At 41.6% G+C, this 144,179-nt stretch overlaps 3 protein-coding genes across 8 annotated transcripts; all 3 read right to left on the minus strand.

Annotated features, from left to right (window-relative positions):
- Window positions 1-5,587: 5,587 nt before the first annotated feature.
- On the minus strand, window positions 5,588-10,729 carry RPS15A (ribosomal protein S15a). 2 transcript variants are annotated; one of them, XM_067306366.1, is made up of 6 exons: window positions 10,643-10,670; window positions 10,036-10,130; window positions 9,380-9,517; window positions 8,551-8,630; window positions 6,988-7,073; window positions 5,588-5,720 (listed from the first exon to the last, which is right to left on the minus strand). In XM_067306366.1, the coding sequence occupies exons 3-6, from the start codon at window positions 9,510-9,512 to the stop codon at window positions 5,627-5,629; spliced, it is 393 nt and encodes a 130-aa protein (XP_067162467.1). In that variant the 5' UTR covers window positions 9,513-9,517; window positions 10,036-10,130; window positions 10,643-10,670; the 3' UTR covers window positions 5,588-5,626. The 2 variants fall into 2 exon arrangements, with proteins under 2 accessions (XP_067162467.1, XP_067162468.1); XM_067306367.1 differs by lacking the exon at window positions 10,036-10,130 and having other exon boundaries at window positions 10,643-10,729.
- A 2,240-nt stretch (window positions 10,730-12,969) lies between these two features.
- On the minus strand, window positions 12,970-20,788 carry ARL6IP1 (ADP ribosylation factor like GTPase 6 interacting protein 1). 2 transcript variants are annotated; one of them, XM_067306415.1, is made up of 6 exons: window positions 20,697-20,788; window positions 18,066-18,199; window positions 16,109-16,228; window positions 15,087-15,204; window positions 14,331-14,415; window positions 12,970-14,096 (listed from the first exon to the last, which is right to left on the minus strand). In XM_067306415.1, the coding sequence occupies exons 1-6, from the start codon at window positions 20,730-20,732 to the stop codon at window positions 13,978-13,980; spliced, it is 612 nt and encodes a 203-aa protein (XP_067162516.1). In that variant the 5' UTR covers window positions 20,733-20,788; the 3' UTR covers window positions 12,970-13,977. The 2 variants fall into 2 exon arrangements, with proteins under 2 accessions (XP_067162516.1, XP_067162517.1); XM_067306416.1 differs by lacking the exon at window positions 16,109-16,228.
- A 4,235-nt stretch (window positions 20,789-25,023) lies between these two features.
- SMG1 (SMG1 nonsense mediated mRNA decay associated PI3K related kinase) lies at window positions 25,024-96,503 on the minus strand. Of its 4 annotated transcripts, none has more exons than XM_067306493.1 (63): window positions 96,379-96,503; window positions 86,399-86,562; window positions 81,911-82,066; window positions 76,988-77,124; window positions 73,181-73,239; window positions 72,219-72,432; window positions 71,279-71,404; window positions 71,114-71,186; window positions 70,360-70,457; window positions 68,589-68,762; window positions 67,268-67,492; window positions 66,487-66,588; window positions 65,746-66,015; window positions 65,021-65,151; window positions 64,198-64,359; window positions 63,669-63,787; window positions 62,857-62,944; window positions 62,666-62,767; window positions 61,647-61,787; window positions 61,163-61,362; window positions 60,673-60,869; window positions 59,776-59,943; window positions 58,760-58,914; window positions 57,519-57,664; window positions 56,656-56,857; window positions 55,238-55,347; window positions 54,701-54,848; window positions 54,168-54,327; window positions 53,657-53,777; window positions 52,772-53,020; window positions 52,187-52,471; window positions 51,245-51,389; window positions 50,853-50,991; window positions 50,322-50,552; window positions 50,044-50,221; window positions 49,063-49,224; window positions 48,530-48,747; window positions 48,168-48,322; window positions 47,021-47,243; window positions 45,746-45,992; window positions 44,926-45,155; window positions 44,127-44,375; window positions 43,594-43,732; window positions 43,397-43,506; window positions 41,960-42,178; window positions 41,327-41,517; window positions 40,494-40,666; window positions 39,823-40,102; window positions 38,819-39,091; window positions 38,440-38,674; window positions 36,760-36,986; window positions 35,393-35,543; window positions 35,110-35,299; window positions 34,400-34,869; window positions 33,218-33,355; window positions 32,107-32,259; window positions 31,589-31,768; window positions 31,146-31,373; window positions 30,455-30,666; window positions 30,149-30,255; window positions 28,823-29,002; window positions 28,601-28,707; window positions 25,024-27,897 (listed from the first exon to the last, which is right to left on the minus strand). In XM_067306493.1, the coding sequence occupies exons 1-63, from the start codon at window positions 96,465-96,467 to the stop codon at window positions 27,820-27,822; spliced, it is 10,989 nt and encodes a 3,662-aa protein (XP_067162594.1). In that variant the 5' UTR covers window positions 96,468-96,503; the 3' UTR covers window positions 25,024-27,819. The 4 variants fall into 4 exon arrangements, with proteins under 4 accessions (XP_067162594.1, XP_067162593.1, XP_067162595.1 ...); XM_067306492.1 differs by having other exon boundaries at window positions 52,772-53,038; XM_067306494.1 differs by lacking the exon at window positions 86,399-86,562 and having other exon boundaries at window positions 52,772-53,038; window positions 96,379-96,466.
- Between the last annotated feature and the right edge of the window lie 47,676 nt (window positions 96,504-144,179).

Below are 144,179 nucleotides of genomic sequence, written 5' to 3' on the forward strand. Positions count from 1 at the left end.
GAGCCACATGCCCAGCACTGAGCTATATCTCAAACTGCTGCACAAAGCAGAGTCCCATCTGTTCCTGGTAGACACACAACAGTCCCACTCTTCCCAACTCTTCATTGATTAAAAAAATCACCACGATGCAATTAATAACAGTGCCTCCCCGCCTTCAGAAACAAGGAAGACACTTATGAGCAAACACCACAAACGAGGAGGACAAAACCACGAGCGCAGTCCTTGCTGCAGCCACCCTGTCCCGGTGAAGCATGAACCCTCTGCATGCAGCGAATTCCCACAGGCTGCCATCTCCGACCGGCTCCTCTGGCCACGCGGATCACAGCACCTGGCCAGCAGATTTTACTGCTTTGCCCTATTCATATAAACAAAGCCTGGCCCTAGGTCCAAGTTACCTTCCACGCACCGAGTGAGAATCACCTGGTAAATGCTAAACCCAACCCAGTCAGACCCAGGATGACCGGACAGCTTTCAAAAGTCCAGGGAACTAGTGGGTAATCCTGGCTACTGGGACTACCTGACTATATACAGGGTGGCCCTCCCAAAGGTCAAAACTCTTACTACCTTCACCAGAACCACAACGACATTTCTTTGCACATGTTCTCCTTTGTTTATAGTGCTTTTAATTTAAGATTTTTCTTATATATGTCACATAATAAACCAGACTAGATGAAATAAAAAATGTAAATGGGAGGTTTTATGCCTTCAGACATCCTCCCTCTGTCTGACAAAAGCAGCAGGAGGTCAATGGATATATTTTTTTTCCAGGAAAAGATGCACCTTTAAGTATCAAGCAATGAAGGCTTACCCAGTTACTCCTATCACTTGCTATGTCAGCACTTTCTTGGTAAGAAATATTTGTAAACAAAACCAAATTATTCCAGGTCATGAATAGAGCCAGTAGTCAAAATATAATGTACCAGAACAAGCAGATGACGAACAGCAGGGGAATTAAGAGAAAATTAGATAATTCTTTTTAAAACAGAACTGCATGAGCAAAATGGCTGCATTTGAGCAGAAAAAGCATTCAGAGACACGAGTGGGAACAGGACCTACTAGCTTCTGGAAGGCCTCAACTCTGACAGAAAGTTTTTCTGGACTTGGTTAAATCCATCACGATGTTTAGTGAGAGCCTGATATTTGTTTTAATTGGTCATAAGACATTGAACTGAATATTGTTTTAAATCTAAATTAGCTGAATAGTAGTAGACAAAACACAAGAAATCTTGTCATTTGAGAGCATGTAATTGTAATAAAAAACCAAAATAACAGCTTTGGTAGCTTTTCTCTTGGTGTTAGCACAGCACAGAGCCCGGCTTCCCTTGATGACAAAGCAGCATCAGAGCCAACAGTCTCGTCACAGGCAAGACCAGCCAAATCCACCCACGGCTAGTCCATCTCTCCCAGCTGAGCTGCTGAGACTGTGACTCCTTAAAATAAAACTGTATTTTATTTTGCAAGATCTGGGTAGCTCACACAAACCCAAGGTGCTTGCCATAAGCTAAGGCAGCCTAGAGGTTTCCAAAGGACAGCAGGAGGCCCTGACACACTCACCACTTCCACCCATTTTCTTTCTGCTGCACAGCAACAACATGCATCCTCGTCTGCCTCTGCTGCCTTCCCCCTAGATGCCAGTAAGCATGAAAGAGTCACTAAAATAACTGCTCAGACTTTGGAGACCAAGGTTGAATCACTACTTGCATTTCTGGTGCAAGGAATTGACACATGAATTTGAAAAACAAACCAACACAAAACACACACAGCATTCAGGGGAACTGAGCTGATTGAATTACCTATGGCAGAAAACAGACAGATCAGGAGAAGGTCATCCCTGAGCGTTTCCAGCAAAGACACTCTCACACACCAGGCTTTACTCTGTCGCAGTATTTTGAAGTCCATACTTAGTCACACCTCCCATATTATCTTAAATGAGGACCTACTGCATCCAAGTCAGAAGTTTACCTCTGTGGACCAGAGTACGAGGCAAGTCCAAATATTTAGCTCTACTCAAGGAGCAGAGAGGCCAGCAGCAGTGCCAAAGTCAAGCAGTCACTAACCAGTGCTCCCGGGACCCTCCTCACACTACAGGATCCCACTGAAGTCTCCAATGACTCAGTCATCTGCTGCCATCTGTTGACAACTTCCCACTGCAGAAATAAATAGGTATTTCTCCTGATGCACAACAGGTTATTCACACGTTTTATCCTGTTCTTAAACGATGGCACTACAAGCAATGGCAATCCTATGGAAAACCATGAAAGGTTTTCCAACACATCAGTAGTTCTCAGGTGTCACCCATCCTCCCAGTTTTCCCCATATGATGGCCATCTGCCTCTGTGCATAGAGGACCCCTCCCTAACATCTCGCTCTGCTCCACAGGTACCAAACACCTTCTCTCAGACTAAGGCTTTGACTTGATTGCCAGTTGCACCCAGTACTCAAGCTTGCAGGTTTGTGCCTTTTTCTCTTCTCACCTCTCCCTGTTAATCCTTTTTATTACCCCAAATGATAATTAACTTTTGCATACAAACGTTGCTTTCCCAAGGCACATGCCCCTAGCTCAGAAAACACCGAGGCTTAAAAAAAGCACTAATTTGGGGGTTTAAGTATGTCAGAAAATAAGATTTTCTGCAACCCCTTTTAAAGTAGCTGCATTCCTGTATTCACAGTCCTGTGCCAACTCCTCAATCTCGTTTCAGAAGTTACCTGAATCTCCAGACAGCAGTCATTGTCCAGTGGTAAAGACCTTTCTCATCAGCGAGTTGCAAACTGACAGGTACTCAGAGATCATCTTAGGACTCAGATCGGCTGCATTAGCTTCCACAGTTGTGCTGTAAGTCTGTATGTATCACTACATTTGTTAGATGCTGCACTTGTGCGAAGTCCAGGATTACAAATAGGGCCATTAGCAAGATCTTGAAAGGTGCAAACCTTTGCACTGAATGTCTCTGCATTAACCTAGAAATCCTCCTTTAAGGAGCAGAAGTTACTTATTCATTCATAGGAGCTGACTATTCCAAGAGTAATACCAAAACATCAAGCTGTTTTCCCAAACACACATCCTGGTACAGTTTTCTGACTGACAGAAGGCACCTGCCCCCAACTACCCTCTAAATATTAAAAGAAAAAAAAAAAACAAAAAAACCACACACACACACCCCAACACTGAAAATTCATGGTATAGTCTTACATTAGGAACTGCCACATGAGTTGTGTAATTGTGAACAGGAAGAAACAGTCAAAGCATTCTCCAGATCAAGCCTTATGGAAATCCATGCTGTAAATTACACTGCACATGGTAAAGTTTGCTGTGGAAAAGGTGCAGCTGCTGCTGTATGCTTACCCAAAAGTCATTCTTTTCACAGCTCTCATTTCTTTTTAGTAATTCTGTAAAAGTTGTCAGGTTGGCTTCAGCAGGACTGTGTAATAACTATTCCCAACTAGCTGGTCAACTGAGAATGTCAAAAATAAGAGTATTTCAGGACTATATATACTTCTTTATATTAGGGTCATCATAATGCATATTTGTGCAGTATTAAAGCACATACCCTTACTACAGGTAAACTGCTTGGTACTGACAAAAAACAATGTGTTTGGTTTCTAAAACTGGCTTAAAACATGAAGAATGGAAAATTAGCAGGAAACCCAAAGCCATAGTAAATTCATACAAAGGAAGCCTTCTTACAGCACCACTGGTCTTCTTCCATCAGATATTTGGAACATCTGCAGTACCTAAGACTGATACAAACCAAAATTTTATAAAAATGAACAGTGGAATCTTGAGGTGATCTTCAGGGTTATTTTAAGCAAGAGATACAATAGCTCAGCTTGTGCATGTGATCAGTGCCCAATACTGCAGAACTATCTCCATGAGGAATCCAAAACGTTTCTGTGACAAGAGTTTGATTTAGTGATAAATTAGAAAAATGGAGCTAAGACAGACTTTTACATTTCATAACCACTCTTTGTAGTTCAGTTTATAGACCTCTGTCTCCAGGTGACCAAATTTCTGCCTCAGAGGATCATAAAGCTCACTTTCTGATTGCTGATATTGAGGCTCACACTGATTACACTTGAATGCTTTGGGGCCATCTGCAGTGCAGACTTTGTGAACTTTAACTGAACGCAACAGATGCGAGAGGAAAACTAGCCTTCTTTATACTTGTGCTCTTCTCAGTCAAGTTGCAACTCCCTTTACTATGGGACCCTAGGGTGCACCACCAGAATGCATACTTTAAGTATTCTTTTGCAGCTCTATTGTTACTTGATCAGAGAAAAGACACATTAGGTTAAGACCATACCTGCCTGCCTAGAAAAAGGTAAGACCTGCTTGTTTAGGAATAAGCATCACCTTCTGATTTTCCCCATAAGAAAATAATCATTTAACCTACTTCAGTTTAGCAAGTTAGAAACTACGCAGTTTAAAGACTTTGTGCCTCAAGAGTCATTTCCATCCCAAGGCTCTCTGAAAAGTTTTGTGATGGAAGTAGCACCTTCGAGGCACAGTACTCCTAGTCAAACTATTGTACTTATGATCAAGACACATCACCAAGAAGGAAAATTGTTTCCAATTGTTTGTATCAAGGAAATCCATGAATTCACCGTAACTGCTTTAAAGTTTAAATGTTGAAAAAGACTTGTTGAGTTTCCATATGAACTTTCCTAACAGACTCCAAAGAAAGCAAAATAAGGCAAAGGATTTCCAACTGCTGTTGACGGGCAATGCAATCAGCCCAGAAGCTTCCTTCCCGTTCTCTACTGTCTGCAAGTAGCTCTTTGTCCACAGTCACTTGCTCTGTTTACTGCTTTGAAAGAAGCTGTTGATTTTTCTGTCAAGTATTCTATGCCCTCATGTATCAAGAAGCCTAAAACAGACTGACAACACAATACTAGACATTCACTGCTTGCTGGTTCAAAACTCCTTACTCCCTCACTTCAAAAGGGATTTAAAAAGATCCAAAACCAAACAATTAAGTCTGCATGGCAACCTGCAGAGCAGCTGCAGAGCACCTACCCAAGATTTTTGTTTCCAAGAACCATCAAACTAGAAATTTGAGGAAAAAAAACAATTTACCCCAGTCCTTCAGTTACTCCCTACATTATAAGTTTTGAAAGAAGTTTGTGTGATCCAAAAACAAGCTTCAAGCATCTTAACTACTCCGCAATCCTATGTCCTATAACTTTTTAAATAATCTTAAACCACAACCAGAAAATATCTTCTGGCAGGGCATCTTCTATTATTTAGCCTACAGGTGAAGCAATGGAGTCACACATATCTAAAAGGTGACCCAACCACAGGACAGAATAGTACGTAGCTTAGAATTCCACTACTGAGGCTATTTTGGATAACTGTCTGGAACTCATTCAAAAAATGGGTAACTATTAAAAGCATGTTATATCATTAACAGAAATAAAAGTTGCAACCACAGATGGTGTGAAACTCAAATGTCTGCGCCGAGTCCTTAACTTGCAATATCTTATATCTGATGTAAAGTCAGAACTTTAGCATTGTTAAATAGTTGTCTGTTACAAGCACTCTTGCAGGTATGGCTAGGAACCATTAAAATACTGACTGGAAACACCAGAGTCCATTTGAACAATTTATTAGTATCCTCTTTTACAAGTTTTAGAAAAAGAATCCCAGGATTTTGCCTCCTGTGTGTTTTCGCCTAGCCTCCTCGTGGTCCATGATGCCAGCTGAGGTTGTCAGTACTATGTACCTATTAAGAAAGAAAAAATGCTCAGTAATTTAAGTTTTGTCCTATACTCACGCAGAGCTGACAGCACTATCTAACTCCATTTTTGTACTACAACAGTTAAGATCTGTTTCTGTTAGAACTGGCCTAATGTAACTAAGATCAGGTTAACAAATATCAGACAACAATAAAGAGCAACACTTCTCACAAAGTACAATTTTGAAGCACACAAAGGACATTCATAGGCTTCAGATTTCCAAATATTTGCATAGTCTCAAGCAAGTTTTCATATACATTGCTACTGTAAAGCCAGTTCAGCTGTTCCAGTGCTACCAACTCTACAGTTTCTAGACAAAGTCTGCTGCTGTGTTAAGCAGACACTTTTCTTCGCAGCAGGTATAGTTGCCATGGTGCCAGACAGCTTCTAAAGTCTGAATGCTTTATCACTGTTTTGAACATAATTCACTGTGATGCAGATGGGTATCTGCACTGACAGCTAAAGCAGCCTTAGTAATATCTAATGCCAACATCTGGATTATCAGTATACTTCATCCACACAGCTTGATGATTGAGAATCTCTTATGCCACCACTCCACAAATACTCTTGAAAAAAAAAATCTCAATATAACAATACACAGTAGTAAGCTATAGGTACAGCAAAACTAAACTTAACGCTGGAGCTTTAACAACAGAAATGACAAGAACTGTTAATCCTGCCTTTGACAGGACAAACCAGATGAGCCACTGAAGACTCTTCTAGCTCTGTTCTGGTACACTGTGGTTCATTACTCTTGACTTAGTGAATTTTGAGAATGATCACCATACTGCAAAATAGTAGGATTCTCTATGTTTTGGAGGTTTGTTCAACAGAAGCCCTAAGACTTGCAACACTTAATATCCAATTCATTTACTCACAATGAGCATGACTAAGGTAGTATGACCTACTTCCATTGATCTGGTAACTTAGAATACTCACTCCCCACCTGTAGATGACCACCAGTAAAATTAAAATGAGTAAGAAAAATCCAATAGCTGGTTTCACCATTTCTTCTACAGCTTCAGTGCAAAGCAAAAATAGGTCCTTACCAGAGCCACTTAAAAACTGGTTAAAAAAAGGCATTTATATGGAAGTTTAACTTTTGGGCTGATGTCTACTTTCAGACTCAGAGAAGAAAGTGTCAAATGAGTCTAACTTAGACAGTATGGAAGTGTAACAAAAAACTCCTTCCATACATTCCCTTCTCCAGCTTGTTTTACATAGGACAGGCATTTAACTCCTCTCCATACTTACCCAAATTGACGCGAAGGCAGTAGGTTGTTCTGCCACTTTTCCAAATCCTTCAGCTGAACATCAAATCTGGGACTGATTACACCACACTATAAAACAGAACTCCATTACAAACTGAAGAACTTCATAAACTGCATTTATACATTTGTCATTCCAACTCACTGTATGAAAGAATTCAACAACTGCAATTCAAATCTTTTTTTGTCAGCAAAAGACTGAAGTACCAAGAAGTATTCTCCATTACTCATAACATGAAACAGGACTTTTTCCTCAGAGAAGTGAGGATTCTCACACAGCTAAACAGCTTTTATTTCCTTAGCCTTGCCTCTCCCTCCTTGCCTACGTGGAATGACTTATATTGCTACTGAAGCTAAATTAAACAATTTAATGGCTAGATCTGGAAGAGTACAAAAGCATACTAAGCCACTAAAGATTAATATCCTACATCAAAAAAACTGAGATTACCCAGGGGTATTTTACTTGGAAAAATCATCATACAGAGTTAGCCAAAAATACCTGGAGATTTTAAACAAGGAGAAATTAAACACGCAAAAAAGTCATCATCTTTTTCAAGTCAAGCATATTAACTATTGACCGGGACCACTACTACCATTTTCAATTAGCTTAATAAATATCCAGAACAAAAACAAAAGTATACCTTCTGCACTGATGGACATTTTACTGAACCAATTTTTCTGTTATTTCTACTACTGAGAGAAGCATTATGTTCAGCTGTACCACTCAAGATCATCTACAAAGCATCCAGAGACAGTTTAAGGAACACTATACTCAAAACTGACATATATTATGAAACCTAACACAATCCAGATTATTAGTGCTATAATTCACTCCCTACTACACTCAAATAATTTTTAGCTGCAAGATTTGTTCACCATGATGAAACTTCCCAGCATATTTTGAACTATTAATTTTTTGATTTACTGAAAAACTACCTCTCACTTGAATAGCTTAATTGGAAACAATGATACATTGCAAAGTCATCACTAAACTAGACAGCCCAGCATTTTAAGACAAATGCACACAAAAAAAAAGCAATTGCCAAAACATACATAAATACTTCATATGCCCCAGCAACTTAAGAAGCACCAATACAATTGGAGAATGTACCATTTAACTTTCCCTTAACTGCAAGCAAAGCCCATCTATCAGCAGCAGCAAAGCTGGTCTTCTCACCATTTACAGGTATTAAGCATCAACTAGAAAGCAACTCAGCTGCTATCCATCAACACAAAAGTTTTAAACAGCTTAAACATAAAAGAAATCAGGAAATCACCAGGTAACCAAAAAGAGAAAGAAATACAACGTACTCGCAAGCTTGTATTCTGTGTTTAACAGAACTGTAACTAGACAAGCACATCATTTTGAAACTAGAAAAAATAATGAACAAGTTAGGCTACTGATAACATCCATACTACTCTCCACATACATGAACTTGACAAATACCACCCTCTTTATAAGTAACATTTTCAGAATTGGAGAAAACATGAAAAAATTTCAGATTTAAACCGTTTCCTAGAGAACCAAGTTCAGAAAGACAAATCCTACCTTGTTGAGTCTGCCTGTGAGATTCACAACAATCTTCCCAGCTCTGTGATCATCAATTATCTCAAACTCACCAATGTAACCTATAAAAGATTAGAAAGCAGATAAAACCAGATGTATAACACGTAGCTACATACAACTCATTTTAACTAGGTTGCACAAAACTTGTTCAAACATCTTCATTTACTTAAGTCTAAAAAACACCTTAAAAAAACAGCATCCAGATAATTTCTGAACAGTTTGTTTTCAGCAAACAGTTTAACCCACTTTAGTGAATCTGGTGCAGCTCAAATGCACCAAAGAACTGTTTGTTGTATTTAACTATATTCTGTAAAGCTAGAATCCATGTGTAACACTGGAAGGAGAATTAGCTTTTTAGAACTTGTCTCGTACCTGTATAATCCTTGCAGTAGTTTTATACCTTAGAAGTTCTTTTGTTTAGAAAGAATACAGTAATCAAATAAGCTTATTCAGCCCCTGCAATACAGTTAATAACAAACTCACCTAAAAACATACATACATAACTTGCGAAGTCATTCTACAATGACTATTACCACCAACTAATTGTTAAAGTCTAAGCAGAACTAAACTGCCAGTTTAACAACATGCTCAAGCTCTTCCCAAAGATCTCCTTCATTAAAGTAAAGCAGCTACTAAAGCAAACCAGCCAGAAACCACGAATGAGTGCTTGCCATTACCCAGGAGATTTCTGTTTCATTTAAACAATTTACAGTATTGAAATTAGACAGAAGAAACAATCTAACATTATCATACTGGACCTTGTTTGTGATTCTTCACAGACAAAAGTCAACTTCATGCAGTCTAAACTTACCATGCTTCATCATCACAGTTAAAAACCGGACAATTACTTTGGAGCATGGCCTAATGAGAACTTGGCGTTTTCCACGTTTCTCTGCATTGTTGATGCTTTTAAGAGCATCGGCCAGAACGTTCATGCGCACCATGGTGCCTGTGGGAGAAAAAGACAAGCAGTTATGTATACCAGCTTTTCATCATGGATATGTTTAGAAACACACTTTTTTTAGAGCTACTTTTATGCCCTGAAAAATCTAGCATTCTCGCAAAAAGTTACACTAAAGCTTAAAAAGCACTTTAAGGCTAACAAACAGGTCAACTCATGTAGTCAGGTATGTCCAAAGGGATTCATAACCATCATAACAACTTGGGACATGTGACATACTGTTACTTAAATACAGCTTTATCAGCAGACACACACACAGATTTAAAATACACTATCTAGGAAACATTACATCAACATGGCACCTTTTCTAGGTGAATTATTTCGGGCTTTAAAACTCATGGAGCATTAGCTCTGTTTGAAAAATAACATATATATGACATTAAATATACTTGACACAGTGCTCTCAAAAGGGCACTGGGCATGAACTTTTGCATTCTAGTGACAAAAACAAGAGCTCTCCCAGTACCACAAGGCATTACATGACTTGATGCTGTCGTGCCACTTACTAATAGAGCCAGTGCACTGCCAGAGCTACACAGGAAGGTGCTCCTGACGCTGGGCCCAAGGGGCCAAGTCAAGCCATTCCCGAGATGGCCGGGTCCTGCAGCACATGAGCGGTTTCACCACTGAGCAGGCGCCCCCGGAGCAGCAGCCCTCGCTAACTGCTGCCCAAAGGCGAGCCCAGCCAGCACCCCTCCGTCCGCGGCGAGCCGCCCGCTCCCGGGGCCCAGCCCGCCGCCCTTCCCCAAGCCCTGCGCTCCCCCCGGGCCCCGCCATACGATGCTCGCTCCCCCAAGTCCCGGGCCTGGCGTCCGGCTGGCCTCCCCCTGTCCAGCCCAGCCTCCCCCTGCACCGGGCCGGGCCCGGCCTGGCGCCGTGGCCCCCGCCCGCAGCTCTGCGGAGAGCGGAGCCACAGCCCGGCGGCGCTGCCCCCCACCCCCTGCTCAAGAGGCTCCAGATAGCGCCAGGCAAGGCACCGGCAGCCCAAAGTCGGCGGGGCCGTTCGGGCGCAGCCTCGGGGCCCCGGGGAGGCGAGCGGCGGCCGCCGCAGGGCCCGGATGGCCCCGGTAGGAGGCGGATAGCGGCCGGGACCCAGCAGCACCCCCCACTCACCGGTGCAGCAAGATGGCGGAAAAGGAAGGGGCCCGGCGCCCGCGCGGGCTTATGGGAAGTTGCAGGCGCGCAGGGCGCCCGGGCGAGTCTCGCGAGACTTGCCGCCCCAGTCGGGAGGCGCCGCTCGCGAGGCCCGGCCATCCCCTATTGGCCGCGAGCCGCGCCCGGCAGGCCCGCGGCGGCGCTTCCGCTCCGTCTCCTATAGCAACGCGCACGCTTCCGCGGAGAGCCGCGCTACGGCCGCTTGGAGGGGCCAAAATTAGTGGAGAGCGCGGGAGCGCTGCCGCCGACCTGGCGGAAGAGCCTGAAAGGTTGAACTGCTGCTGCCAGCAGCTCCTCGGCCGGGACACGGACGCAAGCGGATCGCGCACCGCAGCCGAGCTGCAAAACGTCTGCATTTTGTGGGAGAAAATCCAAGAGGTGCGCCCTCGCCAGCGTTCACCCGCAGGCAGCGAGCTTAACCTTAAATAACTCACCAGAACCAGAAAGAAGCATCTTGGCGCTAACTTGTCTTCTACACAGCAAATTGGACATAAACACCCGTTCTAGATGGACAGCTGGACCTGGGGCAGCAGGCAGTTTGCTCAAATTGAATACACCAGCACCTCATCTTTAAATAATGTAAAGCTTCTGGTTTCTTGCTGTTTTTTAAAAAAGATGACTCAGACCTGTCTTTAACCACCACCCCGCACTCCGCAGCTGCTTTCCCATTAGCTACTGCAAAGCTTTCGGAGGACAATTACTATCATGGCACTAGGTTTGAGTTCCAGCCAAAAGCAGCAGATTGGCACTCTACCATCAGAGTGAGCGCTCAGAGTTATATTTAAGAGAACTCGCAATGCATACAGCACTTAAGAACTGGTCTGGAAAAAAAAAAAAAAACTTTATCACAAACTGAAGTACAAAAATGTACACGGCAGAAGCCATAGAAAGGTTCTCAGAGAACCAAAAAGATAGCTTAAACATCTTCACTTGCTATTTTATGTTAAATACAAAAAGTACATTTTAATCAAAACTTAATAGGCTAACAGATACCTGACTTGCCAGAAAAATTGACTGACGTGACACTATTACTACAAAATATAGAATCCACAAAATAAGAACGTATCTGCATCCATGTGGCATGATTTGCCTTTAAAGATACAAAGTCTTGCAGTCACAATGCAAATTCATGGTCTCTAGCAAATACACCATGGGTAACTACAATTAAGCTTGGAAGTGTTTTAAAAGGTGCTATTATTTCTCTCAGAATTCTATTACTGTCATGCCAGGTGACATTTTACCCTGTGTGCTATTTAACTCACTGCAAACTGCTAACAGTCATACTAATGTATATGGTGAAAGCATTAACTATAGTTGCTGAGAAACAGAAGAAAGTTGCCTTACAGTCTTGAAAGTAAAAGTGTTCACACAGTTCTCAAGTCACCTATAAAAACACTGGTAGCCAAAAACCAGCATAATCCTCTTGAGACTTAACCCACATTGTAGAAAAGGGTTCCCAAGTTAATCACCCCTTCAAGGTCATTTGAAGGAGCAGAACTGCAAGTTGCCAGTGGTTTAATTATATACATAAAAAAACCCACCCCCCACATAGTGTAGGAATTACTAATATATTTGATTTGTACTGAAGTTTTAATTGGGCCATATACACTAACAGAACAGCGTAGTACTCCATATTGTGAGGATTTACATGAGGAGCTGAAGGTCTATGAGGTTAACAGAAAGCCACACCAAGACAATTGATTGCGTTTCTACAGAACTTCAAATGAGAACATGGCTCTTAGAGTATTGTAACAGAGAAAATTTACACTACTTTGTTATTAATCTGGGGGTGCAGGGGTTGACCAACTCTTCTGAAGACAGCTCTACAGCACTGTTGAATATCACAGCTTGCCATTTATATGCAGTATTTCTTTCAACACCAGTTTGTTTGTGCAAGTAGAGCATTTTCTAAATAACATTTTCAATATTGCATTGTAGCATCTCCCTGCATTTCAGATCTGTTACAAATTTGACTTACTGGGCACGATCTGTTTTTCTTCCCCACAAATCCTTCCATATAACCCCAGTCCACTTTATCAGTTTTAATCAACTATAGATGATATTACAGCTCTTCCCCTCTACAGCAGAAGCTGTCAATACTTACCAGGTAGAAGTTTTACTATTTGCAATGGGCTATTTCAAACAAAAGATTCTTTTCTGTTAAGACATTGTGCACTGATCGAGCAATGTATAGGACTACCATGTGACACTCTAACACATACCCAGGTCCAGTTCTTGATTAACAGACATTTGCACAACTTTATGTTCAAAGAACAACTCTGAAAGAGGTTTCTCTTAAGTCTATATTTATCTATTCAACAATTACAATAGATACTGAAGAGAGTTCATCTTAAAACAGTAAACTTTTAAAATGCATTAACACAGGTTTTAGCTTTTTAAAGAAAAACGGTTCAGTTTAAAAAAAAAAGAAGGGAGAGGTCATAGAAAAGCACAAACAATTCAGACAGGCTTATTTACAAGGGACAAATCTAGCCTATTCAAGGTGATTTTGTATACAGACAACATTCATAAAACCAAATGCATTACATGGCTCCATGACAACAGCAGTTTTTAAAACTATCAACTGTTAAGGTAACACACACCTTAACTCAGTTTCTACAGTTTCAGTGCAATAAGTTGAAATTTATGCTACAGCTAAATAATAGAACTAAAAATGTAGGTATTCCAGAACCCTATTTGACAGAATCTGATCTATGCAGCCAAATAAGCAAACAGAGGTTCAGTGAGGCAATAGGATCACCTTCTGCCCCCAATCCTGGGTATGCACCCTCAGCTATAATTATTCTTCATTCTTATTCAGGTAATTATCTTCTCTCAAAAATCAGTAGTAACAAGTCTCCAAAAAGTGGGAGCTTTAGAAACTTCCATACTTGCTGTAGCCACAAATCATTAGTTGATTAATGACTGGTGAAGCTAACATAGTTACCAGAATGCTATTCATACATTACAATACTGCTGTTTTTTTGAGTTGGGGTATTTATTTATGGGGCCTCTTAATTTGGTGAAGATACTGAATAAGCTCCACATGTCAAAGGTCAGGATCTTTCATATGAGATCAGCTGCAGGCTGCAGAACCATCAGCAACAGAACAAGAGAGACAAATCCACAGCAGTTGCTAGAGTGACATTTTCACTGATCAGGGAGCCAATAAAAAAAAAAAAAAAAAGTAAGCCAGTGAGCAAGACAACTTCCTTCTATTATCTTAATTATACATTAATTCTCAAAACTGTTCCCAAGGAAACCTTTTACAAGAGTGAACAGCAGTTAAGTCTTCATTCATTTTTCTTTTCCTTGTGCTTGAGAAGCTTGTTTATCTCCCTTTTTGCCATTCCAATGTACTTTGTAATGATCCCATGCTGGTTTAGTCCAGGAAACAGCAGCAAGAAACTTACTAAAGAGAAAAAACCCAAACAACTGGAATTACTTAATACTCCTTTAAAAAGCTCCTTTCACCTTGCAATTTCTTGCTTCCCTTAAACCCCATTAACTGCTTAAAAACAGAAAAAGAAACCCCCACACAAAAACCCCATCACACTCAAATAATCAAAACTAACTTCCATCAGTCTCATACCTGTATAAGCAGGTAAGAAAAAAGTTACTTCCATTTTGCACACTGTAAACTTACCAATAAGATACGTGAGAAAGAGATTGTGAACTTGCTGTCCTATCCAAGCAACCACAGCAAGAGAACAAAGCATGGTCATGAAGTACTAGAAAATGAGAAGGAAACATTAACCAAAAATCTGTTGGGAATTCTATTCCTTCCCTTCAATATGAGGCACTATTTCAAAATTTAAAACTGTCTTGAAGTTTTTTGCCCCTTTCACATGCAATACTTATGCATAGGCCCATTAAAATTATGAGATTACTAAGTCTACAATTGTACTTCCTCATTTATTTTCAGTTCATCAGTTGTACAGTATTTAGGTTCTTTTCTGTCCAGATATGTATCACGGAGCCAGATTGTGCTATCCCAGCTGATAAACTTCTGCTTAACACAGTACCTGAAGCTGTTTTCAGGACAGTATATTTAGCAGTTCATGTACCTAATCTGATACATTACTAAGGTCTAATTTTCCAGCCAGTTAGTGTACACTGGAAACATCTATTTTAAGGTGCTCTTACAAATTGGGTTTCCAAGGATTTACCTATCCAAAGAAACCCAATCTATCTTTAGATACCTTTAAATCAAAGGTATGAAGTTGTGTAACTGCTACTCAGGGTTTAAATAAGATGTATGACTGGCATTAAGTCACAGCCAGAACTGTTGGTTCTTGGTGCAAAGTACCATTTTTTTCAGACATAACCCTTGCTAAAATACTTAAGATTAAACAAAACAGACATAGCTTAAGACAACATGGAAGAACTGAAACTCTGATACCATTTTAGGCTTCTCTTCCTTCAGTGTGAAAAGACGTCTCCACCAGCCAACAATTCTGCGACGAGTTTTTACCAAATTGCTGCAAATTTCATGAAATCTTTGCTGCTGCTCAGTAGTCCTTTTATTGGAGGGGGGGGGGAAGAGATATGAATTAAGTTTACATATGAAACTTTAAATTAAAAAATTCCTGTATTTTCTAGCAGAAGAAATTTGTCCAGTATTTATCTTGATATTTGCTTTGCTTAGTTTAGTACCTTAACTTTATTGAGCACTGTAATATAATTGTCTATATAGTTTTAATTTAATTTAGTATTTTCTCTGTACACCAAATCTCTCTTAAATCCCAACCCCCTGTTAATCCAGAAGACCACTGATTTTAATCTCTACCTGCCACCAGTCTCTATTATACTGGCTCTTACGCTGGCACATTATTCGACAAGAACATCTATCCAGTAGTCAATTTAGAGCAGATGTACTAACATTTATTTTTAATTCAAAATATAGTTCAAATAAGATTCTCCTCTAGCTTGCCGTTTTTATATAAGCCTTGCCTTTCTCCCAATTTGTTTCAATCACTTATGACCACATCTATACTCTAAAGAGTATATGCATTATGCTTTACCTTCATCAATATTTACAGCTACCACTCTCTTTCTGAATACATGATACAATCCTCTTCCTCATAATTTTAGTTGTATCTAATATCCATTAACTGGTAAAAACTAGTTTAGCAGAACTAAATAGCATCCTTAATGTAGTGCAGAAAAAGCCCATATTCCTGCAAAAATCTTATTTTGCTGGAGAAGGAACAATAAAGACATGCTGTAGTAATTGTCTTTCAAAAACAGAAGAATGCAGGACATCTTACTATGAGTCCTTACTTCACATATAGAGACTGCCAGCTTCTTGCTACGATGTCTTTATATAGGAGTAGTTTGACATTACAAAGCCAACTACCATTTTGATAAAGTTCATAATTTCTTCATTACTCGAGAAACTATTTTAGTTTAAGCTTTCCTCACCACTTATTAGAGCCAAAGATTCTAGGTGCGAGAGCAGGAACAAGGTAATCAGCCAAACAGAGAAACATAACAAAACAGGAAACGCCTGAAAGAACAGATGGATCCAAGTAGTAGATCATCCTGTAGAAAGAAGATAATGGAAATGATTTCTGGATACTCAGTCTACTAAATACTTGACATATTTAGCCATCTCTTCAGACTGGCTCAAGACTGCAAACAATAGTCCTACCCTCTTGCCCACTTGCAATTTTTTTTTTCCAAATTTGCTCCTGTTACTACTAGTTTTAAATACTTCAGTACTATTACAAGCAAATACAGATGAAATGATCAAAGTACAAGTTTTTTAACATACTAGGTAAGAAAATGCTAGAATACAGCATAGTATGAAGTACACTAGATCTAAAAATTCATTATTGCTCTCCCAGAAGTCAAGACCTAGTGAACATTATACTGGCCAGGGCAGGGGGATGGAGGGAGGCAAGTGAGTTTGTGAGCACGTAAAATAACCAGGTAGGGTGAAAGCTCTAACCTTGTTGGTTCTTAAGTAAACTACAATATCCAGATCCACTACAGGTTGTCATTTACTCTGTCTCTCACTGTAACAGTTGGCCAAACCAGTTCTAGACAAGGACTTATAAACCTCCAATTAGGACAGTGCTGCATGCTCTGACATACTAACTTTGCCATCACTCAAATGCAACAGTATCAGTTCTGGACAAGAACTAGCTTATTTCATGAGTGTCTGTTAACACTTAACTGTGCCTTGTGTTACTTATTTGCACTTAGCAGCACTTCCCAAACACTAAAGTAATAGAATTAAAGAAGTGACAGTCCATTGCAGGACCAGTCTTCTTATACATTAGGCACAGTGCTACGTGCTGAATGTTCAAGTTCATGTTCAATGAAGTACCAATTCCAAATTCAGGATTTGTAGCAGTTCTACTTCCTCATAGTATTATTCAACACAGTATCTTTCCTGCTATAATTACAGACAATTTATAAGCAAATGTCCTGAAGTTCATGCAATCACACTTTTTTTAAAGTTGCTTTTCAGTTTCATTTGATTTCTATCCTCCTCACCTCCCTTGAGAGCCATAAGCTTTATTTAGATCAGACAAAAAACAGTTTATCCCTATCTCACCTAGTTCAACATTTATAACTGCTCTCTTTTCTTCACTCCAAGACAACAGGCAACTGGCAAACTTCACAACTGATGTGGACACTTATCTATACAAGGCTTGCAGGGGTCATCTTGGCTACTACAGTATTACATAAAAGCACATACAAGTGCCTCCAGCAATCCAGTTCAGCATCTCCAACCCAGAGGCAGTTAACATTCTTCTACCATGTTGACCAAAAGTTACTCACAGTCTTTCCTTCCCCCCTCCTGCTCTCTTAAAGAGCAAAGAGCCAGTCTAAAAGTACCAATTGTGTGAAACTGACTGAATTCATCCTAAACACCATGCCAAAGGTGCAAAACTGCTAGTATTTCTGAAAAGTCTGCCCAGTGGAAACAAGTTTTCTATTATAACTTGAAACCATAAAGGTATTGCTGTTGGCTTAGGGAAAAAAGCCACAGAAGATAACCAGATCTGACTAAGTAGGATACAAAGATTAACAGCATACAGCTGAAGGTGGTAAGAAGCTAGAGCAGTTATCACTGACAAATAGCTTTTGCAGAAAGCACTACCTCTCCCCTCACCCTCAACACATTTTTAAAGTCTATAGTTGAGAAGTTAAAAGGAAGTGCGAGATGTGAGTGGGATGTGATGGGTGTTACTTTCTGTTCCCAGTTCAATTTTTCTTTTCAAGAAAGCTGACACGCATTAAGGAATAGAACTTGGAATAAGAAAGCTTCCCATTAGATTTTTAAAGAAAATATCTTACTAATTTTATTAACAGTTTTGCTACCAGCCATGAGAGTGCAATGCTGATCTATGCTCCATGAGCTACTTACAGGAAAGAAAAGGAAACAACGCTCATCAGCGCAAGAGGAAACCAGGCTCTCTCCCAACGAAGAATTTTATCAGTCATCAAAATCACTTCTCCCCATCCTTGCAATTGTTCTTCCAAGCTAGCAGTTTCTGCAGCCTACACAAAAAAAGAGAAGAAAACTTTTTATTACTAACCAAAATATCACATTAGCTTCTGTACATGAAGTATCTAAAAAAGTACATCATAAATAAATACACAGAAGGATTTGTGACTGCAGTCTTTACATTACTAATGATGTTGTAAAATATCTACCATGTTATGACACTGTAACAGTGATACTTTAGAAAAGTCACGGTCCCAACAGAGTTGTAGCATCTCTCATGTCAGTATATAAACTGGTACAAAGACTGAGTTCTCTTAAGTTCACTTCATGCACTTTGTGATATATTTCCCAATATGACTGTTTAACCATATGCATGTTCCCATTCTTCCTCTCCTTCAAAGCCTTTCTTTTTTAATTACAAAACCTGTTAATATTGAACCTAACAAAAAGTATTCTTCTATAAAGCACTTATATGTCACATCCCAAATTGTCTGTTTCAATTCTCTAATAAAAAAGATGTTAAAGTAAGTGTTCATCCTCATCCTGCTTATAATAGTTTAGATATCTAAAAAACCACTTCTTTATGGCTATTCTCACTACCTTCTCCCAGATTTTAACAAGCTGATTTTCCCCAGTCTCCCCTTTATGGTACTTTTCCCCTTCATCAGATTATTAAAAACTTAAGTTTTAAAGTCTAGCTAGAACCCCTCAAATTCTCAGTATCAACACTAAGAAAGTGGCAAACATGAGAACTAATTAAAATACAAATATATTTAAAAACAACTCCAACACATTTAAACTAAAGCCTTCTAGTTGCCATCCAACATGAAACAGTGTTTCTTGGAAGACAGATTAAAAAAACCTCAGAAACTACAATAAGGAAAAGTTATCCAGCTGATCATATTCAGATTGCAAAGTCGTTCCACAAGTCGCCCAAGACTGTGGCCAGGGGACCTTTACACCCCTTCCTACACTAGCAAAGGCATCAAACGACGCAGTTGCTCTCTGCGCATCTTTTGGATCTGCTCCAGCATCAGCTTGCTGAGCAGCTGGCCTGAGGAGTGCCACATTTAATAGTTTGCCCTCAGTGGGACAAGGGATCTCGGAGATTACAAAACTCAAGTAACCACGAACAGAACAGACTATTTCCTACATAGTAAGAGGTTAAAAGTCATCACGACCTGCACATCTGCTGTGCAGAGATGGCAGAGCAGGTTTAATTCCCAAGTGGATGATACATTTATCTCAAATGAGAAGCCTTATACCATTTCCTAGGTAACAAAGACAGCTGCGTGCACCTACTATGGTAAAACACAGTTCTCTTATACAGTATCATTGTAAACTATTTTAAAACTACAGCTAAGGACAAAATAGAGCAGACAGCTATCACATCTATTTCATGTTTTATAGAACACAAGCCCCCACATAAAGGGAAAAAAGTTGCCTTTCTCCAGAAAATATTTTACACCAAACTGTTTTTCTTTATTACTTCTGTCTGTCTGCAGTTAGCAACACAGCCAAAAGAAAATTTAATGGGAAACAGAGCAGAATATACCACTGTTATTAGCAGTAGCCTGCCTCTGTCAGCCTAGAAGTACAGTAATTTGTTTTCCCAGTGGGTTAGGGAGAGAAAGCTTGCTAAGTCAGTTTTGTCAACACCAACACCATCTTAATTCCAAAATATGTCCATCAAAAGTGATTTTCCATTAATTAAATAAAATCAAGTTTCCATAAATCTGAACTTCCGTTCTGAAGGGGGCATCCCTCTAGAACATAGGGCAAATTTTTGGCAGCACAGATCCATTTATTTTTGCTTCTGAAATCTAAATATTCTTTCCACTTCTAAGCTATTGAAAGTGCCAATTTGAATTCTTTCAGTATATCCTAGTTGTCCAGCTTCCCATTTCGAGAAACACTGGTAGGCAGTCCACTCAGAAGTCTCCCTTCTTCCACCCCTTCAACCCCATGCTCTACAGCAGTTTTCCCAGTACCTGTCTGGTTACAGAGATCGATACACTCATACCCTTGTCCAAGCCCACCTTTTATGTATTTAAGGTAGGCTAACCACCCAGCTCCTGTCACTGTCTTCCTGCATCTTTTAAGCGTACGATAGCATAGCCGAGGGATGTTGAAACATGAAGACATGAATATTAAATGTAAGCCTTGCGCATCAGGTAAAGCGAGACGTTATTATGAGCCCACGAGCAGCAGAGCAACAGCAGCGCCCGTTCCTACGCGCGGCACAGAGCTGCCCTAGCTGAGCTCAGCCTCCGCCAGGCCCGAGGTCCCAGTCAATCCACGCACGGGAGCCTTGTGGGAAAGAAAGGTGGCCGCCGCCGGCCGAGACTGCGGCCAAGCCCGGCTCCCCCGGCGCGGGAGGGCCGAGCGCGGCCGCCAGCCAGGCCGCGGCGCGGAGAAGCCGGGCCGGGCCGGGCCCACCGAGGCATTCCCCAGGCGACGGCCCGGCCCCGGCCCCGGGCAGGGGCGCTGCCGGCCCCCGCGCCGCTCCAAGCGGCACCGCAGCCAATCCCGCCCGCCCCGGCCGCTCACCAGCTGGTTGCTGCTCTTATTGTCTCCCTCCGCCATCTTGCACCGCCCTGGTGCCGCCGCCCCCCGCCGCCCGGCCGCGCACCGCAGCGCCGCCGCCGCCGCCTCTTATAGCCGCGGCCCCTCCCCCCTCCCGTCAGCGTGCCGCAGCCCTGCCCGGCATCGTGATTGGCCGGCGGGAAACGCAGCGCGGGCCAATCACAGAGCGCCGGCGCGGTCTCACCGACGGTCGGTTGGCCGATGGGATTTGAATAGAGGCAGCCGCCCAATCAGCGTGCGGCAGCCGCCCCCCGCCCCTCCCCCTCTGTCGCAGTGCGACCACGACAGGGGCAGCAGTTAACGGCCGGGCCGCCGCGGGGGGCGGTGGTGCTTGCGGGTTGTCGGCGGAGCGGCGAGCTGCCCCCCCTCGCAGCAGGCTACGGCGGGCGGCTGCGTTGCCCGGCCCGGGCAAACCGGCGGCTTCGGCAGGCCCCGAGCGGTGCGGACAGCACACCAGAAAATGAGGAAGCTCCTCAAGGGACAGAGGCATCCTGGGGAAGGCGATCCAGCAAAATTGCAGTCAATATCTGGGACATAACCACAGCATTGTTAATGCCGCTTAGTCAAAAAATAATCGTCTGGACGCAGGGCTAATTTAATGGCACAAGCACTTGCAGTGTGTCAGAAAAACAAACGTCTTATTTACCCACTTACCCCCCTCCCCCTTAGGACCTTCAAGGAGAATCTTATTTTAAAACATCTTACCCTTGTAACCTAAAAATGTGATTGTCAGAAGGCATTAAGTAAAAGGCTACTCAGTAGTAAAAACTGTAAAACTGAAAAAACAGTAAAAACATATTACCTTTGCTTGACACATATAGCATGTGTTAAAAATAGTCAGATGCTTCTGAAACTGAAAAAGTCCAGAATGTTTCAAGACTAATGAATAGCCACTATAGCTGAAATACATGTCACCAGGACTCACCAACAGAAACTTTCTTGCTCTTGAAGTTCTCCTGTTTTTAATAGCATAGGTATGTAAACAGATTGCTTTTGACTGATGTGAAACAGCCAGTATGTCACCTATAATAGAGCTGAATCCAGTTGCAAGAGATTTCTTCAAGATTACCACACAGGAAGCAGATGAAATAATCCATAGCTTCTCTGGAAGTTGCACCAGGTCTGAATACACAACAGTCTGACCTAGCCACCATAATTACCGTCACAAGTCCGACAACTTGCTCTAATTTTTTCACAAGCTGTAGTAGCACAGAAATAGATACGGGAGAAAGGCACTAGTAGATATATATTTTCTGACTCAATTTCCTAAATGTTTCAGTCATGCATGTATTTATGAGCTTAATCACTGTCTCTAGGATGTAATGCAATTCCAGAGTGAGGGAAAACATTTTATCATTGCTGACACAAAAACTGCGTTACTCTTCTTCCACCCCTTCACCTCAATTCATGAACTTGACACAGAGCAGAAAGGACACAGTGCTAGCTTTCACCTCAGCCAGGGCTAGGGATGATACCTCAGAGGTAAATGTCTTTGGTCTTCTAGAATCTTGAATGATTTTGAAGAGCACTCTATAAGGAATAGATGCTTTACTGAACAACTTTCAAACTGATTTACTTGCAGTTCCTAAAGGCTGAGAATATCTTTGTGTATTGTTTTGCACTTAACCTCAAAAATGGGTTCCACCCTCAAAATCCACTATTGCACTACAGCAAACCTCAAACAAAAAATAATTTCATAAGAAAGTGATGACAGCAGTAATTCTGATGAAAGTCTTTTGAGAAAGCAATGTGCTGTGTTTCTACTCATGTCCATACTGTTATTGCTCCTAGGAGTATTTGCAGCATCCTGCATAAGCCAGCTCAATAGGGCCAACCAGCCAGCTCCTGCTTTCATCTAGTCGGATAATTCTCTCCACAAAAACATAACAGTCACCAATAAAAAAGCAGATATTTTCCATTGCCTCCATCCCCACTGCCAGATTCATCGATCTCCCAGGTGGTCTTTCAAATGCCAACTCCCAAATGACACTACAGCTGCAGCTTTTCCCCCATCCCGGTGGGCCTGCACAGGTCTCGCTCCCTGGTGTAAGTGCTCCTCCAGGCCCAGGGTGTGGAGGGCAAAGCGAGTCTCCCAGGACGCCTTCGCTGTCCAGGAAGAGCACTGGCGCAGGCGTGCACCCCACTGCAGAGAACGCGACAGCCTCGGGCCCTGCCAGGCCACTGGGCGCTCTCCTGTGTCAGCAGCCAGGCCACAGAGCATAGCATAAATCCAAAAAATAGGCGCACGTGCATGCGTGTATGTGTATAAATATAAATACAACATTTGTTAAAACTCCTAGTCCTAATACAGAAGGCAGAGAACGCTGGTATCAGTAGCTCAGAGTGTGGAAACCCAATCCTGCAAGTCTATCCATCACCTCCCACACATTGCCTGAACTGTGGAAAACCAGTAGTTTCCTATATGCTTCTGTGTCATGCAGATGGTGCTGCAAGGTAGATGCAGTGTTCATGCACTGAGATTCTCTTAGAAGGGACGCACAGAATTTGCAGCAAGCCTCAGACTTATAAAGTCAGTTTTAAAACAACAGATTTAATTAAATGCCTGAGCTAAGTTTAAAGTGCCATTAAGAGACGCAGTTTAATTAGTCCCTGCATTGGGAGAGAGGAAGACGGGGAGACATTTTACATGGTAATCCTCTCACCCCTTTATCACATGTACAATAATAAATGCATATCAAAAATTTTTTTCCCTTATGCTATTAACAAAAAGACAATGCCTGATGGAAGTGAAAAATTGAACTGATCAGTTACACATTTAGGTACACACAAAAGTAATGTCATACTTAACATTTGTCTACATTGCTAACAAAATAATCTTTGTTAACTAAAATGCTAATAGTGCACTCCTGAATAGATCTTTTTCACTACAGAAAAAATATAAATTACATGTGCTAATTGGGTACCACATTTAAGAAAACAAAAGCTAAATGGATGGCAATTCTTGTCTTAAACATTTTTTCCTAGAACAATTATTTAACCTATAAGGGGGCATGCCTGCTAATTTAGAAAAAGCTTGCAAAAAAAAAAAAAGGAAAAAAAAAGGAGAGGGGGAAAATAAAGCAAAGAAACTTCTGAAGCATCTGAGCATACTAAAATAGCTAGGCCAAATGTACTAGGCACAGAACACACTGATGAAAGAAAATGGATCTTCAGGACTACAATATTTATAAAAATAAAGCTTTAACTCTCCAATCCTCTACAGTATTTTTAAAATAATATTTGTATATGGTGCTTTTTGTTCAGACATCTCAAAGCAGTTAACAGAGGATAAATATTATTTTATCAGCTTTGAATAGAAAGCAGACAGCTATGTGGTTTTGCAGCAGCTGTGTTCGTGGTTGCTGTGATTCCCACTGTGGAGTCTGTGCAGTGAAGCATACTTGTTTCCCATGCAAGATAACCTAGCACTAGCATTAAGTCACACCAATGATTTTATAGAAACTTAATTCAAAGTCTTGAAAATGTCTTGTCATTTTTGACTGAAAAATGTTTTTTTCCCCAGATGCAATGTCTCAAAATTCTGATTACAGACTTGAGTTTGTTACAGATATTTGAAAAGTTACAAATGAAAAATACTACTTTTTTTTTAAAAAAAAGAGTAATCACTGAATGCAAAATTGGATGTTGAGAAGGAAATAAACAGATCATGAAGTGTCTGCAAAGTACTAAAAAGTTGCATTACTGTAAATATTCGCTATGATTTCAACTTAAGTTATATTAACTTGACATGCCACTGAAGACTCCAGGTTGCTTAGGCCTAAACACATTGCAATAACCTATTAGAAAAAGCAGTGCTTCTACCCTGATTTTATGGAAATGGGTGGGAAGACAGAAAAACTAGTAACTGGAGTCCCAGAGGGTGAAGTGTATCTCAAGCATTAGACTATATAGTTGAAAGGAGGTAACAACTTAAAACTGCTGCACCACTTCAAATTCGACTGTAAGGAATTCATTTATAGCAAGATCCCTTGGTTAACATTTCCTGCAGGTGAGCATCAAGCAAAAAACTGCCATCAGCTGAACAGTTCAGCTTCTATTACTTCAGCTGATTTATGTATATTTATGAAGATTTTGATTCTAGATTTGCATTATTCTAGGTTTTGTTGCAGCAACAAAGTAGATGTCTCAGTTTTACTAAAACAAAGTAACCTTATGTCTTTTCCTGTAAAGACATTAATTTGAAAAAAAACCAACAGTCTTACTGCAGTCTCGTGCATGCAACATGCACGCAGAAAATCTGTTTAAGAACTCTATTTTAGGTTTAAGAAAGACTGTACCATCTCACCACATTGTCAAAATTTACCAGGAAAAATGTGTTTTGACTTCAGCACATAAAAGTTGACAGTCCCACAAACTCCTAAACATGTGAGTTGTCTCCTTAACATTACACACATTTAATTCTCTGTAGAATCCAGTTATAATCTGGAATTTGATAGGTACTAGGCCTTTTATTCTTCCCCATAGTTTTCAAAACCACAAAGTTTTGCATAAAAGGAAATTATGAACACAATTTTTTTTTTAAAACTTTATTAAATTACGCAGTAAAGAACCCATCTCCACACAAGTGTTTCATTTCTGGATAGCAGAGGTATAATACATGAGCCACAGGTGAGTGCATTACCCCTCCCTTCCCACAACTTCCAAGAAATAAAACAGCATGTATAATACACTCTTATTACTATGGTACTCCAAACAGATTGTTCGTAAGGTTATTTTTAACTGGAGAAAAAGTAAAAAGGACTAACAGTGTAAAGTGTCTTGTTCTGCATATGAATGTTCTTCACTGCAACATTCAAACACCTTCTTTCTTGCAATACATGGCATGGCAGAGGGTTCAGGAAGCAATGACAGTGGAATGCATTTGCACATGAGTATCATTAAATATAAAGCCTGTGACTTCCCTGGAGTTAATCAGGCAATCAGAATGCAACACAAAAGAAAGAAAAAGGCCGTATATCTGTTGACATTTCTTACACTTCAAAGTGCATGTCCACGAAAAATTGGCAACAGAGGAGAAAGTGAACTCTAAGACCTACTTAGGAGGCAGAGCAGTTAGCATAGTGCAAATACTGAAAATAATATAAGTTCTTCTATTACTTATGTCTGGTGTTAATTTGTTATCTGAAAATTGTTAGCCAAGCTTTCTACTCAGATGAACTGCTGTAAATCCATTCAATTAAATGAATTTTATCCTAGTAAAGAATTTGAGCCAAGTTCACTAATACTTAAATTTTGATTGAAAAACTGAAGTGTGTTTTTACTCTGAAAAGTGACTAAAATGGCATAAAGGAACTTCATGTCTATCATTTTTTCAGCAGCTGCATGTAAATAATTCACCAAATTTACAAAAGGAAACTTTTTATATGTAGCTATGCAAATTTATCTGAGTTAAGAAAGACAACGTGCATTTCTGCTTTGGATATCCCTGTAACAGATTCTGTAGTTATAACTGAATTATGTTAGGTTTATTTGGGATAAGAAAAGCAAGTTTCCTTTTCCTAAAGGTGTTTCAGAGCCAAAGACAGTCCAAACTTCTAAAAGGAAGGAAGTGGTATTTTAGACAATTGACGGACAAGCAGGACATAGTTCTAAGTAAAAAGATGCCATTTTTAGAGAGACTTTTCTGACCATAATCACACTTCGAGTGAAGAACTGATTAAAAAAAAAGCCTTGGTGGAAGACTCACTATGAATGCATTATTGAACAACAACCTATAGAAGTAATATGGCAAAGCAAAATTACTTTGCAGAAATCTTTACAAATCTAGTTGAACAAAAATTGGAGAGTCCTTCATTTGTTGGATTATATGTATACCCCTGTGAACTGAAGCGCTATAATTTACAAGTGTAAACTAAAAGTATTAGGAAAGTGAAGTAAAAAGCGTATCACTCTACCTCCACCAGAACATCACTTTATTGTTTATCTGTCATCAACAATGTAAAACTCTACTAGATACTCTATCCTGGTTTTTAAAAAGGTAAAGATTACATTGGATTAGCTACGTTGTACGAAAGAAACTACAGCAATCACAGTAGAATGAATTGGAGGGACAATTTGAATTACAAAAAAAGTGTACACTGCAAGCAGAGGGAAGTGCACATTAAATCAAATGCCTGTAAGATTCATTACTTTTAAATGCACAGTGACAATTTTGAGAAACTGTACATGATAGAATCACAGAAATGACTTTAAAATAACCAAAATTACATTTTGCATTTGACCATCCAACTCATAAGTAATCATTGATGTTCTCTATTTTCAGTGCTTTTGGAAAATTTGTTTACCAAACAAAATTTAAGTTGTTAATTTGACTAAACTGTGAAGTAGAAGGATTGAAATAAAAAGTATATTGGAAGTACGCCTAAACTACAAGAATAAGCCAAAAGAGGGGTATGCAAGGAGAGGCTGGGAGGGAGGAAAGAAAGGAAAGAGGAAAAGAAGAGAACAAAGGCTTTTTCTTCTATCTCAGAAGTTCTTCCAATGCAGCGTATATCTGATGTACAGCTCTTTGCTTTCAGTCCATTTCTGAAGTTTACATTTTGTAGCCTTTTTCTGCACTAACTGGTCGACTCAACCAGCTCTGTTGCCAAGCAACAAGAGTAACAAGAATCTGAATGCATCAAATCTTCCTTTGCTGTGATTTCTTCATGGCCCCATTTTTTCTGTTTTTCTTTGAACAGGGTTCGGTGTTTCCTGAATTGTTCACAGGGTCAGGTGGAATTGAGTTCCAAATCACTCTGCGGTTTGTAGCATCCCGATTTCTTTCTGCAGCTAACCCCCAGACACGTTTGCAGTTCTTCCGTAGCAGAAAGACAAACCGTGTTGTTCAAGCAGTGAACTTTCACCCTTGACCTTGGGGGTTGCAGACCATTGTGTTTAGCGTATCCCTGAGTGCAGCTATCCTGCAGGATTCACTTCCCAGTGCACCGAGATTTCCTAGGTTTCCTCAGATTAAGCCCCAGTATGCATCACCACCGACTGTGGTGCGGCTATGGATGCCTGAGGCCGTGTTGATTCTGGTGGATGTCTGACCTCGCTGAACCAGACTCATCTGCTTTCTCCCTACTCATACCCAGGCAGTCCAACCTTCATACAGCTGAGCCAAGTTATCTAGATTAGTTGCTTCCTTAATCACAAAGTCAACCTATTAAAAAGTCAAACAAGAAATTAAAATACACTAGATCTTAAAGTGTGTTTAGGTGATCTTAAAATTAACTGTTGAATGTTGCCTGAATATACGAAGTTTCAGTGAAAAAAGATCTATAGTAACTGTACACTTAATTTTACATAATCTCACATAATCCACAGAAGAAATAAGAACGTGTACTGGGGGAAGGGGTGGGGGAAAGATGGTATCTCATTCATAACCCCAATCTAGAAAATAGTCCCAACATTCTCAAATTTACATGGGCACTTGGGTCCACCGACTTTGACGCTTCAGAGACAGACAGATAGTTATGTTATGCTGGTGAACACAGACAAGTCCTGTCTATTAGACAGCTGTAAAAATCCAGTGCTTTGGTGGATATCAACAGCTGTGTAACCAATGTTGGCTTATTAAGGTACAAAATGCAATTTTATCAGTTTCATGAGTTTACATAAAATTTATGATATAGGAAATGAGAACATTTGATAAAAAATGAATGCAGCAATACAGGGCAACCGCATACTTGACTTGCTTTGAAATATAAATAGTACATCTCAAAAGATAAAAAACAGACCCCATTCACCATAGTGTTTCATTTTTAAAGTTGTACTTTAGCATGTGTGCGCACACACAGGCATGCGTGCACACACAAATATTTAAAGCAAGGTCTAGTAATAGAATTTTAATAGTTTCAACTCACCTGTTCAGCAACAGACATTCTCCTGTTGGGATCCACATCTCGGCCCTCTAACTTGGCTTTGACTCGCTTCCACACACTAACTGCATACGAATTCCTTTCCTGCACGGCTAAAAGCACAAAATAAAATTGAATTTTACATTCCAGCACAGAAGTGCACTTTTCATTAAAAAAAACAAACAAACAAAGAAACCCACACAAATCCCACTGTATTCCTGTACTTACCTTTTCCTGTTTTAGGGTCCCTGGCTGTCTTTTTAGGACTACAGGCAACACTTTTGCCAGTTCCCAAAACTGTGCTTGGAGGAGTATCTGCTGATGTGGCAAGATTTTTCTGAATTAGCTTTCTTGCATTCTGTGACATCACCTCTGGCTGAGTTTTCTGCCCTGTATTGCTACGTACAGCTGTACAAAAAGAAAAGTTGAAGTAATTTGAATTAAGCCACAGAATTTCATTGAAATCTACTTTCCGAAACTAAATTTCAGAATACATTTAAATTGAAAAAATAACCTTTATTCATCCAAATAACCTGTCCACTATTGAATTGCAATAGTTAAATCTTTAGCTTTGCCTTCTTGCCTAAGGATTTCTGCATCTTTATGAACTGCTAATATCAAAACAAGCAGTTGTATAGATTGTGCCTTAAGTGAGGTATCATGTCCCACTCCAGCAGCCTTCAACTTTTATTTTCAAAAACGCATTTCAGTCTAAGAAAGAAGAGGCTTAACGTAGATAAACTATACATTCAGTGAAGTTTGAAATGAGAAAATACTTGTTCTTATCAAGATTGGATTTTGCCTGTTAAACACACATAAGTGTTCAAAATAGTATACTATAGATGGAAGCACTATCAAATATGCATCAAATACAGTTATCAGTACTTCAGTATAAACAAATGCATGAGTCTCTGAACAGTTCTTCTCTCTTCAGTCTTTCCCATTTCCTTTTCTGTATAAAAGCCAATTCCTTTCACTTCATAGAATCAAACCAGAGGTTTTGTTCTATCACAAAATATTTATTTATATCAAACAATTTTTTAAAGCGCTCTTAGCCTGACTATCATTTTGTGTGGCAGTTATAAAAAGCAATTCCTGTCCTTAATGGAAGTCAGGAAACTATGCTCAGTCCAAATATTGATAGCAGAATAATTCTTTATATAAGAAGAAATTCATGCTCAGGGTAAGTTTATGCATGTTTCTGTTAAGTGTAAAGTAATGAAAAATTTTGTGGACATGAATGCATTAGCACAGTTTCAGAATTTATTCCAAAGTCACCCTAAGTTTTAATAATAATTTTAACATTAATTACTCTTTGGTTGATAATAGTGTATAATACACAGTAATGGGTTGCATGCATTCTGGGCTTTGTGGAGCAAATTTAGATCTTGAAGGCTACTTGGTCATCCAGTATTGGATGTTGCATAACTGGAATTCTACAGGCTATTATAATCCTGTAAGGACTAGCTGTATTTCAAGATTTATCAAAAATTATGACGCCCTCTCTAACATCAATTCCTCATGTTTGAATTTTGGTACTTTTTCAAGTGTTACCTGCAGCAAAGGTTGGCTGATATGTAGCAGATGATGTTGGGCTTGAGCATTCATTCGATGTATCCGTAACTAAGGGTGATGCAAAGCTCACTAGATTATTGTAGACACTAGAAAACATAATGGAGTTGATAAATATTCATGCAGCTATTCAAGTTGATTTGAAAATTCAAAATGAAAGCCAGAAGTCAAGTTTTGCAAAAAGATTTTAGCATGCTAAGACAATCACCAAGTAGGCACGCGGTGTCGTGCTTCTGCTACAGGCTAGTGGATAAGCAAAATGTCTTCAACAAACAGAAGGGAACTTACCTTTGGCTCTGTGTTTTTAGTTCTTTCAAGGTGGGAGTTATTTCCTGCAGCATTTCGACATGTTCCTGACTGCGGACCTGACCCATTACCTGAACTAATGTAAACAAAACTGTCTGAATATTATCTTGCCACGATTTATATTCGCCTAAGAACTGCCTAACACTATTCTCATAGGGAACATCTTCACCATCTGCCAAAGCTGCTTCTTCATCCTGTAACAGAGATGTGATAAAAAGGTTTAACTATCTGTTATATTTTTAAAAATAGAATGAAGTTCAGCATTTCTTAGTGTTTTCAGCCTCTTAGTTCATAATCTGTCTACAAATAACCATAATTTTCAACAGTTGCATCTCAAGAAAAATTTGAAAAAGATCATATGTTTTACCGATTAAAAGCTAGGAGGATTTTTAAATGCATAAAAAAAATCTTTCAACTGCCAACAGACAAAAAGGCTTAAGGTCAACCAAAATGTGATTAACAGCTCTAGAAATACAGCTTTATAAAACCAATTTGATCTCTAAAAATTCACATCTGGAACACTATATGCATGAACAAAATTCACTGTTTTGTTTTTATACATACGTATTTAATTGTATATACAGATACACACTTTATTTATAAAAGTGTTATTTTTCTTGAACTATACTGACATTGTTTTCAGCACTAAAATTTAATGACATTTCAGGCATACCTTTGCCATAGCTTTCAGCAGATGCTTGACATCTCCAAGTTGCCTATTATGACCAGTGAGCACAGTTTTAATACTATCCACCAGGTTCTGAATTGTTTCACAGACTGTTTCTATTTGCTGTTCTCTCTCTGTTTGTACTGTTCTCTGTGTAGATATTTCCTGGGTCAACTGCTTGTGAGCTGAGTGAAGCCATTCAGAGCTACCGATAGGATGTTCGAGACCGGTGCCCTAAAAATAACAGAAGCATTTTAATAGCTATATCCAGAGATAAAACTCAATTGCTTTGCAGGTGCTACCACCAAGTGTTCAGCAGTTGACAGTGTAAACTGTCATCCATTACTCATTAGAAGGTATACACAATATTATGGGGAATGAAAGGCAAAATGGAGAACTCATTACAGTAATTCTGTAGCGTTATGTATTTTGCTTTGACTTTTACTCACCACTCTCTGAAGTAAGCGAAGCTCCAGTTCAGAGACTGAACTGTTGAACTGTGATGCAAATGAGCACATTTGTTGACAGCGTTTGAGAAGTTCAAATAATGCAGCATCCAGATTTAAGGCTTCCGCTGTTCTAGTACGTAAACTTTCAAAATGAATGATGTTACTGCAGAGGAACGTAACCTGAGAATCAAAGAGAAAGCAAGAAAGAAGATAGCCCAATTAAACTGTGTATTAAACAAACTGCATTTGTCCCATATCCTTAGAAAAGCGAATTTTAAATACAGCAGTAAAGCTGCCCTGTTACAATAATGATATCATTTCAGGGGCATCCAGCCCTGTGGCAACTCTCCCAGAGGTGATTCAAATTGCTTTTAAAGTGGGATTCCCAGAAATATTTGGATTTCTTGCTGTTTAGATGTTGAGGAGGAAAAATATCTTTCACATAAATCAGTTGTATCTCAAGTAGAAAGTAACAAGTAAACATACTTATCAAGTCAATACTTCTTCATCTATAGTACCTGACTTGCTCGTTGACTTTCTTTAAGGACAAGGTTTCTTCTTTCAGCAATAGTGGCATCAAAGTCTTGCAAGACTGGTGCCAGTGCAGGATTAGCACCTCCTGCCCATTTTAAACGCTGCTCAATACTTGCTTCAAGTGCTGCTAGTTTCTCCTACATTGGGAAAAAATGATAATAGGAAAGTGTGTGTATATATATACACACACACAGAGCATATTAAGCCTAACTTAAAAAAACTATGCATATTAACTCGTGCAGTCGCATACATTTTTATATCCATATATATAAAAGAATGTGGTATACGTGAATGACAGATGTAGGCCTATGCTGTTTTCAGAACACATCACAACTGGATTTGATTGTTATGAAAACAAAATCACTTGTCTAGATTTTAACCCACCACAAAATACAGTAACAAATTAAATCACTACATGTCTAGACTAAAAATAAAATAAAATCATGGGAGTCCTGGACTCTTGTACAAATAATCTTCAAAAAAGGATTATGAGCAGTACCTTAATAAATAAAAACAAAATTAAAATTCAACAAGTTAAACAGTAGGTATTTTTAAACAATTAAACATCAATTACTGTAATACCCTGAAGTCTTAAAAAAGAAACACATAAAAACAAAAATTTAATTTGTTCTTACAACAGCCTGAAAAGCTGGGCAGATCTACAACATGTAGAAGCCTTAACACACACAAGAAAGGATTTGCCCAGACTTGCACAGGAAGCTTTCAACACTTTGTTAGTAAAATGATAGTGAGGATCACCTAAGTAAAACAAACGTAAAGAATAAGAGTATGATCAGCCTTCAGAAAGAAGGGTATTTTTACGTATCAGAATTTTTGCCCATGAAACAGATTTACTGGTACACCAGGAGAGAATGCTGTGTACTATGAGATGACAAAAAAATCAAATAATATAATAATACACAACAGACAGAGCAAGACAAAGCAGACTGAAAGAGAGCAATGAAAATACCATGAAGTTTGTGCTTAGATAACAACACAGTTAATCTGGAGGTGGCAGATAATTCTGGAATGTATGGTTAGAAAGAGTCGCATTTCAATATGCTGCTGAACAACCGCCCCCGGAAGTAGCAGTACCTGGACTGTTGCAATTGAAGCTTCAATCTGACTGAGAGTATGAAGTTTCTTTTTCATGCTGGCTAAAATTGCAGAACGAGGTGGAGGAGTAACAGAGATGGCCTGTGGGCGACTGATAAGAAGATCTTCATGCTGCCACTTTTGTTTTTTTTTTTTTTTTTTTAAATAGGAAAAGGCTTGATTAGCAATATTACTCATCACAAAACACTTTGCTTCACGAACAGCAATTCTAGTATTCTGGTACACCTTATAGTAAGAGTATTTCAAAAGGACTAGGTATCTGAAGATGATACCAGCATGTTTTGAAGTTCTTAATCTTTACAGTGTTAAATTCTATAAACTATGCTTTGTTGGACTGGACAATTATGCCATTAATCAGTCACTAACTTACTAGAAGTGATTTATACACATTTCCTTAATGTAAAGGAAAACTCCTCAATCTTCAGAAACAGTTCACTTGTGATACGTTACAAAACAAACAGACAATTTTGCTTACCAACCTGTGAAACAGGTTAGTAACCGATGTGGACAAAGCCTCTACTCTTAACCTACAAGTCGCTACAGAATGAAGAGCAGTGATACTACAATACAACTGGATACCAACATACAATTCAATGTACATGATGACATTCATCTAAAGCCTCTGAAGAACGTTTTTATGATCAATACAGCTGCTATTTATACTTGTTCCATGAGGTAGAGGGGAACAAGGAGTTAAGGCAGTGAAATTTGAAGGAAGGGTACAAGATGACATTCAGCAATGTATATCCTCTGCTTTAAGCAAGCACATTCTTTAAAGTCTACTTTTTTTTTTTTTTTTTTTTTTTTAAAGAAGCAGGGGGGAAATGGGACAACATTGCTTGTAAGAAAGCCAATGAATGACATCTTTTCTTCTAATAAATGACTTCATGGTTACTGAAAAAAAGTTGTGTATTTAGTCAAAAAAGAATTTACGCATTGTCACATTTGCATCTTATAAGGCAGCTAATCTTCAAAGTAATTAGCTGTTACACTTTTCCCCCCTCTATACATTTAGAGAAGAATTAAAAACCTAAATAGTATATCAAGTCCATTAAAATACACTGAAAATCATTTGACAAAATAAAGCCCCTGTAGTGCTCAGACACAGTAACTAAAACTTATTTTCCACAGAAAAAAATTGCAAAAAACATGCAGTCTCACCTGGAACATGGCAATATGCAGCTGCACTCTCTGAAGACTAGTCTTGCAAGATGAAATACTGGTTTCAAGTCTGCGCACTAAATCATGCTTCTTCCATGCTGTATCATATGAACTAGCTAATACTGTTGCCCTGTTCATGACCAACTGTGAGAACTTGCCAATTTGGATATTGTGCTCCACAGCTTTCTTGCACAGGTCATCCACAGAAACTTTGCTCTCCGCTCCAAAGTCCTTAGCTTCTACCTGAGCAATGATATCCACACCCAAAGCACTGATGAAACTGCACAAAGTAAGTCCCAAAGCTTGATTTGGAAGGCCAATTAAAAGCTGCCTCACAAAGTCAGCTGTAAAAGCCTTTATTGGTTTGGCCATTTGGTCTTCACTAAAACAAGAGTTTCTATAAAGGGCTTTCACATTGACAATTTGAACAGGTCCATTCACTGTGTTCTGGTCTTCAAGTGAACTGATTCCTTTTAAAGGAAAGAAATAGATAGTATTCTTGTTATAAATTAAACATTTGATACACTAATATCATCAGATTTAGAAACACAGCAAAATTACAGGAATTCATTTTTAACTTCTGGCTACTAGCCATATATGAAAGATAAGTTACAAAAGATGTGACTATCCTTTTAACATTTTTCTCAAAAAGGACATGAGATGAGAAGTGGACAAAGCAATATTGAATATTTGACAACATATTTATTTACCTGACAATGTTTTAGAAAAGGTACCACAGAGTCTGAAGAATTCTTTAATTGTTTGTAGTCTCTTCAGAAAGAAAATTTCCTCCAGAACTTGCCGATTATTATCGTCATCAAAGAAATTAACTTGGGTGCTTCGGGCTTCCCTAATTATGTCAATCTTACGCCAAGCAACAGGTATTTCCATCTTGTTTAGCTGAGTGATGTAAAGGAAATTAGTTTTGTTTTATAAACCTTTTACTCCTGGCTCAAAGAGTACTTTGGGGAAAAAAATAAATAAAGCACATACCTTTTCAATCAATAAACCAAATGCAGTTTCCACTTGAGCAAACATTCCATCAAATGCTACCAAAAGCATCTGACCAGCAGACATTTTGGGAGTCTCATCAACTGAACCATTTCTTGGCTGAATCAACTCACCATACTGAGCATGAAGTACTCTTAAAGAAAGAAAATTTACATGTCTTTGCTTAATCTACAGTCAATAAACAGGATTTTTTTTAAAAACCTATTTTCTCCATAGCTAGAGCAGATCAGAACCAAATGTAAGCTGCATTCAAACTAAGTGAATTTTTTGTAGCTTCTTTTTTTCCACTCCTCTTTCCATATGATTCTATACATGAAGTTCTAATGCTGGACCCATAAGAACAGTTGATGTTATTATACAAGTTAAAGTTGTATTAAAGGATCGCCTATAAGTTGAACTTAAATCCTAGCTAGAGGATACAGACTGTACTTCCTATAATAAGCACAGTAAAAAATTATGAATAAGTGATGCAAAAATTACCTTTCGTTCCTTGAAAACCAAGTACTGATTTTATGAAAACACGCATTTATAATTGACTGAATGAGGTATGGGCTAAATAGGTGGAGGATGAGGTTTCAGGCTATGGCTGGGATGCTTTAACAGCTTGCTGCTCCTGAAAGGGCAGTCTTATCTTCTCCCTCCCTCATATCATTTTTGACCCTCAACTAACAAGCTGAGCAGGCTTGCCAATGGGTAAACCATGAAGAAAATTAACCTAAGAGAAAAAAGTAAATTGTTTTTAACTGGTATAGCAAGATTCACTGTACCACTGATGGATTAGATGAGCACCACATAACTGGCGCAAGGGAAGCGGCAAGACCACTCTCCTTTTACTTGGCAGGAAGCTTTTAAATTGGCTCGGCTGTCTAGCAAACACTTCTCCAGAAAGGTACTGTCCCATGTTACAAGTTGCACAAGTCTGGTCATCAAGTCACTGATTCATTAGGCAAAAGCTGCCCAAAGCTCCCGACAAGGAGGTGCCACGGTTACAAGTGCTCCCTTTCGCAGGTTCCTCCCACAGACCCGTGAACCAGTTCCTGTTCCTTTTCTCTCATTCCTTAAAAGCTTCAAATGTAAAATCACAAGCACACATATTTTGGAATGTTAACTACCATACAACTCAAAAGTCTACCTTCAGCAGATATAAATGTTTCTATTGCTGTAGCTCTGTATTTGTTTCACTGTAAAATCTATATATGCTCTTCTTAAGGGTATTCCTGGGCAAAAAAAGCCTGTATTTCAAACAGATAATCAATCAAATGCAGCCAAATTAAGAACAAGAAAGTATATGAAGACTGCTGAACATAAAGCTGAACTAAAAAAACAAAATAATAATGTATGCGATTTACCTTGCAACATCAATGTAATGAGTATGTGTTTCTTCCTCTAGTCCCATAGCTGCATTTCGTAAGTAGGCTTGAAGAGATTCAACCAATGTTTGCAAAGGGACTCCATCAGTTGTTTGTTCAATAAGATTATCTAACTCAAGAAGCATACTTTCTAAAGTGTACTCTCCTTTCATTAAGCACCTGAGTGCTTCAGGAAAAATGATCTGCCGAAAGTTTGAGTTCAATTCCTGTTGAAAATTAAGTATAGAATCATAAGAACTTTTTCCCCAAAAAACTACCATATGCAACACCTTTCTCATTTTAGTATTACACCACCTACAATAGATATTATTTAAATTATAACAGGATGCTGGTTAGCAAAGGTTAAAAAAAATTTAATCAAAAAAACCCACTCAGGAATATGGCTCCCTCTAAATTTGGGGCTAGCAACAGGTTTTAAACTTAGCACATAAAATCTTGTTAAAAAGAAAAGATTTGTCAAACATTTACATAATGTACTAACAACTACCTCACAGCAACAGCAGCAATCTCTTACAGCAATGCTCAGCAGAGAATTAACGGTGCAGAGACCACACTTTGCAAATCCATTTGTTCAAATGATTTAGATTTTCTTTCCCACTATGGAACTATAAATGAGTTAAATTAACAACTGAATTTATGATTTGCTAAACTGATTGGACTAGAGAAGGCAACAGAATCAAAGATGGCAGGTAGTGATTATTGTAGCTAGAGGCCTATTCACGCCATAGAAATCACTGCAGGTAGGAAAAACAGTACCTTAGTATGTAAAGCAATTTTCACCAAACAGTGCATCAGAGGGCTACAGAATGCATCAGAAGGCTACAGCAGGCTATGGAAGGGACCAGCCATTGCCCTCCATCTCCAAAATGAGACAACACACACCAAAAAAGATTAGTTGGCTGTTTACCAAGCTTCACATCTCATCTAAGAGCTCAAAATATGGCAGTGTGTTGGTGAAAGATCCAGCTGCAGTGCAGAGAAATTACATGCATGCTTCTGAAACACAGGGTAATGCTTTGAAGAAGAGTAAAGAAAAAAAGTGAAGAAAATCTCAATGCACTCAAAGGTTGGTAAGGAAATACATTTCAAAAGCAATACAGCGGGACCAAAAACCTCAAAAAGCTATTTGTACCAGCTAGAGTTTGTAAAATGCCTACATTCCTTACAAGATGTTTGTTTTACTCAAGCTGTCACTAATGAAATATTTTGTTAGTGAAAACTCTTAAAATGCAAAATTAAAAATGGATTTTTCTCCTTCCTATTTTGGGGATTGGGGTCTGTAGAGCAGGTTTTGCAGAATTTGTTTCAGGCTACTTAATTGATTTGTGTCTTTCTATCTTGTGATATTAATTTGTGTCTTACTTGTGAGTAAGACACAAAGCTCTTATTTTGCTACCAACTTTCTCATGGTTATTCTACAGCAATTTTAAAAACTTGCCATGTATAGATCAAAATGGTTTCTTCTGACCAACAAAAAATGCAAATGGAAGTAGTAAATGGCTGGTCAACTCAGTGAAGAAGTGGAGCAACCAAGACTAAGGTCCAAACAATTTTAGCAATAGCATAAACAAGCATTTAGCTATTTTTAAGGAAGGATTTGTTAAGAATGGTTAGAAGGTTCAGGATGAGGGAAGAAAAAGTAACAAAAATAATTGTCACCTGAAGTGAGATATATACTCCATTAGCTAAATGAACAGCTTCTGATGCTTCAATTGGGTTAGGAATATCTAAGTCCTGGGGTACCAGATGACACTGCTTCAGCAACTGTACAAGGCACGTAACATTCCCACTCATGCTGCACAGCTCCTCCAAGAACCAGGCTCCATCTCTTGAGGTGAGATCAACCAGCTGCTCTCCAGCACTAGACGCTGCACCTTCCATCATCAGATTCCGCCTAGACCAATTATGACGCTTAGTTAGACAAGCAGATACCAACATGCTATTGCATGCTCCGCATAATTATGTCACTTAGAATATTCCTTTAATGTGGTCTTAAAGCATGAATAAATACAAAAAAATGTCTCAAGAGGCACCTCACCTCGTAAGTGTACAGAGAGCAGAGATGATAACGCTTGCTAAGCTCAGTGAGCCCTCTTCTCCATTTTCATGAAGGAAAACTTTAATACAACGTTCAATTTCTTTCAGCTGTTCCTCACAGACAGGTACAGTAACTGCTTCTTGTTTCAAACGCTCCACCTGCCTGATAAGCCTGCTATTTATATCTGCTGCATAGCGCTGTAGAGTCATTTCTGTAGCAGTTATGAACTGACACATACTTGGAGGTGGCTGAGGAGCGTATTGCAATTCATACCTGTAAAGCAAGAACACCATGACAACATTCTCCCTTCTCAAGCTCTAGCAAGTTGCATTCCACTCCCTGGAAGCAAAAATACTCCCCAGTTGAACAGTTATCACATCATGCACTTCATATCAATCTGAAACACCACAGCAGTCAATGGCTGTCCTACTGACACTTTCATAAAGTATCACAGAAGCATCACATCCCATTACTATCTGCAAGGACAGAGGTCAGCCAAATAGAAGTCCTCTAGGCAAAGAAAGAAGATAAGGAATAGGAAGGAAAAACATTTCAGTATAAACACTTGCATATGATCTAAAACTTGTAGGCCAAGCATCAGGAATGCTGGAATGGCCTGGTTTTGGAGGAAAAGGAAAAAATAACTGCTTGAAAGTTTGCTTTAATGAAAAAGAGTCCTTGGTAGACTTAAGTGATTTTTAAATACTAGAAAGTTTCCAAAATCCCCAATTATAACTACTCTAAAGCCACACCTTGTTATTCATCTTTTTATTACAGGGAAATGTTATTTAGTTCTCTTTTTGCAGTACATAGCAAGACTCTGGAACAATATTTTTAAAGCAGCTTTTCATCTTTTTTTCTAGGCTTCTGGAATTACAATTTAAACTTGTTTTGGGAGGCCCATTATGAAGCAAAACTTAATTTTAATTTAAAAATTAAAATCCTAAGACAGCTTGAAAACTAAATTCTTCAGGAAAAAAAAATCCATTATTTTGCAAACTTACTTCCTGAAGATATCCTGACAGCGTTCTATTGTCATGTTACAAATGAGTTCTTCCATCCAAGTTTTCCATTGCTCAATTCGGTGTTTCTGAAACACGGCTTTTGGATACTGAAGAGCTACGGTTGCATAGTTGTGCAATTGCTCAAGACAACCACGTAAAACGGATCTTCTTTGCTGAAGAAGAGCACCAACCTCTCCTTCCAATTGTTCACATTGACTGATTAGATGTGCCTGGCCTGCATTTTGCAGAAATGCTGTTGCTGGTACATAACTGGGAGGACCTTTTGAGAAAGACAGTTAAACAATCAACCTCCACTGAACTCTGAAGCATACGCACTTCATAGCATACAAGCACCGAGTATTAAAGTCTTTTCCAAAACATTCTTTCACCTGTGGTAAAGGAGGTATTGAGTATTCATACTGCCAATTTTAAGCCCAAGGTAAGAGAATAATGTACGCAGCTGGGGCAAGACAGACAAGTTCAAACCTTCAGGCAGCTTGAAATAGAAGCCTTGTGGTGTTCTAAATCACCCTTTAGGGAAACCCATGTCTTTTCATTTATTACATATGTAACCATGCCTTTAAATTGGGGTATATTCATAATGCCTCCTGATATTAAACTCTAGTTATTTTCAACCCATCAGAAAAAAAGGATCAAATACTATTTTATACCTAGGTCCATTTGTGTGCTTATTTCTTGAAGTAGACTTGCAAGTTGTGTTGCCTCTAAATTGTTGAAAGCAGCTTGGTAATGTGTTATCCACTGCTCAAATTCATTCAGCTTCACCTGGATTGCTTCCTGGACAGCTCTTTGTTGAGACTGCAACTGTGTGTGCTCAGAATACCTAAATTATTGAAGTCACAGAATCAAGTAAATACTACCAGAAAACAAAAGTACTTAATTATACTGAATACAAAACTATACTGAACAATACTGTACTACTTTTTTGACCAAAAAGTTAAAATACTCTCACCAGTTACATAAAGCTTACAAAAATAAACATTGTGCTCACTAATTATGGTTTCCCACAAAATAAAGAACGTGGGTGCATGCACACATACTCATCCAACTTTGAAATCCTTGATCAGTTTCAACTAAATGAGAAATAAGTTGAAGAGTTAGAAACAAAAATTTGTGTCATTTATCAACAGCTGAGTAGTGATCCAAATTAGTAACCATACTGAAGGAAGAGGCAGGCTCAACTCAAGCATTATGTCGGGAATTTGACAGCTGCTGGCTGTCAGCACATTTTGGTCAGTATACATGGAACATGTGATAGCAGAGGCTACTGAGGAGGTATGAGGCTTAGGACGTAACAAAGATTATTCAGTAGGAAAGTGGGCTTCGGTAGTTGTTCTGCATAAGGAATGAGTTGTTTACTGTAAGATTAGCTGTTAGTCTCTCTCAGATACACATTTTTAACATCTAACTCATAAGCACATTATTAAACCACCAACTATATCAAGCCTTGAGATCTCCGACAGAATGCCTGGCTCCTCTATACCTGTGCTGAAGCGTGTGAGAGGGATGATCCACTCCTTCTGCACCTTCCAGAAATTCTATCTCCTCCAGCAGTTTTCCCTGCAGTTTTTCTACATCTGTCAACTGTTCTTGCAAGTTCAGATATTCTTCTAAACTACTGTCCAATTTTGGAAGCACAGACAGCATTTCATCTCTGTTCTTAAACCAGTTAACCTATAAGCAAGATACAGAAGTTATAAAACTAGGCTTAGTTCAAACAGGTAAGAAAAAAATAATATAAGGCAGGATACAAGATTTCGATCATGTTGCTCATCTGGAATTACCTTCAACGCTACAGGTCGAAATCCTAATGGACATTCTTTATTTAGACAGCTCTCTCTAAACTTCTATTTTTATTCCTCCAGCCTTGATTCAGGCAAAACATTAAGACATACTTTAGAGTTAAGCACACACAGAAACCAAAAACGAAATATTTGCAAATTCCATATAAACACTTCCCCAAACAGAAACTCAGTTTAGCACAATAAAGTTTGGGAACTGATTCTAATAAATGACTACCTCCTCCACCATCCCCAAAATGCAAACAAATGAAATTAAAATGAAAGCATATGGCCCATTCTGGTTATGCAATAAAAAATTATTGTAGTGAACTCACCTTTATCTCAGCCACTCTAGAAGAAAAGAGACTACGTGTAATGTCTCTTTCCATTTCCCTTTTGCTCTGTTTGTTTTCAGCCTGCTGGCCCCCACCACCGTAGACAGCTCCTGCAAATCCTGCTTCACCTCCTGCTGTCCAGTCCACCAGAGGATCATATACAAAAGCTTCAAGCAACGTAAGCAAAGTTTCTCTCCCACGCCGCATGATATGTAGGACCTGCATCATATATTTTAAACAGACTTATTCTGAGCTTGTGTTATCACTGTAGATCAGTGGAATTTTAAATACAAAATACTGTATTTGAATAACTACAAAAATCCATAGTTTTTCCAAAACCACCTCAAACGCAGGATCACCACCACAGTATATACAAATGCAGCTAGCCTACTGTAGCAGTACTAAAATTAAAGTTTGCATTCTAGCATTCCTCACAAACTCTATTCTCTTTAACAACATCCCCTTGAGGAAGAAACTTCTCCTTTGTCCATAGTAATCATATCTGCCATGGTCATATAGGATGAAGGCTAAGCAAAACTTCATGAGCTATTTTATCTAAAATTTGTTTGCTATCAAAATGGAAAAAAATAGCCCCTCCCCTCCTTTTTTAAAAGCATATCTATAAGGTTAAACCACAAAACAAAAAACTGTCATGGCTAAAATCTTCATGAAGAGCCACCTTACTCACTTGGTATGGCATTTGGGGGGGAGGGGGGAGGGAAATACTACCAAGACTGACAACACTTTTAGGAAAAAAGAAAACCCTAAAAGACATTTGTTAAAGCTTTACAGCACAGCTTAATAAAATGTCCCATTTGTGGCACCAATCAACATTTTCCAGAAACTCCATTTCATGTGAATTCTTATAGTAAATTTGAAGATATTAAATTTTCAAATAATTTTAGCAACTCAGTAGTAGTAATTCACAGAATTTACACAAAAGAATATAGAAAGAGTGGGATCATACAGTCTAATTCCTCTGCAGGACAGGCCACTACATTTTTTTAATTTTCTCTTAACCGAATGACTGGCATATATTCATTTGGCTAAGGTGCATGTTCCAGAATGGTAACGTGAATCTGAAGGCATCGTTCGATGTTTTAATAATATATTTACATTGAAGTTAAATGTAATGCAAAAAACTTCTCTTTCTTGAAATTGCATTTAAGTATGTAATATGGTATTCAATTTTTTATTTTTAATCTAGAGCCACCAAAAATCCCACAGAATAGTAGTTGCACCACTACCTGCATTTAAATTTATCTGGCATTCATCTACTTTAAGTGTCTAATTTTAGGTACATCTTAAATAAGTCCAATTAAAATCACACCAAGTGAAGGCTTTATCAAAATCAACAGCAGAATGCTTAGTAGAGAAGTTCTAAGACAATGTATGATAAATGAAAGCCCTCTGTTTTCTGCACTTTTCCTAACTTACCTGTTCACAAGAAAGCCTGAAAACCCCTTCTACTCCTGTCACACCAAGCGCTGTTTCAATATTGTGCGTCATCCGAAACGGAACCTTCTCTGGTACCCTAAGGCTTTTCCCTTTAAGATAAAAGTTAAAGTTGTTTCTTTTAAAGATCGAGAAATTAAACCTTTTATTTGAATAACATATAGCACTTTTTAAATTACCTTTTTCAAAGCAAACATTATAATCTATGTGGACAACTTCTCCTGTAGTCATATCTATAAGAACATTATCCAGATGTCTGTCTCCAAGACCAATGATGTAGCCAACCATGGACATAACTGCAGTGGATCTTGCATACAACTTTAAAGAGAGTTTCAGGAAAAAAATTATTTGTGGGAATCCTCTGCCAACACATTGGACTGACTACCATTTCAAAATATTATTTAAATTGTAAGTGTAAGACATATCAAAACCAACTTATTCCAAGCTGTTTTTTATTTGTTGTCTGATGATATCTTACAAGAGTTCTCATTTCTTAAGCTGACAGCTCTACATTAATAAACTGTGTTTATCAGGTATATACTCTTTTCACAGTTGTTTCTGTTAGTCAACATTTCCTGCTATGTGAAACTTCAGCAGTGCTAGCTCGCAACTCAAGAGCATTATTGCTTGAACAAATCCCAGGCTTTTGTTGCCCCTCATCCCATTCAGAACATAACCTTTCAAAGTGGAAAATGCATCTGCTACGACTTACCTGTGTAACTCTCCACCATTCATCGGGTGTAGTACATGATGACCAAAGTTCCTTAGCTAGAAGATTCGGTGGAGTCGCTTCCATCAGTTCTTCTAGAACAGCCCTCATTACATTCAAGGGCCAGTCACGACGAGACACATCAAGACTAAGCCCAACTGCCTTTAAAGCAGGTCCAATTTTACTGTAGTAAAGTTCACTGGGTCGAGGCACTATGCCAGGATTCTGAGGAGTCTGATAAGAATCTTGAGCCTAGAAGAGGTAAATAATGCTTGTTTACGTAATGCAACTCTCGTTACCACAGAAGAGTATCTCAAATTCAGTTTAGCAAGAATAATATGAAATCAACTTTTCTTTTACAGCTCAAAGAATTACTTTCAAAATTCAATAGTTAAGAAAACCTAAAGATTCTGAAAAAAATCTGGCCTAACTCTACTGTTATCAAGGTCAAATCCAAAATTCCCACTGTGTTATACTGAAAATGAAAAAAGAGAGTTAAGAATGGGGTGTCAAACTAACATGACTTAAACCAAGTTTAACTGCATTTGTTCAAAAACAGTTCTGAATTTTTATGCCAGAACCACATACTTATGTTAGATACTGGAGTACATATACGTAGTTTCATCTGACATCTGGTCAAATCCCAGGAGATATGAATACACAGAACTGTTCTGCATTATCACAAACAAAAACACATTTTAAAACTTTAATTTACAACTATTTAAAACCAAACAGGATCATAAAGCAAATCAGGATGTTTCCCTTCTGAAATGTTCTAGCTGGCAAAAAACATAGTTGTTACCTTTTGCGCTTGTAAAGCAGCTTCTCGCTGTTGCCACCTCTTGTAAAGACCAAACAAAGGTGTAGCTCCATCCACCCACTGAATCAAGCCTGATCTTGTTCCCAGAGGTGTCACAGAATAGTGCCTCGCATGGAACCTTGGTGTCTCTTGACGGTTAATGGTAGCAAACATTGTGTTCACAATTGATAAGAACTGCATGATTCTTTCATCTAGATGCAAGTCTTCCAAACCTGTGTTAATTTATTTTGTTTCAAATTCAATTTCTAGAAATAAAATTCTTATTCTTAAACAAAGCCTAAAACATAGCATTTCTGAAATCATAACTCATTTCAGAAGCTTTATAAACCACTCAGACTACAGATGAGTTCAGCCTGAAACTAAACGTTTACATAGAATTTGCCTACTAGAATCAGTGTATCACAGCTGTGAGCAGTACACACAACAGTAACCGACACACTACACAGGCCTTTTTCTTTGGGGGAAGGCATGAAGTCTCAGAATTTCTCTTCCAGATGCTACCTTAAGCTTCTGGAAATGTGCATCCAGCTAATCCTATCAGCATGCAAGTAGAACACTATCTCTGATGTAACCCTTGAAGAACAGATCTGAAACACGCTTGATTTAGAGCTTCACGGGGCAAAAATCCTAGAATGCATATGGGGAAGTGGTGAGGGGAAGGGTACAAATGGACCAAACAACACTTTCTCCGTATCATGGGGATACATAAGAGTTGCAATGATGCATCTTCCCAAATTTAGTATAGTCTGTCTAATTTACAGCAAGAGACAGTAACTTTTATGAAAAAAATTCCATTTCTTACCTTTGAAAAGGTATGGATAGTTCTTCCCATCGGAACCCAGGAAAAGCAGCTTTTTAGGTTTGGTTTTGGTAGGCAGAATTGTGATGGTGCTACCCACACTATGAATTGTGACTGTGTCTCTGGTGGATACTTCTCCAGGGAGTGCTATTTCAGTGTTCATCATGGCAGCCAACCAGGGACTGATTTCTTCAAGCCGTAAAAGGTAACTAGCCCGTTTCTGCGCTCTTTGCTGCAAGCTTAGCATAACCTATTCCAAAGAAATTGTGTTTTAGGTTGAGGTTCACCTCAGCAAACATTAAAAAGAAAACAGACAAACAAAACAAACAAAAACTCCAAAACAAAAAACTTAATGATCTTCCCCCTCCAGAATATATGGAGATTTTCTTAAACTAAATTTCAGTCTTGCTACCCTACTAATTCGTTTATAGCTTAGGGATAAAGATGACAAAACCTAAGCAAAGAATATCCTTTAAAACAATTTTATGCAGCATGTACACCCTGTCTTTTGATAAGCACCAAAGTCATGGCAAATCAAATTCCTTAAGAGGTTTGTTCCTGTATTTATAAATACTTGAGTTGTGGTGAAAGACAGCAGAGTTCAGCAACTCCTTATTCATATATCAATTTGTTTGCTTGTTCTGGCAGAAGGGGAATTACAAAAAAAATCTGTTTATGTAAACCCAAGTACCTATCCATCAAGCTATTTAAAAACTACCAGGTTGGCTCTGGATATCCAAATGGACAATACAGATACGTACTTTGTCTCTTCTCAGACCTTTAAGAAACTAAGAAAAGATGACATAACTGAAAAACTTATTACAAAAAAGTATCTTTGGGAAGGGTAGATCACTTGAAGGTTGCTGCACAACCTGAGGACTATGTTTAAGGATAGCTGGAGTACCAACTTGTTAGATTATGAATCCACTGAACTCAAAGGGCATAGAGTTTCAAAGAGACAGTATTTTAAAAAAAACTGAAGTCCTCTGTCCCAGAAACAGACAGGATTCCAGAAAGCAGAAGACGCAAGCTTTGAAAGAACATAATAATTCCATTAGGTAGAAAGGTAATAATGCAGATAGTCAAGGCATCAGCAGCATTTGTTAGGGAGGCAAAAACTACTGTGTGTTACTCTGAAGCATGCCTATAGTGAATGCTGGCTGCAATTATGAAATGACAAGAGAATAGCAATAGAAAACTACGGAGAGAGTCAAGCACATGCTGCAGCAAGAATGTTTAGAACCTTAACATCATATTATTAGGTTGTGCATACTATACCTCTTTAAATGGGAGCCAGCTGCTTCCAGGTTTAGCAGGATTCAAAGGATTCTTAAGTTTTTCTAGCGCATTTTCAATAGCATCTCCATAGTTATCCTGAAACCATTTCTCATGAGGAGTTTCTGCAGGAGCTGCAGTGATGCTCCGTACATGTTCCAAAGCAAATACAATGGGCTTCATTAGAGCTGTATGCTTTTCACGCATGATTGCTATCTTCTCTTCTCTATTAAGAAAATTAATTTCCTCTTAACTCCATAAACAAGTTACTTCAGAAAACAAGTTAAACATTAAAATGGATCACAAGTGAGACATCAAACAAGTCAGGAAAATGCTTACATCTCTAAAAGGAGGCCTTCGTGTACGTCTATATTAAAAGGAAAAACTATTTCATTCCACAGTGAACACATGTTCCTCTGAGTTTTATTATTTTTTTTTTAAACTGAAACACTGAATAGGATCTTTCACTATTTGACACCCTGAGGAAAAACTCAGCTCAAAGCACTCTAAGCAACTTATTTCCTTTCTTTATTACAAGAGCTCTTGACTACTACTTCCTGATGGGGTACAACACTATAAAGAATGGAAAGACAGTGATTCTGACTGCTCTGTTTCCCCATTCCATGTCAGACTTGACAACAGAATTCAAGAGGCATTTTTAAACTTAGTAACTACCCAATGACTAGCAATTGAGAAACACATAGGTAAAAAAAAAGACCTGCTGAATACTGAAAAACAGAAGTGGTTTAAGGCATTCTGTTTATCCTATCTAGTACAAATGCCAAACAGGTCACTCCCCTTAACATGCCTTTCCTCATCTCAGCTGACTTGTAAGAAAGACTGGAAATAGAGAACTATAGGATCTCAAAAACCTCCAGAACTCGATATGCATTGGGTTTTACCACATTATCACTATGGAAATCCTAGCAAGGATTCACAGATGGACACTGTTGTTCTTATCACTTCTGATTTGATTAGATTACTAGCCATAGCATCAAAACGCTTGTGAATTGAGTCACTGGCTTACACAGAAGCAGCTAAGGCCATGCAAATTTAGGAGCAACAACACTGTTGGTCAATTTGACTGCATGCTTCCCCAAGAACAATCTTTTGTCATGCCTTTCATTCAGATTATTCACAAAAAACATACTTCCGTAGAGTGTTGTTGTTTTGAACCCTCTTGACTTCATCTTCCAGTTGTTGAATCCTTCTGAGGACATACATGTGCTGCTGCAGTAAAACTCCCAACCAAAGTTCATCCCAAAGAACTGTAACTCTGCGTAACTCAGCTACTAGCATCTGAACCTGTATAAAATAAATTAAGATTCACTTACTTTTAAAAGTACTAATATTAGGACTTACTTTTGTAGATGAACAACTCGGAAAAAAGATGACAGTCTAACAGCATCAAAGATGCAACAAAACTTTCAGTATCCTTCTGCACAAGATATACAAATTACATATTTTTAGTTCCAAGTGAGAGCATTAGTAACATACATTTTGCTTATTTACCTGCAATACCATTGTTGGATTTGCAGTAGAGAGTTTCTCCACAATTTTGCTGTAACAGTCCTGCATCATTGCTTGATCTTCATTTAATCCAACTTTTGTGTCATCTTTACTACTTTCTTGAGAAGTTGGGGGGCTCCCTCCATCACATTCACCACCCAACAATTCTTCTCCTTGAATATTACCTAGCAAAGTGGGGATGGCAGAAGGGAGCTTGTTCCCTAAATTTAAAAAGATGTTCAAATATTACCTATGCTGCTCTGGCCTCAGAAAGACAATACTAGTCGATACATCGTTTAGCATCAGGACCCCATATTACACTAATTACTGTCCAAGTATATGATGATACAATTGAAAAACTATAACTTATTTGCTAAACTGTTAGATCAAAGTAAAAGGTATCACTGATGTCCCATAATATGAAAGTTCTTAAGAAAAGTGTCAAGGAGTCACTAAAAAAAGAAATCAATATGATTTCATCCGGTATATAAAACACAAGCTAAAACATATCTGAACATTCAGTTTTTCCTCCATACCTGACGTTTGGGATTCACTGCTAAGTGAAATGGTACCCACTATTGCAGGATACAATATAAGATGAGGAGAATCTTGAGCCACTCGACACAACAGGTTGCAAATACTTTGACGAACATACACTTCTGGGTGATTCAGGCGGGAGAAGAGCTGAGGAATAATACCTTTATATATAGGAAAAGAAAAGGCGCTGAGTCACTTTGTACACTGCAAATGATACAGACTTTTTTTTTTTAAAAACATGCTATTTTTGCATTAGGAGAATGTGAATGGTCAGTTTCCCAATAAAAATTTCTCCTTGTTTTAAGTAACTGTCTTGTACAATACAGATGCTAGCTTATTTTCTCCTACCATTGAAATGCAATGCACAAATCCTGCAGTAAAGCACTAGGAATTGTTTTGCACACTGTATCTGTGGCACCAGTAGCTCTTAGTGTCAGCAAAATCGGATGTTTTACAAAGGGTAGTACAATTTTGCAATAGTTGGTCTCTTCCTGTACTGCCTTCCGCACTTTTACTCAACAATTTTTTGTGGGAAGGCCCCTGAACAACAAGAACCAGTAGTGGAGTGTCAAACAACTCCTGAGATATTTGTCTTTGGCCAGTGGTTACCAAGAAACTTAAAGATGAATCTCTTCTCTGAACCAGTTTTCAAACTGTAGCTAGGAAAAAAAAATTCTTTTTTCAGAAAGATGCAGCAATACTTCACAAATTACATTTTCTTTCTCCTTTCAATGTTTTAATGAGAGGTGGGGGGGAAAGAACCTGTATTAATGATCTATTCTAAAACCAGAACATATAACCGAGACTGGACAACATCTTGATTTAAATTATTTAAGTAAAAGCAGAATTAAAAAAAGCTTTCTCTTTATCATGTTTACATCTGAACTTTATGAAAGTGCAATAAATAACTTTCTGCTTATTTATATTTAGTGAAAATGTGTCAAAAAAATAATTTTAACTACTAAATAACATGTAATCACCTCTCCAAGGAGCAGTAGGTGTAGTTTCTAGTCCATGCTCTAGATACTGTCGAAGTTCCCCAGCATGTTTCACAAGCAACCGTAACAATCTTAAGGTTGCCATCACAATAACATCGTCAGTGCTTTGTTCAGAAGTATTTCTTAAATGCAGCCTAGGGTCATCTTCATCAAGAGGAACCTTATATATCAAACAAATAATACTCTTAGCTAACTATATAGCACATATCATCATTTAGAAGTATTTGTAATTTAGCTTCCCTCACCAGCACAACACTAACCTGACCAGCATTGAGTTTGAGAAAAGTAAAATATGCACTGCAGGAGAGTTTATAGAGACTGAAGATTCTGTCTACAACTTTTCTCCAAACTTTAATTAACCCTTCTGTTGCATTTTCATCAAGATCTGAAAGCCAGGGACAACTTGTTAATAACTGACGCCATATAACATCCACCATATCATCTTCTTCATTGTCTTCATTTTCAGTGATTTGTAGAGTCATATCTTCATCCTAAATGCAAATAAAGATAACAGATTTGACTAAGTTCCCCTGCTGCTTCTACAAATGCACATCAGTTGCTGATCCAGTTTTTGTCTGGGCAACTCACTCAACTGCCTTACTTGATCATACCACCATAATCTACAGAACAGGTGTGTTGTTACTTAGCTAACAGCTGATTTCTTGAGAACTTCTATATTATCTGAATTTTGACTTTAAAACATTTACAAGAGTTAATATGATTCACAACTAGAGGAAAATTAAGTTTCAAACTGAAGTGGAATATTTTTAAGCAAGCAAATTTCCACTTACTTGAATCCCAGCTGGACGACACACTGCCTGCCCAAGAATTCCATAGATTTTCTCTTTATCTTCCTCTGTAATGCTGTCTGGAAGCAAGCTCTGAACCTCAGATTTCTCCCGGGGCAGCAGACGAACACCTTCTCCCTGACTGTAATATTTAATGAATTATTGACCCCCAAAATAATATTATTTGTAGAGCTGAACCTATTAACATTGTATATATAAAACATCATGAAGCTCACTTCTATTTAGAGAGGGCAAGTAATCAAGAGAATACTCACAGACCTCTGCTCACATGTAACTTATCATAGAGAACTACGATCATAAATACAGAGCTAGAGTTCCTCTTGAAAAAAGGAAATTTTTATGGCTTATAAATTTAAACGTTAGGATGAATTTACCTGGCATTATCAACTACTTTCCGGCCCCATCTGTAAGCCCAACTAGCAAGGGCTGCCCATGACTTGGCTACTTCAGGTGCCTGTACTGAAGACAAGTGATACAGTTGTCCCAAGATGAAGTCAGGCTCTCCAACTCCAATATTTACTGTGATGGGAAAAATAATACATAAAATCATGTATGTTGGTTTATGAGGTAAAACCTGTTACTGATTTCCTCAACACACAAAATAAAGTATTAGAAGTACACCATGTTTTTTCGGTCAAGTTAGTACCCCAAACAGTCCAGTTTTCCAAAAACCAAACATTCTTCAGCTCTGACAGAAATGGCAAAACAAAGACCAGTTTTACATAGGCTAACAACTCTACAATTGCTTTCTCTCTCACTTTCTTAGAAACATGGAAATGAAATTAGAGGCTCATGATCTCCAAAACACCAAGATACTATGCTTCAGAAAGCAAACTTGTATAAGTTACCTACGGAGAAGAAGAGGGGCACATGTGTTTATTTGCGTACACATCCATTAATATCTCTAAAATAATTCTGACACTCTGCAAGAGGGGAACTAAATTATATATAAAGTCCAGATTTAAACAAAGGGAGAGCTTTATCTTGACATTTGAAAAGTCTACTGAAAGTGGGGAATTATATTGTTACCACAAAATGCAATGAAAGTGTTCAAATTAAATGTAGAACAAACATCATAAGAAAATCTATGGTAACTCCTTTTCATGCTCACAAGGGCCTTTTTGCCCAGTCCATTATCACTTGAATGACAAAAACATTAGAAAAGTAGTAAAACCAAACACAAAAAAGTGCAAAACAAACACACAAGTGATAAGGCACTCAGCCTTTATCAATAGAACAGTGGCTACCCCTCAGTGGAACCATCAGTCACTAATTCACCAAAAAAAATAAATAAAAAAAAAGCAGAACATCTCTACCTGTAGATTCACTTTCAATCCTGGGGTACTCTTCTTCTAGCGTATTAACAGCTGGGAGATCAATCAAAGTATATATGTTTTTAGACAAGGTAGACAGACCAGTGAGATTCTGCTGCTGTCGAGCTCTATATACTTGTTTCAATTGTCCTGATATCTCTTTCCATTCCGCCTGAATCCATTTAGCCAGAGTGAGAATAGATTTAGCAACTGCATATTCAGCTTTGGCAGACTTGCAAAAGGATATGGCACAAGAACTCAGCATTTCCATAGCATGTGTTGACTGACCTGCATATCATTAAAAGTATATTTTCAGTAAAGTGTTAATTTCATTCAAAGTGCTTCTAAAATTCAGCATATTCACATACAGCTTGTAATACATTTTACAGAGAAAGTTCTTGTTTGAAATTAAAGCCGACTAGTGAAGAAAAATCTATTTGAAAACACTTTCAGATTGAGACAATAGCTAACAGGATGAAATCAATTCCTAATGACACTGTTCTACTGTGATTTCTTCAAGGTCAGAGGAATTAGCCTGATTACAAGGACAAGCAGCTCAAGTATCTACAAGATAATCAACAAACTCACCTGCTGTGTATAACAGTTTTGTTTTTTCAATATCAAGTTCAGGACCCCATTTTTCATCCATCTGACCTGGTGCAGACAATTTTTTAAAGTGCTGGACTAAATCTTGTGCAGTGGTGGTTTTTCCTAGCTGAACTTCGCTGCACTGGGCAAGTAATCGTGTAGCTAGGGCAATATTTCCTCGTTTCCGGGCAAATTTTGCTGCTGTTAAGCCCAGTTCCATCAGATGGCTCTTAATTGGAACTGTTGGTTCTGAAGAAGAAAGACATTCTAAACAAAAGAATTAAACAAACAATAATTCCATCTGGGGTATTCAGACAATTTCTGTTCAATTTATTCTGTATATGGCCATCAATAAAAGAAAAAATGCTCAGCCCCTTATCTCCTAAAAACTCCTTCAGAAATTTAGATGACTGCAATTTTGACTAGAATATTTATATCTTATCTGAAAGAAAATATATATCTACAGATTATCTGCTGGGCAAATCAGTCATTTTCACTATAATCTTTCTTCTTAACTAGGAAATGTACTCCTTCCCTAATGCTACTTCCCCCCCCATTAGCTTTTTTCCATATCACAAATTTAAACGTCTTTCATAATTGATTTTAAAGACCAATTATTGAGATCACTGAAGTGTTCAACAGTAAAAGCATATAAGCATTTCAGAATAAGAACTTGTTTGCTTTTTTTTTTTTTTAAATACTATCTACACTACAGTCATAATTGAGACCCCTGGTTGTAAGGCAGGATGCCTGAATAACAAACTTGCTTTTTAAAAAAAAGTAATCCATTTAAATAATTCAACAAGACATGGCTGCTTTTAACAGCAGTTTTAAGCTGAAATTCTGCATTTACCTTCCATAACACTAAAATAAGAGTTTGTATACCTTTCAGTTTTTCCATCAATTGATTCTGGTACACTGTGTACCTCAGAGCATGCATCCATGGCCTTACATCATGCTGTTTGCACGACCTCAAAGCATCATTAAAGAGAGGTATAAGACAGTCCTGTAAGAGGCAAAGTTGCATAAATATTTTAAAGTTACCTTTATAGTATTTTCAAAGTTTTAGGGGTAGTTTTTAAGAACTGTTGATGTATCAATTCTTTAAATACACTGTAATATTTATTCCTACAACAAAGTCAGATGTAATTTACTTTAAACGTAATCAAAAGAAATGCTATATTTACAACTATAAAAAGTCATCCAAATGAAGTGTAAATTAAAAACACTTTGGGGTCAAAGCATGTAAAGAAAACCAAAGAAAATTAAGTGAGGCATTTTTACAGTGCTATCAACAAAAGTCAGAACAATTAATTTATATTCTATGTTCAATATCTCATGACATGACTATTCAATAGAAAGACATTACCAAAATTTAGGTTTAAAACAGACCCACCTCTGATGTCAGTCTGTTGGATACAGTGTTTTCCAAAGCAGAAGAACAATACAACTGAAGAGTGCTCAACACTGGTAAAGACTGAGACACAGTGAGCGTGGACAGTCTTAGAGGTCCAATAGCTATCCGTGAAGTTTGCTTCAAGTATTTTATAACGTTTCTGAAATAAAAGTTAAGAATCAGAATGGTATTTTTGTTAGTCTTTTAAAGAAAAAAATGACATTAAAAATACTGAAAACACAAACATCATCTTCCTATGGATGATGTGAAAAATGTTCCAATATCATGCACGAGTTGCATTATGATACTTTCTACATTACGTTGACAGGAAGCAGTACTTGATGACCTCCAAGTTGAACACCAATTTATTTTCCCTCTGTAAGTTTACACTTCACAACAACAAAAACTAGCAGCAAACACCACCATAGATGCTGAAGTACAAAGTCGAGTACACTTTTCACAAAGTTATGGTTAACAAACTAAAACAGGTTTTCCCAGTACATTACATTCATTCACAGCACGCTTTAACTTACTCAGATATTGACTGCCACTTTTGCTCCTGCTCTGCGTGGCTTACAGCTGTTGCCAGACATACTGAACTTCTCAAAAGTTGCACTTCCACTGCCTTTTGAAGTTCTCTTGGATCAGGACTTAGCATATTAGGAAGGAGCTTCTTCATGTCTACAAGAAGATTAAGCATTTGAAACCAACTACAACTGTCAAATTTTAGCATCACAGTTTGAGAATACATTTTTGAAAGCAAGGAAGTTTGGGAAAAGAACTTGTGTGTGCATGCATATACACACACATCATATGTATATAAAAATCATTTTAGTAATTTGTGATAGATTGAACAAAACAAATTACCTCCATAAGACACACATCTGAAAAACTTGCAACAGCATTTAGAATTATTATTGCCGATTATTTTGAAGCTTGGTTCACAAAGGTTACAGAACTGAACACAGCAAACTGCATTCGGAAGTTTCAGTCTATCATTTAGAGAGACAGATATAGGGGAAAAATATTTACTTTTGTATATGAAGTAATGTTAATTTATGTATTTATACCTATTTTTTCTTTGGATCCCCCTGCAAGTAGGTTAATATTTTCTCCTGGTAATAACTCTAGTTGTTCTGTGCATTCAGTAAGTTCTCCAGACTCAAAGCTGCTCAAAGATCTGCAATTCAATGTTTATAGTTTTATTTCACATTTCTTACTTAATTCCAGATATTTAATATCTTATGATCAAAACAGCAAAAGAAAGATTCAAGCCTAACTCAAAGCCCCGAAATTTTAACACAGCATTTACAAAAGACTAATTCTAAGCAAAGTTTCCCATTTTCACATATATCAGTAAATGGTAATAATACTGAACCAAATGGCTAAATTCTATATTAAAATGAAAGGACAAATACTCTCTCCAGCTATGAAACTTTTCATGTTGTCACACTATATACATAATACTCTATCATATGCAGGAAGAAAAAGTCTGAATTTGCAAGTACTTAAAAAACAAACAAAAATAAGATAAAAACAAAGGACAAAACACTTCATAGACAGAAAAGCAAGTTTTTGTGATGGAATTTCATGAGGCCTAGATTTCAATGCTTCACTCTCCATGAAAATTCCAGAAATAATGGAATATTGTGTAGGGCATAGATCATACAAATTTATATTGCTTAACAGCCTGTAGAAGCAAACTTTCATTTTCTTTCAATTGTTCTTCAACATCAGGAAATAATTTGGACATTATAGATTTTTAATCAAACTATACAAAAAAGGCACTGAAAGAGTAAGAGGGGTGATGGCTCAAAATCTGGAAGACTCAAATGCTCAAATGTTCTTGTTCCCATCTACTCTCAAGAAGGAGTTACTTAAGTATCCGGACTATGAAAGAAAAAAGTCAGTATGTGAAAATTCCCACTTTTACTGACTATTTCAATCCTCTTTAGGACAGAGTCTCTTCTTGGTCTGTTCAGGAGAACCAGACAAATACACCAAGTGCTAAGAAACAAACACACAAGCTATGACACTTTCCAAAAAAGTGCCACCTCCTCAATGCACTTGTTATTTTAGACTCACAAATTAAAATATTTTGTTTTTAAAAAGATTATAAAAATTTGCAAAATTCATAAAAAATGTATATATTAACAGGCAACTTATTTTTTAAATATTTATCTTGTAGGAAAATACTCTTCATCTGCCAAAGTAAGTAGCATAAATTTGATATCTTTTACTTGAAATAAATTAAGATGTTTTCCTTGAACACTTAAAAAAACCATAATAGTCAGAAAGCCACAGTAATTCAGAATGATGTTAACTCTTTAGTTATCTGTATGGCTTTTTCATATATGTCCCTAAGGACACAACTTTCTTCTTACCACACCTCTATTTCAATGATATCCAGTCTCTAAAAATCGACAAAAACTTTAATTTTTCAGTACTCTGAGATAGATACTGTTGAATAAATTAATGATAACCTTACTTTATGTAGTTAAAATCCGCTTTTAGATTGATTGAGGTATTACTAGTATTCTTCTTCAAGTCATGGACCATATTTTGCCATTCCTGAACAGCAGACCAATCAGCAATGGAAATGTAACATTCACATGCTTTGTTACCCAAGTAATTTATAACTTCAGGTGAAGAGTCACTTGGCTTAGTCAGAACAGTTTTTCTAGTTTCTCCTGTGCAATGAAAATATATATTTTTTAAACAGTAAGTCTATTATTCAATGTAATTTCCAAATCTGTTGTCAAGAGAAACATTCCATTTTTTAAAAACAAATAGTTACACAACATTTACAGTATTCTTTATTTATAACTTTTTTTTAAACATATAAACAGAACATTTTCAAAGGAAGTTTTGGAAAAACTTAGTCCATATCTGTAAAGAAATTTTAAAATATTAAAATTGTTAAGAACTAAATTAGGAACAAAGTCTCTTTTCAAAGATGAAAAACAGAATATTGAAACAAAGTCTCATATTAAGTTTTTCTTTTTGAACTAAGTAGCATGTGTGTGATATAATTAGGTCATAAATACTAAGCTTTAAGTTATGATAGTCTACAATAATTTAGAACTAAATTACTTTAAATACAAAATGTTTTACCAATCACTAGTTTCATTAAGCTAAGTCTCAGTCCTGCAAACCCTCATATATCTATGCATAATATTAGCTTCAGCGGCTTTAAGCAGTTATGTTTAACTACAAAGTTTTTCAGATTCAGGAATCAGATGTTGTGAAATCAGCATGGCTATATCACTGAATGTTTTACTTCTAATTCTGTGTACATAGAGTTATGAAATCTGTATTAGCTTTTAAAAGAAGAAACTGATAAACACTTACCATTCAAAGAGTGCTTTGGGCTGGCATTATTGACGCTATTGGAATTGGCCAACTTCAGCACAGCTTTATCAAAGCCTGCTATGCAGCAATCCACTCCCGTCATGGAACACAAGTGCTCCTGGTATTCTGCAGTTGCCTTCTCAAACCTTAAATGGTTTAATGTCTTAGTCAGCATTTTACAGCAGCAGCTTTTTATTTTTGTAATTAGACTATATTTTAACACTTCTTTACCACACAACCCAAAAAAATAATGCGTAACTTCAGGGGAAAAAAAAGGATGGTTAAGATAGAATAGAGTTAAGTCTACCAGTTGAGAAAGAACTTTCAGGTGATAGCCTAGTATAAGAGCTTTTCCATTCAAGTCTTAATGCCAACTTCAAACAAGTATAGGTTGAAGCACAGGCATGAGTTTTAGATTTGACTGTGGTACTTTCTACTCGAATGAATAAACCAGAATACTGATTAGCTAAATAACATTTACTAGAGGTTTCTAAAACTGGGTCTAGGACAACAATTCATATCTTAAACTTGACATTCCTGGGCAACTCCTTATGTATTACAAAGATATACATTACTTTAGAGTCTTACAAAATAGGAAAAATAAACAGTTCATAAAAAAAAAAAAAAACTTTGTTTTGTTGGGTTTTTTTTAAACATGGAAACAAAAAGCTGTCCCTTTCTTCATTTCATACGCTTTTCCCAGTAGAAGAAAGGATGTATTCCTTTAAGTAGATGAAAAGCCCACAATATTCTTAATTAAGTTATGCTCTATTTTAAACATCACACATTGACCCACTAACTAGTATCAGTAACTGAAAATTCTACTTCAACAGAAGTAGAAGCTACATTTCCAAAACAGAATCAAAAATGTAAAGTATTTCCCTCAGATTCCCTCTCTCAAACTGTGGCCAATAACCAGATCACACCATTGGCCAGAAAATTCATTAGAAAAGATTTAAATTAATCAATTTTCACAATGCAAAGTTAAGTAGTATGCGAAAATAGTATTGCAATATACAAGATACTATGAAAAAAAGCAGCTTAGGAACACCATTTATATTCAAACCCTGGTAATTTAGTTAGAGTTTCCTCAACAAGGAAATTAGCTCAGTAGCCTTGATTCATGTCACAATTTAAAAGATTCAGAAGTAGAACTATAAAAAAGAAAAATAAGTCCAGAGTCGTACCATTCAGCATTAAAAACAAAACAAAAACACACACACAAACACCACACAACTTACCGCCCTTCTGCCTGTTGAGCTACAGAATTGATCCAGGCAAGACTCTTCCCAACTACAGCAGAAGACCAGACAGCTATACCCTGAATAGCTTCAGGACAGTGAAGCTCACATAATGCTTCTACCAGCATCATAATTGTCACCTCCAATTCATTTCCCTAAAACCAAAAGAAATGCTTTGTTTAACAAATCTCATATGAACTAAAAGCTATATACATTGTTAAATGCTTGAAAACAGTAAAGCAGTATTTCACTATACGCATACACAACGTGAAGTATTCTGCATATCCATTATGTTGCACTTCTTTTGGATGGGGGGGGGGGGCGCTAACAGCAGAAGTTTTTATGCTGTGATTTCACAGCCTGAATGCTAAATTAGTAATCACTGTGTTATGGTCTATACCCATATAAAAATACATGTAAGAATTCATAAAGCTGCAAACGATAAACATTTAGTAAATCTCCTTTGTTTAAATATTTAAGCGTATCAAATCATGCATTCAAGAAACTACTTGTGCCCTTCAACTTTTTAAAAAGTGTTAACCAGTTTATTCCCTCACCCTACACCCATGCTTATCTAGAAATTGCTTTGCAGGGGAAGGATTCCCTTACCATACATCTCCTTCCTGCTCACACCCAAAGCTTGGTACAGACATCGTCACAAGCTCAGGAGAGACCTCAGACTAATATAACAAACCTATCAAACAAGCGCCATAAGGTTTAAGCAGAACCTCCTGCTTAAAAATAAGTTATTCAGTTCAAACTGTAAATGAACTATAGCATTTGTTTATTAATTGTATTTGATCAAATGCATACAGTACACACTAATCTCCAACGTAGTATAGCCTAACCACAAAAACCTCTCAAAACAGGAGCATGAATTTAAAATATTTTAAATAACATGATCCTTGACAGACCACTTCACTTGGTTTAGTGACTACTGATTGCCTCAGCTTAGTTCATTTAAAATATTGTGGGAATATTTTTGCCGTAGTCTACAAAGTCTGAAAAGAGAATACCTGAGAGATACTATTATTAGTTTTCATTTCTGTGAGCAAATCAAAACCATGTCTGACTGTGACAGCAGGCTGGCCAGCCAGCAATCCAACTCTCATGATGGAAAGTCTAATCCGTGTTAGCCAATCTTGGCATGTCTGGCGATTAGTATAAAAGAATGTCCTGATAACCTTTTAAAAGAGAAAAACATAACATGTTTTACAACACAGTTCTTTTGCATGCCTAATTATTGTAAGTACTTAATACTTACAAACACAATCAAGTCAAAACAAGTTTCTTTTCTCCAATTTAATTTTCAATTAAGAGGTAAAGAAACAGGTAAAATTCTGTTTCTTGAATGTTAAGAACTGCAGGTGCTCTGAAATCATGTATAGCATGCATCTGGCCAGACACACTCACAAGCTAAAAATCTTGACATGAACTGTCTATAAATTACACATTACTGCCAAGTCAAAATCTGGTAATTACACAACTTATTTCAACAGTAATGTGAGGAAACTACACAGAAGGAAATGCTGCTTACACAGAATTATTTTATCCTTCAAAAAGCAAGTTTAAACCTCAGGTAGTTGTGTTACTTTATAACAGGAGAGTCAATAACATACAAGTAAGTAGCTGCTATAAATCAAAGATACTGGAAACTTGCTTGATATTGCATCACCACACAAGCTGGTATTCCAGAAATGTATTTCCTATTTTCACATGTTCTCCAGGAATAATATTAAGTCAAAACTGCACAAATTGGCTTTTGAAGCGATTCTTCTCATTTGTCTAATTAGGAAACAAAGTTTGATTACAGCATTCCTTTCCAAAAGGTTCCACAGTAAGACCTGGACAACCCTGAAAACTACCAATTTAGTGGACTATTTGAAGAAGCATCAGCACTGTAAGAAACAAACCTTGGGCGGAGAGGTGAGGGCATTGGCACATCCTTCATAAGCATTGTACATCAGTTTTTCCAAGTTCTCTAGATACTGTAGCAGGAGAACAAGCCTAAGCTGGTTGCTACTGTGTCCTTCATCATTGTCTGCAGTAGTCCATTGGCTAACATCTTGGTCAGGGTTTAACGTATGAGCTGCAAGACTTCTAATAATACCTACCCATTTTACCAAAACACAGAAAGAACAAGTTAAGTTACTAGACAGTGCTCTATTTAAATATGTCAGAAGATATCCACACCAGAGTTAAGTCTCTCAAAAGTGCTGCCATTACTAGCAATTATGGAACAGATATTCTGCAATTCCCTTTCTTGATATTTCAAACAGACTTGTTAAAATCTCTGAAATCCACTGGAAAAAACTGACTTTCTTGTCTTGGATAGGTCTTAGGTGCACAGTCTCTTACAAAGAATATCCCACATAAAAAAACCACCTATATTCTGTACATTACCTTCAATTGTTTGAAATGTATCTTGAGCTCTACCCAGAGGAGTTCTTAACTTCGAAAGAACAGTAAACTGAGCTGCTTCCCAAACAGCCCATTGCCAAAGAACAGCATCAGTCTTCAACAGATTGCGAGGGATAGTTGGTTGATCCCGTTTATCTAGTCTTTGACAACTGTAGAACAACCTTTCTAACCAATTATCCTTCCTGTAAGGAAACATCAGTATGTGAAAACAAGTTCATATTTTATACACTTGTTCTCAAACAAATCTCTCATAGAACTATTTCCTGCAGCAGTTTATATATGCAAATATATAAAAACATGCATCTTTGAATATATTTAAAAGTACCTAAAGAGAATTGTAAAAAATGATTGAAGGTAAAGCAATGTAACTTGTAAAGACATTTATAAATTTTAAACTAGATATATTTTGAAATTGTTCACTATCCATTTGACATCCATGAATTTCAGTTTTAAGAGAAGTTCTTACCCAGTTCTGTGAGAGCTTCCGTACAAAATGAAACTAATGACATCAGAGAAGTCCTGTGGATGGAATGTATTACTTGGAGCTTTGCTCATATGACTTCTTATAGCCAAAGAAATTTCTTGTATTTCTGTGTGGCTACGGTTACTATAGGAACAGGAGGAAAAACAACACCATAATGTATTTGAATAAATCAAATGTTATGCTTTAAAAGACAAAGCAAAAGACTTAACGAGTCAATCATTTAAAATATTTTTTTTCCAATAGTTATTATTTCACACACATCTTAATCCTCAACAATAAAAGGTAGTAAATTACCATAACAGAGTATACCTACAGTGGAAAAAACACTTGAATGCAATAAAAATGTCTTCTCCTCCATGAGACTTAAGTTTGATATTTATATATGTGTGATTATCCAGAAGCAGTTCACAAGTCATTTACAGTAGATATTCAAGGTTCAGGTTCTCCAGAGCAGGAGACTACCACATACCACAGGCAATTCTGAATATCCTGTCTTTTCTGTATACAAATTGAGACGTTTTCTATTATCAGGGGCATCAAGCTAACTGAGAGAAATCCACAGGGTAAGAACTGTTATACACTGCTCACTGCTTTGGCTTCCTTCACAAGAAACTCCTTCAATGCAAAATATTTTGAAAGAAAGTCTACGCATGTGCTTCTAGACTAAAGCATACAGTTGAACATGTTAAAGTTAAAAATTACCGACTCGCATCTTTTGAGTATAATTGCAGGTAATATTACTGAAGTTCTGGATAACCTGTACCTTACAAGTATTCACATTTCTCACAAGCAGTCCTGCTTAGTTTATCAAATTTGTTAACTACTTTGTATACTACCTGTAGTAAGCCTGTAGCAAAGTAGAAGGGACACCATGACACTGTCTTTCTTTAAATACTTTAAATTGAGAAAAATAACATTCAGCAAGTATTACTTTTCAGATAAATCTTACTAGAGCAAAAATCCAAAGCATTCTCTGTATTTAAATTAGCCTGAAAACTTACCTCAATACCACATCTAAGGGAATTGACTTCAGAAGTTTTCCAAAAGTTTGTCTCACACGAGCACCACTATGTACTAGTTGAACACGACATACATCAACACATCTGCATCATCAAAAAGGACAAAAGAAAAGAGTCATAACATTTCCATTAACAAGATAATTCAAAGAATAGACAGAATTCAGTGCAAGTACCTTTGTAAAAGATCATCTGGTAGGGACGAAGACAGAGCATGGAGACTACTACATGCCTGAAGACAAATATTCACATCTTCCAGAAGGGCTGCATTAAGAGTTGAAAGAAAAGATGTTATTCTTGCCAGAATTTGATAATTTACTCATTATTTTGGTTGTGGCAGAACATCTACAGACATTCTATAGCATATCTGGTAGAAAGAGGCACAGGCGCTATGCATTACTTCTATTTTGATTTAATTGACTGGTTTCATCATAACAAGAAAATGCTTATAACACAATTGACTTAAGGATTTGTTACTGTTTTATATGGCCTTTTCTGTTTGTTGACAGATTAATCATCATATGGCCTATGTACATTTGTACTATAACTTTTTTAATAAGGAGAAACAAAGGTAAAGTTAGCAATCCCCAGCCTTCGGAAGTTATGGAAACAATTGTTCCCACATTTTTCTTTCCAGGTTATTTTGAAATCCAGCAAAATATATCACTTACAGAATGTTTCCATTGCTTTTGATAAAAAAAGCAATCTTACTCACAAGATTTAGCACATCGCTGACATTCTTCGTAGATCAATTGCATAATCACAAGTTACTATTTTAAGAAAATAATTATTTGCATAAGTAATAGCTATTGAATGCATTTGAAAATAGGAAAGGAGAGTGAGTTTTTGTGCAGTTATAACCAGAGGCTCCCCCTCCAAAATAAAAGAGACAAGCACAGTTGAGACAATCAGTGAAATATGACTAAGACATTATATACTTAATTATGCATGATAAAAAATAGTAAGCAAAAAGTTTCCAATATCTTACTGTTTGCTAGAAGTCCTTTGCAAAATTTATGAAAAGATGGGAGAGAAAACAATGGTGCATATGTTTCTGATTTTTTCATCAGAACAGCCACTTCCAAAGCCCATGTCATAAGTAGTTTCCTTAAAAAAAAAAGAGAAGTATTAGTCACCCTATATGATTACAGAAATATGATGTCTTTCAATATAACTTAAATTACTTCATGTTACAGATGAGTGTCATACAGTAACATGCATTTTTAATCAAAATGCCCTTAGCTTTCACAGCATATTGGTAATACAGCCTTGCAAATATTGTAAAAGTTTACTTTAAATCAAAGATTTTTTTCCAGCACAGTTTTGATAGCTCTGCTTTTAATGTATAGATCTTATGAAGTTTTCAGTTTTTGTGATTTTCACACAAAAATGAGCAACCACTTTTTCCATAGATATTACTGGTATTTCCAAAAACCAAATACTTTACCAGTTAAAGTTACCCCAAGTTCTACAAATGAAAATATTGCCCTCTTAATTAATAACAAAATGATAGTTACCTGGTATCCTGAGTAAGGTTGTCCTTCTTAAGCAGCAGCCCCAAAAGGTTTAGTATGATTGAGAAATGTTTCTTTGTAGCTGTGGTTACAGTACTTATCACTGCTCCATCAAACAGGGAGGGAGAGGAAGAACTGAGGCTGCTGGATATGAAATGGTCATGCCTGGAAAGCAAGGAAAGAATAAAACAAAACAAGGGATATTTCCTTAAATATAACAGGGAAAAAACAATAGCAGAAGTTCATATGCACTCACACACTACCAGTAATTACATCAGCATAACCACCACATAAGTTAGAAAACCAGAAGTATTCTGATCCTTGGCATATAAAAACAAAACTACAATTTTACACTAGGCTACATAACCCAGTAGCATAGTTTCAACTATCTCCAGTATCAAATGCTTAGTGAAAAAGCACAGAAGCTATGCAATTAATTAGTACTGTCTCTTAGTTTGGCAACATTCTATAGTAATAAGGTCCAAAATGCATTTAAACCTGCTGTTTACATTTCACTGTCACTCCTAGATCTCATAGTAAGCAAAATAGCTCCTTATTCACTCTCAATAAAATTCTCCATCAGTTACTGCTACTCAAACTCAAGACTCCTAGCCTGTCTCTGAATAAAATGCCAAATTAACCCAAAATAGGTTTTCTTGACTGAGACAGAGACTCCCTGCAGTTATGAAAGTAAAAACTGATTAAGGAAGTTTGGGCAAAAGCTGAATTGTAATAGTTTAAGTTCATCCCTTCAGAAAATACATTCCATTTAGACCAGCCCATCCTAGTCCATCCTAAAATACTGACAAATTACTTGTCTTCATACCTGGAACAATGTGAATATAATGTATAGAGAACTGCATACTGGACAGCAGGAAAATGAACTGCTATGTCATCGTGAACAATCATCAGATTTTTACTCAGTAGTGCAAACACAGTCGGCGAAAGGGCCCACATCTATAAAACAATTGCAATATAAGCACAAAAAAATAATAAATAGGATCTATTTCTAAAGTGTAATTTCTATACCATTAATTATTTTGTTTTGCTTGTTCACAACACAAGGGAAATAATTTTTTAAAACTCCATTCATTCCCTGACCTTGATTGTTTCTTTCCCCTTTTTAAGCCTGTTAAAGGGGTTTATGTTTTTATTTGGAAAGATAAGGAAGAAATGTTCTCACATGTCAGATATAGTATCGGGACAGACCTAAAACTGCTCTATCCATCTCATTTTTCTCAAAGAATAACAACAGAACCAGTGCATGTAAGATAATCTACCCTGGAAACTGCTTCTCATTACGCACAGACTAGAAATATAGTCCACCCATTCCGTATCCTGTATGTTTTAATACTGGAAGTCCTTTTTCTATATTATAAAGTCAGGAAACAAGTATAATCCCTTTAATCATATATACATACTACTGGTGAAATCTCTTATGGTATATTCAGAGTCTTGTGTTTACCCTTTAAGTTAAAAGAAATCCACAGCTTAAGTAAAAAGGTGTTTTTAACACTTTTTGTACAGATTATCTGTACAATTTTTACTCACCCCAATTAATGAGTTTTTAGCATTTCCAATAGTACTTAGTGCACTGAGGTCAAATATAACAACAAACTTTGCATTAGCCACATTGAATACATGGTTCTTGAAAGCATCATGCTGGATCTCAGAACAGGCCTCAGGAAGATGTAAGCTACAGAGAAGACTATTTAGAGCACAGGTCATTTCTCCTAGAATCAACCTGTAAGCAGTCTCCAAAACAGGAATGTTCTTCAGGCTCAGTACCGCTTGATATACAGCATGGGCTGCTGCAACAACCTTGAGAATATAAAATAATTTAAAAAATAATCAATTAGCATGAAATTTTAATATATCAATTGCCAATATAGAATTAAAAATTACACTTCTTTATGAATAGCATAGTGTGATGCAAATAAGTCTTCAGTTTTCTATAATTAAGAGTTACTTAATTATATAATCTTTGGAATGCTTTCTGAACCAGCTCTTCCTATTAACATAATGCACGCTGAGTATGAAAAACATACCAACTAATGACTTTCCATCTGGTATAACAACCAACTTACCAATTCCTTATCCAATCTAAATGCCTGAAACAAGAACTAGCTGCATCTGCTCTCTCAGAAGTTTCATAAATGCAGACATATAAAAATACACACACACACACACACATATATTTAAGATGAGCAAAGTTTTACAGCCTAATAAATATGTTCTAAGAAATACATGAAAGCTGTTGTAAAACACCTGTAAAAAGTCCCCTTCTCTTACCTCTTTCTCCTTATGATAACGAAGTACAAGTAGTTTAGACTCTGGTATAAATAATTTCTCTACAAATGATGATGGCAGTTTTGTATTTATTTGTTCAACAATCTAGCGATAAAAATAAAAAATCTTTATCTGAATGGATTTATTACAGATTAGTAGAAAAACAATATTTTAATCAATCTTAAATATTTACATATATTTCATTTAGAAAACTCTTACAGAAATAGCTTCCCAACAATACAAACATTTTATATTTGCTTTCCCAAATTCACATTCAGTGATCTAGCTATTTTTAGGCTTTTCAACTCAAGTAGCACTTAAGAGCAGAGCTGAAAATGTTGCTCGATTAACCTACATCAAAATGGGTTTAAAAACTTATGTGGCCTAGTCTTCGAGAACTGTATTTTGAAGAAGTCCAATTTCCAAAGTTATTGTCTGTGGCAAAAGTAGATAAACCTATTAACCACTCAAATTTTGAAATTCAGTGTTATCAATTAGAGAGGCCAGAAAATGGCATTGCCCAACAGTCAGCAAGAGGGGGAAAAAAGCCACTCTAAACTAAAAGCCACTTTATCAACAATCCAAATGCACAAACAGCTAGCAGGATATGCTTCACACAAAAGAATACAAGCATTTAAAAGAGGATTATCTTTGCTTATAGTCAGAAAGAGTTTAAAGCAAATAAATCTATCTCAATATCAAATATGCAAAAAAGAAGCATTATACATATAAATAATATTTTTCAATGGGAAAAACTACAACAATAATAAAAGTATATACAAACCAGTGTCAGCAGATTCAAGACTGAAATGATATAATCAGTGCCACAAGTCTGACAATTTTCCATTTGATCTAATCCATATGTGATAACCATGTCACAGTGTATGGTCATACTTGGGTCCAGACTACCAAGTAAAACACCAACACACTCATTGGCAGCTGTAAGGACTGCTTCAGAAAAGAACACTTGATTTGCTGCCGTCACACATCTCATTACTCTGTACAGAACCTGGAAAAATTAGAAAAGAAACTAAATTAAACTCCATTTAAGGGAGAAAAACTGCACATTATTTAATCACATCCACATCCATTTGATACTGTATCCTATATCCTCCTTTGCAGCATGGTAAATTCTGTCACGAGAGTATTCTGACTAACACACATGTACATTACACTTTAAAAGTATAAGACAAAAAATGAACCTTTGATTGCTAGGTTTGTTACTCATTTTAAGACCTATAAAGACATAGAAACCCAAAATTAAGTATTTGGAATTCTATTCGGCACCACCTGACATCAACAGAACTCCTATTCTCTTGTGAAAGACGGACTAGTTTTGTTTTCTTGGACTTGTGTCACAAGAATCCTCTGCAGATTAAGATGCAAGTTACACAACTGTCTTGGCATTAGTTGGGAAATCCATGCCACTGTTTATCCAAGAAGTTATCCCTGATAGAATTCTGCAAAGGCATAAAATCTAATTGTGCAGCTCATGTAACAGCAACAAGAGGTTAACTGCAAATATTTTTGTTTTGTTTAATCTTTGTTCCAAAATCATTCACACTCTCTACAGCTCCTGTTACAGAAGCACAGAAGCTACTTTTACATTGTGTAATATTTATTCTGAGTTTACACTCTCCCTTATTATACTTTAGAAGAAAAGGACTTTGCTATCTGATTTTGATTAGATCCAATTTCAGTAGGGATACAATAAAAACTAAATTTTGTAAGCTACACTCATAATGAAACTTAAATTTTTATAGCACCATAATAATTCGAATAAACGGTAACATGTAACATGGTTACAAAGACAGACAACAAGCATGAACTTAGTCATATGAAATCAGAATATCTTCATAAAATACATTATTCTCTGGTATTTATGACTCCCACCTGCCACTGTCACAATCTATACCAGAATATTTAATGGAATTCTTGTAGCATATTTCTTTAATAAGGAAATGTATACATTCAAAGCTGAATATAAGTATATTTATCAACTGCCAGACATACACAGACTCGAACTCAGGCATGAAGATTTGTCAGCATATGATGATGATTTATGTCAGCAACAAACAAACAAAAAGAAAAACCTGAATTCTTACATCAGTTACGTATGCTTCCGTAATTGGTGGTCCTCTAATTGGGCTGAAGCGTTCCCCAATACTCCTCACCACAGTACTGAAAACCCGAAGAAGTGCAGCCAGTTTAGGTAGCGATACTGAAGGAGGAGGAATATCTTCATCTACTGATTCTCCAGAAGCCACATGGCTGAGGTCCTACAGTGCACAAGTTTCACTTATCAGTATACATTATTAATAGTTACAATATATGCATAAAAGATCAAAATACCAGGTTAAAAATACTTAAATATATCTAATATATTAACATACAGACATTATCCAAAAATAGATACATTTATCCAATATAACTAACTCACAAACATACCAAGACAGGATATATCATACCACACAATGAAGAGCAAGTCAGAGAACAGTAATGAGATGGTGCTCATCAGTTCAGCCACTGGAACAGTACTCAGACCACATCTTGCAAATTGAGAGAGGCTTAAAGTGTTCTTGCTCCCTGGATCATGACCATCCACACTGCTGCACTGTTAGAGCAGTTTGCTGCATACCTCTGCCTGTGCTAGCTAGCTACCACTCTCCCGTACAACCCCCGGCTGCAGTTTGGGTCTCGGGGCATTCCAGGGGCCATTCCCAACACACTGTTTACCTGCAGCTATCTTGATCTAGAGACTACGAGTTTATGAGTGGGCTATTTCGTGCCAGCTGGCTTCAGTGCCTGGGAACATTGCCAGAAGTGCTGATCTCATTAGTATAGATATAGCCTTGGTCAAACCCACTGCAAGATAAAACACGCTAGCTTAAACTGTCTCCTCCTTGATTTAAGTTGATGCATGCTATCTTAAAATTCTACCATGACTAAGGACATACATATTGTCCAGTTCAGCAGCCAAGCTGATAAGCAGTGACTTATTACACTAACTTAATCACAATCATACGTCCACATCTACAATCACAAAAGTGCAGATTTCTGTAGATGTGACAGGGCCAAGAAGGTCTGGGAATCCTAACTCTTAAAGCTGTACCATCAGAAGTCTTCCTGTACATATAAGCACACTAATAAAACTGAATAATTCATTTGAGTGAAACAGATTGCATTGAAAATGCAGTTTTACCTATGGAATCTGCACCTAAACTAGAGCAATTCTGCTAGCAACTCTAATTATATATAATATGGCATTATTTAGTTACAGCCATACAGTCTTCCAGAACACATTTGCCTTAAGGAAAAAAGAAGAAAAAACCCTCCTCCTTTACTGAACCTTCAAACAAACTATAACTGTGCCCTATTAATTAGGCAAAGGTTTCAGAGCTCCTGCTGCATTATTTACTACACAGTATAATCTGTTACTCTGTTTAAATGCTTGATATATATCATTAATCTAAGACAGCATTAAAAATCTCTTTTCACCCTCCCCAAAACAGTCACTTCAACTGAAAAACTTTGGACAATTAGAGAAAATATCAGGAAAGAGTGAAATAGCTTCACTGCAATTCTTTAAAATTAAAGATATTTCTGTTTGCCTAGTTATTTTAATTTGTTTTAACACAACAGTCTCAAAGACAAGGGCTGAAAGCCTGGCTGTAATTTTATCCAAATAGTCTGTGAGCACTTAAGAAATATCATTCTACATCCTTTGAATATATTCTGAAATTTCATCCTCTTTTCCCCAGGAAATTCATATAATTTTATTTTCTACAAGTGTCATATTTACATAAAGTCACAGCCGCGCATTTCTTAATGACCTTGTAACAGTTAACTCTGCTCTCTACAATAAAGCCTGTTTACCTCAGCATAAGCTTCCATATCTTCTAAAAACTGACCCAAGAGTGTGGTAGAAAAAGTAAGATCAGCCACCCAAAAGGGCTCCAAGCTCTGTAACCATCCTGTATAAAAATACCAAGCCAAATAGAACAGATGAACAAGGTAACATTCCAAAATGAAAAATTTTTAATTCCATATTACTAAGGTAAGAAAAGGTCATCCACATGAAAATTTTATAATAAGCTTTTTTTAAAAAATTATCAATTGTATTTCTCTTTTTTGCCATTTTCACTTTAAGGTCAAGTCCTGTCCCATGACATCTATACATTAAAGAAAGAATCAAGAATTATGATACAGTAAGCATAATGACTTGCTGTGAGCTCCTCCAAGACAACTACTGTAGTGGTAGGAAGAAGTCTCGCAGTTTCCTAAATTCCAGTATCTTTACCACAGACATGTTTGAGAAGTACATTAAGAGGCAACTTAATTTTTCCACAACTTAATTTAAGAATTGAGAACTAGAAAAATTATTAAAAATTCCTGAAGAGTTGCACAAAGCAACTGACATTTAAGTGTAGCCTGCATAAAGCATCCTTTTCCCACATATAGGATAAAACAGCAAATGGAAGTTTACTAGGAACAAAATCTGTTACACAGCTAGAAATTCATTTTTGTTTCATGTCCACATCCATGTCAGTGTGACCAGACACAAGTAAGTAAACCTATGTCTTCTGCAGGCTAGAGTGGACTACATCAGTGACTCTTTGGCCAAACTTACCAGACACCTGTTGCGTCAATGAAGGCTTCTGAGTGTGATCTATATGCCACCCAACCAGTATGTCCACTGTGTCCTGAACAACAGTTTTGAAAAAAGGTTAATTACCCAATATGTTATACCAACATTTCTATGCAAGACAGAAAACAGAGGACAGATTAAGCTTACCCGAAAATTGGTGCTGAAAATGTGTGGGTAACATCGGGACACCAGAAGGATGCATTTGACACATTTGCACAATAACTCAGGTGTATCCACATTTTCTAGAATGGACTGCAGGCTGGTCATTACAAGCTAAAAGGTAAAGCAAAGCTACTAAACATTTCACTTCATTAAAACAACACATGAAAAAGTCGTAAGTTATTAAACACAAACTGCATTTATTAGCAAACTACTCTGATTCAGGTACTTTTCAATATTCGTTCTGCACGGAGACAAAAAGATAAAGAACATCACATACACCGCTTCAAAACAACCACTTCAATTAGGCTTCTGCTTGGGATATGGTAGACGCAGGTTCAAGGTTTGGAGGTGCCATTTTCTTAGATTTTAGTCAGTCACAGGACAACTAGCTGTCCTTAGCTCCTGTTTCTTCTGCTGAAGCTTTCTGGCTCCATAAAATAAATATTAAACTGGAGCACTGATCTTGAATATAGTAGTTTTACACCTAAAATAGACCTTAAAACCTGAACCAAGGGACCAGGTTTGTCAGCGCACATCCTCCCCGCTGTCTGATGCAACAGAAATTTAAGTAGAAATTGTAAATGGGAGGAGCACATCTAAGCAATCAAATGGCTGCTTTTTGTTTACCATTCCACTTGAGCTGTCTTTTCGGTTTCAACTTGATTCTTCATCTTGGATCTGCGATAAATACTAAAATGTTGCATCCAAATATATCAAGTCTTATGAACACACGACATTCTCTTCTAATGAAATCGGAATCATAAGAATTCTATTTGAACAGAAAGTTCCCTCCCAGTGGTACTTATACCTACACTCACCTATTACATCAACATAGCGTTACTTGTTGTTCATTCTAGTTAAAAAGTTGATTCAAGCATTGCACTACAGAAATTGTTTATGTTCCTGTTTTAACTTGTAGTCTTACCTGCATTACAGATGAAAAGGCTTTCTTTTCTCCTACAGTCTCTAGTGCTTTGTAGGTTGCACACAAATAAAGAAGTTTTACTTCATCTTTTGTGGATGAGCTGAATTTGCTAAAAATCCATTTAAAGATCTTCTCAGCCTCATAGCTCAGAGAAGCACAAAGAAGGCCAAGACAGCAAGCTCCTTCCTGTCTAAGTTCTTGAAGCAATTTGCTACTGTATTTGTGGGAAGAAAAAAGAAATGTAACATTTTAGAGGTGAGAGCAGAACAGGAGAAACCATACCAAATTAAAACATTTTCTAAAGAAGATAGGTACGTGCATGAACAAAGCTGTTCTCCTCCTACTTAATAGCAACAGCCACCATAAAGTTTAAATAAAAATTATGGATCCGAAATCCATTTTCTATGAAATAAATCAATTAAAAAGAATACCATATATGTTGCCAATTATCTACTTGGAACAAGCTATCCAAGGAAGAAGATTCATAACAGAGCTGACTTTGAAAACACTGATCTAAACACCAAGAAGCCTATACAGGCCCGAGTTCGCTCTACATATGCTCTGAATTAGCTATAGATGAACTAGATCTGGCTGTAAAAAAATTTAAGTTCAGTTTAAAAGCTACATAACCACGGCAGCACAACACTACACATAAGCTATTAAATCTAGTTGAGGCAAAACTTCATATCAACTATAGAAGCCGTATTTCTGCAGTAAAATCCCATGTCAAGTGTACTCTAGAGTCTAATAGTATTGTTGATAAGCTTAAGAAAGCCTTAACTCTTCCCCAGTTCTGTCCTGTTAGTATGATTTGTCACACCCATGAAAAAACAGTGAATGACAATTTCTTTCAGCACTTCCCCCTCTACTGCATTTCTATACTGAAATCCAAATTTAACGCTGTCACTATTTTTCTTCCTTAAAATTTTCAAACTGCCTAGTTTTTCCAAATTTCAGCTTACCTTTCATTGAGTACATCATGAATGGCAGTCAGGGTATTATCCAGTTGTTTAACCAGTACCTGTAACACAAGATACATAAAAGCCATAAACATAATACTGCCATAATAACTTCTGCAAACTAGATTCTGTTTACACCCACATTAAACACACCATTGCCAAATCTGCTTGCTAATAGAATGCTATTATGCTTTCCATGGCCACTGCAGACTATCATGAACTATATTAAGCAATACTGCAACATTATCCTACATGTTATATTTCATATTTAGTTACAGTAACCAGGAAAATACACTGGCAGCCTGATATCAAGTTTTGTTCTAAGTTTAGTTCTTGCTGATAACATTACATCACAAATGTAAGACTCATCATACAGCTTATCAATAACATCAAAGACTCAGTTTCCTATATTAATAATCAAGTGTATCAGCATTTAATTGAGCAGCTAATACAGTCTTGAGTATTAAAATTTCTCCTTAAGCAAGCCTGACTTTCAGAGAAATGGAGAGAAATCTTCCAGGGGCAAGACATTACTGATCAACTAGCACTTTCCAGTATATATAAGACCAGAAATATTTATTTGCCTAATATGCACTGAAATATATCAGTGAGTTGCAAAATAATATATTAGCTGTAACAGTATTACATGTAAGGTATCAACAAGAAGTTTTCCTGATGTGTTAATAAAAGGGTTTGTTCTTTCCTTTAGAAGATAATAATCTAACACAGTGGGCAGATGTTATTTCATATTTTTGTATTGTTGTTTAAATTTTGAGCATCATGACTCGGGGGGGGGGAGGGGGAAGATCTGCCTGCTTGGCCCCCTCAGAACTCATGCGGACATTTTAAGAACATGCCTGGCCTCAAAGAGTCTATAAAAAGAGAAAGACAACGTCTATACAGTTTAGAAGCTGGAACAAAATGCCAGTATGCACTGCTTAAATATTTTTACTAATTTATTTTGTTGAGTACATTTACATTACCACGCCAAGACAAGAACTCTGTTTAATTACATTTAATAGTATAAAATAGTGCAGGAATTACTGCTAGGTTATGTATTGTCCATTATAAAATTTTACATTTGACATTGTGGAGATCACTTGACAGCTCATCTTATTCTCATTAGCTAGTTGGGAGAAATTCAAGGGATTAGCTAGCTGGGAGAAATCCAGGGAACAGTTTCTCAGTGACTAACTATTAACATTCTGATCACTAGGGAGTACAAATTTTTTCACCACTGCTTTGCAGACATTAGGATGGCAAGTCCAATATATTCTAAGAAATACTGATAAACCTAGATAAAAGGTAGTTATAAGAAAACTGAAAAAAAAATGGGTTGAGAATAGAAGAAAGTAATTCCAAAGAAAACATGGAATAATTATGGAAAATATTTACTCAGCAAATGCCTGAATTAACAAGGATTTTGTTTCAAAGGAAGGCTGAATTATTAGCTACGCTTGCACATGGTCTGCTTGTGCCTAGATGTACAAAATGCAAGTCTTACCATGTTTAAGTGTCACAGCTTTGAAAAAGACCAGAAATACCACCAGATAGCAAGAGAATGAATCAACTTTTTATAAGCATGGACAGACACAGACATCCTAACTTTTCCAGATTAACCCATAATTGAAGTATCTCAGCACTGCCTGTAAATGAGTGTCAGTGTATTTAAACTGTCACTTCTTGCCCTTTAAATATTTGGAGAAGTCCTAAGCTCTCTCAAAAAGAAAGGGGGCAGGGGAGGGAAAAAGCATCTGACAAAAACCCTTTAATACTTCATTTCAAAATAAGCAATATTAAACACTCATGTATATCCACTCTAGGATAATTTTTTTCTGAATTCTTAGAAAACACTTGAGGACATTAAAGAGTTCAACACCTCGTTAAAAACCTAAAGACCTAATGAAGAAAAAGACTTATTATGTTGGCCTCACCATACCAGGGGAGAATTTACATTAAAAAATCCTAGAAAGCTTATGCACAATGATGAAGAGTCATGGGTTTTATTTTAAGTCTGAAAGACACAAAATACATTTTGACCTGCTGGAATGATATGTCCTAGTTTTTCTAAGGATACATATTATGGTTCTTAGACTCTTGATAACAATCAGGAATCTTTAAGGATTCTGTGTTTTCTTAAGTTCCCAATATCTATCTATATCTAATAAGATGATCATTAGAGGCAAGATAACCAATAAGCAGAAATCAGTACCAAGCACCTATATTCAAAAAAGATACTGCAGTTAATTTTTAATATGTTAAGACAAGAGTAATTTAAAGCTTGAAAATTTCAAAGACAGATGACAAAATAGGTAAACACATCAATTACTGAAGAATAAGTGTTGCAACTGTTCCATTTATATGATTCTCTTTTATGCACTTCTCTCTACATAAATATTGACAAATGTATTCAGGCTATCAAACTGTAAACCTGTAACATCAAGTCTCTGCAACTGATAGCTTCAAGTCTGTTCCCGTGTCCAACAGCAACCCAGTGGAAGCAAAACATTTTCTGTATTAGCACAATCTTTGTGAAACCTAAACTAGAAGTGCTGCATGCAATGGACAGTTTATCAAATTGATGCCGCCTTATTCCCAGAAATATTCTGTTTTACAGAAATACAATTATCTGGTAAAGATAAAACTGCAATTTCTTCTCCATCAGGCTTCAGCTTTTCAAATAAAAGACACTAAAGTGCTGTCAGACTTGCAACCTGAAATCTGGATGAACAGCCATTACGACAGCTAACTTAAAATCATCAGAAACATGCCTTGAACTCAGATTACCAAAAAGATGTCAAATTGAAGCAAAACCTCCTACTGATTCTACCAGTCTCTATCGCCATTACGAAACACATTCACTGCCACAGATGCTTCCTACTGAGCAAAGTTACTGAGAAAACATTACAGCAAAACGGCACTGTTTACATCTCTAACACTGTTTGAATTTACACTCTTCTTGTTGGCTTCTTATGGTACAAAGACTGACAAATAACGGTTTTGAGCAATTTTATTCCAGGGGAGGTTCAGAGTAAACTGCAATTTACTGTAAAATTAACTATAAAATTTTTCACTTGGATATAAACCACAGAAGCAATGAGGTATCTTAAGAATTTCTGCTCTTCCTCTCAGGAGAGCCCGTGGGCTTGCACCATGCAAATAACCATCTTCCCCAAAACAAGGCGCCATGTTTACTTCAGAGAATTTGACTCTCATTTCTTCCTCAGCCAACATATAGGAAGCTACTGAAGGAAATACTGGTATTTATGTGAGGACGACTCACAATTCAAATGTGGATAAGATGCTCTGGATAGGTTATAGGAAACTAAATGGCACTCTCCCTATAACTCAGTTTTTACACACATTTAGCTAGAAAGATGAGTTATTGTTAGACAATCCATTCACTGCAGACTGTATAAATATCTGCACATTTTTAATTTAAAATACAAAAACAGCTCTTAAACAAGACAACAGGATGTTTTACTTGCATTTTCTTCTATTTCCTTGTTGAAGGATATAGAGAATATTTCCAAGACCAGACAAGAAAAACAAATTGAATGCATACTTATCCTTATAGCTCATACATTCAGTAGTTTGCTTTAAGGCAACATGTCGTAGGTAATCAACCAGAAGAAAAAGTTTCCAGAATGTCAGAGAAAGACCAGACAACCCAGGAATATTTAATACTCTTTCCCTCATTGTGTATAAAAGATATTTCTCACAGACGTTTCTCAATATTTAGATCTTTGTAAAGACATGTTTTTAAAAAGACAAGTATTTCAGTACTATGGAACAGGAAATACTACTAACCAGTTTGTTTTCTGGTTGCTGAATGAATTCTTTCAATTGCTTTACAGTAGCCAGTCTTCGGTCTCTGTCGTCTTCCCGAGTAATCCTCCGAAGAAGATTTGACAGTCGAGACTCGTCAGAATAAGACAACGATCGCTCTGAAAAAGGCAATTGTTTTCTCTACAACATTTTCTCAATAATACATGCAATAGGCATTTGTGTACTGAGTAAGTCGTAATAGTACTTTGAGGAAAGAAAAGTGAAAAATACATCTTGATTTGTTTTAAAGCTAACATGGGGAAATTTAAATATAAAATCCAGTTTAGCTACCAAAATATTTCCTCTCCTCTGGTGGACAGAAAAAACACGGCCAGTCTCCTGTCTCTCAAACTGTTTTGTGTTTAGTTAGCAGATTTATCTCAATATTTACAAAGAATAAGGTAATTAACTAACTTTCAGAGCTGAAATATACCTTTATTACAGAAAAACTATACAACTACTTGACACACTTATAGCTTCGGTACTGAAATACCCCTACAGATACCTAAAACGTACTGTAGAATCTTAACAGTACCCAGGAAAACACACTTTCAGAACTAAGCAAAATTTGGATTTACTTCTAAACTAAGTCCTGGATTTAGTCCTCTTCAGTATAAATGGAACTAAAAATGTTTGGTGTGGTTAAATCAGTTTTCTGACTGAACATATAAACAAAATAGTTCAAAAAAAAATGTTTAAAGCAAACCCTTTGGAAAAATCAAGTTGCTTCTTTAAGTAAAGAACCAGATTATATCCCAAGTGACTACCAAGAAACATGATTCTCTCTCTCATTTTGGCATGAGAGAAAAGGTTATGGGTAGTCATCTTCAGATAGCTAGAAGAGTTATGCCTCTAAAAGGAAGAGGTATACAATTCCTCTGTTGAGGAACAGAACTTGTGCATAGGTACAGTGTACATTGATTTAAGTCTTTTTTCCCCTGCTGATTCATAATACAAGAGAACTAGTATCTTCGTAAGAAGACATTTCATATAAGTTGATCAAAATCACCATTGATATCAGCGAGAAAGGTCACAACTCAGTTTACTTGATCTAGACACCAGTTAGACCTTATTCTTCCTCAATACATATGACTGATATACTTCCCTCATTTGCAAAAAGAAAATAAGGTTTCTTTTCAAAAGACTAACATTAGATTTTTTCATGGTGATTAAATTAGAAGACTCATGGAACATGAAGATTTTATTAGTCACAGTGACTATTATGTGAACATTCAAGACTACTACAGCTGACTTCTTCCTGAGGTTGCACATCAGTCATTTTTAGGAGAATACTTTTTCTGTATTATAGTCATGAAGAATATTCTCAACCTTACTGCCATGTCTTTATTTCTTGATTATTTTTTTTTTAAAGTATGAATAAAATAGGCTTCGATAATCTGTTTCTTGCCAGGCATCAGTTTAAGCAATAAATTTTGAAGACACCTGACATCCTGAAAGATTAGATGGCTTAGCAAACAGTAAAATGTCAAGAAGGGCTGAAGGATCAAATACATATTTTGTTCATAGCTAGAATATCTGCATAAGACATTAAATCTGTTGAGATGTTATCCAACAGGTATGAAGAATCCTTCTTTTAGGATGCTCCTGATTTTACAGGAAACTTAAGTATATAGATACCTATTTAGGAAGAATTTTCTTTTTCTTTACTTTGTCTGGGAACCACAGCCTTCTGTAGTGGGGGAGAAAAGCCACATATCTAGCAACAAACATGCAAGGAATCACAATCTATGAAAGCACCTTCTGAGGTAGTATCTGAAGTCTTTCTGAGTGATGTTGCCAGTCTAAGAACTACAACTCCCGCTAGATCACCTGCATCTGAGGATCTCCTTTTATCTCCACCTGCTGGACCTGGCTTGCCCACCAACAGTCAACACAAAGCTGAACTCCAGGGTTGGAAAAAGGGACCTAGTGCAGTGACTCATCTAGGAAAAAAATTCTGATCAGTCCTGGAGAAGGAAGAAAAGGTTTAGGAAGGATGCAGTCTGCCTTGTGGGATACTTTGTCTATCATTTTCTTTAAAACCTGGGCAGCAGCAGCAGCAGGTCACCAGACCTTCAGAGAAAAAAAAATTTTTTTTTGAAAGTTCAGATGGAATAGTTAGGAGTCAAAACATATGCAGACAAGAATGGAAGTTCTTTTAAGCCTTGTTTATGATGGAAATTAATAGATTACAGTACATAGATAAAGAGTGCAACAGCTATTCCTAAATAATTTCAAGCATCGACTCTCTTCTGCTAGGAAAGTATTGTGCTACATTACTGAATGTACCTCAAAAGTTTAGCTTAAACTGAATCTACACATGCTTCTTTCACTTTTAGACTGCCTACATATGAAGACACTCAAAACAGCAGTATGAATCGACTCCTGAATTATTCAGTGCATTGGTGGTCCCTTAATACAATCCTTTCCAAGGTAACAGATGAGCCTCATGAGAAAGAAAAGTTTATTCTACAATATGCCCTCCAGCTACACACAACCACAGACACACCTGGACCAGAAAGGCACAGTACATGTCACCTGCCTTTTCTGTCACACCTAGTTTGTGCTGATCCCTGCCACACAGCAAGCATGTGGGAAACTACAACCAGCATCAGCTGCGTCAGGTCACTAGAGACTGCTCTTGAAGGACAAAACAGGATGAAGTGGTTTGGAAAATACTGCCTTACTAAATTATATGTGTGTGTGTATATATAGATAGATAGATAGATTCTAGATCTTTGTAAAGTAACTCTTTTCCCTAGAAAGGGCTGGCTGGCTCTTCAGTTTTAGAGGAAAATTCAACAGAAACGAAGTCCCAAATTAGTTAAACCTTCATCCTCTGATTCTCTAGTGCCCTGTCTTCTCTGCATTTATCACTTTGTTTGTAATCTCTTCATGGAAGACACTGATTTATTTTGAAAATATAGTTGTGCTGTCCTATAGATGGAAAAATCCTAAAAACAGACCTGTATAAACAAAACCACCACCACCAAGGTTACTGGTATGAGAGACATTTCACTGCTGCTGGAACAAGACATAATGTTCAAAATTATCTACTAAAAGCTCTGCTTTTATTCCATTTAATAACTGAGAAACATTACACCCTGAGACAGAAAATGTTGTCTGTTGAGCCATAATCATAACCTAAAATAAACCAAGGAATAAAATAACCAATATGACTGAAATATGTTAATCAAAGCACTCGTTAAAGAATAGCTGTACAAGACTTTCTGGTGTGTGTGTGGGGGGGGGGAAAATCAGCAAATTCTCAGCCACATACCACAGAAGACTACTATTTAAAAAAAAGCTAAGAGCACACATTCATACCATGACAAACTCAAGCAAATATAAAAAATTAAAAAAATGATACTTGCTGTGACATAACCCTATTTTAAAGAAACTATCAAAAAACAAAAATGATTTGCTGAAACCTACAACAATCATGAAGATTCCCCAGTTAACAAGGAGACTCAAACTCTGGCATCTAGAGAAAAAAATGCATACAAGAAGCATACAAGTCGGAGGTAGCTACTTCAGTCATTCGGGACAGTTTTAACATTGTAAAGATTCATTAAAGAGGTCTAGGAAGACACGGTGAATTTTCTGCCAATAAATAAATTTCTGCCAGTAAATTTCTTCACAATTGCACTACTATAAGTATTATTTACACAGAGTTCTCTATTAGACAACTATCTATTTCCTCTACATAGACATGATTTAAGGCACTAAAAGGCAGAATGGTTTTGAAATTAAGACACCAGAATGGGATTTCAAGGTCCGAGTTTAACCCATTCCAAAGATCAGGCTTTCATATCAATCATGTCACTAGGTACTTGCACCTCAGTGCCTCTACCTGCAAAGCACATTGAATACTCTTTCCTTTCACTTTTTGTTTCATCTAAAATGTAAGCTCTCTGAGGGGAAAGGACTATGTCTCCATATGCTGGTATAAAGTAGCAACCATTTTTGTTGGTGGCTCAACTACCTACCACTTACATTAAGTGATGCAGTGACAATGCTTAGTCATAACAAAAGTTTCTATTTTCATTCAAGTGTCCTTGGACCAACTTTTCTTTTTTTAAACCATGATATAAACCCAAGTAGTGTGAATAGTGAAGCCTTGTTTCCAACAAACCTGTGTCCAGCATTTTTATGCCCTCTCATAACTCCAGATTTCCTATCACTGTATCTCCCAAGTCCTTGCCCCATTCTTACAGTGCCTCCAGTTCCTCCCTGGCCTCTAATGCTCAGCTGAGCAAGAGGCACAAACGGTGGCTGGTTCAGGAATATGCAGCTGCTGACTAATTAGCTGGTATGATCCAATGACTAGTTCACTTGTTCACTAGTTCACCGCAGGTCAGTTACAACACACAATGGTTGAGCTCACACAACAGTTTTTTCCCCACACTAGGGGTTCAAATTTGCAAGTTTTTACTCAGGTACCAATTTTCAACAAGTTTAAGAGCTTATCCTCTTTCTTGGAGCTCTTAATCTCTTTGCCAAATTTGGCTAAATTGAATAAGGGTTCAAAAGCTATTAATAGGAAATCAAAAGAGTGATAGCACAAGCATTAGAGTTGAGAGATCTGCCTAGATTATGGAGGAAATCTCAAAGGGAAACAGTAAATATATCTTTGTTTTAGCCCTAATGAGATCCTGCCCCCTCCCTTTATAAAACACAAAGTAAATTATCCAATTACAGAATTATTTTTATATTCTTACTTTGTTTCTTTTAGAAACAGGCTTCTAAAGATGACAGTTTCCATCAATGTCAACCAACCACATACTACACAAGAAAAAGCTGTATAGACTGCCTATTCATAAGGAACTTCTTGTCATATTCTGAACACGAGAGAGGTTGTGAAGAAAAGAGATCCCTTTTCCTGAAAATCTACGGCATTCTTACCCTGTGATTTCCTCATGTCTTTTGTGGCTAAAGCACGATTCCCATGCGGAACACTGGTAAAATCAGGATTGGTCACATTGTTAACTCTCAGCTCTTGCCCCAACGACTTCCGACCATAAGTATTTTCCCCAGATCCTCCATTGACACTGTAGCCACCTGTAGAAAAAGCAATATGACATTAAACCAGGCTGTCAGACCATCTATTCAGCAGGGTAGTATGTTACTAGTTATTTAATTCATATTCAAATCAACATTCCTATCCTCTATCATCACCTTTAGTCTGATTTTTTACCTTCACAAGCAAAAATTTTTTGCTATGTCCTTTAAGCTTCCAGGTCACATGCTCAGAATCCAGTCTTTTTTTGACCAGTTTATAAAATAACTATTACCATATAGTTTAACATGGATTTTCTTGTATTTTGAAGTTATTACTTTTGTTCTTGTATTTTAAAAGACCCTTTGCATCGACCTGTTAGCAAACATGGCTAGAGGCATTCACCTATTTGCTCCTTGACAATCCATATAGAATTTTAACTTTTTGTTATAAAACCATCCCCAGGGTCAACAAAATGGCCAAAAAGTGAGAAAGCTTTGCAAAAGCCACAGATTTACACGCAAGTACAAAAGCTTCAAGTAGATCGCAATTCACAAATTGAACAACTCTTCCTAAACATGCAACAGCAAGTATTTTCACACATTGACATTAGCTTAAATGAATTAAATGCAATCCTAAATTCTCCAACTCAAAGTACACCTGGTACATCTTTGGTAGCAACACAAAACAGAAATAAAAGTGTCATTTTGAGTAACTGGATTATTTTTAGTCCTAGATGCAAAAGAATTTACATAATCAAATAATGAAACCAAGGTTCTTTCCAGTCTGCCACATCACTTTGAGGGATAACCTCTTCCCATCTGCAATAAATACTGTGGAGAAATGAAACTGTCCACCAAGCCTGAACAATACTTCACTCAATGTATTAGAGCTCACTTTTGAGCCAGCTGTGCAAACAGCTTTCTAAAGTGCCTTCCCTGCTTGAGATAGGGAAGAATCAACTAAGAAAATTAAACGTAGAACAACAAAAGATATACAAGACTTCTTTCAGCAAAGTTATTTCCACAATTCCACCTGCATCAGGTCCAAACATCAAGGTGAGTCTGAACCTTAGTGGATGAAAAGAATGTCATCTTGATGACAAAGCTTTTGATAAAAGAATGGATCTGTGAACTACAAGTAGAAGTTTGTGCATTCCTATGCACGTAAGGCTCCCCTACCATTACAACTGAGACTTTGCAGTGTTCTGTAATTAAACAGTTACAGTAAAGATAATTTGTGTACATTTTGATTTACAACATTAAACTCTTTGTAAGAAACTAGTATGTATGCCACCTTAAGGTTATTTTGTCATAACAAAGTAACACTCTCCTATGAAGAAAATTACTTCTAATAGCGATAATTATATTTATGAGTACAGAGAAGTATATCACTAAAACACAGAGCAACAAAGAAATGTAATTTCACTGAAGATGTCAGACAATCATACATTCAGACCACAAACATCAACTATCAAAAATATCCATGCTGCCATATACAATTAGAGTTCTTAAGCATATTTTATATATTCCCTTCAGCACTCAAGAAACCCCAGCTGGTTTTGCTCATTTGTAAGAGCATGTGGTACTTTCTACAGCATATTTAAAAAACAGCAGGGCAATCAGGTATTTAGGCATAAAGGCTGTAAATATTACATTATAACTCTCCTTATAGACAGTTAGCTGCTGGTCTGAAAAATTTTTGAAAACTCTAGTCAATTTATGCAAATTCTAGTCAGTCTAGTGAAGCGTTAAATCTGATACCCAGAAGAATGCAATCAGCTATGTCACTAGGTATTAATTTTAGCATAAATATACAGATGATATGACATATGAATATTAGTGTAGTATCTTTCCCACAACGAGGACTCTGAGTACATCATGAAGTTACAGACCAAAGGGGGTGATAAAGGAAGGGAGAACATATCACTTATAAATAAAAATCCAGAAAGCTTTTATTTAGTTTTAAAAACTTCAGTTTGCAAACTCATGTCTTGTTTCATAAAGTAAAGGAGAGAAGGTTAAAGGGAAGGATCTAATTCCAGTCTTCCACTACCTACAGCAGGAGTGATAAAGACGACAGAGTCAGACTTGTCTCAAAGGTGCAGAGCAAAAGGACAAGAGTCAACAGTCATGAGCTGCAACAAGAGAGACTCCAATTGGATAGAAGCAAACAGTTCTTTACCATGAGAGTGGTAAAGCACTGAACGAGCTGCTAAGGGAGCCTGTGGAACAGTCCATCCTTGGAGATTTTTGAAACTGAGCTGGACAAGGCCTCAGCAATCCTATTCAGTTTGGAAGTTAGTCCTGCTTTAGACAGGGCTTTGGACCAAAGACCTCAAGAAGTCCCCTCCAATCTACATTACGCTACGACTCTACAATTCTTTGAAGCATCTGCAGCCTTTAATCCAGACATACTTGGTAGTGCCATTCATATTTTGCAGAATACTCAACAAAATCTGTAATAGAGATATTTTTAAATACTGGTGCAGAGGTCAGGGCATCAAATTGAAACCTACCAAACATGCATTTTTCATCATCATGAAACAGAAATAAATTTTAATGGAGAAGCAAATATAAAAGTACATGTTTTTAAAGTGCCCTTAGACCAGAAATTTTCAAGGGATGACCAACTGAAGAGACTGAGTTGGTCATTTCCATCCTACCAAGTTTTGTTAAGAAAAAAAAATATTTTTCAGAACTAGAAAAAAAACCATGCATTTTCTTTGCTTGTAACTTTTACATATCAAAGGAATATTGTTCTTCATCAGATATGGGGCAACTTCTAGAAATGAAGAAATTACAAGTCATTTTTATTCTCAGCACCAAACAAAAAAGAAAAATCTTTTTAAGAATTCCAGGTACTTACAATGGTTATACATCATAAAAAAGCCACAAGTTCTTAAAATGAAAGCCCCAAGCTGGTATACTCACCAACACATTAATTCAAAAATCTTAGTAAACAAGGAAGCCATTCTGCATCTCTAAGCTTACAAATTTCTACACAAATAAAAGTGAACTAGAAATATAAGGAATCCAGTTTTATAAAACAGAATATCCTAATCATCTCTTTTCAAGTCACAACTGAACAAAATAGCTGAGTTAAAGAAAAGTGTTGAGCTAGCAGAGACATGTTCTGAAAAATACAGTATGGGGGGGGAGGAGGGGGGGTTAGGTGCATTTTTCTTTTCAAATGACAGTTTCCCAGCAACTTCACAAAACGCTACCTTACTGTATTTGTCTGAATAAGTTCCAAATATATTATTTAAATACTAGCCCACTCTGAAGCATTTAAGAATAATATAATATGTCAGTGTGTAAGAAAAACTAAAACTCAATGTTAGCAGTCACACTGCTTTTTAAGAAGTTTCTCTTTCAAAGGTAACCAACTCATAAGGTTTTCAAGTTACTCAGATAAACAAATACCTATTTCACTTTCCTTTCTCCTACTAACAGTATGTACCAGTTATAAAAAATAAATTTGCATGGGTACACTCATCCATAACTTCTCCTAAGATGAAGCGTGAAGCTGTTTACAGAAAGTTACAGGGCAGAGAAGTAGGGGGAATGCAAGTGTTTCAGGTTCAAGAATAAAAACTTCCATACTAATATTACTGTGGAATTTTGAGTTCTCTGGTCCGGCATGTCTGAAGAAAATTTGCATAGTCAAGAAAAGTGATTTTGCAATGAAAAGACCCTCCTATTTCTTAACTATATTTAGCAATTCAAAAAAAGAGAATACAGATTTCTCTTTCACACAGGTCCAAGACATACTAATTAAAATTCACAGCTGTTTTCTTGAGAAAGTATTTAATGCATTTTCATAAAAAAATCAGAAAAAACTATATGAACCATCTTCATAATACTTCAAAATATATACATCTCACAAATCTATATGAAGTCAGATTGAGGGAGAGAAAATAGAAACTCCCATTTAAGACAAAAGAGAGATTAAATTACCAAACTAAGATTCCAGTTTGCTGTTAAAATCACTAGAGCTGCAATAGATAATCTATAGGACTAGTGGTCCATTTAATCAGGCAGTCTATTTCCAACACTAGAAGCATTAGATACTACGCAGGAAGAAATTACAGCTTGAAGACCAGACACATCCAGAATACTATTCTTCAGTAAAAGTTGTTTATGCATTAAGTCTCCACTTGCATTCTTCCTGCTAATGCAACACCGTATCTTCCTCACTACCCATAACAATTTTTCTTTGATCCCTGATAAATCTCTCAACTCAGTGATACTGTGGCACAAGTTCTAACAACCCATTGCATTTTTGCAAAATAAATTAATAAATAAAACAAAATTCCTCTCAACCATTTCAAGTTTACTGCCTTTCTCTGAATGTCCCCTCATAATTTACACATGAAACAGCAATCTGTATACCTTTTTCTTCATTCTGTATGTCAGTGTGGACTCTGATATCATCGTGTCTTTGTCGAGACACCACAGCTGAATTTGAGGGTTGTAATCCATAGGAGGCAGAACTGCCCCGATCTCTGGATGAAGAGTATTTTAAATTGTCCTGGTCAGCTGATGCACTGTCAGTTCTATAAAAAGAAAAATATTTTTTATGTAGGGGTATAACAGGAGTGGGATTCACATTCACTTACAAATGCAACATATTTCAATGACAGTCCCAAATGTATTTTCCTTTGTTAAAAGTTGTATGTCTAAACTACTTTTAAAAAAAAATGACCTTAAATTCATGTTGGGATTAGAATGATCCATTATTACAACAGCATGCAGAGGAAATGCATTCTAGTGTGTCAGCGCCTTGTCTTAAAAAAAAAAGTTCTCAAGTATATTTTCAGTGAGATGCCTATCTAAGATTTAAGGGAAAATTACTTCCAAAAAAGGAAAAATAAAATACAGTTTTACAGCTAGGGGATAACAGTGTCTACCATGAGTGAAAGCCATTACTGATCCATACATCAACATTTACATATTATGTTACAGGCCTTATTGACCAATGTAAGACCACTTATTAAATGGAAGAGTTACAATCATGTAACTGATAATCAATACAGGAATCACTAAGTTTTTGCAAAATAAAAAAAAGCAAAACAAGAAAACAGGCTTTACTATGGAAAAGCTGGAATGTAAATTAATAGCTATTATCATATCGGGTAAAAGATGTTTGAAGCTAAAAGTGATTTTTCAGAAAAAAAATTTGTTGCATTAAGTTTAAACAACTATCACATCAGAAATTTGCTTTATATCCCAGAATAAAATTTTAAGGAAAAAAGTGAAAATTATGAAGACAACTGTTCTCATTGGACACTATGAATGATTTCATTTTCAAAAATACAGTAAGTTTTTATATACTAAACTTCAGTGTGCATGAGTCCAGAATCTAAATTCAACCACTTTCAATGCATTCTTATGAGTAACATTGGAGATTTTACAGTAAAAAACAATAAAAGAAATGGCACAGTTTTGTACCACTCAAGTATATCTGGAATCACGCTACTGAAGTTATTTACAGAGGATTTTTTTTTTAAGCAAACTCTAAAGATTTACTGTTTTTATTTTGAGCTTTGTATAGCTCATTTGATTACTTAACAAAAAGCAGGACAGATCATTCCTTTGCATTCATGTAAATTAACTACAATTTGTGGAAGGAATAAACACCACAAATTCTTGGGAAAAGTCTTTTTTTTTTTTTTAAACCACAGTTAGAACCAGTAGACAAATTCAGGAAAAAGTAGTTAAATACATTTCAAGGCCAAAAGGAAAAACGAAGTCAGCTAAAAAATTTTAAAAGACAGATGTTACTTAGACCATGTCAAAGGTCTCTTATTTTCAAAAATCAGCTCTTCCTCAGTAAAATGGAAAGAGTAGTACCATGAGCATCCATACTTGCAAAGATGACTTCAATTAAAAAAAATACAATAAAAAAAGCCCCACATACTTCAGTCTCCTGAGATGTTAAGATAATGTATTATCGATTTGGAATAGGGTTAGAAAGAAAAGAATTTACTTTTGCCCTGTCCCCTGAAGCATCAAGTTTAGATTCTAGCTAATGTTTCCACAGTGAAAAGTTGACAGTAGGCTTGTGTGGTAGCTATTTTTCTGTTTTGCTCTGTAATCAAATTCATCTTTAAATATACACAGTAAGACTGTTTTCTTCAGTGTCCACCGTGGCATCACATTACTGTTTTATCAAGCACTTGCTTGTATTATTTTATAAAATAAGCTATCCTAATCTTGATTCAATAGGCAAAGCCTTAGTGTAAGTCTTTGCTTATGACAGTCAAGTAGGACTGCAGAGATGCTTATAAAATTGCACCTTCATCATTCACATAAGTTATGCTGAATGACAAAAAAGATTCTGCATCGTTTCTCCAAGCAGTATGAGCTTTAAATGTGCCTGTACCACATCCAAATTCTCCAGGTAGTTACAGAGCCCCTGGTTTTAATCCCTGCCCAGAAAGCTGTAGAGACCTCCAGCTCACTCTGAGGAACAGCAGAGTTTATCAAAGAGACCCTAGTTGTTTTAGCCTTTCAATGAAACAGGCCAACAGATTTTCAATGAGTAAATTTAAATACCAATGGGTTCTTAATACTGTACCTTCCCAAAGAGCATTGACCTTTTTAAGGTGATGTACTGTACACTACCATTTCCTATTGTCAAGCATTGTCTTTGAAATTCATTTCAGTTAGGCAAGTAGTAACTGATTAAACATGTTTTAAGAATGTTCTGTATATCCCAATCAACCAAAAAAAATATACATGTTCTCAACTAACCCTACTTCCTGTAGCACAGCCATTTAATATTTTGTAAAATTTTCCATTGTGGTAAAATGCATAAGCCTATTGGTAAAACACATAAACCTATTGTTTCTCTGCGAAGAGCTATCACTTAATTCCGTTTGTATCTGGGAACAGCTTTCTGCAAGCTAACCAGTTCAGAAGTTATCATGCGACAGATCGTCACTCAACTAAAAGTTGAACAAGATTTTATTAAAAATAACTGTTCTCCTTCTATGCACCAATTTAAGAGACAGTGGTTCACACTCAAGAAATTGTCCCCAATGCAATAAATGTGTGGTTCAGACAAACAGCAGTTTCCGATCTTTCTTCATGAGGCAGAGAAAAACCACTTCATGGAAAGACACTGGCTTCCAGAGACCTAGATTCTGTGACTCGATTGGCTTCTATAATCCATATTTGAAGAAAGAATTCAAACTGAAACAAGTGTGGAGTAAGAGTCATCCCAGAAGCGCAGCTCATCATCTCACAGTTGCGCTCACAGTGCATTTTTAGCTGTCCATTGAAGCACACCATTTGTCAGACGTGAAGGGAATTCAAAGAGTTGCGTGGTAGCCTCCCTCATCAGCACTCGGGGAGTTTGCAGGGTGGACTTATCCTGCACCAAGACCTGAGGATACTACACCACTACCCACCAGCCGAGTATGCCCTACCCTTAAGAGGAACCCAGATGCCTGGGATCACCTTAGGGCACTGCTGTGTAAACTCTTAACAGAACATAGCCTGCATACACAGGAGAAGACATTTAGTTTTTCAAATCTGTTTCTGAAAAATAACATTTTTCATAGCAGTAACACACACATGATTTTGAAATAGAAGCACGTAGAATTCAAAACCTGGCCACTCTCTGGACAAGTAGTTGCCAATCTCACAAATAATTATTTCCCCCCCCCGGCCCCCTTCAAGGTGCACTGCAGTCATTCCACCAGAGACCAAACACTGAATACAAAGAACCCTACTCCTGGCTATCTCAACTCGTGCCTGTATTTTAAGAGGGCACTTTTCCTGCTCACATGGTAGTATTTCCACTTCAATTACATTATGCCAAGCAGATGGTAGGTTATATGACAAACTAACACTTAGTGCCATCTTTCTAAAGTCTGTGTAATAGCAATTTTGTCAGTTACATACATTGACATTGTCACAAAAGTGAACATATACTGTGTGTAATAAAACCAACGTACAATGTTAGCAACAGATGAGTGTAAATACAAATACAAGTGTCATATTAGAAGATGAAGTTAGAATGAGAAATTGCAAAAATGAACACGACTAACTACGATCATTTTATAGGGTGGCAAATACATTTTGAAGTCACAGCATGAGACACTGTCAAAGTTATATTTCCACCTAAAAAGCTCATGGATGGAGACTAAGGAAAGTACCTTAAGAGCACAGATGATAGTTTTAGTCTGTGCCCGGTTACCAGTAGAAGATTAACTGATTACCATAAACACTAGCACTACTTTCCTGTGTAAACTGTTTTAGCAATGTCATTTATAGAGAAGAGTCCACATTCAGTTTTATGTTAGGCAATTTTTAACCTCTTTTTATCCATCAGAAGAGAAAGTAGTTTACTTGCCTAAATATGCAGAAACAGCCAACATAGTTCCCTCAGAAAAGCTAGTTAATTCTTTCTCTAGGATACACTAAAGGAAACATATACACTTATTTTTGGAAAGGTCTATCTCATTTCATCAAAAGTGATGATTTGACCATACCAACTTATATGACTGAAGAAATGCCTTTTTTTTTTTTAAGCAATATGGAAACCTTAAGAATTTTCATCCAAGAAACTTGTTACAAACAACTTGGCTTATACTATTCACTATCTATAGCTCTTTCAGAATGACCCTGCCATATGGATATTACTTCAAGACAAAAAAAATTTAATTATTCTATTTCCAACTATAGAATCCACATGGAGGATTTATTCTGAGACAAATATGTTGTGACAGTTGTCTTAGATAAGCTGGTCAATTTTATTTAATCTATTTGCCAAGATTATTTGCTATAATGCACATAAATACTTCACTACTAAAATCTGTATCAATAAAACACTCAAAATTTAGAATCACTGTATCCACTCAGATTGACAGCTTTCCATCAGTTTCCAACCTTTCTTTCCACTGGCATGCAGAGTGATGACAACCCTCTTTCACTCTTCCTCTGCCTTTACCTCTTTTGCCATGCTCTTTTATCATCACTTTGGCCCATCTTACGAAGCCCCCAGACCTGGCTCAGCCCACCCCAAAGCCTACTTCTATTTCTACTCCTGTATAGAGAGAGGCACAGTGAAAATGTAAATGGCCATGTTTACTACCAGTGTAAAAATAACTTATTAACTATTTTTCTACTCCAGTTCTGCCATCTTCTCTGGTGGACAACTACACGCAATGTCAGCGGCCTTTCAAGTCACCTCTCACTTCCACATCACTCTTCTTATGCAGTAGTTCACCAATTTCCTCCTATCCTGTGAAGGACGTTAGGAGGCAATGCCAAGGAAACATATCGCATATACTCACCGTTTTTGTATTTTTCCACAGGCATCTGTTGATGGCCATTTTTAGAGACAGACTATTAGGCTAGATAAACCATTGGTCTGATCTAGTATAGCCATTCTTGTACAGAAGACTACTACTCTCCCAGTTGCTTTTGCTTCCCACTGACACACTTCCATGTTCTTTCAATCTTCTCACATTTCATTCTCCTCTGGCATTTCCCTTCATATTAAAAACATAGGCTGTCACATTACAAATCTAGGCTCCCCCACATTTTAACAAAAAGCCTCTTTGATCTCATACCTTCCTAACAACCATGTTATCAGCATATTCAATAAACTAAGATATGAAAGGAGATCTAGAATTACTTGTTGTCAGTTCAGAACTAAACCCATGACTGTTAGGCTTCTGACCCCCATAATCCACTGAACCTCTTACCAAGGTTTCCAGTGACCTCCTCCTCGCCAATGACATCTCAAAATTGACACCACATCTCATTCTCTAACTGTAAGCTGCCTTCAACATTGAAGACTATTCTCTTTAAATATATATCTCTATCCTACTCTTTCAGTTCTCCTCTCCCAACTATCCCTGGAGAGATGGAGAACCCTTACCAACTTTCATCCTACCTTGCCATGTATAACCATGCTTGGGTAATTTCATCAACATCTTCAAACATCTCTATGCTGCCAACTTTCAGGTCTCTCAGTTACAGATCTATTTCCCCGTCTAAACTAAAATTTCCACCCATTTTGACATCATCTTCTGCATATCTTGCTGAATGTGCAAACTCAGAAGAGCTAAGTTCAACTCTATCTCAACTTTCCTTATTCACAGAACCAATTACCATCATCCTGTTTGTCATTCAATGCATTAACTCAGCATTATCAACCAAGACCTTTAACTGCTCATACCACCCCTATATCTACAGTTCAGACTCTTTTCTGCCTAGCTTAGTATCCACACTTGCACATCTATATATTCATTGAAACTCCTGTCCATGCTCTCATTGTTATAATTAATATCCACAATGACTACTTCTTGCCTTTTACAAAAGGCATTCTTCTGCCCTTCACAGCCATGTAAAAGCACAACCCTAAACATCACTTTCTTAGCTCATTTGCTTTGACCAGTATCTTCACTCTCTGCCAATACCTCCCATTCTGTCTCATATTAAACACAGGCTACCTGTCTTCAATTATAAGGCACTAGCCAATACTGCTCTCTTGCTTAGGTTACAGGCTGCCTGGAAGGAGGATCATATTTTACTGTCTTGTGTTAAAGTGCCCTGCACAATGGGGACCTCATACCTAACTTGGTTTGGTAGGCACCATGCTAATAGAAACAAGTAATTCGGGACATTGACTTACATTGTATGAGAAGGATACACTCCATTTTCAAGAACAAATTCCAAGACTGAACCTGTATCTAACAAGACACTTCTGGAACTTCTCAGATGTGTAAGATTTTCTTTCTCACTTCTCCATATACTTCCCTGCTAACCTACATTTATGACGAGAGAAAGACAAAAGAGGTCCTGTTAAATAAAATCTATTTCCCTTTTCTGACTATGGCCTAAGGGGGGAAAAAAGAAAAAAAAAAGTGCCATGGTGCACCCTGCACTTGCTCTCCTGCTAACCTGCACCCAGACTCTTGCTTAGTAAGACAATGAATACATGAAACTTGCTTTGCCACCCAGAGCATTTCCTATCAAAGTCAAGATCTATTGCTTGTTTCAGCATACAATCAATTTTTAATACTATGCTGAATTAACGCTGCTCATATGCAAGACCTGCACACTGACATGATTTTAACTTTTTCTCCAGAAGTCATACCAGGGGAAATGCAGCAAGCTCTGTCAGACTTAAGAAGAAAAACAAACAGAAAGGTCTAGAGAGTTTAAAAAAAAAATTACAAGAGGGGGACAGAATTTCATCAAGCTTTCTCCACACACCTCAGTTTTTCTGTCACACACACCCAGTATTTCTTTAAGAAGTTCCCATGTTGCTCTAAAGTTAGACTAGCATATCTTAAGTGTACACACAGATATACACATATATAGCATTAAAGCTTATTCCTCTGTAATACAGGGTTCTATCCCTACAGAAACCATATGCAGACCACTCCATGTGCAACTAACAGATATGACTGCATTCATGCAGGCACAAAAAAAAATTCTAATTAAAAACTACTCTGCCTTAGAGAAGGATCTAGGCTCCAACATTCAGCTTCAGACTTTTTCACCCCAAATCCAATGCTCATTGCTATTATTACTATAGCATTACTAAAAACTGAGATTGAATCTCATTACTAGGTTCAGATTCTATCTAGTAATTTTTACATGCACAAAAATAAATGTCTGAAAAAGATCTATCTGAAAACTATCAGTGAATTAAAAGTTCCATTTTTTTTTTGCCTTGGGAACTTGAAAGAATTACAACTATGGCAGTTTTCATTCTAGCCAAGCGCATTCCCTCTTCCACACCCTGCAAGAAAGCATTCACCAGCTACATCACCTGAGCTAAACGAAACTTACAATCAGACAACAGAAAGAGGAAGGAAAAGTACATTCGGGGATATTTTGTGTTGCTGGGCTTGTCCAAGAGCACACTCCAAACAATCAAGGAAAGAGAAACATTTAGAGCTAGTCAGTTTTATATAATGTATCTCCTTTTAACAGCACATGTGAATCACTTTTAAAAAAAATCAGTTAATGCCAAAATGACAAAGACAACTGGTTTAATCTCTATTTCATTTTTTTCTAGGCTCATAGGTTCCATATAGCCAAAGCTAAGTTTATGAGATTTTTAAAACTTCAGCATGACATATAGAGAAAAATGTGATCTGTGTTCGTGACTGTGTGAACATTTTTAATCCCCATATTCTCTCACTGGAAAACAAAACAAAACAAAACAAGTATTTAATGGAATGGATGAAATTAGGTCCTTACTGCTCCCAAGATCAGTGAAGAGATGCAATTTATTTCTTTACAAGAGCCTTAGTTACATGATCTGATGGAAACAGAATTAGACCCTATCCACACTATGAAGTTCCCCTTGTCTACCGCGCTTCCCGTAGTGCTTTCAGATTTTTGTTCCCACTCTGGCTCTTTGGATACTTGTTTTAGCAACCCAGTTTACAACAGTTTATGATTTGAGAGCTAAGGAGGCAACAGATTACAGCATGAGGGAAAGGACCAAAGAGTCAGAAGCAGAGGGAGCAGACAACCTTCTTAAGCCACCTTTACTACCAGGTAAGGCATTTGGGCAGATACATTCTTGTTTTCACCACTAACACAATTGAATCCATTGTGGACAATGATTTATTGCAAAAAGCCAGTTTCCTAGCACAGGAACAACTTCTTCCCTGTAAGACATCTTTAAGTTAAAAATGAAATAGAATTTGCGACAAATTAGCATATCCAACCAGGAAGCATTTATAGGAGCCATCCACTGCCAAGACACAAGATGTACATCCAATTTCTTCCAGGTAGGAACTCTGGGTCAACAGTTAGAGCCCAGAATTCCAGACTGAAGTCCAGAAATCCGAACCAAGGTAGTATTTATGGAATGAGAGGTACGAGACTTCATACACCCCAGAAAATCTTCACTGCTACTAAGAACTAAATAGGACTATAAAAAGATGTTACCAGCAAGGTTGGCAAATTTCTAAGTGAGAAAAAATGATAAATTACTTGACCAAGTATCTCAGTAACAGAAGAAATCAGAATTTAAATGACCACACCCCATTAAAAATTAAGTGTTTCTTATTTGAGTACTTAGCTTTATCTCTACAGGTAACATTGTTAGCTATTCAAAAAGGAAAGCTTCTTTCACAGTAAAGACTAAAGTTACATCTATGTTTTTTTATAAGATCTACTTCCACATCCACCCAATTTTCCTAGCCCAAGTCACATAATGTAATTGGAACTGTCATCTTTAACTACATTCCCAAGGACATGCCACTCTATTCCTAGCTGCAAGTTATAAAACTAGGATCCCTCACTATGCTGAATTTTCAAAAAACACTAAAAAAGCCCCAGATCTTCCACACTAAAAAAAACCCGATGATTCTAAGAAACAGCAAATTCACTTACAATTTTTACACAATAACTTCAAGTATTAACATAGTAAACCAGAGTAGTGTAACAAACACATTGGTATCAGGTATCTTAGAAGTAATCAAGATCTGATCTCTCTATACTTGACTAAAGACATCAACTGATTTTGAATCATTACACTTATTAAGGCTGAGGACTATGCATAACTGCACCTTAGAACTTAACACATAAGCTCTCACCCCAGTTTACTTCCAGCTCAACTGCTTTCCCTGACCTAAGGAAAAAAGAAAAAAAGACTTTCTGTACTATTTTATTAACTCTCAGAAGATCACAAGGACTTCCGCAGCCTCCACTCCTCTCCTATTAACTGCCAGTTAAAAACCAGATTGAAAAATCACAGCCAGCAAGGCCACCCCGAGTTCTCTGTTCCACTGCGGGCCCCCCAAAAACTTCAGCTTTTCTTTAAAGAAAAACACCTTCAAATAGAGAGCGCAAGGGCAACAAAGTTGCTACTTACGGGAGCGCGAAGGGACCAACAACCGCTGAAGCGAGATATATTAGGGCCACCACAGGTGCCCAGAGACCGGGGGGGGGGGGGGAGGAGGGCACCTGGGAGACAGGGGAGGGCGCGGGGGGACGCAGCGATCGGCTCCCGGCCGGGGCCGGGCTCCCACCGCGCCCTGCGCGGCGATCAACGTTCCCCCCCCGAGCCGCCAGGCGAGGCGCACCCGGAAATCCCGCCCGCACCGCCGCCCCGGGCCCGGCCCCGGCCCCGTGCAGGGCCCGGCCGCGGCGGACACCTTCCCCGCGGCCCGGGACGCGGCCGCCTAGGCCCCGGCCCCGGCCGCCCGCCCGCCCTCCGCGCCGCCGCGGCCCCGGCAGGCCCGGCGGCCGCCGCCGCTCGCCCAGCGCTAGGCCCCGCAGCCAGGAAGCGGCTCGGAGCCGCCGCGCTCGCCGCAGGCCCCGCGCCGGGCGCCGGCAGCCCCGCGGCCGCTGGGCCGCGCCGCGCCGCCCCGCCGCGCCCTGCCCACCTGGGTTGCCAGTCATTCCAGCTGCGCGGGTGGTAGTGCTGCCTGCTGCCGGTGCCGCTCAGCCGAGACCCCGGGGCTCTGCGGCTCATTACCTTGCCCGAGACGGCATGGCCGGCCGGGCAGCGGCGCGGGGCGGCGGGCGGCGGCGGCGGCTCCTCGGCGGCGCGGGGCAGGCGGCTGCTGCCTCACACGCAGGGCAGGGCAGGGGAGGCGGCGGCGGCGGCGGCGGCTGCTGCTGCTGCCCGGCCGCGCGGCATGCTGGGATCGCGGGCCATGGGGCCGCCCGCCCCCCTCCGCGGGGCACGCTGGGAGGGCGGGGCGCGCCGGGGGGCGGGGCCGCCGCGCGGCGGGCCGGGCTTCCCCCGCGCGGGGGCGGTGGCTCCGCGGGGGGCGGCGGTGGCTCCGCGGGGGGGGCGGTGGTTCCGGGGGGGCGGCGGCTCCGCGGGGGCCCGGCACCGCGGCCGGCAGCCTCCCCCCTCCCCTCCGCCCCCTCCCCGGGCCGACCCTCGCCAGCGGCAGGGCAGCCGGCGCCTCCCGCCCCCCGCCCTGAGGGGAGCCGGGGGCCCCGGGCGGGGGCGGCAGCCCCGATCCCTCCTGCCCTCGCCGCGCTGCGGGGAGATCACCCCTCGCGGGCGGACAGACTGCCGGCCCCCCGCGCCGCCGGGCAGGGCTGTGGGTGTGCCCCCGTGACAGGGGCTGTGGGTGTGCCGCCAGGACCAGGCTGTGCATGTCGTCGTCCCGCCAAGGCAGGGCTGTGAACATCCCCTCCCATGACAGGGGCTGTGGATGTCCCTCCCCTAAGACAGGGGCTGTGGACATTTCCCCCCCCCTCCCTGTGACAGGGGCTGTAGATGTCCCCCCAAGACTGGGGCTGTGGATGTCCCTCCCTTAAGACAGAGGCTGTGGTTGTCCCCCCAAGACAGGGGCTGTGGATGTGCCCCCCCCAAGACATGGCTGCAGATGTCCCCCCAAGACATGGCTGCAGATGTCCCCCCAAGACAGGGGCTGTGGACATTCCCCCCCCCCCCATGACAGAGGCTGTGGTTGTCCCCCCAAGACCGGGCTGTGAACATCCTCCCTGCTTCCCTCCGCGGCAGCCTCTGCTACCCTTCTCCTTGCTGGGGTCTCAGTGGGGAGCTTCCCCCTAAATAAGTCCTTTTCCCCTGCCTGGGTTTCTCCCCTTGGGATGTGCCACCCATGTGGCACTGCCAGCAAGAAGTCCGGTCTTTCCTTTGGCAGTGATCAGCAAAAAGCTGACAAATCACATACTAATAGTTTCTCCTTCTTCCTCCCAGCTGCTGAAATGCATTTTAAAAGAAATCTAGCAACATTTCTTCTTCCTAATCCTGGATTACTCTTCTGTGTGAAGAAGTCTCCACACTTGCTAGAAGGGCTTTTGATGCAAATAGCAGGGAAGGCCTATCTGTAAATAGGAAGGCAGGCAAACCTGGGAGGCGGGGGGAAAGCCTCCTCAGTTTGGCACATATTCTGGCTGCATTTCTCAAAAAAAGATGTAAAGACTGTCTCAGGCATATCGTTTCTCCTCCAAGATCTAGAAACTTAGCATATTTAATAAACCTGATTCCTGTCTGCAGAATATTTCCCTAGTTATGAAAAATTATAATAGCTTGGTCAGGTATTCAGCAAAGAGATCCAGGTAGACCAAACTCTTTTATTAATTACAATATCTTAGATTTAATATCACTGAAAGACCTGAGGAACTGTTTTAAATTCCTGCATGGCTAATACATCACAGTTCTGGTGGTGAATTAGCTAACACCCTGTTGCCACCTCTCCTTGATTCTACTGCACAGCCATGATCTTCGTGACACGATCTTGCTGGTTTACAGCCTGTAAATGCTCCTAAGACATGTACAGATTTCAAAAGCAGTCCCAGGACAAAAAAAAAAGTTGTATCACAAGGTTTCGTTACAGCATATATTTTGATGCAATAAGACCTAGTGTCCATCAGACTGCATTTCAACGGACATACTGTGAAAAGTAGTTGTAAATCTTGATTAAATGAGTCAGTTGTGCATAAATAATTAATTCCATGAGTCATGATAAATTGTTTTATTTTTCTTCTTTATAATTGAGATGGACATCCAGAATTACTTAAAATGCAACAAAATGAAGTTTTCTGACCTATAGCAACAATGCCTACTGCAAATTTGCTCACTCTTTCCAACAGAGTCTAACAGATCCCCTGCCATTGGCGATGCAGCAGGTGATGATTTTTCCTCTCATTTCACGACTGAGTAATATCCCAATGGTAACAACATGAATCGCTTGTGGGGAAAGGTAATAGCAGGAATGTATTTTCAACTACCTTTCAAACTGATTTAGCATGGGGAGGCAAGAAAGAAAACTGGCACAATATGACCAACACTGCCTGCAGATAGCAAGAGTTTAAGAACCACTAATTTAGTATTTGGTACAAGAAATTTTGTATCACAAATCGTGTATTCTAGTGATGAATTTGCTGCAGTCTGTGTGCTCTAATGCAGACTCTTCTGAGCATAGTTGTCTCATTTGTAAAATGATGATGTTTAGCTTTCTTAACTGCTGTTGTACACAGCCTTAAAAATGTAAAATGTTATATAGTCGCCAAGTACTGTCAAATACATACTTGATCTGTTTCTCCAAGGATGATTATATTGTGAAATTTGAATAGTATTATAGATAATTAAAATTCTCATAATGATTTGCAAGATACAGTAATAATTATTTGTATAACATATTTTCAATTATAGATTTCAATCAACCACTCTGTGCAGATGGACAAGGACATTCAGACACCACTTTATGGATGAAGAAGCACAGAGAAGCTGAGACTTAGGTTTTCAAAACTGCCTTCTGATTTCTGTCCTTAATTTTTGGACCTCAATTTTAGATACTTAATGGCCAGCACTGACATTAATTGGATCTGTAGGTTCTTGAGTCTTGTTAAAAAAAAAAAAAGTCTAAATCTGGACCCCCAGAATAGAAATATGTGGACTTAAAAGGCCTGTCCCAGGCCTCGAAAGCACTTGCAGAAATAGATACCCAGTCTGACTCCCTGGCTTATGCTCAGTCTACTCAATGAAACTGTCCATGTCCATCCTAATGCAGAACTCTGGAGTGACAGACACTGCGAGACACACTTTTCCTACTTTTTAATTCATGGTAATGATTTCTCTATTTAATATATAAAAGAAGACTATATTAATTTGAGTGTTATTTTTATTTGAAATAAACTGCAGATTGTATATATTTAATGTGCTTAAATAGGGCAGTAAGCACCATATTGCATCTTTTACTCCTTACTAGTTTATTTCTTTACTAAGCAGTATGTCTAGAAAAATCAGCATATGCTGAAAATTACAAGCCACTTTTGGCCCTATGGCTCCTTATGATCCGTAACAAAGCTACAGATTGAGAGAAAAACAATCACCAACCATGAGAGGGAAAAAGATGCTATTTCCTGTACTGGAAATAGGACAGAAGCCAAGGAGCAAAACAGTATTTAACTGGAGCAGAGAAGCACCACATGCCAAGATTTTGTAGCCTGAATATTGCAGATGCATGCCTCCTGAAAATTATAAAGGATTCCTAGAATAGTTATTCCCTATACCTGCCAATTCTACGGATTCAGTGACAGTAGACTGTTTTTATCAGTGACCTACCAGATTTTCAGTTGAATGGCCCCATACCCAGCAAGCCCACTATTTCCTGGACCTAGCAGACTCCAAGCACGTGATGTATGGCCAATCTGTGCAGGCATAGAAAACCTAGGGTGTCCAGAACATATTGTACTTGTGGTGCATGCACAGCTCATCAGCGCATGCACAGTAGGTCCCTCAGGACTCCTACTGTTTTCTTCATTAAAAATGTCGGTAGGTATAATTATGTATGTAGATTGTACTGCCGAGCAAAGATACTGTCTATCATGAACAAATGGTACAATCTGCATTGGGGCCTACTTTGTTTCATCCCAAACTGGATTTTTTCCTCATCCTTCTGTGTATATTAATATCTAGATCCAAACTAAAAATGGTCCTGAAAACAAAGCATGTTGAAACATTCTAGGGTTTTGTGTTGCAAATCTTTTTAATGCAAAAAAGCAGAATCTTACATTTTAGAAATATATAAATGCACTGTAAATTGAGCACTAACAAAAATCATCTTTTGTCTTCTTTGTTTACATAAAAGAGAAAGGAAAATATTTTACCTTTCCCGAGTAAAACTGAAATTTAAGTGACATGGCACATGGAAATCTGCCCTATTTCCTCAAGGTCTTTTAGAGGATAACTTTTACTGAACAGTGTTCCTCTGCATCAGTGCAAGAAATACAGTACATTAACTTTGTTAGAACTTACATTTTTGTTCTACAGAATTTCTTTGAGATTATTTCTTTAAAAGGTGAGCATTTTACATCTCCTAGATAAGACAGCATTGTATACTTTAGTATACAATATATGAGTAAATACATGAGTTCCTGCCACAGGTTCATCACAGTTTCATTATATCATGGATTAACCTAAGTCCTTGGTTGTGTGTGTAAACTCTGTTTCTTGGTTTTCTGTTTATTAACTGTAGGTTACCTTAAATGTTCTATATATCATTTGCATGCTACCAGCAGCAATCAACAGTCATAAAATCATAAACCTGAGTACTTCTATTTAATCAAATGGTACCTAAATAAGTAGTTGTTGGAGTTACTTTGACCTGACAAATATATAACCTAAAATAGATATAGGTCTTGAAATACTTGTTAAAATGACCAGGGAGAACATAGTAAAATAGTACATTTTCAGTTAATATAATGAACTCTATTACATCTGTTAGATTTCAGCCAGGGTAAAAATGGAAAGATAGCCCAAAGCAGTAGTTTGCACGCTGGTCTTCAGGAGAGCATGAACTGCAGCGATCCTTTTATGAGTTTTGGAAATCGCACAGAATGCCTTAGAGGAAAGTCATAGTAGACATGCAGTGTATTACACAGTTAAATTGACAGCATCGTAATAACTTGGTTAAAATTTTTTTCTCTATATCTCTGCAAACCAAACTCTTTGTGAAACAAGCTCACTTCTGATTGGTAGGTAACGCTGGCTGAGAGTCAAGTATGCCGAATAAAATATGTGCAACTCACACCGAATAAACTCCTTCTGAATAAAATATGTACAAAGAGCAGTGGTTCCCTCTTTTTGAATCATTTAGGAATCCAGTTAGACTCTCCTTTCTCGGTACTGTATCCAAGGTCCTGCCCGAGATGGTCTGTTATCTGCAAGCCAAACAAGGTGGCTACAGAACGGTTCATGTTGCTGTAAGAGCTGGCTGTTTTGACTGGAGGTTGTTGTGAGATTTGTGCTGCTTGCATTATTTTGGGAGAGCCTAGGCTGAAGCTTAATGAAAAACACTGCATCCTGCAAGAGTGAAAAGCTGAATCAGGACTTATGAGAAATTGCATATTATGAAATTGCTGCACAATGCTGGAACAGAGCTGGCATTAATTGTACTGCACTGCAGAAAAAGACAAAGTTGGAGCAAGAAGCAGTTACCTTTTATTGCAGATGCCAATTTTACAAGACTATTATACAGTGGAGTCCTTTTTAAAAATTAATAGTTTAGTTGATGCTGTGTTACCTTTCCAGTGAATTTTAGAATTTCTGTCTGTTGAAATAACTGCTTTCCCACATAAGCTTACATGTCCTATAGACCAAAGTTTATAGCATGTTTGTTGAAGAGAGGCTGCCGGAAGAAAGTACCAAGCCCTTAAGGCACAGCAAGCCTGTGGAAGTTTGTCTGGATAGTGTGATTAATGCAGTTTATTAATTTAGCTCACTTTGGTGCTTCTTGCTGATAGTGGAACTCTATGAAAACTAAAAGAAAAATTGGTCTAACAGGTACAGAACAATTAAACATGAAATATGTAGTAAACTTCCCCAAAGTATTTGTTCTTCAGTCTTCTCTAATTTTAATTGCTTTTTCTAGGCTTATTTTCTTTAATAAGAAACCTGTTTCTTTAATGTTTTCCAGATCTCAGCATTACAAAATCCTTATCTCTCGGTCTTTCCTTGAAGACCGTGCAAAAGACTTTGATGATATCACTAGAGATGTCACACGAGGTCATACTTTGCATGGCAGCCCGCTAGCCAGCTTTTCTGAGAAACAGCGCGGTATCGGAGCACAGACGGGAGGAGTCATGGAGCTAGACTCATACAGGTGTTTAAGCAGGAGGCCCCCACCGGCCCCACCGGCCCCCGGGGCTCCCAGGGCGAGCTGGGCTCGAGGCAGGGTCTGGTGCCCGTGCCCTGCGTGGGGAGCGGTGTGCAGAGCCCAGGGTTCCCGTGAGGAGACCCGTGTCCTCTCCAGCCCCGCTCTGGAGTCTAGACAACCTTGCTGGCCTGCCCCATCTTCCTGCCAGGGAGCGCTCGGCCCTTTCTTTCAAATCTGGGGAGCACACCATCCCTCCTTTGGTAACGAGGCTGGGAGAGACACCACGCTAAGCCTCATCGAATGGAAAAGATCTACATTAACTTCCTCCTTCGACCACAGGGATTCAAACCGTGCTGTGCTCTAACCCTCGGTTACAGAATTTCCCTTGATAATTACATATTCATTAAGTGAATACACAGAACATATAAGCCTGCCCGAACCGCGGTGTGGCAGGGTGCTCGCTCAGGCCCAGGGCCTGTTTAACTACGCCATGCTGAGAGGAAACGCACATGCCGCAGCGGTTACAGCCCTGCTTCGGGAGGCGGGAGACATGGGTCACAATTTCCTTGCGTGAAGTCTCGTCCCTCGACGCGAGTCCCTCAAGAAATATTCTGGCCAGCAAAACTACCAAGAGCTCCCCAAAAAGGCAAAGGGTAACATCTGCCCCTTCATAAGCTCTGCATAATTGGCAATATCCCCCCAGGGAGTCAAGAGCAGGACGGGCGGCAGCTGCCCGGGTGGCTGTGCGGTGTCCGATCCTGCCCACGCCAGTCCCGCGGCAGGGTGGGCACAGCAGGTTTGACCAGGGTTTTCCCACCAGAGAAGCGCAAAGGCTCGGAATGCAGCCCAGGTTGAGGAGCTTGTGTTAGATAACTTAAAGCTTTTTAGTAAAAAACGCACTGACAGACGTATGCATGACTGAATACAGTAACTGCAGTCACTGCAAGCCTACACCTATAGATATCCCTTCGCGTTTTAACTGGTAAATTTGTGAATAAAACTAGTAACAATTGTGCAAGCAAATTATAACCACGCAAAAGTAAAGCAGTAGACATTTCAGTGAAATAATAAAAGTCATGTAAATTCGGAGAAATGTAGGAAAACTAGAGTACCGTGTCTGCTGTCATTATTGGAAAAGTGAGTTAAACCTGTAGTTCCATAAACTAATGAAAATAATGAAGATAATGAATCTCATTTTCTAGAGATTCATCATCCATCTGACTGATTTTATAAGTGAAATTTAATACAATTTTCTGTCAATTCTGCAAATATTTCTCAGGTCCCACTCTGTTTTTCTTACAGTCCATCTTGTGAAGAGCATTTTGGTAGAAACATGCAAGCTGAGCCATCTGACTACAGACCTGGCAGTGGCACCAGAAGTTATTAACAGAGGGCCCATGATCCACGGGCTGGCCAACGGATCCCGTAACCTCTGCTTCCATGGGAAACCAACTAAAAAGTCATTCACGCCTCTGAATGTTTGTGTGATCACATGCTGCCGGGGTGGAAAACACTCACCAGCAGAAAACAAATGGAGATGATCTCCATTGTCTGTCGGGTGCATAAAGCTCAAATAAAGTCAGCATGTCCGAAACGTCTGTGTTTAGCGCTCGGCTTAGTGTGAGGAAGGGGGTCTTGGTGGCCACCATTGCCTGGCACGAGCTAGAGCAGCCCCAAGAGAGGTCAAAGTCTCCGTATGCAGAATTAAGGCTTTGGGCACCACTTAAGCAAAACCTCACCCGCACAGTTATCTTAGATGTTATTTTTGTGAGGAGGGCTGTGCCCATGCCTAAATAATGACATACAATACAATTCAAACTGAATCAAATGAGAATAATTTGTCTCCTACTGCTGGATATGTTCAGCGCAAAGATTTTGCATGAATTCGAGTCTGTGAAAAGCTTGATTTAGGAGAGCTGTCCAGCATTACATGAAAGAGAATCTGATTTCCTAAATAACATACTAGCTCTGTAATCACCACATCATCTTCCTGTATTGCTCTGTCTAAATCACTATACTTTCCAGCTTCTGCAACAGCAGCCTTACAAACCACAGCTTCCTTCAATGCACAGCTTTGACTCATCCCCAGGCCAGGACAAAAAATAGTATGTGGGTTTGTACATAAAAACTGTACGTAACTCATATTTAACCTTAATTCTGGCTTTTCCCAGTTTATAAGTTTTGATTTTGCAACCTTCATAAAATTCTTTAAATCCAGCTTTTGTCTGTTTACATTCAAAACTCCAAGGGTTTAGTCAGGAAGAAACAGAAGAAAAAAAGCAGAGCTCTCATCATGTGATATTTACATGTTCTTTTAACATTTTTTTGTGATTTACATATAATTTATATTCCTCAATCCCCAGTACTTGTGGTTTCTCTTGTAAAAACAAAAGGATGTTATTCCACAAGACTGTGTATCCTGTAAGACTTTCTAGGCAGAAATGGCATCTTTGCTTATATTTAGCACAGGAAGACCTTGATCTCATTGGGATCTCTGAGCACAACCATAACATTAAGTCTAATAATTATGCTGTAGAAGAGCCCAAGAGCCTGAAGGCAGTGGGAACTTGCCATTTGAAGCAGGATTAGCTCTCGAGCAGACCACATCTCCTGCTTTCGCTCCTTCTTTGCTTTACCAGAGTCCAGTTTACGCTACACCTTTGCGCAGTTCCTTGCAGTGCAGCTGTCCTCCTTGGGGCCACAGCTCATGTAGCCAATGCACAAAGAAGTGTTACAGCCCTTAAAGTAGGGCCTTTTAATAAACATGATTGGCCTTTCATTCAGTTAGAAAGCAATCAATAAGTGACATGTATTTATTGTTTTCTTTCATGTAAATTGCATTAAATTCTTATTTGGGATATTAATTAGAACATTTTTAGTCTATGGCGTGTAATTACTTAATTCTCACAGTTCCTTGAACTCATCATTCCTCAGTCTTGCATATAAGACATCATCCAGAATGAATAAAAATTAACCTTGAAATAATCAGTGATCCACTAGCATGGTGCTTCATCATAGTGTTTTTTCTTGTTATTTTTGTTCACTGAATATAAAAACAGGCAATGTTTTGGTCTCTTAACTCATTCGTTCAGCTGTTTTTGTAAAACAATGACACTAGAAAGGGTGCTGCATTTATTCAGGCTGATGTGCCCATTAGTTAAACACTTATTCTGCAGATAAACAAAATTCAGCTTCGAATGTCCAGGACAGTCCCCCAGCCCCTTAATGACGTGCTCACAGACCTATAAATCCCGGCTTTACACTCTCACCAACACATGGCTGAAGAACAAGCTAAGTGTTTAAACACTGAAAAGAAAATTCATGATGAGACAGAAAATTGACACTGAGAATTGCACCAGTAAATGCTACAGCTGCACAAATAATTGCTGTTTCAGTGTAATTACCACTCAGAAATGTGTGTGTACTATATACATACCTATGCATACATTTCCACATAGTGTTTGGATCAATATAATCAATTTATTCGAAATCTGGAATCCAACTTGAAAAAAAAAGGGTAAGTTTGAATGAAACGTATCCTTCAAATTCTGAACTTCTTAAGATTAAAAATGACACTGAAGCAAATTACAAAGGAACCCATCACTTCTAAGATATAATGAAATCAATCATTCAGGGGCAGCTTTTTAATGCATTTTCCTCCTCTTTTTCCCTCTCCACTGCCCCTAAGCGTGTCAGCAGCAGCCTGCTGGCTCCACAACGCCGCAGGTAATTTCAGGGTATGCCTCCTACAGCGGCACGGCTCCGCGCTGTGCTGAGCAGCGCTGGAACTCCCCCAGCCCAGCATACATAAGTAAGAGCCAGAGCACATCAGGGAGATGCACATCAGCATGTTAAAGCAGCCTCATATGTAAATAACTGATTTTTTTTTTTAATTAGAGAATATCAGTGATTTGCATAAGTGACATGATATATGCAATTTCTTTTGGTTCCCCAAACCCTCCTCATTAGAAATCATGTGGCTTAGTAAAATATGTAAAATTGATGTACGTTTATTGTAAAATGCCTGAATTGATTAATTACTCCATTTGATTTCTATATTTAAATTCTTTTAGCTGCATTCAGCTGTTCCACTGGAGTGGGCAACAGGGCAGGTCGAGGGGCACCGTGGCCTCTTCTGCCACCACAGCAGGAGCCGCGGAGCTGGAAACTCCAGCCTGAGCATGGAATTTCATCCTTCCCGTAGGCTGCTCTATTTATTTCCGATTTTTTCCTGCTCTCTTGGCATCCACTCTGAAAAGTGTCTTCCCGTGCTACTGTGCCCCAGCTGCACTAGGCCCGTTCTCCCTCTCCTCTCAAAAAGGAGATACTGTGGTGTCGAGCCCGCTGCTTGCCAGCCCTCCAGCCCAGCAGCGACCGCGCTCCTGCGTGTCGGCCGTCGCAAACCCCAAATGATAACTTCTCTCGTGCCTTGGTTTTCTTGGTGACAGCCTACACTCCTGTCCTGGCCAAAGCGGTTTCGGCGCACACTGCCAGGACACGGGTAGGTTTCCCCAGGCTGCGATTGCTGGGACGCCGCTGCCTCGGCCACTCGCTGGGCGCCAGGGTGCCCTCGGCGTGCTAGCGCGGACCCGAGGGCTGCGGCCAAGCTCGGGGCGCTGGGGGGCCTTGGAGCGGTGAAACCAGGCTGCGGAGCCCGCCCTGCGCTGCACGCCTCCGTGCCCTCGCCCCCTGCCAGCCCTGCCCCGCGTCACCCTCCGCCCCGGCCGGCAACGGCGCTCTCGTGGCTGCTCTCGCGCTGCTGTAGCTGGGCGTTTTTGCTTGTTTTGCTTCCCGCCGTGTCCGCAGACGACCATCCGGCCTGCGCTCCCTGCCCCGGCCCTCGGCTCCCTGGGCCGGAGCTCACGAGCTGGTTCTGCTGGTGCCCTAGCTCGTTCGGTCCCTCACGCTCTTTGTGATTTGCCTCTTAATAATCTTTCCTGCAATTACGCGCCCCAGAAGCGAAGCGCTTGGTTTTGCTTAGGCAGTCCTCAAGGTCTGCAGAGTTGCAGCTCACCCACATCATCCAGCAGCTACTCCTCCCTCCGCGACGGTCTCGCTCTAGAGGCAGGCGTGCTGCGAGAGCTCGGCAGAACGCAAGCGGGCAGAGCTGAAGAAGAGGTCCTGCATGCGGGCGGCATGCCGGACAGCCCGCGCAAGCCGTCGAACCCCTCCCGCACGCGAGGCTGGCCTCGGCTGCAGAGCCGTCCCGCGGAGGCCGCGTGCTGCACAGCCCCGCGCTCAGAGCCGCGCCGTGCCGCGCCGCAAGGCTCCGCGCGGGCCGCCCTTGGGCCACCCGGCCGGGCAGCGCGGGCGGGAGCCGGAGCCTCCAGCCGCCCGCCTCGCTCGGAGCAGCGGGTTACGAAACGCGCGGTCCTGGCGGGGCACTGGGAGTTGCTAAATGTGTTCTGATAGTCTCCATAGCAATGGAAAAGCATACTAAGAAGAGAAACCACAGAGAAGATATATGCCAGAGATATGTCTCCTTGACAACGGCAGAGGCCTGGGACTAAGAGCTGCCTGGAAAAGCTGCAGCCAGATCCCTCACGTCCTCCTCTGCCGGCGTGACTCAGGACGGAGCAAGGAGGCTACACCAAATTACAGCAATAAGTACCGAGACAAGAATAAACAGGACCACTAATGCCAGGAGTGAAACTACAACTGATTTACCCGAGCTGGAAGTATGCGTGTGTCAGCTCGTTTGCTTGCATATACAAATTACGTATACTTTTGATATATTCCCATGTCGCAGAGTCAAGAATTCAAAGATTACCAGGCTTAGTATAAGCCATGCAACCACATTCAGCCTTCCTGTTCATTCGCCTTATGAGACATTCCCTAATTACATGATCAAATGAGATTTTTTTTTTCTCTAGGACCCCTGCCTTGTTCCGTACACCAGGCAGATGATGCTGAATTGGTGAGTCAATATTTTGTCTTCTCCTCATTGTTCGATAGCTTGCCTCGGGCCTTCTTTATTTCCTGCTGTGCAAACATATTCATACAGACGGAATAAATTCCCTCATGAAGATTTCTGCAGCGGTTAGTATTGCAAGCAAGGTTAAATGCTACCAAACTGGAAAAATGCTAAAAATATTAGCTAAAGCGTAAACAGCAACTACAAGGGCAAAAAAGGCAGGAAGAGGCAAGCCAAAAATGCTCTACACCTGTGCATTTCACCAACTCACATGCATCGCTCCAGCAACCAAATAATCCAGCTGCTACTTTTGTTCTCGTTTCCCTCTCTGTTTACCTAGGTTTTTCTAAGGTTACCCAGCACCGGAGTACCCAGACACTGCTCCCGCGGCCCTCGCTGGGCCTTGCGGGGACCTGTCAGCTCCGCGAGGGAGAGCTTGGGTTAGCCATGCGCTAAAGCAGCTAGGATACTTTGGGGCTCTAAAAGGTATAATTTATAAGTAATGCTCAAATAAGTAAATAATACACAAAATCAGCTTAGGGACAGGTCCTGCCAGTGAACTTTGGCATTGACAGACAGCCTTGGGCCTGCAACTTGAAAACAAAGCATAGGTCCCCGTTTTATTCCTCAATAAAATGCAGAGCATCACGACTGGGAATTAGGCAAAGTCCCTACCATCGTTTATCATGTTAATGGTGAAGACAAATAAAGCACAGTATTTTCAGGCATATAGAGTATCACAAAGCAGGAAGTTCCACCACTTTTGCAGTAAATAAAACTTATAACCGAGTTGAGATTTTATTGAAATTAAATCCTATTGATTTCCCTCAGCTTTCTTCTAATTAAAAGATGTAATTGCCTTTTGATCGTTTAGGTAATTTCAAATTAATTCCATTGTTGTATCCTACTAGCTCAAGGATGCAGATCTCAAAGGAAAGGCGCATAGTTCCAGCTGTGTTGTTCACTTCTCCTTACCAGCCGACTATTCCCTGCATTGACGTTTTCAATATTTCCTAGAAACTGGAGGAACTCGGATTAAAAGTTTTCATGAATAACCCAGCCTCCAGTTTTGCAATTGCTAGATATTTACGCTACACCAGATGCTGCCAGTATAATACAGCAGCATTAAATGCTACTGGGCATATCATTAAGCTATCAAACAGGATGGGAAATTCAAATACAATTGCTGTGAGTGCTGTTAGGCCACAGAGAGATTGTAGCTGCTTGCAAAGAGATTTCCACTTAGGATCAAGGTAAGAGAGAGCACAAGCATGCACAGAGTTTTTTATTTAGCGAAGTGAAGGAATTGCCCAGACTTTTTGACAAAAGGAACGTCGCATTCACTGGAAGCCAGACCATTCACTCATGAGAAATTTGTCCCCACAGATCCATCTAACAGCCAGGTATTCCCCCATAGCTCTAGCTTGGGTACCTCACTCTCTCTGTACGATGTCTCCAACAATTACTCCTATTTGCAACAGATTTTTTTTTTACTATAGGACAAAGCAAAAACAAAGAGCCACACCACTGTATTTGACTTGATTGACACTAGAGAAGGCTCTGAACATCACACAGTCTTGGCTGCATGCATTTCAAACAGCATCCAGGTCCAAATGTTGCAAATTGCTCAGCTCTTTCAGAAAAGCCAAGCTAAAAGGCTTGGAACAGACATCCCTGTCTTTCTGACATGCACAGAAAGAGTGCAAAATTGCATATCTTTGGATAAAGTGATAGAAAATAAAGTTTTACAGGCAGAGGAGAGGAGCAGAAAGGATAGTGGCCCCAGAGGTGCCTGCACCCCGGCCCCCGAGAATGGGCACCCCAAGGATGGCTCCTTGCGCCGGCAGTGACCATCCACATATTGGACTCCACCAATTTGGCCTCCCTGCCATATATTGTTCCCATTCCTTATCCTGTTCTGTTTCCCACCTCTAGGGTCTGGTCTTCTGCTCCCCAGTGTGTGACCTGACACCAGGACAGAGCATCTGAAGGAGTGACCAGTGTCTGTAGCCGACGCCAAGCGCCCCAGCTCTGTTGGAGGTGGGATTGCAGGGCAAAATGCCAGCTGCATTGAAGTCAAAGAGAAAATTCAGGAATAATTCAGTGGAGAGAAATCTGAAGAGATCGTTTAGCAAAGCATGACTTTTCTAAAGAAAATCACTGTGCTATTATTTTGCCTGTCTCTTTTAGAAGCCTTTCTTGACTCACTGTATTTCTGTGGGTTTGAAAGCCACGTTCCCTCTTTTCACCTCCTAGAAAACCTCCCCGCTACCTTTCACAGGGCGACGGGGAGGAGAACATCTGATAGTTAGCTCCCACCGGCTGGAGGAGGAGAAAACAAGCAGGTTTTTCCAGAGCTCGCCTGACTACCTCAGGATGGAAAGATCACAGTATTGCATCCCTTTATGCAACCTCCAGGTGATCGCCTTGGAGCACATGTGCAAGACCCACATCCTGCAGCACGCGCGTGTCCCCACAAGGCCCAGAAGGGTTTAGGGGTGGCTCCTGCTGTCCACTTGCCTCCTGCTGCCACAGGGCCCCAGCCCACTCCTGGCTTCTCAGTCCCAGCTGAGGCAAAACCCACCACTTCTCCTTCCCCAGGGATGCCTGCGGGCCAGGAGGACACTGAGGGGCTTTCAAGCAACGAGTTTCCATTTACCACACTACACAGTGCAAACCTAAACTTCTCTTTTCTGACATGAGTTCATCACTTCCACTACCCTCCCTCCTTTCAGTTTCTGACCCTTCCTCTTCTCTTGTTCCTTCCCCTTCCACCATCAGCTTTTCCTCTTGCCTCAGCTACGCCTGCTCTTCTATGCTTCCTTTGACCACCTAAACCAAGGCTTTCCTGCCCGCTCTTTATTTAGACCTTTCTCACTTTCCCCCCCCCCCATTTCCCCTTCTTTCTTCTTGCATCCCTTTTTCCTTTCTCAGCCGTCAATGTTACCCTGGTACCGTTCCATGATACAACAGGTTGCAGACACTTATTAGGCAACCACATTTCTTGCACAATCTCCAGCCACCAAAAGCACCAAGTGTTTAACGAAGTGGCTGTGGCCAGGGAAAGTCTCCTACGGGCCAGCAGGATGATCCAGTAGTCATGACTCACAGATGTTGATACAGGTCGAGGTGGTGAAACAAAACCTGGAAGAGCATCAGGTCTCTTCTGGTTTCAGAAAACCCTGGTCAGGCTGTCACCCCACTGGCAGTGCACTCGGCAGCAGCTGACAGGGACACCTTGGAGGAGTCCAGGTACCCACACGACCCTCCCTCATCACCAGGCAATGGCTTCCCAAAAACACCCCCAAGGAGACACCTCCAAGGGGCTCTGCTCCACCATGATGTGCAGTTCTTACTGTCATCAGCAGATGGCCAAACATTACCATATATTCATAACATTTACACCAGAAAGGCCACAGTGTTGGGCAGAAAACTCCTTTCTTTGCCAGAAACATTTATTTATAAAATGGCATATGTACACTTGGCATTTACCTTTTTATAGGCGTTATTACAAAATGCATGACAAATGTTAACACTCATTTCCTCTCCTGATCTCGAGATGCTCGCCAAAGTAAAGAGGATTACACAGACAAACAGTATGATAAATCTCTACCCTGAAACACCTAAATATTAGTTCTTATTTCAAATGTATTTCCAATAAAGGAAAAGAAAAAGAAAAGAAAAAAAAAAGGCCTAAACCTGACTGCTATTAAGCCAATATTCCCATCGGCCGTCAGTAGGTGGCAGAGCACAAGAGCCTTCCAGGCAGCATCACCGGGGAAAGGGGATTTGAATTCAGAAAGTGTCTCATTAAAAACAAACCAGCTTGGGGCTGTTTTTGCAAACGCATGTCTTTATAGTGTTAACTATTTTGAAGAAAAGTAAGCAAATCTATTGCACCGGATCACAAGGGTGGAGGGGTTTTAACTTTATACTCTGATGTTGCATAATGTCTGAAATAATCAGCCCAGGCACTAACGTGGCTAACGGGAGCCAAAAGCCAAGGAATAACCTTTCCCGTGTCGCCTCGGGGCACGCCACGCAGACAGTCAGCCAGAACTCGAGACGGACGCAGTGAAGAGCAGGCGATGGCAGCAGGCACAAACAGCAGCAGCACGGCCCCAGCGCTAGCGGCCTCTCAACTGCCTTTCGGGAGCGCGACGGAAACACGTAGCTGCATCTTGCTCCTTTGGCCAGGACGCTCGGGCAGGTTCACCTTTCCCGAGATCGGTCAGGAAAAACAACTTTGTAAGGGCTGTATCACTGAAAAAAAAGGACAAAGCAGGAACCAGCTCCGTGACTCTGGTGAGCTTTAGGAAAACAATTTTCCTGAAATGCCGAGTTTCCAATAGCTTAGGAATTGCCATTTAATCTTCAGCTCGTTAAAGATTACTCTAGAGCTTCAACTGTAACCAGACAGAAATGCTTCCCTCTTTGTGTAATACTGTATTTTACTTTTTCTCAAACTTGTTCGGCTCCATTACAGCTTGCCAGCCAGCTGGGTAGTAACGTGGGTCGCCAGGATGGGTGTTGGTGTCTCCATCATCTGCAGGAAGTGCGTGACTGCCTCCCCCACAGACTCCAGGTAATTCCTGACCAATATTTTTTGAGACTGGTGACCCACAACTCTTGGTTACATGAAAGATGTAGGGTGACACAGGATCTCATCCGTGGATCCAGCTGGCAAAGGGTGAAATCCAATTTCTGCCTTTTGCTCTGGATTGGTAAGACTACAGATGTGCATTACTGCACACAAGGCTTTCACGCCTGGGAGCCCAGAGGCTGCTGGGGCTCCCCCTCCTATTCCTGCCCGCAGCCTAGGGAAGACATGGAAATGTTCCAAATGAGAAACGCGGCATAAAGCACACAGCAACATAGCCTACCCTGGATTAAATAGGGAGTGATTTTCACAGATCACTTCCCTGGATGAGGAATCCAATTCCTGTTCCCCGTTTGGGACGCTGCACGGTTCCTCCTGCACAGCTTCTGACATGTGGTGGGCACCAAAACCCTCTCCGTCCAGCGCGGCTGCAGTCAGGCACCAGTGCCTAATGGAGACCTTCTGTCACAAACAGAATTGCTCCTGAAATAGCATCTGTCCTTGTAATGACTAATCCCACACTGATAACCAGGCACCAGTTTAATCAAGGAGATCACAGCCTTCCTTTCACTCCCTTGGCCAGATGGATTGACCCTCCGTCCTCCCTCCTCTTGGGCCGCCTCTGTGCACCCTGAGTGTCCCACTGCCTTCTCACCAGGAGCCTTCCTGATGCCCTCATCACCCATGCTCAGAGGCCCACAGAGCCCTACAGCTCTGCAGCTGTGACCGCACGGCCAGTCTCCAGCTGGGACGCCTGCCCTGCTACGACCAGAGGTACGCTATGAGGAGACTCGAGTGCAGGCACAGGATCTACAATACATCTCAGCGGGTCTTTGACCTGGACAGCCAGGCTAGGATGTGCCCCAGGAGGCACATGCAGAGCCTGCCTGACTGCTCTGGTTTGTCAGATTATGCCCAATTTTCCACTCTCTGCAAACCAACCATCTTGGGTTTTGTTCCACATCCAAACTGCAGTTTTTTGTTCACCTTGAGGAGTATTATTTACATTATCCTGGCATCTGAAAAGGATTAGAGACGCTAATAGTGTGCTCCAGCCTGCTGAGCTAGGACCCTGTTGGGAAGTTCTTATGCTACGATAGTTCAAGAGTAGAGCACTGAAGGCCAGACCACAGGACGAGCAACAGTGCTCAAGGAGGCAATGAGGGTGGTGGCTGCTATATGGCAGTTCCTTCCTGCCCACCCACGAAAGCCCCGTCTTTGCACTCTGATCTCCAAGGCCTGCTGTGACACTTTAGTGAATCCTTGGGGAGACACCTAGCAAGGCCATGGTGGCTGCTCACGTGCACAACAGCAGCCACGAACAGGCACCATCCAGAACGAACTCTGAGCAAGACATCCTCAAACAGAGGGTGAGAGGCAGCCTTGCTCTGTAAATAACCTACTCTAATAGCTCCTAGGGGAGCCGCAGCAAGGTGGCTGTTTCGGCTTTCTAAGGAACCCGTGCTCCTAAATCCCACAGGTACTTTGGAAGAGCGCAGCAGTCCACTCCCCAGCAAATACCACTGTGCCGGCTGCTGGGAGGTACCACAGGGCATTATTTTGGAATCCTGCCATTTGGGGAATCAGTTGCTAAAAGTTCTCTTCATGTATTGTCTTTTTGTCTACAGTAACTCATTTCAGGATTTTCCAGCTTTAAAAGAAGTCTGTCTGATGGAGACTTAAAAGACTTTTTTCTTTAGCTTAACGTATTTATAAAACTATCTGTGGCTCAACAATCTGATTTAATCAGTTTGAGCAGATATAATTTAAGTACTGAATTCTTCAATTTCAGAAGATAACTCCTTTTGTCTTCCAAGAGCCCTATTATGACTAAGGCTATTGCTGACTTTATGACAAATAATTCCACTCTCAGACACCAGTGATCCTGGCAGGCAGCTTTAGAAACATGCGATTCTATGCATGTCAGAGAAAATGGATCATCCGAAAATAAAATGGCTCACTAAAGAACAAACAAAGCACACTGCCAGTCTTTTACGTGCTGCATTTTCTCGGCTGACAGCTGGGGACTTCCCGAGTCCCAGCCCTTTCTGATGCCTGCTCCCAGCCAGAGCAAATCCAGCGGAAAGGGCCTGCAGCCACCCTGCAAAGCACCGGGGCAGGAGAGAGCGGCTCGGAGGAGGCACCGGCCGCTCTGCTGTCACACGAGTCCTCATCCCCTTTCGCGGGGCCAGGACCAGACCCGCGAGCCACCCTCGGGTGCCGCCGAGCCGGGGGGCCAGGGAAGGGCACGGCTCCCCTCCTCGCCCGGCGCGTCCGGACGCTGCTGGCTCCGCGAGCGGCCGCTGGGCGCGAAACGCAAGGGGATCTCTGCACGCGCGCCTCGACAGCCGCCCGCTCCCGCGCACGGCGGCTGCTAAGCAACTAAGCCCCGGCCAGGAGGCACTTTGGAGATAAGGCTAAAAATAGGCGCAGGGCAGGAGAGCCGGAGCGCAGCATCCGAGGCGGGTGACGCCAGGCCTCGTGCCCGCGCCGGGGCAAGCGCCGCAGGCACCGGCACACGGCCCCGAGGGAGGAGAGCGGGCACCTCGCTCCAGCTCACCTTGCGCCCAGCCTCACTGGGGACAGCAGAGACAATAAGTCGAAACAAAGAGGTCCACGTACACTTTATGCAGCGGTTTCCTGGTCCAGGAGGGAGAGGTGGCAGCGGTGGACTTTCGCTGCTTTGGCAGCTGCTCCCCAGCTGCCCCCTCCTGCCCTGATGGGGCTACACTGCCCGCTGGGCTCTTTGGGAGGCGCTATGCAAACCGCAGCAGGGAACGGGTCCAGGACACGAATAACCTTCCTTTTTCGCTGGTTTGTTTCCTTTAAACATCCTTGAATGGTTGCTCAAGCCAGCACAGTTGCCTATGTAACCACGGCCTCGGGCGTCACAGGCCTTTCTTCCGGCAGCAAGAGATTTCCTCGAGCACCCCCCCCACACACACGTGCACAATGAATCGCATCAGGGGAATTACCAGCCTGAAAACAGCCCCCCTCACCCCACCCAGGGATTATTTCGGCCTGGGTGCTCCCCGCTGCAGGAGCTGCCGGCAGGGAGGGGCTCGTTAGTCACCTGCATTGGGCAACAGCGACCTCCACCTCCAGCAACACCAGCCGCAGAAACAGGAAAGTCCAGGCAGATGCTAGCCCACGGTTAGAGATGACTATCGCCCTAAGCAAGGCATCCCACAGAGGCATTTTACTCCTTGAAATACCACTTTGCTTTAAAACGGAGGCCCCTGTGCACAAGAAGACAGTAAGCAAAACTGCTCAACTAGCAAATAGCAGCAAGGCTCCCCCAGCCAAGTGGTGCAGTGAGCTAGGAGACCTCTTCTTCCCATTGCACCCCACAAAGCGCTTGGTACCAGCCCCCCAAAGCTCCAGGTCTGCTGTGGGTCTTGTGGCAGCTTCCTCCAGGTAGCTTTAAAGGTGCTTCCCCTTCTCCCAGCCCTCCTCAATTTAAGCTGCTGTTAACGACCTCTCACATCAGGTGCTGTATTTCCACCAGGTCCTCTCCAGCCCACACATGGTGTGAAGCTGCTCCTCTGGTTGTCCAAAAACAAGAAATCGCAGGAGGCCGGAGCTCGTTGCGGAGGGAACGGCCTGCACGCGGACGCACTGGGGCCATAAACCTCTTGGGGCGCGTGAGCAGGGACGTGGGTGCGCGCACGCCTGCCAGACACCGGCGTCGCCTTCGGCAGGAGGAGACGCTCGCTGATCCTTAACACGCAGCCCTTCATTTCCCTGCCTCCAGTGCCTCGGCATCACGCCGGGGAAATAAACACCAGGTTTTAATAAAATGAGTATGTGTCAAGAGATCAGTGACTCACGCAGCCAGCCGCAAAGGAGCATCCGGGTTGCTGGGGAGGACTGTGCCTCCGCTCGCTGTACCAAGCACCAGTGCTAACACCCGGGCCAGAAATGCTGGTGTGCTGTGGGTCTTCCCCGCTCTGTCCCCGAAGCAGATATCTCAGCACATTTGGAGACAGAGGGTCTCCAAGTGAAGGATATGGCGGGCGCTGGCCGCAGAGCAGCGCTGCAGAGGCAGCAGCCGCTTCGTGGGTCTGTGCTGCCCGCAACGTCTCCCCTTCCTGCAAAACCCCCGAGGAGGTGTCGGCCAAAACGTGACACCCGTGAACGTTTTCCAGCAGGCTTGTCCTGACCGCTCTCGGGCCACTCTTGCTGCTCTTCCTCCTAGGGGCTACTTTGAATTACCTTTAAAAAGCCGGGGGGTGGATAACTCACAGCTCTGAAGACCTTTGGAGATACCTTGTGCCATAAACATACTCATCTGTGCTTGCCTATATCTAGGGGATAAATGAGGCCCAAAGCACTTGAAAGGGCTCCTGAATCTCTGAAAAGCAAACCAGAGCCAGTAATCGCCTGTGCTGTATTACACCGTCCGCCCGGTTTCTTTGGCCCTGCTTCCAACGCCTTGTGGCAGGCAGCCACGCTCCTGGTGCAGCACCGCCAGGAGCTGGGAGACCAGCCGGGGTGGAGGGGCGACACGTCGGCCGTCACGGAGGAAAAGCAATGCAGAAGTGGGGCCCGGACTCAGGGAAAACAGCCTCTCTTAAAAGGCAATACTGGCTGAACGCAACGCAACCGGAGCAGGCGGGTTTGTGCCGCAGAGACCTCCGTGCGCCTCCCCCCACTTTCCCGTTCCCGGTGCGCGGCGGCAGCTGCTCTGCTCTCCGAGTAACTGGGGGCTCAGGCAGCCCCGCTGCCGCGCTGCGCGGGGACACCTCAGCGCCCAGCCTCTCCCTCCCGAGCCGAGATAAACGCACTTGTGGGAAGAAAGCGGTGCCCCAGCCCTCGCTGCGCCCTCGGCAAGAGCAGCTCCTGGAGGCGGCGCGGGGTGACCCGCACCCTCGAGGCATTTCAGCTCCTTTTCTTTCATTTTGTTTCACTTCCCAACTGCAGAGTCGTCTGCTGTAACAGAGGCTCTTCCAGGGACTGCAGCCAGCAGCAGAGAGAGTCTCAATTTCTCCTGTATTAATTTGAATGCTATTTTCCAAGAGATATTACAGCACTCTCAAGGCCATCTCTGAGCAGTATGAGCGCCAACAAAACCTTCAGCGATTTGGGATTTTCAGGTTTCGGCTCCATGCATCCTTTCTCTGCCACAGTTTTGATGCATCCCAGGCAGCCAAAGGGCTTCTGGTTTCCTCGCTTATCACTGCTTCAAGGAATACAGAAAGAGATTCAAGCTATATGGTGTAGGGATGTTTTGAATAACTGCTCAATGGAGCTGGTACTTTGCCAGATCCAGCGATCTGCTTGCACCCTGTAGACCAGGACGTTTTTGCCCTTTCGCTGATGGGGAATATTCAAGTTCTCAATGGGAAAAAGGGAAAGGAATGTTCCTGGGACCAGTGTTTTGTGTGTTTGCTAATAAAAGGCACTAGAAAGCAATGAATATGGGTTCACAGTTAAAGAGGACAAGTCTGAGGGGCCCAGCGATTCAGAGGCTGCAGCAGAAGCCAGCCGGGACCTCCCCTCCCCACGGAGGCCTCAGCCACGCTGCCAGACTCTGACCTCACGGGGCTGGGAGCCCTCCTGCTCGGTCCAAGCTCCCGTGAGACCTCAGATATCCACCAGGAAATTCAGCTTGACCTTAAACATCTGCTAGATACAGTGCCACGTGCTGTCTCACATCTGCTGTGATGCCTGCAGAGCTTTGGGGACCACTGCGAGCCTGTCATCATGGCAGAGGCCACCAGCTGTCCTGCAGCCACCCGCAGCTCTCTGAACCCAAACCTGCCGCCGTCACGCTCCTGCCACGGGCTGGGAGGGTGCCACAAAAACAAGGAGCCCAAGGGCCTGTGCTGTGCTTTCTTTCCCCCACAAAGCTCCATCATGAAGTCTCTTCGATAATGTCTTTATGGTGCCATCAATCTTATTTAAACTTCAGGATAAATAAATTGCAGCACATTCGCAGTTCCATCACGGTGCTCTGACTCACCCGGTCCCAGCAGACATCGTATATTAAATTAATTTTAGAATGTATTCCAAATAAATTGTTTCAGCTTCTACAACGAAGAACTCTCCATGTTGTACATTAGGGCAAAGCAGCACAGGCTAGCTAACAGGGGGACTTTAATGAGCTTGTGATTAGCCTCATTAGGGCTCAATTCATGAATGATAAAAGTCAAACCCCTGCCTCCACCTTTCCCTTGGCTTGGGGAAGGAGGGGAGGCAAACGTTACGCTAAGGGGAAAAAATAAAGTGTCGATCCAGGATTTCTTTCCTAATCTGCACAGACCATGGATTCTTCTTCAGATATAGGGCCAAATTCTGCATTTCATTACACCTGGAGTAACTCCAACAAATCAAATGGACTTCAGATTTACTCTGGCATCACTAAGAGCAGGATTAAGCCTGCAGACTTACCAGCTGTGTGGAAAAAGTACATTTTCCAGCTATTAATTGCTGCCCCATCCATGCGCACAGCTTTGGTTACTCATGTGGAAAGCGTGCAAGACCGAGGAGATTAGGGACTGGGGTTACCAGACAGCCCATTTAATATGAATTTTCTGTACTGCTGGCTCAAGGCTGTGTCTCCTATTAAACGCGCTCAGGATATTATTTCCTGGCGAGCGCTGGGCGCGTGGGCTGGAGGCGCTGCGAGCCTGGGGGCGTTCAGCCCCATCGCGGGCAACTAGCGCTGGCGGGACTGCCGAAACCCTCCGTTAAAATGGGGGAAAAAAGAAAAACCTAACGTTTTGTTCTGCTGCTTTCTGACCCAGCAGTAGGGAGGCTGTGAGCGCCGGGCCGCCGCGGCGCGTGGGGACGTGCACCCCGGGAGCAGGGAGCGTTAGTCAGTCGCAGTCCCCGCAGCACCGCAGCAGCGAGAAGAGAGGTCCAAGTGCCAAGCGTGGCTCCAAACAGGGAAAAAAAAAAAAAAAAAACACTGATTAAATCAAATTACTATTTGACTTACTGGCTGATAAGATAATTAGTTGTCCTGTACAGCTAATTAGCAAATTCCTGAGGCTGTAGTAACCACGAGGCCCAAAGCATACCAAACGCCTGGCTAATCTAGCCGTGCCGCACGGCCCCTAGTGCGCATCCTTATCTCCTTCCAGCCCCGCCGGGGCCGAGGAGGAAACACCTCCCTGCTTAGCTGCCGGCGCTCGGCAGCGGCTTCCAATCAGGTCGGGATGCAGAAACCCAGCTAATCTAATCTGCCTGGCTGGTCGCTTGATATCCGCGAGGTTTGCGCTGGGGGGAGAAGGCCCTCCGAGAGCAGCCCGGCACAACGACGCGGGCAGAGGGGTTCGCAGCCTCCCGCGTCCCTCGGCCCGGCACCGCTGCGGGGAGAGCCGGCGGGGCTGCGCGGAGATCGCCTTCCCCTCGAGGCCGGGCAGGGCAGCCGCGGCGCAGGCCGGGCGCTCGCGCACCGCTGGGGGCCCACGGGAGCCGAGGCAGCTCTCGGCTCCGCGTTTCCTCCTGGCCGCGGGCCCCACGCCGGCGCAGCCCCAGTCCCGGGCCGGGGCACAGCGGTAAGCCTGGTGCCGTGGTTCCCGCCACGCTCCCGTGTATGTGGCGCTCAAAATACCCACCGGCCCGCTGCTTTCCTGAGCTGTCATCTCAGCCGGGGCCGGGCTGTGCAGAGCAGCAGCTTTTAGCAGTGTGCCTTTAAATCCAACCGGGTTTTTGTTTTCAAGCAAGAGGGAGAGAGGAGCTGCAGAAACAGGGACTCCTGAGGCAAGAGGGCATCTATTGACCTTGAGAAAGCAATCAAACTGCTGCTCCGCGTAGCTAACGGAGCCGAATCCTTCTAGGTCCTGCCAGCGTGTTTCATTATGATTTGCCATTTCGTTCGTGCTGGGCTATTTACCCGCACGCGCACGGGCTGTCACTCAGCGCTGGCCACCGGCCGACCTTTCGCTGAGCCGTGCCGCTCCGTCCCGGAAAACGGCACTGAGCCGCGCGGCTCTCCTCTCGCCCGCCACGTTGCACCAGATGGCGAGGCCAAAGCTGCTCGGCCCCCTCGGCTCCTGCCGCCGTCCCAGAGGCGACCGCGGGGCCGCGCGAGGCCGCTTACACGTGGCCTTTTCGGTGCGGTGTCGCTCGGGGCACGGCGCTGCGCAAAGCTGGAGCTGGCCGGGGCCTCGCGCCCGCGGGAACCGCCGGAGCCCGGGGATGCTCCGCAAGCCGCCACCACCGCCGCGGGCGCAGGCCGAGCTTTGCTCTTACCCCTTTTGCAAAGCTGCCGTATCGTTATCGCGACGGGGACCTGAGTCGCGGGCGCTGCCGGGGGCCAACAGGTGCACACCACCCCACGTTTTACACACCTGCCCGTCCCAGCTGCGCGAGCTGGGCACGGCTTGCTTTCTTGCTGAAAACAAAAACCAGGCACTCCGGTGCCTGAAACCGCATCCTGGTTGAGTGATTTCTGTGTCGATGCAGAGGACGGACGGCATCAGCGTCCCACTCGTGTCAGGCACCAAGGGGAGGCAGCGGGTTTCGGCAGCACACGCACCGCGAAACGCTGCAAAACCGCGGCAGCTGATAACGTCTGCCCGTGATGACTCACCGCTGCTGATTTGGGCAGAAGCAAGAAAAACAGCCTGAAATGTGCCAGTTTGGCATTCGCACTCACAGCGATAGAATATTAGCTCAGAAAGGTCCCCCGTCCCCCCCCCCCCCGCTTTCAGTTCAGCATTGCCGAAATTTGTTTTTCTATATTGAAAAAATGATATATGGACAGGCTTATATTCAGGAAATCAGCTCATGTCACTGCTAGACATGTCGCATTCAAGCAGATCACATCTGCATCAACAAAATACCTGACACTATTTGACCCTCTCATCTCCACAGGCAATTTCGCTTTTTCTTTCTCTTTTTCTGCAGCAGTGCCTGGCCTCCGGCAGCAGAGCTTCCCTTCCCACCGGCACAGGGGTTCATTTGCTTCCCAGGGACTTAAAGGGAGTTTCCTCATTCTCCCACAGTTTTCATGGAGGTGACATTCCAGCGGAGCCCCGACCCCCATCACCATCCCAATTCTCCTGAGTCTCCTAACAACAGAGAAAAAAATTGAACACTGAGTCCTTGAAAATTATTTTTCAGGCACCAACTTTTTTCTTCCAAGAAGCAGCGTCTTATAAAAGCAGGGGTCTGGCTGAGCCAAAGCTGCTGAGCTGTTCATCAGAGCATGCCCTTTCTCACCATTTCTATTCCTCAATAAATATGGGAGTTACGGTAGTAACCACGTGGCAGCACCACTGCTGGTGCTCCAGACTGCGCCTGTGATTATTATTTTTCTTTCTCTCCTCTTCCTTTCTTTCCTTACCACTTTCCCTGCCCCTGGGAGCACAGCGTGACTGTGACAGTGCTCACGACTTGCTGGTGGGAAAGGTTTCACGCACGTAGTCTAGCTTTAAGCACTAAAAGGTTCAAAACAGCTTCCCAAGTCTAACCAGTCCCAAATGTCACGAATCAATGGATGGATGAAGTTCATTTCTGTATAGCAGGCGATGGTTTCCCTTATGCTCCAAGAGCTGTGGCTGTGTTCCTACGAATCTTTAAAAGCAGTAATAACTACTAGAATCGACGCATTCATGCCTGCTCCCTACCGGTACACGTACAATAGTTGCAGGACCAATGATTATGCAATTAGTATCTCATTCTCGGAATGCTGTATTTTGGGATACGTGGCTGTGTTTGGAGAACGCTGTGCAAAGCGGGCGCCCAGCCGCAGGGGGCAGCTGCCTGCAGGCTGCTCTGCAGTGTCTCCCGGGGCGCTCCGGAGGCAGGCGGCAGAGCCGCCCCCCGGTTTGCCGGCAGCGTGTCTTCCCTTTCCCCAATTCCTTCTACGGTGCTGCTTGGCTTCCGCCCTCGGGGCCTGCCCATTTCGCCCGATAGTCGCTCAGAGATAAACCTTCCCCAGAGCCTAACAGAAGCGATAAGCAGCATTAGTCTAAGAGGGGAAGAAGGACACGGCACTTCGCCATCCCCAGATCCTGCCTTCTTAAGGCAGCAAGACGTCTCAAGACCCCTTCAGGCATCTGTCCGTGATCATTTCTGTGCAAAGTGATGCTGGTATTTCACTTTTTAACTGTCTTATAAAACTGAAAAATTTCTTTGTCTCAGTCTTTGGGCAAAACCAGCCACAGCTGAGCAGCAACAATAAACCTAGGCTCATCCTAACAGCAAGACTGGCTACGAACATCAGCCCTCTGGCTTACTCGCAGGAAAAAGCAGCCTGCCTATCCCCAAATTATTGTATATCTTGTTATTTATTACACACATTCCTATTCATTTATATTTTTCTAATAATTTCCATTTTCTATTCTCTTTTCAAAGGCAAAAGATCACAGATGAGCTCTCTGGAACCACACAAAGAAATGCCGCTGTACTGACGAACGGTCTCTACATCTGATGGCCCCTGGGTCTGTCAAAGCAAAACGCCTTTTCCGCGGGAGGGGTCGAGCCGGAGGCCTGCGTGGTTCCTGAGGGACAGGTGTGTGAAGGCAGGCTCAGCCCAGGGGACGATGACCCCCAGAGAAAGACCAGGTACCATGTTTGCTAGAGTTCATTTCTCAAACCTGTTGTGCTTGTGGTAGTATATATCGTTCAACCTTCAGCAACACAAACACAGTAAAAATGTATATAATAATACAGTGCTCATTTTTTGCTGGCTCTAAATTCCATTTTTAAACCCAGGGGAAAACGCTACTTATATAGCTCCAGGTATTATAGCGTGCCACTAAAACAACTAGACAAGGCTGCCCTGAAAACAGAATTTTCAATATCCAATAATTAATTCCAAGTTCACAGAAAATCTTCATCAAAGTTGGATAGGAATGCTAAAAATGTATACTTAATAAAGTACATTTTGTTTTGAAGATAGGAAGCTACAGCACAATAGTTTTGGCCATTGGAGAGGGAACTAATGATTTCTGGTTGCTAGTAGAGGCGCACAGGAGGCTCCTGCACCGACACGCAGCCAGCGGAGCTCGCAAATGGCTGGGAATTCACCCAAACGCCTGCTGCTTCCGACCCTCTGTCATGTGCCCGCTTACCCCATTTATACGGCATGGGATCTGACTGGCTTCGAGGGGGAACTGGGAGCCTTTAGGCCGGCTCCCGCAGCGCATCACCCTCCCACCTGCCCGCACGCCCGCGAGAAGCCCCTCAAGCCGGGTTTACGCAGCATGGCCCCGTCCAAAAACCGGGACTGGGATCCTTCCAGCGCGGACCCAGAGGTCTCCGGCAAGCCACCAAATTTCTTGCTGCACGGATCAGGTCATGCAGGGAGCGGTGGAAAATATCTCCCCTCGACTGTTTGGTAGGAAAATCATTATGCCCTATTTCACCTACGTAAAGGCTGCAGTACTTAGTCTGTGGGCACTTTTTAAAATATGCAGAATAATGAAGCATAATGCACGAGCAACATTTTCCCTGCACACAGCAATTGCCATAGGACTCCTCCATACATCTCCTGATTTGCATAGCCAAAAGATGGCAGCACTCTCTCACATATGTACCATGGCAAACACACTCTCTCTCCTTATAAATGCATACAAATGTGTATGACTTTAAATTAATACAGCTGCTCTGCACATTAGAGGGATGTTTTTCCTGGTTCATCTGCTGTAGCATTCGTAGCTGGACTAGCAAAGATACCAGATCATATTAACCTCCACTTTGCTTTTGTAAGTATTCTCTTACTTAGCATTCTGGGGCTGCCTGCTCATACAGCGCCTAGCACAGCCCGCCTGTGACTTGGCCTGCAGAGCGTTTCCACGGGCTAAACAAACAGCAGCGAGGATTTGGTGCGCACCTGGTAATCGCCACCAGCGCTGGGGGATGCTGGGCTGTCCGTCCGGCTGCTTGCCAGAGCTCAGGGAAAGGACTTGCTCTTGAGCTGCTTAGAGTTATTAGCAAAAAACAAACAAACAGACAGAAGTAAGTTATTAGCAGTCACCAAATTTTGCATCTGGACTGAACCTTCCTTCCCACACTGCCCCGTGCGGCGCAGACCCCCGGCTGCCCCGGGAGCAAACCCTCGGCCAGGTCAAGGGTGCTGGCAGAGCCGCAGAGAGAAATTCAGAGAAACATTCATCCCGATTTTTGCATTTGCCAAGGTGGTGAGCACACCACAAGGTGAAACAGGGATTAATTCCACTCGCTTCTTTTAATTTTTTTTTCCCTAACCTGCACCTATTTTGTGCCTGAATTTGCTTGGTGCGTTTGTGCGGCTGAGGGAATTTGCCTTGCGTGAACCCGCCGGACTGCAGAGGCTGGACAACCCTCGCGCCCACACAGGCCCTTGCTGCCGCCCGGGCTGCAGCAGCCACCTGCTCGCTGGAGCTTTGCAGACACCGGGGTTTTCTTTGAATGAGCCTGACGCTGAGCTTTGCTCTGCAGTCGCTGTTAAAAGGCCGCAGGGCGCTGGCAGCGGGGGGACGCCTCGGGAAGCCCATGGGCAGCACGGTGTAACGGCACGATGAGAGCCGTGCTGCACTAAAATGCACCGTGTCTGCGGTGCGCTAAGGTTTAGGTCAGGGCTGGAGGTTGCCAGCCCCGGGGTGCCGTGCCCGCGGGGGAGACACCTGCTCCCGTGCTGAATTTGGGGACAAAACCTCTTTCCTCAGCTGTCACCAGTGGGATTTTGACTCGCAGCTCATCAGCCCCTTCCAGGCCACAACACCAGGACCGACCGCAGCCGCCTGTGCGCTGCCGCGCTCCCTGTGGCCCCCTCCATCCTCGCCGTGCCAAGCGCCGCTGGCGCGCGGCGGCCCCGCACCGGCTGCGGGAAAGCCAGGCCGGGAAGTGCCTGGGACAGAAATTAATTAGCGACGGCAAGCGTGCCGTGAAATCCGCCGCTCCGCGTTTCTCGCGCTCCGGCTCCACCGCCTCCGTTCGCTGCCCGAGAGCCAGCCGCACCAAATCAGGGGCCCGGCGCCTGCCCCCAGCGGGGAGCCCCGCAGTGGGGAGCCGGCGGCCAGCCGCCCAGCCACGCTCCCGCGAGCGGCAGTGCGAAGCCCGCGCTGGAAGCATTTACTTGGGGGCTCCCCGTTTAAAGAAAACGCGTGGAGTGCTTTCCGCAGCGTGGAAGAAGTGCTGCGTGTCGGCCGCCTGCTCAGCCCAGCTCTGCTGCTCAGGCTCTGCTCCGTGGGGGTTCGGCTGCTCCCACCGTCTCACTGGCGTTCGTGTGCAGGGAAAGCCGTGCTAAAAACCCAGATCCGATGCCTCTGGGATTTGAACCGATTGTAAACCACACCACCAACAGAAAACATAGGGAACGTACTTTGTTTGGTACTTTCTCCCCGATTTCCCACAGATGAGGTGAATCGCCATCACAAGGCTCCCGAGGACGTTCGAGGCCGACACAGCGCTGCGTTAGGCTCTGCTGCCCGCAAGCGCACGGATGTGACAGGCTGCAAAGGCAAAGGCAGCTGTCGCTGCGCTGCCCCTCGTCAGCCCGGGTGGATCTGGCCGGCAGCGTCCGGCGTGTCAGCAGCATTGCTGGGGGACACGCACCAGCAAGCATCGCTGCAGCCTGCGACGGCAATGCAATCGCTGCCATGTCTCCTGCAAAACGCATAGCAGAAGGGCTCCGGGATTTGCTTGTGCTGGCAGGCGTTTCGTTTTTTTCCAGTGGTACTTCAGGATGCCTCATCTGAGTTAACAAAAAACAAAACAAAAACCCAGAGCAGTTTTGAAATTACATATCCAAAATGAGCATAACAGAAAAACAAAAGAGCAATATTGTTTCGGTATTTGCAGATGAACTGCAAGCATCAGAAGGAGCATTATCTGCATACCAGGCTGTGATTCATTGTGCAGGCTCATCCCGTTCCCAGCTTGCGCTTAAGCATTCAAACAAAACAGACAACTGAGCTTCTCTGTTAAGAAAATGGACCATCAGATGTAATTTCCATAGGATTTTTATAAGCAATGTTAACTGCTGCTTTTAGGTCCCAAAGCCGCTGCTAAATCCTCCAGCTGTCATGAGCATGGGAGCTGCGTGGCTCCTGGGGCCTGGGACAACTGGGCTCCATCCTTCCCAGAGATGCCCAGCACTCACCTCCTGCTGCCATGGACCAGCCTGCGACAAACGTGCAGCTGAGTAAGGAGCAATTTTATGCAGGGCATAAAAAACCCCAAAAAACTGGAGAAAACAGTTAAACCATTAAGTAGGATTCACAAGCATCTCTCGCTTGTGTCCCCCTCGCTGCATTTCCCCAAGACGCAGATGAGTCTGGACCGCATTGCTGCCGCCTTGCAATGCACAGCCTGCCCAGCGCGCGCCCATTTGCTGCCAGCGAGCGCGGAGCAGAGCCCTGCCGAGACACCGGCGCCGCGGGTAGGAAGGGGCTCCCCTGGGAACGCAGCTGCCTGGGGAGAAAACACGCCCAAGGAGGCAAAATTGTCACCTACGGTAGCAATCAGTACACTGCCAGAAAAGGCAGAGGCCAGCATCGGTCATGGTTTAATAACGGTGATTTTAGGCTTTGTTTTTAAACTGCTTATTTAGTATTGAAGAGGGCACTTCAGGATGACAACAGGAATCCTTCTGAGCCTGGCACGGGGGATCCTGGGCTGATTTACACGCCGGGCATCTGCAGAGAGATCAGTATAAAGTAAGCCAGTGCAGAATTTGGCCCCATGAAAAATCTGCCATTAACGGGGAAACCAGTTCCCAAAGTCAGCTAGCAGAGACAAACCATTTAACTAAAATAAATCACTGCAAAGGCAATTCAAAGAAATAGAGAGAAAATTGCTTTTGTTTTTCAGTCGCTAGTTCCCAACTGCCAACTGCATTGGTTCCTAGTGTGCTTGCTCGCTGATAATCCCTTTTCCATAGGGATTTTTCACTTCAGGGATTTCTTCATGCAGAATGCCCAATTCTTTCATTTCTCATGCACTTACATGAGTTGAACTGAGCACCACACTCCTCTCTTCCCTCCCCTCCCCAAGAACCCACCTGCTGGAAAGATCCAGATCAAGTTTTATGTGTAGTTTTATTTTTCCCATCCCTGCTACACTGCGCCTGCTGTTTTTGTTGTGCCTCCGCTTGCAATGTCTTACCTGGCGCTTGTTATCCCAAACACACCTATTTATTACCCATGTCTGAAAACTAGTCCCTCATGAGCAATCAATTCTTTTCTCAGATGGAGGCAGAAAATGGTAATAAATGGTAAGATGTTACCATTTATAGGACTCCGAGTCCTAGCAGCAGAGCAGCTTTGTGGCCCTCTGAGCTTGTGGTCTTTATTCAGCAAGAAGCTGCCGCTGGGCCAAATTCAGATCACATAACAATTTGGATGATGTTAACGGAACTGGAAAATAAATCAGCCGTATCTTTTTTGGCCTGTCAGAGCTGGCTGGAAGAGAGAATAGGAGAAAACAAACAAAACAAACCCTATATTTTAACCAAAAAAAACCCCCAAACCCACAGGTTTGGGGTGAAATTCAATTTTAGCCAGTTAGTTTGGTCAGTTTTAGCACTGCCTTTGACTCTGCCAGGCTCAGACACTTAGTTTCTAATACCTACAAAGACCAGGTCGGCTCGGTAGATTTTGTCAAAATTGCCCTAATTCACATAGCCGGGATGATTCAGAGTTGGTTTTGCTCCAAGAGGCTTGGCAGAACCGCGACAGCTGAGGCACGTATAAAGACAAACTTGCTGGCGAAGCAGGATTTCAAAGCCCAGGGAATGACCGCGGGCGCTGGACCAAAACCAGCTGCGGGAACGCGCCCGTCCCGAGGTCTGGCCCCAGTTCCAGCCAAGCCGGTGGGATTTGGCCGCCGTTGGAGCAGGCCGTCGCGGAGGCGGCCAAAAGCCATCAGATCTGGTCCTGTCCTCGCCCGGGTTGCCTTGCTGCCCGGCCCAGCCTGCCCGGCCGCGGCGTCAGCGAGCACGGCGCCCGCGTGAGGACGCATGCTGAGATGCCCGCCCGCTTCTGACAGCGGCACGTGGCCGTGGATCAGCGCCCGCTCCGTCGGCGTCCCGAGGAGCCCCACGGACGGCCCCCACTCGCGCAGGTGCTAGGCACGGGCACAGGGCATGCACACCAGCCGGCGCGGCTCCAGCACATTCTTCATTATACGGGCAGCTCCGCGCAATTGCACCGCGTCAGCAAGCCAATTATTTTTCCAGGACTCTCTGCCGGAATGAACTATTTTCCCCCCATTAGGTCACACTAATGAAGAAAACACTTCTTTTTCTGATGGAAGAAAAAAAAACTAATCACTTGTTGCCGCGTGATGTTCAGTTGCTGGATTCTACAAATTAATAAGGCTAGGAAGAAAAGCGCCCGGGATGAGAGTGTCTTGTTTTCACGAGTGAATTCATGTAACAGTAGGCAGAGCTGCACTGCTAAAAGCTGGGTTTGTTTGCATTTTGGTTTTTAATGGTGAATCCAAGAAAGAAAGTAGCTACAGCAAGCAGTTATAGCTCTGGGCAAATTCAGAGTCTGCTGCTGCCCTGCACAAAGCGCTGCGCTGGCTCCCTCTCCTGCTTTCCTCGACCCTCTCACTGGCCGCGAGCGGTGGGAAGGGCTCGACCCGCAGCGCCTGTCCTGCGCGTCCCCCGCGTCCTGCGCGTCCCCCGCTCGCCCGCCTCCCTGCGTCACCTGCATCTTTGCAAGTCCAGCTTCAAGGTCTCCCAACACAGGTACAACCTCTCCGCAGGCAAGAATCAAACGTCCCTCGGCCGCCCACCTGCCAGGGACGGGGACTCGCTGCCTTGTCCTGCCACCCCCTTCTGCGGTCCCCTTGCTCGGGGCATTGACATATAAATACACAAACTGCTACTGGTTCCTATTACTGCTCGTTCAAAGCAGTTTGAGACAGATCTGGTTTCCACTGCGCAAACATAAATCTAAAAGTAATCCTGCTGTCATTAATGATGTTATTCTGGATTCATTCTTCCATGCTAGAAATCAGAACATGGCCCAGAACACAGATATAGCTAGAGGAATTATCACTAAATCATTGCTTCTGTCTTCTCCTCTCTTCTGAAGTAATTCAGGAACGATCCCCGGTTGTCACGTATCTTAGCAGCTTCTTCTGGGGACCACGTTTGCAACCCATCCCGATGCCAGGCCAGCGCCAGCCACCACAGCACCCAAGCTAGCTCAGATGCAATGTCCACAGAAGTCCGTTAGGCTGGGACAAATCCAATTTAAGTGGAACCATACTAGATTTTAGACTAAAGCATTTAAAGAAAATTACCAAAAAGTAGCCAGGAATACAGAAAGTGCAAGCTCTAATACATTCAATAAGTCATTGGTGACGACTGAAACCAATTTAACACTGCAGCTCTGTAAGTGGTACTTAATTAGCACCCTCACTGTGGATTCACACTCCGATCATTCAAAACTGTATTCGAAAAGCGGCCAGAGGAAATCACACTGATGTTCGAGACTGCCAGGGCCGCAGCGGAGACGGGCTGCACCAGCCGCATTATAACTGTTTGCGATGCAGCAGCCTGCGGGGCCTTTTAAATGCTGCACTAAGTGTAGTCTTTCCAAGAACTGAGCATCAGTCATTTGAGAAACCTTGCAGAGCAAAGAGCCACCGAAGAAAGCTAGCCGCGAGGAATCGCCCCCTTGGCCTGCTGGCGGCCGCTCGGCCCGGTGCGCTCGCCCGCGCGGCTCGCGGCAGCGCTGCAAAGCCGGTTGCGAGGACCGCGCGGGAGACCATTTCCCATCTTCCAATCAAACCGAACATCTGTTTTGGTTTGATAACGGTGCAAATAAGGTCGCCTTTGCTCTTCACTCCTGTGCCAGGTGCGGAAGGGGCAGATGTCTGCGTGCAGCAGGGACAGCGAGGGACAGGTAGCTGACGTTAAATGCCCCAAAAGTCAGTCCACGAGATCCCACAGACAAGGCATTGTGCAGCAGTGGATCTGGGGGACACAGGGCAGAGAAAATACCTGCTAAATGATTCACAACAACTAATAAACCTATTTTCTATCATTAAACACTTTGGCTAAGTCCAGTTAACCATCATCTATGAAAGCTCAGTCCTAGAGGGAAAAAGAAAACTTTAAAAAGTGATTCCATTTACTGTTAAAAACAGATTAGTTTAAAACAGCTGAAACGACAGCATTTCCTGAGCTCGTGTAACTTGCTTTCATTAGCATTAATGGCTTTTATTAAAGGAGCCGCAGCCTGGAGGGGCAACAGCACAGCGGGCCTGCCGGGAGGCGCCCGGGGAAAGTCAACGCGGAGCCCCGCGGGGAGCCGGCCACGCTGCGCGGGGAGCCGGGGCGGCCCCGGAGCCGGACCCCGCGGTGCCCGGCCGCCCGTCAGCCCCGGCTCCCGCGAGGTCTGCGGCACCTTCCCGGCGCCCGCTGGCCCGCAGGCGGCCAATGCCGCGGGCTGGGTCGCGTAGGCAGAGCGGACTGAGCTCCGCTCCCTGGCTCTCTCGGAGGGACATGCGTCTCCTTCCAAGCTGCAGCCAGCTTCCAACAGCTGCCAGCCGTCAAGGGCACGGGCTCTCTCGGCATCTGTGTCTTTAGAAACCTCTTGCACAGCTCAGAGATAAAACCGGCATTCAACAGCTCGCCCCAAATTAAAAGACAGGTCAGACTCTCCGACAGGGACAAGCTGCTTGGTGCTGTTCCAGTGAGCTTAAGCAAGTATAACCTCAGTTTAACCACTAAATCAATGAGGCCTTAAGCATACATTGGGAGCCTTGGGGCAGACAGGAGTGCACTTAAAGCCTCCGTTTAAAATTAAAACGCCTCTAAAGTGAGCAGCTGAGCTATATGTTAAAATAATGTAAATTGTACGGCTCCAGCTCCCACTTAAAACATCACCGTGCATCAAACCTCCGGCAGCTAAGCTCTCGGTCGAGGCCAAGCCGAGGGCCGGAGAGGTGGCAGGCCGGGAACGACGCCGGAGCCGCTGCAGACCAGGTTTCGGCAGGGCTGCAGTGATACCCAGCGGATTAGGAGGAAACCGCGGAGCTCGGCGCGCAGATCTGGTCTCATCAGTGGGACGGCTCGGCCTCGCGGCAGGGCCGAGCTGCACAGATAAGGCCGCTCATCCACGAGGCCGTTCCAAGCACCTGGCTCATGCCGAACCCCCGGTAAACAGCAGCACTTACGAACCAGCAAACTTGCTAGGTGCTGTTGAAAACCTTATTGAATATTATAGCCTTTTTCTGAGAGCTATTCTCAGCAGCACATGAAGCATTTGCACTACAGTTCAACCAGCTAATCAAGCTAATGAGGTGATACACACAGCAACTTCCTGTGGTATATAATCAGCCTGCAATTAAGTTTTACTGTAAGTCTTACAAAACATGTCGCTTGGAACTTCAAAATGATGCAATTGAACTCCTTTGGAGGAGCGGAGGACACGGGAGGCTTTGGGAGCCGAGCACAGCCTCCCCGGCACGGGATGGTGATGGCAGTCGCCCTCCTTCTTCTACCTCGATCCCTCCTTGGCCCGGAGGCATGGGGAAGCAGGGGACAGGGGAAACCTCCCCCTGCTCTCACACCTCCAAGGAGCCTTCGCTGCCTCCGCCGAGGCCACGGCTCGCCCGGCGCCATCCGTGAGCCCCCACCAGTGCCCCAGGTGGCCGGCGGGGAATGCAGCCCAGTTCGCTTGCAGCCCGTGTGGCACCAAACACCCACGTTTCACCTGCTGTTCCTCAGGCTGGTAGTAATTACCATGGCTTCGGAAGGGTAGGTGCTCACTCAGCAAGCCCCAGAGCACAGGGAAACTTTCCTCTGAAGACTAATTGGATTAATTATCCCTCCTTCCTCAGAACACTTTGCCGTTCCCTTTGGAGACGGCAAATGCTAATTAAGAGAAGATGATTTGCACATGACCTTGAAGGTCCACCCAGCGCTCCTGACTTTGAAGGGAACAGCTTGCACTTTCTGCCTGCACGCTGCCGGGCTGTTGATGCTGAGAGATGACTGAAGGGTTTGATCAGCATCTCTAGGAGAGAATAAAATACAGGGAAGCAGGAAAGGGACAGATGACCAAACCCCGGCACCAAGCAGACTGGCTTCAGCTTCCGCTCTGCAAGGCAGAGGAGCAGCTGCCTTTCCCCACTCCAGCTGTGCCGAGCTCTGGGCTGCCGCCCGCGGACCTGCTTGCCCTGAAGCCAAACCCTTGGGCACCCCAGGCCGCAACGGTGTTCGTTGGGTAGACAACAAACGGAAACATGAGGAACGTAATCCTCCTCAAACTTGAACTTGTTACCCTGGAACTGCAAAATTAACATATTATCTGCTAGACTAGAAAGGTGCTGTTTAAAGCCACACTTCAGGCTGGGTGTTGGAGGAAGGAGTCCCACGTGTGTTAGGGAGACACATTTCAACTTGCAAATAAGATTACGATTTTAAAAAGATATGCAAATTGCACACATCCAAGATGGAGTTCAGACAACCCAATCTGTGCAATTTGCTTCTTCCAAAAATAAATTTGACATAGTACTCCTCCCTTTTGACTCTGCGTTTCCCCTTACAGCGGACATCTGTCGCAAAAGTTTGTTTTCTCCGAGGACATTAGCTTAACGAGGGCTGTGTGGAAGCACAAAGAACAGTGCTCCAGGAGATGGTACTTTCAGGCTCGTCTGTCAGCACAGATGCATGAGAGGCAGTATGGCTTTCTCTCCCTTAGCTGCAAATCCTCTCTGTGACCTTCCCTAAGGTCCAAAAATATCCCCCCTTTGTCCTCTTCCACTTCCCTCTTGCAAGACACACCATTTTAGGAGGGATCTACTTAGCCTGCTTATGAAAAGGATTTCAACAAATTACTTAGAAGGAACAAGTGTTAAGCTTGTGTCTAAAAGCACCCATGAGAAAAATGCCATTTAGCCTTAAAAAAACATATATAAACACTGAAGCCAGTGCATTAGGCGCAGCCGTTTGGCATATGCCATTAATTGCATAGGTTCTGTCACTGCGTGCAGACAAGGCTGCTGCCACTAGTGGAAAATTCAGGCATATTCCCCAAATGGCATATTAATAATGAGATCTTTCATAGGAGGATCCATGACTCATTCGACAAGAAAAATGGGTCATTCACTGCAATGAGACTAAACAAAACAGCAGCTTTGGGGGTTTGCTCAGTTTAAACCAGAAGATGAAGAAAGCAATGCAAGAGAGGATGTGGTGACTGCAACTGTCAGATAATATTAGCAGTGTGAGTCTGCACGGGCATTTTAAACTTAACCACCCCAAACCCTCCTGGGCATTTTATGCCTTTATGGTTGCATGCTAAAATCGGGAGTGGAGGATCCTGTGAGCGTCATTCACCAGGGCCTCACCCTCGCTCCAACCAAAGCCACAAAATCGCCACTCCTTCCCCAAATGTCACGGCCTGGGGGTCCCCAGGACTGCAAGCAGCCGTGGCAGCAGGGCCCCAGGACTCCGCGACAGAGCTCCTCCTCGGTGGCGCGGCTCGGATGAGCAAAGCCGTGGAAGGGCACTGCGCGCGCGGCTGCTCCGGGGGCACGGAGAGGGAAGGAAACCTGGCCTCCTCACACCGCTCATGCACATCCACGTGTCGGAATTATTCACATCCACCCTGCAAACGAAAAACACTGGGCAATCGCTTCTTACAGCCTCAAGGGGCCGTCTTCGCGACCTCCTTCGGGCACACGTCCGCAGGGCGTTGCGAGCCGTCCCCGCGGGTCCTTCCCGTGTTCCCTGTCCCCACGGGGCGGTACGGGCAGGGAGCTCAGCTCCAGAGCCCGGCACGGCGGCTCTCATTCGGACGGCTCTACTGTAAAGCTGTCACATGCAAAGTGACACACAGTTCCCCCAGACAGCTGCAGCAGACTGCTCAGAATGAGTTAATGTATAAAAAAAAAAAGAAAAAGGATGTGTTACAAAGTTGACATTTAAGATTTTATTATAGCTGTTAATCTTACTGCTATGACAAAGTTGTAGTCGCTTTCACAACCCAGCTAAACCCATGGTGATTTTCCATATTAGATTAATATCTTCATTACTAGCATTCAGCATCTATTTGGGCCCATAACTTTGTACGACGCTTTGGAGAGTAGGAAAGGCCGCGGCCCTTTCCTGGAAGACTTGCCCTTCACACCGACAACATACCATATTTAATTGCCTTAGCCCGCCTTTCCGCTGTTTTCACCCCTCCCTCCTCCCGCGACCTGCACGTTGCGTGCTTGCCCAGCCTCTCGCGGGGAGGGCAGACAGGCGCGGGAGCGGTGCCGGCGCGGCGGGGAGCACCGGGCAGCCGGGCAGCGGGAGCGAGGTGCTGCTGGCGGTGGCTCAGCAAGCTCCTGCCTCCCCGGCTGCGGCACCCTGGCCGGGGACGCGACCGGGAACGGCGGCGCCAGCCACCGCGCTGAGATGGCCCGTGCCTGCCTCTCCGCGCGGATGCGGCAAGGAGCACGGCTCTGCCCGTCCCGCTCCATGGCTTCCTCTCCAGGACGCTTCCCATCGGCAGGCGACCTTCAAGAAGTAAAGCAAGGGGGTATCATCAAAACAAGCATCAAATGGATTGTGATCATCGGCGCTAAGTTTTTATGAATTTATTTGGAAAGAGTTTTTAAACTCCACGTTCTGTGTAATTCCTAAAAAATGTACTTCGAGGAGGAAGATATCAGCTAATATTCCCAAGCCATAAGGAAAAACTCTCCTTTTCCTTATGTTCCTGACATACAGTTTCCTCATCTGACCTTGCAAGATCAGGGAGCTGCTCTTAACTTGGTTACAGAGGAAGACGGTTATTTCTCAAACCTCCTTCCAATTAAACCTCCTCACCTTTTTACCTGGTGGTACCTTCAAACTTCTGAGTGTAGCCAAAGGAGGACATTTTATTACAGTTCCTTCCACACTAAAGACACACAAGAAGAAAGCTCGTACTGCAAGCTTTTCCCTTTTCTCCGACAACGAGCCACTCAAATTTAACATTATCCCAGGCAACTGTGAGATTACAACAAACTGATGTCCAAAGGAATAGCCAGAGTAAGCACATACATCCTAAATGTGGGGGGGGGTTACGTTACTTGGTTTTCACAGGGGGGATATAGTTATAACATACATCATACTCAAGTACAGTTTCCATTCAGAAATCTGCATTATAACAATAACACAGTCAGGTGTACCGCATTCTGACAAAGCACAAACCTTGAAAAAGACCCACACAAATGATGCAATCAACAGCCAAGAATAATTTTCAAGGAATACAACTGAGTAAATATCTAGTTGGCATGGTAACTGGAAGAACAGGACTATATTTTTACAGATTAGAAAATACTCCTGTATTTTGCAAAAGTAGCAATAGTATTGCATTTGTGACCTCATTAGAAGATACCATCCAAATATTTCTGAGAAGTATCATCTCTTTCTGCAGTCTTCCTATTGCACCTAACTAAATGAACACCACGATGATAATATCCCAGAAATGTTTAATGTGCTAAGGTTGAGTGTGCACCTCTCGCACTCCCCAAATGAATACAGCTGCCCCACGGGCTGGGTGTCCAGCAGAAATACATGGAGGTCTGGATTTGCAAGAGGCTTTCCAGCATGGCCTGCACGGCAACTGCAACAGTCAACACAACCAGCAAACCCTGCTCTGCTGGTAGCGCGCGTCTAACAGAGTAACAGAACTAAAGCTTCATCAAGAAGTTTGGGAGTTCACTTCTTTACAAACAAAAAAAGTATCCTTCTGCACTATTTCCTCATGAATAATTTTCCCAGCTTTACTGAAGAAGAAAATATGACAAAATAAAAATGAACACAGAAAGTCTGGACAAAAAAGTGATCCCAAGAAATTTGGTGAGACCCTCATTTCTAGGAATTAGTTCAGGGCATTATGATTTTTTCTGTCATCAGATACTGAAAGAGCCCATTTAATTTTTAATCTTGGGAGCAACTCTCTGTTCATGCTTCCTGGATGCCAGCTGACTCAGGCTAGACGTACCGGGCACCTACAGACAGCTGCCCGTGGTCATGGGGCTGGAGCAGAAGTGAGCACCTGCAGTGGCGAGGCAGCAATGGGCAGCTGGGGGTTACTAGGCTGTCACAACTGGAGAGAGAACAGATTAGCTCTCTGCACCTTCATTGCAATGACTGTAGCAGATTCGTATTTATTGTGACAGCTAATATTCATTTCTCTACTATTTCACCTACATTTTGGCACAGTGGCCTTCAAGGATGACTGGTTTTACGAGCAGAAACCACAGTGGGAATTAATTTCTTGTTAGACCTAGACTAGTCTTCCGATCAATGGTGTCTGTTACAATTTGCAACCAGTAGTGAAAGTTTAAGGCCGAGTTATAGGGCTTGTAGAAAGGAAAAGCTTTTAGTAAAGAAGCCGAACACCCTTTTAACAGGGTTGCACTGCAGAGCTCTGCACTAAAAGGAGGGAAAGGCCCTAACCCTTGGGCTGAAGCTCTCCATTACAGCAATTTTCCCTGGCAAACACAAGCTTTCAGATCAATGTTGAGCTTGCCAGACACTTGTTTCTGTAACGCAGTTCTCAGATCACTGACGTTTCCAAATTTAAACTCATACCTCAGCGCTTCCTGGGCCAGTTTATCCCTTGGAGGAGGGAAGCAGGCAGGGAGGGGAGCAGACATCTTTTGAACAGAAACAGCTGTGGACATGGCCAGCTGGCTGGGTGCAGCGGCCAGAAACCCTCCGCTCGAGCTCCTGGGCCATGAGATGGGCAGAATTGCTGGGACAGAGGAGGAGCAATCGGGGCCCCAGCACTGGCATTAGCCACAGGCACCAGCAGGCAGCCTCCGCTGCGAGCAAAGCCCTTGCAGGGTCTCCAAGGTCTAACGGGGCAACTGCTCCCCGGGAGCAAGGACCTGCTCGTGGATAGATAAGTGGTTTGTGCTGGGTCTTCATTGGCTCCTTAAAGCTTCACTGGGCTTTGGAAACTAATAAAGGTACAGTCGGACACTGTCAGCTCACAGAGTTTATAAATCAGCCTTTGGCCAGATCTCTGGCCCTTTTCTTGGCAATCGTCTCAGTTGAGCTTCTGAATGGAAAACCAACAGTGCTGAGATATCTGCCTGCCTGACCCATGCACTAAGCTCAGCTATGCCCAGAAAAAGATTCATTTTTGAGCAGGTTTTCCCCATTAACTTCATGTCTTTCCAGTTTATTCACTGATAACAGCAAGGAGCAGCTGTTTTAAGGGGGGACGAGATAACCCTCCAGCAGAACAAAAGGAAAATCTCAGTTAAGCAAACATCTGTTGGACATCAGCTGGGAACAGCATAACACGCAGCCAAATCCCACTTGTCTTCCTCATGCAAAAAGCCCTGAAACTTCACTGAACCTTCCTGAACAGAGCACCGTGACAGGATTGGTCTTCAAGGGCTTTCAAAAATATGTTTGCCCTTTTCTCATCACGAATTTTGTGTATTAAACATGGCACATAAGTATTAAATACTCATGCAACCCATGGACCAAAATCTACACTGCAAACACAAGTCAAAATCTGGACAGATTTTATGTATGCTCCCAAGTGATTCAAAGTTTAATCGAATTGGCAGCGTGTTTGGCTGACTGATTGCAGCTGTGCAAAGCAAAATATACTGAGCCCTAGCGGGACCACAGTCACCCGCTTTCTGTGAGCATTCAGGCCATGCTCTTTGGTTTCTGCTGCCTTCCCACAGTGTCACTTAAAATCCACAGACTGCAGAGCTGGAAACACAAGGGACCAGCGAGCTGAACCAAGTACTGGGAGCCTGCAGCAAATTGGCACAGAGCAGGACCTACATCACCCACGTACCAAGGCTTCATCTATATGCACCATGTGCATTTTGAATATTAACATTTTGTGATCCCCTCCACAGAAAAAGCTCAAAACCAGAGATCATTATTTGTTTAAGAGTACCTGAAGAAATACGACTGATCTCTGAGTGCCCTGGGGCTTTGAAGACCTGCAGAACATGATGCACTGGCAGTTTCAAGAGGTGATATCTACAACCACCTCTTATTTCTTGTCTAATAGAGATTTTGTGACATGGGGCTTTTCTGTCTGGGGTGTGTGCTGTGTCCTGAGCTCTTTAGTGAGGAGTGTTCAGCATAAAAAATTATTTCATTTACAGATTAGGACTTGGTCTTCATGTCCTTAAAGTCAATGCTCTTGCTACCTTGAAGGAGCAGGAGAGCTTGTTATAATGAGATTTCTCTTCCAGTATTGCAGGTTTAAGAGCTGCAGTTTGGGTGAATTCAGTGAAGTGTCTGCTTCAGGCTGCCTGGCTCAAACCAGCTCTTGATCATCACCTGTCACTTCCCACCCAGCTGACTCTGGATAAGGAAACAAAACCTCACTCTTCACCCTGTTGGTCTCGAAATCCCAGAAGCATCCCTGTAAGCAAACGGACTTGCTGAATCCCTTCATCTCCTGGACTTTACTCAATTACCATAAAACAGAAGGCACCAGCAAGGGAAGGGATTCCATTTTCTTTTGAAGTAAGGATTCTGGAGTCCGGGGAGAAAGCGAGGGAGGTTTACAAAACAAAGACCCCATTAACTTTGGTCCTGACTTTCAGGATTACTAGTCATGCAGATTTAGTTCTTTTTGCCTGAAAATGAAGATGTTAATTGGAACTGACAGTTTTCATAGGTTTTCCCATTAACAATATTTTTAGCCACTGTAGGGCCCAATTCTTCCGTTACTTCAAACGCTTTCCCAAGGGAACTTTTTAACCTTTCTTTTAAAATGTCTTGTGCCACTTACAGGGGAAAAGAGTGTTTATTGACTTGTCATATACCGAATACTGGCAGTTATGAATTCCAAGCTCTTCTGAACCTGGGACGCCCGAGGATCTGAGTGCCCTGGCATGTGAGCTGAATAGGTAAAACAAACTAGCATGAAGCAGCAATAAGTCTGAAGCAGAGCTTTGAACTTTGCTGGCCAGTTATTAGGATCAGTCCCCATGTCTCAACGTGGCAGCTTTTTCCTGCAATGCTCTGAACTTCCTACAAGCTCTGGGCAGGGTTGCACAGCCCTGGTAGAGCACTCCCTCCACGCGGGCGCCCTCCCGGCTGAGGAGGTGCCCTCCTGCCCAGGGCGACACCCTCTGAGTAAGGCTGAGCTTTCCCCAAGAAGCTGCAGCGAAAGTTGTCTTCTACTGGACTTTGCTGACTGGTTTTACATCATGCAGCTGATTTCAGTCACAGCAATGAGACATCTCTCTGGGCCACTGGCACACTTACAGCAGCAACATCTGGAGCCAGGATTTGATTACACATATGCGGGCAACATGCCACAGAAGAGTAAGGGAATAAGGAAAGGGAAACTGAAGAAGGTAGAAGACAATTTGAGATCCAGCCTGTCCCAAGGAGTTGCATGGGGAAGGTGCTGCTTTCAGGTCTTCTGACTTCACCTGCAAAGCTTCCAGAGATTTTCTCTGACCATTAGATCTTGCTCATAATGTATTTTTAGAGTAATTAAAAGCCAATCCTCCTAAAACCCCCAAACCTCTCATCAAAGAGGGAAGAACTAGAAAGAGAGTACGCTGTCTCCCAGCCTTCCTGCCCTGCACACCAACCACCTCTGCTACCATGGCCCACTCCACCATTTGACCTCCTGCTGCCCTCACGAACTGTGTCTAGCCTGGGAGATGCATGGACTGGAAGTGCAGATGTCATGGTTGAAGTGTTTGCACTGGGATGCCAATAGCTATGGAGGTTCCAGCTGACATTAACCAAAGTATAGTACTTTTTTGGAAAGGTCACTTTGCATAATAACTCAGTGCATGAGCATGCAATAATGGTGTCACCTGACTTGAAATGCAGGATGGGTCACTGCTGACAGCTCTGCCCGATGCCGGTCAGATGCCCCAGCCCAGGTGTCTTCATGCAGGCATAGCTCCCTGTAACTGCATGATTCTGCAAGACAGTTGTATCTGCAGCAGATGCAGGCTCCATTCCAAAGATGACCTCTACAGTAGCAATCAAGATAGTTGCTCAAGCTCTTTTTCTGCCATAGATCAGATCCTACATGCTGACATTTTGTTAACTTGTTGGATCCAAGAACATTTTGTTTTTACAGCTGGTTTCTTTATGTAATGATATTATCTATATATAATTTATTGTTTTCATATGACACGTGAAGCAAAAGCCTTGAGAAACCAGATTCATTACTTCCTGCCACAGATTTGCATTCCCTTCTCTTTCTAGAAAGAAATCCAGTTCAGCCCACTGGCACCCCAGAGCCAGCGCTTCCAGCCCCTGGGCAGGCAGGCACGAACCAGCCCCGCAGCCTCCCTCCGTGTCCTCACAGCTGTTCTGCCAATGGCAGCACAGTACTAAGAAACTTATTTTCACATGTGAAAGAAGGAATTTAGGGTAGAAAAAAAATGGAGAGAAGATACCGTATATGCACCATCAAGAAAACACGGTAGCCCCTCTCTTCTGACCTGCACTGCTGATGCCAGATGGGCAAAACAGCCCCCATGGCTCTGCCGCAGCCACCTGGACTCGCCCCAAGAGGCCTTGGTTTCATGATCGCCTGGTTGTGAAGCCCAGCAAGTCAGCAATTAATAGTCCTTTGGGGATTCGGGATCACTGCCCCACTGGCTTCCCATGCCGATGTCACTGCCATCATCTCTGAGCCCAAAGCATGGCTATTCACAGTAAATATTATACAATGTCAGGGTACCTTACAGCAGAGCAGGAAAACCCATCATGGTATTTTTCATGCACCACCTTTTACCCATCTGGCATGATTTCCTTGCAAATATTAAGACTGAATAGCAGGCAGGTTAAGGTAACCTGACAAATGTGATGTTGATAGGAACGGCCTTGGTACTTGATATTTGCCGTGTGGTCAGGACTGTGCTTGTCGCTAGCTATGGCAGAGAGCCAGGGACACTCTGCGACGCGCCTTGTGTTACCAGGCACACACGAGGGCACAGTCTCTCTTGGCAAGATGCCCTCTGACGGGGTAGGACACCCCTTCTCTGTCGGTACCCAAAATAAGCAGGGGTGGAGTATAAGCCTCTGCTGCGTGGTGGTGAAGCCGGCGGTGGCCCAGAGACAGACCTTGCTGTGCTGCAGTGCCCTTGGGCAGGAGAGCAAAGGCAGCCATTGACTGATGGCCAGGGTAGCATTAGGCAGACTAGAAGTGGCAATAAAATTCCATTAAGTCATTTAGCTATGAAATATTGGAGAATCCCAAATGGCATGAATCAAATCTGAATTAGATACAGCTCTGAGACACCAGTTCTACAGCCTTTCCCACTGGCTTGGACACAGTCTCCAGCTTATTGTCATGTCAAGCCTGATTTGGTCAGGTTATAAGCACTTCACTTTGAGCAGATTCTCTCTCTCTCTCTCTGTATCAGGGACTGTTATTCCCAACCCTCCTCCTCACACTGCATCCTCAACACAACGACTTCTACCTGTCGTGGACAGGCCAGGCTTAGTTTTCTAAAACACCAGTTGTTCCAAAACTGCCAATTTGGGAGGGGGTGGGGGGGGTGTCGTGTCAAGAATTTGTCCAGAGAAATTCTAACACATTATTTGCTGCAAAAATACAGGCATTTTCATGGAGAAATATGGTGAGTTTCCCTCAACTGCATCAGTTTTATTTCCATAGCAAAAAAAGAGTTTTCTTGTTCGTGGAGGAAATAAATGGGTTTTGCCTTCTGGAATTTTGCAGGCTGACTAAACACTGACCACACGCACATGTGTCTGTCTGTCTGTACGGGTGTGTGCATCTTGCATGTTGACTGAGAGCTTTTCCCAGGGGTGCAAAGTTTCACATGCAATTATAACTCTAATAAGAATGTGTCGGAGAGGAAGCGCCGGGTGGGGACATCAACCCCCTTCATCAGTCATTGCAGTGGCTTGTTTCAGGCTTGCAAGCAGCCGCAAAGCCTGCCCACACCCCCTCACGCTGGGGCTGGAGTCTGGCGTTATTCCAGAAGAAATGTAGCTTCCAGGAGGAAGCTGACACTGTGCCACGACTACGTCGCTGCCTGGGCTTGGCCTCGGCAGAGACAGCAGCACTTGGCCCTGCCAGGTCAAAGCAGCAATAACCCACCCCCCCAGTTCTTATGGGGTCGCTGCTTTGCTCCTGAGAAATCCAACGTAGAGGCTAGAAGGGGCTTGCTAACTCCTGGCCCTTGGAAATGAAATGGAGAGTGGGAGGAGCAGGTATTTGCAAGGCAGAGGTGTTACACCTGCAGGCATAGTTCTGCAGCCCAGCACTGCCTAGGCACCACGACTAATAGGTCGGTGCTTCCCAGGAGCTCGCGGGAGACACTGCGCGCTGAAGACTGATTTGTTCTTTTGGTGTATTACACAGAAAAGTGCCTGGCCTTTTCCTGACGCTGTAGTTTTTTTTAGAGAAAGGCTACAGAATACAAGAGCATAAAAATTCCTGTGTATCTAGACAGGCTCTCTTGCAGGGGTGCTCCTGGGCGGCTCGGTAACAGCAGCAGCAAACACGTGGCTTTAGCACCCTAATGTGTGTCTCCATGCCCATACAGCCTTCACAGCTGCCGTCACCCCTGCGACCGGGATCAAAGCTAGATGGAGCATGCCACCATCACACGTCACATCACCCCCCATCACATGTCACATCACCCCCATCACGTCACATCACCTCTGTCACACATCACGTCACCTCCATCCCACGTCACATCGCCCATAACAGCAGGGTGCCCCGCCAAGAGGGGTGGAGGGACCTGAGCTCTGGGCTTGCTCTGCGCCACCCGGTTGGGATCTCTGGTGGAGCTGGGATGCCTGTGTCAAGCTCTGACTGACACACAGAGACTCAGGATCAGGCCCAGGGTGCCTGGGGCTTGGCAGCACAGCCTCAGCCTAACTGCTCCTGAATCACCCCATGTAAAGCACGCCTCGCTCCCGGGGAGGATTTTCACTTCACCCAGCGGGAAGCACCTATGGCTTGAACTCACAGCGGACCCAGGCCACACGCTGCCTCCAAAACCCCGGAGAGGTTTATCTGGCTGCACGATTCCTCCTCCAGTGCAAGGAAGGGGCTGTGGATCACACCATGGCCCACGCGTCCCCAGCATGCCGGCGCAGGCTGGGTGGACGGGGTGGCCACCCTCTGCCACCCGTGCTGTCTGGGCAGAAACTGGTGGGAAGAAGGCCTTCAGCTGTCTCTAGCTGAAGGTATGGAGAGGTTCCAGGGG

The sequence above is a fragment of the Apteryx mantelli genome, chromosome 16, assembly GCF_036417845.1.
Source record: "Apteryx mantelli isolate bAptMan1 chromosome 16, bAptMan1.hap1, whole genome shotgun sequence".
Taxonomy (NCBI): domain Eukaryota; kingdom Metazoa; phylum Chordata; class Aves; order Apterygiformes; family Apterygidae; genus Apteryx; species Apteryx mantelli.

Coding starts and splice junctions, on each gene's coding strand:
- RPS15A (XM_067306367.1), bottom strand. CDS start 9,512: ATGGTGCGCATGAACGTTCTGGCCGATGCTCTTAAAAGCATCAACAAT. Junction 7,074..8,550: donor TCACAGGCAGACTCAACAAG/GTAGGATTTGTC, acceptor TCTGTTTTATAG/TGTGGTGTAATCAGTCCCAG. Junction 5,721..6,987: donor CTGCCTTCGCGTCAATTTGG/GTAAGTATGGAG, acceptor CTTTCTTAATAG/GTACATAGTACTGACAACCT.
- ARL6IP1 (XM_067306415.1), bottom strand. CDS start 20,732: ATGGCGGAGGGAGACAATAAGAGCAGCAACCAGCTG. Junction 15,205..16,108: donor ATCTTTGGCTCTAATAAGTG/GTGAGGAAAGCT, acceptor CTCCAATAAAAG/GACTACTGAGCAGCAGCAAA. Junction 14,416..15,086: donor AGGAAGAGAAGCCTAAAATG/GTATCAGAGTTT, acceptor CTCATTTTCTAG/TACTTCATGACCATGCTTTG.
- SMG1 (XM_067306492.1), bottom strand. CDS start 96,467: ATGAGCCGCAGAGCCCCGGGGTCTCGGCTGAGCGGCACCGGCAGCAGG. Junction 71,405..72,218: donor CCTTTTCATCTGTAATGCAG/GTAAGACTACAA, acceptor TTTACCTTTTAG/CTTGTAATGACCAGCCTGCA. Junction 30,667..31,145: donor TGCTGAAAGCTATGGCAAAG/GTATGCCTGAAA, acceptor TCTCTGTTACAG/GATGAAGAAGCAGCTTTGGC.